The 135939-nt window shown below is 51.7% G+C and overlaps 3 protein-coding genes, 1 long non-coding RNA gene and 1 pseudogene across 9 annotated transcripts in view; 2 read left to right on the top strand and 3 right to left on the bottom strand.

Moving 5' to 3' along the window:
• The window catches only part of LOC309380235, a 3687-nt gene extending 3606 nt beyond the window's left edge, over window positions 1–81 (top strand). For both annotated transcript variants that reach the window (XR_014172751.1, XR_014172752.1), the window contains one exon: window positions 1–81. This exon is cut by the window's left edge and continues 403 nt beyond it. This is a non-coding gene — a long non-coding RNA (uncharacterized lncRNA).
• Window positions 82–1109: 1028 nt separating this feature from the next.
• On the bottom strand, window positions 1110–7920 carry LOC309379946 (tubulin polyglutamylase complex subunit 2-like; annotated as a pseudogene). Its single transcript, XR_014173341.1, has 4 exons — window positions 7884–7920; window positions 7567–7678; window positions 6646–6806; window positions 1110–4049 (listed from the first exon to the last, which is right to left on the bottom strand). The product of XR_014173341.1 is annotated as a tubulin polyglutamylase complex subunit 2-like (transcript).
• Window positions 7921–15671: 7751 nt separating this feature from the next.
• CIMIP2B (ciliary microtubule inner protein 2B) lies at window positions 15672–26541 on the top strand. Its single transcript, XM_081929980.1, has 7 exons — window positions 15672–15790; window positions 16348–16994; window positions 18823–19037; window positions 20343–20506; window positions 21848–21986; window positions 23069–23293; window positions 24431–26541. The coding sequence occupies exons 2-7, from the start codon at window positions 16927–16929 to the stop codon at window positions 24526–24528; spliced, it is 909 nt and encodes a 302-aa protein (XP_081786106.1). The 5' UTR covers window positions 15672–15790; window positions 16348–16926; the 3' UTR covers window positions 24529–26541.
• On the bottom strand, window positions 26444–83049 carry RUSC2 (RUN and SH3 domain containing 2). Of its 3 annotated transcripts, none has more exons than XM_081929545.1 (12): window positions 82479–83049; window positions 57552–59540; window positions 45543–46304; window positions 44588–44773; window positions 43158–43301; window positions 41308–41384; window positions 36219–36393; window positions 35312–35417; window positions 34641–34687; window positions 32544–33522; window positions 29704–29880; window positions 26444–27921 (listed from the first exon to the last, which is right to left on the bottom strand). In XM_081929545.1, the coding sequence occupies exons 2-12, from the start codon at window positions 59434–59436 to the stop codon at window positions 27741–27743; spliced, it is 4719 nt and encodes a 1572-aa protein (XP_081785671.1). In that variant the 5' UTR covers window positions 59437–59540; window positions 82479–83049; the 3' UTR covers window positions 26444–27740. The 3 variants fall into 3 exon arrangements, with proteins under 3 accessions (XP_081785671.1, XP_081785672.1, XP_081785673.1); XM_081929546.1 differs by lacking the exon at window positions 82479–83049 and adding an exon at window positions 61938–62300; XM_081929547.1 differs by lacking the exon at window positions 44588–44773.
• Window positions 83050–90766: 7717 nt separating this feature from the next.
• Window positions 90767–135939, bottom strand: part of LOC309379991 (phospholipid-transporting ATPase ID-like) — an 84507-nt gene continuing 39334 nt past the window's right edge. For both annotated transcript variants that reach the window (XM_081929603.1, XM_081929602.1), the window contains exons 4-28: window positions 133393–133506; window positions 131875–131973; window positions 131293–131354; window positions 129536–129608; window positions 128478–128548; window positions 126198–126280; window positions 120845–121003; window positions 119730–119818; window positions 118617–118813; window positions 115656–115864; window positions 113853–113896; window positions 113294–113459; window positions 111525–111713; window positions 110330–110445; window positions 109245–109409; window positions 107328–107439; window positions 106111–106216; window positions 105101–105245; window positions 103416–103599; window positions 101866–102089; window positions 100584–100667; window positions 98728–98973; window positions 96513–96651; window positions 94046–94176; window positions 90767–92030 (exon numbers count right to left, since the gene is read on the bottom strand). In XM_081929603.1, coding sequence (XP_081785729.1) covers window positions 91824–92030; window positions 94046–94176; window positions 96513–96651; window positions 98728–98973; window positions 100584–100667; window positions 101866–102089; window positions 103416–103599; window positions 105101–105245; window positions 106111–106216; window positions 107328–107439; window positions 109245–109409; window positions 110330–110445; window positions 111525–111713; window positions 113294–113459; window positions 113853–113896; window positions 115656–115864; window positions 118617–118813; window positions 119730–119818; window positions 120845–121003; window positions 126198–126280; window positions 128478–128548; window positions 129536–129608; window positions 131293–131354; window positions 131875–131973; window positions 133393–133506 — 3414 coding nt within the window. In that variant the 3' untranslated portion in view covers window positions 90767–91823. The remainder of the gene's footprint in view (window positions 92031–94045; window positions 94177–96512; window positions 96652–98727; window positions 98974–100583; window positions 100668–101865; window positions 102090–103415; window positions 103600–105100; window positions 105246–106110; window positions 106217–107327; window positions 107440–109244; window positions 109410–110329; window positions 110446–111524; window positions 111714–113293; window positions 113460–113852; window positions 113897–115655; window positions 115865–118616; window positions 118814–119729; window positions 119819–120844; window positions 121004–126197; window positions 126281–128477; window positions 128549–129535; window positions 129609–131292; window positions 131355–131874; window positions 131974–133392; window positions 133507–135939) is intronic.

The raw sequence follows: 135939 nt of genomic DNA, 5'->3' as shown, positions 1-135939 counted from the left end.
TTGGTGAGTTCTTTTTGCTGAGTTGCTCTTCTGATGTCCTTTCTTGCAGGATGGCTTTTTTTCTGAAGAAAAAAAACAAAATCTACCCATCATACGAGGATGAGGCCTCTGCAGGCAGTATGCTGCCAGTATTGGTGAGGCCAGAGATGCGAACAGTGGCCCAAAATAATAAGGTAGAGCCAGTAGTCTTCCCAGAGTTTGGAAAAAAGAACAAAATTTATCCAGTGGAGCAGGATGAAGAGGAGGCCCCTGATGGCAATATCCTGCCAGTGTTGGTGAGGCCAGAGATGCGAACAGTGGCCCAAAATAATAAGGCAGAGCTGGTAGTCTTCTCAGTGTTTGGAAAAAAGAACAAAATTGCAGCAGTGGGATGAGCCAGAGGCCCAGCAGTCTAGTTACCAACCCAGTGTTGCCCAGGCCCCTGCTGGCCAAGTAACTTCCCAACTCCTGCTGGTGCTTGTGAGGCCACAGATGCATGCAGAGGTCCAGAGGAACAAGGTCCAGCCAATTGTTCTCCCGGATTTAAAAATACAGCACCTAATATACACAACACCAGCAATACAGATAACAGCAACACTTACAACTGCAAACCCAAACCTGGAATTACACAAAACAATTTAGGTCTAGTTCAGTGTTTAAACCTTTGGGGTGTTAGGATTTAAAAAAGGGAAATCAACCTGGCTTCTTGCTGATGTAACAGTTTGACAAAGTCCCTCCTCATCCCAGGTTTCTTCTGACTGACCCATAAAACTGTATAAGGCAAGTCTGTGTCAGCAGGATTGTGCTTCACAAAGTGATCCACCATGGGAGCCTCCATCACTTTGTTTCTAATATGGGAGCGATGCTCCCCAACACGGGCGCTGACAGAGCGTACAGTGGAACTAATATGAAACAAGTTAGAGGGACATTGTATTACAGACACTCCATCTCTGGTTTGGCAAGTGCTCAGATTGTGAAGGGTGAATCTAAAGCCCAAGTTGGCACCTTAAATTTCTTTTGCCTGTAATGTGAGAGTGCAAGACAAATATCTGCTGCGTCTATAATGACCCACCACCGAGGAACTGGTGGGTGTGGGAACCAGTATCAGATCAGTATGAACTAAAAAAATCTTTGACAGAGAAAGGTGTTTTTTAAGGCCAATGAGAGGAAAATCAGCACAGCCTTGAATGTTCCTCAGTGAATGCCAGTGTTTCCTGAGGATCCTGATAATCAAATCAGAATGATTAGAGAATTCTCAGGAGCCTGTAATGCGTTCCCTGGACTGAGTACGATGAATGGGGAGAAATAGTGAAGGGTGTTCCTCAGCCAGAGACCTGCTTCTTGCCTGAGAAATGACACGCTCTGGGTACCCCCTAGCTGACAGGGAATTAGAAAGTGTTTTGGCCGCAGTGAAAAAAATCACTATTCAGTGAGGAATTCCTCTTGATCCTCAACAATTGTCCTTAAGATGCTTAGGATGAAAAGAAGAGTAGTGAAGTAAGGAGTTACAGTCAGTGGGTTTATGAAAGGGTTTAACACCTAAGTACCCGTCATGTTTCACCACTTCCACATCTAAAAACTTACAAAGGTTGGTGCTGTGTTGTCCTGAAAAGGAGAGAGAGGGTGTATGGAGTTAATTCAGGTGACAAACTGTAAAAAGTCATGTTCATTGCTGAACAAAAAAAACCAACAGATCATCTTATATACCTGCAATAATGCAGCAGAGACTCAGAATATGGATTGTTATTCAATACGTGTGTTTTCCCAAATGAAATCATAAAGATGTTGGTCACAAAAGGGGCTAAAAGAGAGCCCATGACTACACCTTGATTGAAAATAAAAGTGATCTAAAAAAACAAAAGTATTTCCCTCAAAAACCTGTATCTAATAAATCTAGGGAAGAAAACAAGAGGGCAGATGCGGATCCTGCCTGGATTCCCACAATTGTTGAATAAGATGGCGTCTTTCTTCCAGAGGAATATTAGTGTACAGTGAAGCCACACCCAAAGAAGCAAAAATAGTGGCTTCAGGTATTTGCAGCTGTTCAACCTGTTGGATGAAATGTGCTGTATCTTGAATATCTGGCAGGGTGTCTTTAGCATATTTTGGTAAGAACGAGTCTTAAGTATTTAGCAACGGGCTCCAAGACGGACCCAGAGCCCGAAACTCTGGGTCTGCCCAGGGGGGAGGAGTGTCAATAATCTTATGTATTTTAAGCAGACAATAGAAAACCGGGATGTGGGGATAAGGTGGAATGTTTAGGAAGTCCATTGTGCCTGCATGTTGGAGTGCTGTTTGGAGAAGTGTGCTCTTGAGCCTGTAGAGTCTTTCGCGGTGTTCAGGGAAAACAGAGTCGGAAAGTTGGCCTTGGCCTCATCTAGATAATCTTGTCTATTCATAATTACAATGGCCCCACCCTTGTCAGCTTGTTTTATAATGATATTAGTATCTTTGGACAAGTCATTCAAACAGTTACATTGAGACTCAGTTAAATCCTTTCCACTGACATCATTTCACCATGTTGTCATAGTGCTGTGACCTCATGTCTCCAGGGGCTTGGGGGCCCTTAGAAACGCTGGTACACAGCGACCTTCCGAGAGAGTGTGTCCCCCCCCCCAAGTCAGTGTGATATATTTAGTTTTAATTTGGCATTTGTGTTCCCTTTTAATAATAATAATAAATTTTTATTTGTATCCCACCCTCCCCAGCTTAGGCCGGGCTCAGAGTAGCTAACATCATAAAAACAACACAATATGCATAAAAACAGACACCAATTAATTAAAATACACTAGCGTTGCTAGTGGCCCCCCAAGCCCCTTGAGAAACGAGATCACATTATTTATGGCAACATCAGAGGTGAAATGATGTTAGTAGAAAGGAGACCTCTTGCTCACCTGGCCTGGGACAATGGGCCAGGTGTGTGCAGGTGTGGCCTCCCAGTTTCCCTGCGGCCTCCACTGGGTTTTGCTGAATCCAAAAGCTGTGTGAGATTTTTTGGCTGATATTTAACAAAACAATGCCCCCCAGACATGTAAAATACAATTGCTCAGGTTAAAAGTCTAACCCTCGGATACCCGACATTTCCCTGCTGTGAGCTGCATCAAATGCTAATACCTTTAGGTTGCGGATCAGCCTTGGTCCCTGCTATGTCTTTGTGAAATGAATTTCTTTCACCCTCAATTTATGAATTAATTACAAGTGCTTATATACCACTTTTTATCTACAACATTCAAAATATAGTTATTTAAAAGAACTGTTTTTCTCCCCCAACCCTCTTTTTAGGTTTGTGTGGTAGAATTCCAAAGTGCCTTCAGAGACGAACAATAGAATTAATGACAACAAAAGCCTACGGAATCTTGTCCACTCTTCCACCTGGCTTGCAGGGGGAGGGGGCTGACAGGCCCTAGAAAGGACTGCTGCTACTGCCGCTGCCACCCAGGACTGCCTGCCGGGAGCCTGAGGGCCCTGCCCTGCCTCTCTCCACCTGGCTGGGGGGGGGGGGCTGACAGGCTTCACAAGGACTGCAGCTGCTACTTGGCAGAGAGGGCTCTTCTTTTTAATAGTTTTTAAATTATATTTTATCTGGTGTTTTAAATTGTGCTTTATGGGTATGTTCTTTTGTTTGTTTGTGTGTTTCTCTGTTGGGGGTGGGCGGGTGTTGGGTTGTGGATAGGTATAGTTCTGTTCTTAGGGGGAGAGGGTCAGGGCTGCCTGAGTGTGGCCCCCAGCCAAGAGAATGGCTGGGGTATGTTCCACGGTGTGTGTGTGTGTGTCCTGGGACATCCGATCTCAGTGATCACAGGCAGCAGGAGTTATGCTAAGTCCAGACCATGTCATTACTGAGGAGGCAGTTTTAGTCGTTGTTTGAAGACTATCCCTGCCTCCAGGTCTGGTCTTGACCAGAAGGATACTGGAATCAGCAAGGGAGACCCACATGACTTTAAGGTTTCTGGTTTCTGTGCAATGTCAGGAAGACCTTGTTTGGGTCCAGCTTGTTCATGAAGGATTCGGCCTCTTCAGAGAGCTGATCGGTGTTGACAGTGGATGGGCTTGTACATGTTGAACCTTTGCTGGAAAAGGGAAAGGGAAAGTGAGGAGCAGCAAAGGGCACTCCCTGCAGGGCAGGCATGCGATTTTCATCTCAAAAAGGATGTTGGGAAAAGTTCAGAAAAAGGCAACCAAAATTATCAAGGGGGTGGAGCGAATCCCCTATGAAGGAAGGTGGCTGAGGTTAGGACTTTTTGGTCAGGAGAAAAGGTAAGCAAGAGGCAGCACGATAGATATTCATGAAGTTTGGCATGGCACAGAGGAAGTAGAGGGAGTCTCTTTTTGGGAGATGCAGGACAGGTAAAAGAAAGGTAAACCAGGGAACTCGGAGGATCCCAAACAGGCATGGCAAACTACAACTAATCCAGAATGCGGCAGCTAGACTGGTGACGGGGCGGCCGCCAAGACCATATAACTCCGGTCATGAAAGACCTACATTGGCTCCCAGTACATCAAAGTGTTGGTGCTGACCTTGAAAGCCCTATATGTCCTTGGCCCAGTATACCTGAAGGAGCGTCTCCACCGCCATCGTTCTGCCCGGACACTGAGGTCCAGCGCCGAGGGCCTTCTGGCGAGAGGTTACAGGGAACAAGGCTGAGGGCCTTCTCAGTAGTGGCACCCGCCCTGTGGAACACCCTTCCAGCAGATGTCAAAGCAATAAACAACTGACATTCAGAAGACATCTTAAGGCAGCCCTGTTCAGTTTTTAACATGTGATATTTTAGTGTATTTTTGGTTTCTATGGAAGCCGCCCAGAGTGGCTGGGGAGGCCCAGCCAGATCGGCGGGGTATAAATAAATTATTATTATTATTATTATTATTATTATTATTATTATTATTATGGCTCGGGAATGCAAAGGCCATCCTGACACAGAGGACTTTAGGCTCCTAGCCCTGTCTGTCAAATCATCCGTCTGATAACTATCAAAATTGGCGATAAAAATAATGCTGCACACGGCAGAGAAGGAAGGTGGGCGATGGAAGGGTGGAGGGTGTCTCCAGGCCTGGCTCCTGGCTTGTTATCTGCAGGCCGTGGGACCAGAGGCCTCGGACAGGAATCCCACTAGATGGGCTCAAGGACAGAAGGGGGTCTGCTTGGGATAGAGCAGATCTCCAATCCCTGGATGACCTGATAATTAATTATTATTATTATTATTATTACTACTACTACTACCCTTTGTGAGGCTTTCTTGGCAGAGCTGCAGAAGATATCACACCACAGCATGGTAATATCCTATGCTCATGTTGTTTGGTGTATTTGAGGGAAGAATCGTGCTTCAGTGTCAGAGTGTGTGCGTTGGATGCAGAGTTCAATCCCTGGGGGTCTCCAAGTGGGGCTGAGAACAGCTGCTGCCCCCAAATCCCGGAGTCAGTGTCCAAATGCCTCTCTGGGAAAGTGGAAGTGATGCAGAACAGAGCAAGGGAATGGAAGAACTTCAGCCCTGGGTCAAAAGGATGAGTTCAGAAGCAAGAATATTTATGTTGCATGCAAATCCCCACTGGTATCTCCAAGGAGGGCTGGGAGAGACCCCCACCATGCCACCTGAAGCCCTGGAGAGCAGCAGCTAGTCAGTGTAGAGGTGGTGTGGCATAATAATAATAATAATAATAATAATAATAATAATAATAATAATTTATTATTTATACCTCGTCCATCTGGCTGGGTTTTCTCAGCCACTCTGGACGGCTTCCAACAGAATATTAAAATACTATAGCCTATTAAACATTAAAAGCTTCCCTAAACAGGGCTGCCTTCTAAAAGTGTGGTAGTTGTTTTTCTCTTTGACATCTGGTGGGAGGGCGTTCCACAGGGCGGGTGCCACCACCGAGAAGGCCCTCTGCCTTGTTCCCTGCAACTTGGCTTCTCGCAGCGAGGGAACCGCCAGAAGGCCCTCAGAGCTGGACCTCAGTGTCCAGGCAGAACGATGGGGGTGGAGATGCTCCTTCAGGTATACTGGGCCAAGGCCATTTAGGGCTTTAAAGGTCAGCACCAACACTTTGAACTGTGCTTGGAAACGTACTGGGAGTCAATGTATGTCTTTCAAGACCGGTGTTATAAGGTCTTGGAGACCGCTCCCAGTCCCCAGGCATTCTGGACTAGTTGTAGTTTCCGGGTCACCTTCAAAGGTAGCCCCACGTAGAGCGCATGGCAGTAGTCCAAGAGGGAGATAACTAGAGCATGCACCACTCTGGTGAGACAGTCCGCGGGCAGGGAGGGTCTCAGCCTGTGTACCAGATGGAGCTGATAAACAGCTGCCCTGGACACAGAATGGACCTGTGCCTCCATGGACAGCTGTGAGTTCAAAATGACTTCCAGGCTGCGCACCTGGACCTTCAGGGGCACAGTTACTCCATTCAGGACCAGGGAGTCCTCACACGTACAGTTTCTCAAACTTGGATCCAGACAACAGGTGGGGACCCAAGTTTGATACACACTTGATTAGAATGTCGGTCTAGGGCCTGGGAGGCTGGGGTTCAAATTCCCATTTGGCCATGAAGCTCACTGGGTGACCTTGGGCCAATCACAGCCTGACCTCCTTCGCAGGGCTTTTGTGAAGGCAGAATGGGGAGGAGCAGCAGACCCTAGAAAAAGGGATGGGCCATTTGTCGTTCTCTCACCTTTGCCTGGGGGCTGATGCCATAGCTGGTGAAGGCATACTGCCAATGTGGCAGTCCCAGGTGGGTGATCAGGAGCCAGTAGTAAGCAGTGAAGGTTTTGGTGAGGAAATGCCAGTAGAGAGCTCAGTCCAGAAGCCAGATCTCAGAATCCGGGGTGACACCTGGAAGAGAGAAGAGAGACTATTAGGCCACAGGATGAGAAGAATGGACCACCCCACCTTTCAAGGGGGTTTAATAAGGAACTCTGAGGCCTAGGGAAGACGAACTGGGCCTCGGTGCTTTCTACAAAGGATAAAGGCATTTCCAAGGGAAACTGATCCTCTGAGGCCCTTCTTCAGGTGCCTCCTCCACAAGAGGTCCGGAGGGTGGCCACACGAGAACAGGCCTTTTCTGCAGTGACTCCCTGTTTGTGAAAGGCCCTCACCAGGAAGGCTCACCTGGCACCTTCACTACCTATCTTTAGGCGCCAAGTGAAAACGTTCCTTTTCAACCAAGCCTTTGGCTGAGTGATCTCAGATACCTTTCTAAATGTGCTGGGTGAGGGGGATGCTTGCTTTTCTTCTCATTTTCCTTATGCATATATATAGATATAGTAATTTTATGTGGTGAACTGCCCTGAGATCTGTGGATGAAGGGCGGTATACAAATTTTAATAATAATATTAACAACAACAACAACAACAACAAAGCATAGCTTGCTTCAGGAAAACTTCATCACAGGCCATCATAGATGACAGCCTTTGTCAACCTGGTTCCCTCCAGATGTTCTGGACTACAAAGCCCATCACTCTCAGCCAGCACAACTGTATGGTGCTAGGAACAGTAGTCCAAAACATCTCCCACAAAGACAAAAGCTAACGGGTTTGCAGATGGGGTTGATTGGTTAAGACAGCTCTTGGGCTGCTGGTATCACACAACATACCTGGCTGTGTTCTTGTACACAAGGCAGACCTTCCCATTCCCTCTGCACAGGTCCAGCTCAAACACCAGGCTCCGTGAGTCCAAGTGAGGTTTCTCCGGCTGACCCCCCCATTACCTTTGAGGAGAAAGAAAAGGCTGAGCGAGGCAGACAGGCATTCCCGTCGGGTGTAGGGCAAGAATACTCAAACCAAGCAGAGCTTGGGAAGCTGGCATCAATGGGGCTTGTGTATAAGGTCACAGAAACTTGGTGGGGTAGCAGGTGGGGCAGAGAGGAGGACCAAGGTCGCCCATGGACAAAGGGGTGAGGTGGGGCAGTACCTCCTTCATTGTCGGTGTCCTCCAAGTCAGCCAGCATGGGGGCATTGGGCAAGACGGGCTACGCTCTGACTCGGTTTAGCTAGGAGATGCTGTTGATGGTCATGGAGCCAAGAGGCATTGGGTTGTCTGGAAGAAAGGCAGCGGGTAAGGGAGGGTCTCATCCTGCGTTCCAGATGGAGCTGGGAGACAACTGCCCTGGACACAGAACGGACCTGCGCCTCCATGGACAGCTGTGAGTCCAGAATGACTCCCAGGCTGCGCACCTGGTCCTTCAGGGGCTCAGTGACCCCAGTCAGGACCAGGGAATCCCCCACACCTCCCCGCCTCCTGTCCCCCAAAAACAGTCCTTCTGTCTTGTCAGGATCCATCCTCCAGCCACTCTTCCAGACACTCACACGGGACTTTTCCAGGGTCCCCAGCTCTGGGGTCACTTGGGGAAGGGGAGAGGCTCTGGAGGCAGGCGAGATGGGAAACAGGACCCCTCCAGGGCCAGGCAAGATGCGTCTCTCCCCCCCCCCCAGCAGCCCCTTCTTCCCCGGGACGGCAGACCCCAAAGTTCCCCGACTTCCACCAAAGGGAACCACAAGCAACACCTGAAATCAGCTGCGGCGGCTCCGGGTTGGCGGGGGAAGCGGGAAGCCCCGAGTTCGAGTCTCCGCTGCGCCCGGAATGGAGACTTGGAAGGGAAGCCGCCATGTCGAGGAGGGCGAGAGAGAGAGAGAGAGAGAGAGAGGCGGGCTGGCGGGGGGGTGCCTGGCTCCTGAGGCGGCTCTCTGCCCATGCGCAGGAACCCCGTCGCCTCCGCCCCGCCAGCCCCTCCTGAGGTAAAGAGACGCCCCTCCTCCCGCCGCCATCTTGAAGGAACCGCCAAGCCCAACGGCTCTCCGCCCAGCCACGCCCCGCGCCCGACTCTCGGCTCCCATTGGCTGACGGGGCTCGGCCTTGGCCCAGATACGGAGTCGGAGGAGCCGGCCAATGGGGAGGGCTCGGAACGGGCGGGGGAGGAGAAAGGGAGGAGGAGGAGCCGGCTCTCCCGTTGCCTTCTGGGAGTCGTAGTCCCTGCTCTCCATTCCCCCTTCTTGTTGTTTAGTCCTGTCTGCCTCTTCGTGACCCCACGGACCAGAGTACGCCAGGCACTCCTGTCTTCCACTGCCTCCCACAGTTTGGTCAGACTCATGCTGGTCGCTTCGAGAACACTGTCCCACCATCTCGTCCTCTGTCCTCCCCTTCTCCTTGTGCCCTCCATCTTTCCCAACATCCGAGTCTTTTCCAGGGAGTCTTCTCTTCTCATCAGGTGGCCAAAGTATTGGAGCTTCAGCTTCAGGATCTGTCCTTCCAGTGAGCACTCAGGGCTGATTTCCTTCAGAATGGAGAGGTTTGTTCTTCTTGCAGTCCATGGGACTCTCAAGAGTCTCCTCCAGCACCATAATTCAAAAGCATCCATTCTTCGGTGATCAGCCTTCTTTATGGTCAGCTCTCACTTCCATACATCACTACTGGGAAAACCAGAGCTTGAACTATACAGACCTTTGTTGGCAAGGTGATGTCTGCTTTTTAAGATGCTGTCTAGGTTTGCCATTGCCTTTCTCCCAAGAAGGAAAGATGCTAGCATAGCTGCTCATCTGTACGGTGCTACAAGCCACTGATCCTACAAGCCATTGATCCTGCTGGCGGCTCCCTGTTTCCAGCGGGGGGAAATGGCGGACTCCCACAAGATCGGACCCCAGCCATTCCGATAATTCAGGGCTGATAGGGGGGTAATTAGCCCTGGCAGCCTCAAGGACCCGCGGATTGTCCGAAATTGCCGGCGTGCACTAAGGTGCAGCTGGCAGGACACTGGGTTAGAATCATAGAATCATAGAGTTGGAAGAGACCCCAAGGGCCATTGAGTCCATCCCCCTGCCAAGCAGGAAACACCATCAGAGCACTCCTGACATATGGCTGTCAAGCCTCTGCTTAAAGAGCTCCAAAGAAGGAGACTCCACCACACTCCTTGGCAGCAAATTCCACTGTCAAACAGCTCTTACTGTCAGGAAGTTCTTCCTAATGTTTAGGTGGAATCTTCTTTCTTGTAGTTTGGATCCATTGCTCCGTGTCCACTTCTCTGGAGCAGCAGAAAACAACCTTTCTCCCTCCTCTATGTGACATCCTTTTATATATTTGAACATGGCTATCATATCACCCCTTAACCTCCTCTTCTCCAGGCTAAACATGCCCAGCTCCCTTAGCCGTTCCTCATAAGGCATCGTTTCCAGGCCTTTGACCATTTTGGTTGCCCTCCTCTGGACACGTTCCAGTTTGTCAGTGTCCTTCTTGAACTGTGGTGCCCAGAACTGGACACAGTACTCCAGGTGAGGTCTGACCAGAGCAGAATACAGTGGCACTATTACTTCCCTTGATCTAGATGCTATACTCCTATTGATGCAGCCCAGAATTGCATTGGCTTTTTTAGCTGCTGCGTCACACTGTTGGCTCATGTCAAGATTGTGGTCAACCAAGACTCCTAGATAATAATAATAATAATAATAATAATAATAATAATAATAATAATAATAAATTTTATTTATATCCCGCCCTCCCCAGCCAAAGCTGGGCTCAGGGCGGCTAACAAAAATAAAACAATACAAAAGTACAATACAAACAACACTCTAAAATCATTCATTGTAAAATTGATTCAAATCAAGCCACTGGCAACCATTGTGCCAGAGCTCCACGAAGATTGCCGAGGGAGTGAGTCAGGCTGTGCCCTGGCCAAAGGCCTGGTGGAACAGCTCTGTCTTGCAGGCCCTGCGGAAAGATGTCAAGTCCCGCAGGGCCCTAGTCTCTAGTGACAGAGCGTTCCACCAGATCGGAGCCACAGCCGAAAAAGCCCTGGCTCTAGTTGAGGCCAGCCTAACTTCTCTGTGGCCTGGGACCTTCAAGATGTTTTTATTTGAAGACCGTAAGTTTCTCTGTGGGGCATACCAGGAGAGGCGGTCCCGTAGGTACGAGGGTCCTAGGCCGTATAGGGCTTTAAAGGTTAAAACCAGCACCTTAAACCTGATCCTGTACTCCACCGGGAGCCAGTGCAGCTGGTATAGCACCGGGTGAATGTGGTCTCGCAGCGAAGACCCCGTAAGGAGTCTCGCCACGGCATTCTGCACCCGCTGGAGTTTCTGGGTCAGTCTCAAGGGCAGCCCCACGTAGAGCGAGTTACAATAATCCAGTCTGGAGGTGACCGTCGCATGGATCACAGTGGCTAGGTCAGGGCGAGAGAGGTAGGGAGCCAACTGCTTAGCTTGGCGGAGATGAAAAAATGCCGCCTTTGTTATAGCTGCAATCTGCGCCTCCATGGAAAGGGAGGTGTCGAAGATTACACCCAAACTCTTAACGGATGGTGCTGGCACTAATTGCACCCCCGCAAGAGATGGGAGTTGCCCCCCCAATCCCATATCGTCCCGTCCCAGCCACAGGACCTCTGTCTTCGAAGGATTTAGCTTCAACCGGCTCCCACGTAACCATCCAGCCACAGCTTCCAAACATCTGGTCAGTGTGTCTGGGGCCGAGTCAGGATGGCCATCCATGAACAGATAGAGTTGGGTGTCATCAGCATACTGATGGCAACCCAGCCCAAAACTCCGGACAAGCTGGGCGAGGGGGCGCATAAAGATGTTGAAAAGCATCGGGGAGAGTATCGCACCCTGAGGTACTCCACACACCAAGGAGTGGCGCGATGACAATTCCCCCCCAAGCGCCACCCTCTGTCCCCGACCAGAGAGAAATGAGCGCAGCCATTGAAGGACTGTGCCCTGAATCCCCACGTCAGCAAGGCGGTGGTCCAGGAGTTCGTGATCAACCATGTCGAAAGCTGCTGACAGATCTAGAAGAATCAGCAGCCCCGACCCGCCTCGATCCAGCTGTCTACGAAGATCATCTGTTAGGGCAACCAGAGCCGTCTCGGTCCCATGACCCGCGCGGAAGCCGGACTGGAATGGATCCAGAGCTGATGTTTCATCCAGAAACCTACCAAGCTGTTCGGCAACCGCTCTCTCAATCACCTTACCCAGGAATGGAAGATTCGAAACTGGGCGGTAATTGGATAGATCTAAAGGATCTAATGATGTTTTCTTTAAGAGCGGGCGCACCACTGCCTCCTTCAGTTCCACAGGGAATGTCCCCGTGCCAAGGGACAAATTGATGATATCCCCCAGGAGGGCCCGCACCTCGTCTGGACACGCTCTAATCAGCCAAGACGGGCACGGGTCGAGAGGACAGGTGGTGGGCTTTCCAGCTCGGAGGAGTCTGTCCACATCGGCTGGGGATATCCGGTCAAAGTGGTCCAATACTGGACCCGAAGACAGTCGAGGGGCCTCCAGTTCCTTTATTGTATCCAAATTGGCAGGGAGGTAATGGCGGAGCAACAAGACCTTCTCCGCAAAAAAGCTCGCAAATGCCTCACAGCTATGTGCCAAATTGTTATTTAAATTTGGCTGTCTCTCAAGGGATGTTAAAGACCTGATTATACTAAATAATTGTGCCGGGCGAGAGCTAGCGGATGCAATGGAGGCCGAGAAGTAAGACCTCTTAGCAGCCTTCACCGCCATCTCATAGGTTTTCATAAAAGCCCTATAAGATGTTCTTGAGGTTCCGTCACGGGCACCCTGCCATACTCGCTCTAGCCGTCTGAGGTCCCGCTTCATTTTCCGAAGCTCTTCGGTAAACCAGGGAGCCAGAGGGCGCCTAGGTGCGATCTCATCGATGGCTGCCAGGAGCTGGGTATTCCAGCCCTCAACAAGCTCAGTCAATGAGTCGCCAGGGGGAGCAAGGTCCCGCAAGGCTTGATGGAATCTATCAGGGTCCATCAGCCTCTGCGGGCGAGCCCAGATTGGCTCGCCACCCAAGCAGGGTGGGGGTGGAAAGTCAATCCTGGCTTTCAGAGCGTAGTGATCAGACCATGGCACTTTCATCGAAGGAGACATGATCACATCTATACCTACGCCAAAGATCAAATCCAGCATATGGCCTGCTTGATGTGTGGGGCCCGAAACAAATTGGGAGAACCCTAGTGTCGCCATGGAAGACACCAGGTCCAGAGCCTGTGAGGAGGGAGTGGCATCAGCATGGATGTTGAAGTTCCCCAATACCAATAGGTTAGGGAACTCCAAGGCCCAGCCGGCCACCGCCTCCAATAGGCCTGACAGGGTGGCTGCTGGTGCGCGAGGTGGCCGGTACACCAGCCAGACAGCCAAGCTCTCCTCGGAGCCCCACACTAGGCCAACACATTCAATGCCGGGGATCGATGGTGATGGTAGAGCCCTGAAAGGACAATCTTCCCGGATTAATAATGCCACCCCTCCCCCCCCGGCCCACAGTCCGCGACTGGTGGAGGACGGAGAAACCCGGGGGCGCCATCTCTCGTAAGGTAACTGTTGCCCCTTCGCGCACCCAGGTCTCCGTCACACATGTAGATCCTTTTCACATGTACTGCTCTCAAGCCAGGTGTCACCCATCTTGTATTTGTATCCACTGAGTGGTAGCATAGTCAAGACCGCGTTTTACCAGCTTCTTTACAAGAATATCATGGGGCACCTTGTCAAATGCCTTGCTGAAATCAAGGTAGGCTACATCCACTGGGTTCCCTTCATCTACCAGGCTTGTAATTCTGTCAAAAAACGAGATCAGGTTCGTCTGACATGACTTATTTTTCAGAAATCCATGCTGACTATTGGTGATCACAGCATTCCTTTCTAGGTGCTCACAGACTGTTTCCTTAATGATCTCCTCCAGAATCTTCCCTGGTATTGATGTCAGACGACTGGGCGGTAATTATTTGGGTCCTCTCTTTTCCCCTTTTTGAAAATAGGGACAACATTTGCCCTCCTCCAGTCTGCCGGGACTTCGCCTGTTCTCCAGGAATTCTCAAAGATGACTGCTAGTGGTTCTGAGATCACATCTGCCAGTTCTTTTAATAGTCTTGGATGCAGTTTATCTGGCCCTGGAGACTTGAATACATCTAGACTAGCCAAGTATTCTTGTACTATCTCCTTAGTTATTCTGGGCTGTGTTTCCTCTGCTGACTCATTTGCTCCAAATTCTTCAGGTCGGGCATTGTTTTCTTTATCAGAGAAGACTGAGGCAAAGAAGGCATTGAGGAGTTCAGCCCTTTCTGTGTCCCCTGTTTGCATTTCACCATCTTCTCCTCTGAGTGACCCCACGGTTTCTTTGTTCTTCCTTTTGCTACGAACATACCCATAAAAGCCTTTTTTGTTGCGAGCACAGAATGACTTGCACTCCTTCGATGTCGTTCTCATAGCCGGGAGCATCTGTTTGGGAATATTAATAGATTTGGACAATAAACAGACACGGCTGGATTGAAAGAGTGTGGGGAAAAGCCTGCAGAAGTGTACAGTTCCTGGGGGTTAAGTTCGGACTTCAAAGAGATTCTCATCATGGTGTTTGGATTACGTTTGGTATGGTTTTTTCCCTCTCTCTACTCAGCAATTATAATTGGTCTTTTATGCCAAGCCTCATTAAGGATTTGAACTTTTTAAAAAAGAGTACAGATGGACTTTTATTTATCAAAAGGCATTTAACCGCTCAGCTTCATTTTGGATTTGAGAGATCTGACGGAGGTGCAGGAAGAGACAAGATGGTTTCCACTAGTTTCTACTAGTGATGCGGCATGAAATTTTATATCTTTTCCTTTCTTTGAGACAAGAGGAGCTGTGTGCTGACTGACTTTGTGATGAATCAAGAAAACAACTTGGAACAATATACAGTGCAGCTGTTTGCAGAAGATTTTTATATTCATTATGAGCAAAAGAGAGGGCTAAGGGATATCTAGCAGCGCCGCCCCCCCGGGCTCAGAGGGGGAGAGTGCGGTTTCCAAAGGTCGATCGATTGCCAAATGACTGATACTGTGGAACACAGTTTAATATTGCAAACAGTTTTGCCTAATAATTTGGAAAGTACTGGTTTAGCAAAGATCAAAAGGAAGGTTGGACAATTAAGGAGTTCCTGCATCATCAAAGATAACAGACTTTGACAACATCCCGGAATTGGAATGAAATCAGACGAAGCTGAGCCGAGAAAAAGGCAGTTGGAAAAATTTTATATTAACAAAGTTGTATTCGGACGATGAAAGTACAGTATATGGTGTTTGACATGAATGAGAATCCTGGACCCAGGGACAAAAAATGATCAAGCGTTAATATTGAGATGTGGAAAATATGGAAACGACAAGGAGAAGCAGGACTAAGAGGCAGAGATATGCTCCAGAGATCCAGACCGTGGGGAACCCCAAGACATTAATAAATACAATTTGGACTATAATTTGATCTTTTTTATTTTATTTTTTAATTTTTTATTGAAGTATTATGATTAGATATTTAATTGGATGTTTTCTATTGGAAAATAAATAAAAATGTTTTAAAATATATATTAAAAAATCCTGCTGGCTGCTCCCAATATGGCATTGCTGGCCTCCGGCACAGAGCAGTTCCAACATTCCTTGCTTTGTGAACCTGCCAGCCATATAAAGCATATTATTTTCCCCACGTTATCCCCCCCCCCCCGCTGCTGCATTAGTTTGGTCTGCAAGGATCAGAATGCATGCATCCATCCTGAGTTTCCAAACCACAAGGAGGAGTCAGGTAGGTAGTCGGGTTGGGCACGCTGCCCAACTGAGCCCAAGGGAGGTGCCCTCCAAGGTCCAAGCCTGGAAAGACCCTGAGACTGCTCCTGGGTGGAAATGGTCCCTAAATCTGGAAGGAGCCCATGGGGCACAGCTTGTGCTGCACCTATGGAAAGTAGCCAGGCTGGGTGGTGGGGGTGGTGGGGAGTTAGAGGGAGAGGGAGAGAAGGGGAAGGGTGATATCCTGCCTCTGACTCACAAAGCCGGAGTGTAGTGGTTAGAGTGTGGGGCCCAGGTTCTTCTTGGAATAACAGGTTTGGAATTGCCCAAAAAAGAAGTTAGACTGTTTTTGTATGCCACAACTGCAGCTAGAATTTTATTAGCTAAGAACTGGAAAACACAAGAAGTGCCAACAGTGGAAGAATGGCAGATGAAGATGATGGACTTTTCGGAGCTAGCCAACCTGACTGGAAGAGTCCGTGACCAGAAGGAGGAGGAGTACCAGGAGGAATGGATGAAATGCAGACTATTTAGTTAAATATGCTAAGATAATTTTAATAGAATAACAGATAGGCTTAGGATTTAAATATGTGATGTTATAGAATAATATGTTTAAAGTAAAGATGAAAACAAAGAAAGATGTTAAGTGATTAAGTAAATTTTATGAGAAACTTGTTTTGGAAAATTGTTACAATGATATATATTGAAATTCAGCCAGGGGAATTTGAGGAAGTCACTTAACAATGTTACTAAGAGTGGACTAAGTACAGTTAGGATTTATGTTTGTTTGTGTGTTTATAAATTTTGGAAAATCAATAAAAAAAATGGGGGGGGGGAGAGTGTGGGGCCCAGGACCTGGGAGAGACCAGGGTTCCAATCCTCCCACTCGGCCAGGATGATGCCAGGCCAGCCACCCCCTTCCTTGCCCAAGATTTGCTGTTTGGAGGTGGCTCTGCCACACCGCTCCCTGGCACGGCCACTTTCCCCTTGAAAAAGATCAGCGTGAGAACAGAGGGCATTTTAATCAGCATCCTTCTGCCCAGGGCCATAGGAGGAGTCCAGGGCCCAGATGGCTGGGGTGGTGGGCACTCAGAGCCCTGCCTGGCACCTTGCCCACTGTGTGCCACCGCCCGTTCCCCTTCCGCACAGAGCTCTAGCAGCTGCTGCGCCTGAGCTGAAGTGAGGCAAAGACCAAGGGGCCGAGGAGACTCCCCTGTTGCCCTTTCTCCTCCTCCCCCCAAATTGGAGGGGGGGGGGTTGCTTGCTTTTGTCCCTCTGCCTGGCAGGCCGGCTGTGTTTCTCTGCGCTTCAAGTTTCCCTGGGCACAGGCTCCACCTCTCCGCCTTCTGCCCTTCCAGATCACACCGCGAGCACCTTCCCGTCCTGGCTCGCCGCTCCTTCCTGGGCAGACGCCGAGAGCCGACACGGGTCATGGCCACAGCTTTCGCCCCCAAGGCTAGCCAGATTCTGATGACCCCGGAGCCGCACTACATCCCCGGGTAAGGGCAGAGGTTGCAGCCGGCAGAAGAACTTCCTGGGAGCCCAGGGAGTCGGGGCACTGCCCTTTCTCCAGCGGCTCTTTTCCTGCGCGTCAGGATCAGGCTATACACCTGTGTCTCTTCACACTCTTGCGGGTCTGGGGGGGGGGGCAGGAGTGCCAACTTGGCCCTGCGACCGTGGGTGCCGGGGGCGCCATGAAGCGTGCACGGCCCTGGCCCTGAAATTTGTGGGTGCCTGGCCCCTTCATGGGGAGTTTTATGGGTGTTTGGGCACCCAGGGAGTTGGCACCTATGTGTAGGTGTGTGAAATCGATGCGCAGGTGTACTGAGCTCTCTCGGCTTCTTCCCGACACCAAGAGAGGGAAAGGGTCCCCTTTGGCAGGATTTCTGCTCGGTGGGGGCAGGAATCACAATGCGGGGGGGGGGGGAGCTGGCAGCACAGCAACCCTTCTCCCCCCCCCCTCCCGTTCCTCATCCGCGCAGCTCCATCAGGCTGCCCTTCTCTCGCTACCCTCTCTGTGTACAGCAGCTGCCATAGCAACCCGGCAGGAAACCTGCGGAAGGGAGGGTCACCCAGGAACCGAAAGGGCTGTGGGTGGCCAAACAGGATGCAGGGCTAGATGGGACCTTGGCCTGATCCAGCGACAGTTTTGTGTTTTGTTGTTGTTTAGTCGTTTAGTTGTCTCCGCCTCTTGGTGACCCCCTGGAATGGAGCACGCCAGGCCCTCCTGTCTTCCACTGCCTCTCGCAGTTTGGTCAAACTCATGCTGGGAGCTTTGAGAACACTATCCAACCATCTCGTCCTCCGTCGTCCCCTTCTCCTTGTGCCCTCCATCTTTCACAACATCAGGGTCTTTTCCAGGGAGTCTTCTCTTCTCATCATCATCATCATCAACCTTTTATTCCACCGTCAGTCAGAAAAAATACATTTGTTAATACACAGTTAAAACATCCAGGAAGATTTTAGGACTTAGCCAACACTAAAATGGGCTAAACAGATAGCCCCATCTTCTCTTCTCATGAGGTGGCCAAAGTCTTGGAGCCTCAGCTTCAGGATCTGTCCTTCCAGTGAGCACTCAGGGCTGATTTCCTTAAGAATGGAGAGGTTTGATCTTCTTGCAGTCCATGGGACTCTCAAGAGTCTCCTCCAGCACCAGAATTCAAAAGCATCCATTCTTCGGCGTTCAGTCTTCCTTATGGTCCAGTTCTCACTTCCATACATCACTACTGGGAAAATCAGAGCTTTAACTACACGGACCTTTGTTGGCAAGGTGATGTCTCTGCTTTTGAAGATGCTGTCTTGGTTTGTCATTGCTTTTCTCCCAAGAAGCAGGCGTCTTTTGATTTCGTGACTGCTGTCACCATCTGCACTGAGCCCAAGAAAGTAAAATCTCTCACTGCCTCCATTTCTTCCCCTTCTATTTGCCAGGAGGTGATGGGACCAGTGGCCATGATCTTCGTTTTTTTGATGTTGAGCTTCAGACCATATTTTGCGCTCTCTTCTTTCACCCTCATTAAGAGGTCCTTTAATTCCTCCTCACTTTCTGCCATCAAGGTTGTGTCATCTGCATATCTGAGGTTGTTGATATTTCTTCCGGCGATCTTAATTCTGTCTTGGGATTCATCCAGCCCAGCCTTTCGCATGATGAATTCTGCATATAAGTTAAATAAGCAGGGAGACAATATACAGCCTTGTCCTACTCCTTTCCCAATTTTGAACCAATCAGTTGTTCCATATCCAGTTCTAACTGTAGCTTCTTGTGCCACATACTTGTGTTCCGTGATTGCTACGTCCCCTTGCCCCTGACGCTCTCCTGCCCCCTTGCAGCTACGGCGGGTACTGCCCCCGTTACAAGTTCATGCTGGGCCAGACTTATGGGAAACTGACCTCGCAGCTGCTCACTAGCCCCGAGGCGGATCACTCTGGCCGGCTAATCCTGCAGCCCAACTGCTCCCCCAGAGACACAGAGGAGCCTCCGGAGCAGAACGAGAGCGGAGGAAAGCTCCCCCTGCTTGGCTGCAGAACCATCCCAGGTTACACAGGTAAACTCCGCGGGGGGGGGGGGGAGAGCAGGAGGTCCCTCAGTCAGGTCTGGGCTGCAGCAGCGGCCGGCACCTGATTTGGGCAGGGGAAGCTCAAAGGGGCCAGAGGCAGATGGCTGTGGCCCCCGAGGGGATGGAGGGCTGGCCCTGGATTACCGCCCTGGTCCCCTCTGGGAGGAAGGGTGGGGTGGAAAAACCAGGCAGGAGGTTTCACTGTACTGTTCTTGACTCCTGCTAAAAACGATTTTTGTTTAGGGCTTATGCCCACTTAACTCTCCCCTGCACTTTCCCCTCGAAAACCCTTTCCCACTGAATCGGAGCAAGGGGTAAGGAGCGCAAAACCCAGATTTTTGAAGCAAAGAACACAGCTTGGACACAGAGCTTAAAGCTCAGAAATCTCTCTGGTAAGAGCGGGGTGAAAGTTAAGTGGGAAGAAGCCCCGAGAAGAGCCTAGCCAGATGCTCAGAAAGTTGATGAGAGTATTAGGGTGGATCTAAACACGGGAGGAAAACACTATAAATAAGTCAGGAAACGGATCATTTTAACAAAAGAAAAAAATATCTATGGAAAACTGCGTTTTAAAATTTCCTGCTCTCTGGCACCATCTGGTGTTGCATGTATATAGCACATTCAAATACCTGTTTCCTTACTAATGTAGCCGAGTCCTTAATCTGTTTTCAGTCCTTTGAAATTCTGTCGTTAATTTTTCTCATTGATTATTTTATTGCTTTGTCATTTTCATAAGCCCCTTGGAGGTTGCTGCTTTTGCACAAACAAGCCGTGCGCAAATTTTATGAAATAAGCAGCCAGAGGGCCAGAGAGAGAGAAGGGTCAGAGGTGCCAGCGACTCTTCCCGCCCGTAGTTCAGGCTGAAGCCTTGGTCAGTCCCTCACACATATTCATAGAGAAAGCAAAGCAGAGAATGGGGCACATGCTCTGGTCCACCCCAGAATATTCCCCAAGCCCAGGAAAACGCGGCAGCGGCAACAGAGAGCTTCCTTTCTCAGGGAGAAGGCGTGGAGCTCTCTTGCTCACGACGAGGCTGCATATTTTTCTTGAGGCTCCTTGTATTGTGCCCTTAATCCCAGGTCTCACAGTGAGTGTCCGTCTGTCTCTGGAGACAATAAAGATTAAATGCTAGGGGCTGCCTCCCTGACTTACTCCACCTGCCAACCTTGCCAGCTGCTTTGCCCTTCCTCCACACCTGACCCAAGCCCCCCCTTTTACATCTCCCCCCCCCCCCGACACTCTCTCCCTTCACCCTATGCTGCCTGGGCTGTTGAAACACGTCTTGTGTCCTGGCAGGATTCATCCCTCGGGCCCAAAACCACTTTGCCAAGACCTACAGCGAGATCTGCAAGGAGGCCAGGAGTGAGTTTGCCCGGCAGCTGCTGAGGGGAGCTGAGCAGCGGGAGGCCTGGAAGGCGGCCGGAGGGGAGTCTCCGAAGGACACCAAGCCGGAGTCTCACGTACGTGGCACACCTGAGGGCCAAGCCCTTTCGTGGGCAAGTGTGGCAGCGGGGGGGGGGGCACTTACATGTCACCAAAAAAAACCTGCATGAGATTTGCAGGCGCTAACACTTGTATGCAGGCACAAATTTAGAAAGAAGCACTGTCACCGGTGTTTTGAACTCCACCAGCCCCACACATCTGGAGGGCACCAGGTGGGCACCCACTGGCCTAGACTGACTGGCATCACCTCTCCAGGGTCTCCAATGGGGGGGGCATTTCCAGCCCTACTTGGAGACGGGGCCTTGGCTGGGTCAGGAGGCTGCTGGCTGGTCTGCCAGCACATGCATCTCATTTGCAACTTGGGACCAGTTTACCTATGAGGTTGCCTCTCCCCCCCCCCCCACATGCACAAAATGTGGCTCTTTTCGGGGGGGGGAGGTGTTACTGAATTATTGTTCTTCTTTTGATTTTATGTATTGCGATCTTTTCTGTGAACTGTCTTGAGACCTCCGGGTATAGGGCAGTATATAAACTCACTCAATCAATCAATCAATCAATCAATCAATCAATCACAGACACCCCCCAAGTGTCCCTCTTTTCCTGGGACATCCCCAATTTAGAGAAGCCGTCCCAGTTTCTGATTTGATCCCAGAATGTCCCGCTCTTCCTTAGGATGCCCCTAATTTTCATCAGACAAATGCTGGAGGGTATAGACTCAGCCCCTTTGATTGGCGGAATGGGCACCACCGCAGGTGCCACATAATGCCCGTTCCATATTTGTAAGAACTTGACACCTGCACTTTGGAACTCCCTGCCTCTTGAAACCGAGCAGGCGCTTGGTCTGGCCCCTATGAGGCATCTGCCGAGAACATTCTTGTTTACGCAAGCCGATCCAGATGCTTAGAAAGCTGGTGTGCATTTAAATCTGTTTTTAGCATTTTAACTCTTTTTACAGTATTGTTGCATCCCCCCCCCCCATTTTCTTGGCTTCTCTGTTTTAACTGCTTTAAGGGTTTCTTCTTTACGATCAAGCAGTATATAATATTTTGTTAAAAATAGTAAGTGAATAAATAAGTGGGTAACAAGGTCTGGGGCCTCCATATCCCCCTTGAATCTGCCAGGGCCATGTCTGTGAGGCTCCCAGGCTGCCCTTGCCCTTGAATCTATCTATCTATCTATCTATCATCTATCTATCTTTCTATCATCTATCTATGGAGTGGCCTTAAAGTCCCCCCCTCATTTCCCGTCTCCTATACCTTGGTGTTTCTTTGAAATGGAAGGTGGCTGCAAATGGTTTTAATAAAATCAGCAAAGAGATGCCTGCCTGGGCCTGACTCTGACCCTCCTGGTGCCCACAGAGCCTCACCCCCAAGTGCAAGACCCCCCTGACCGCCGTGTCAAAAGCTGCCGCCCCATATGTGTCTCGCTATGCCTTCCGGCCCCAGGGATCGCCCTACTCTCTGGAAGACAGCAACCCACAGAGGCACTTCATCTCAGGTAAGGCTCACCTGCCCCCATCCAGGCTGCGGGATCTTCTCCCAATGCAAGAAGCACCTCTGGCAGATGTGGGGTGGGTGCGGGTGGGCAGGTTAGGGGTACCTTCCGCCTCCAGGTGTACCATGACCTTGCTCATTCTCCTCCACTACCCCCACCTGTTGCTATTTTCATCCTTCAGAAAACAGAACAAGCCCCTGTAAAATAAATGGAGCAAGGCTTTTAAGGTCACTTTTAGCCCTTGGATCAGAGATGCGGGTGGCACTGTGGGTTAAACCACAGAGCCTAGGGCTTGCCAATCAGAAGGTCAGCGGTTCGAATCCCCGCAACGGGGTGAGCTCCCTGCTCCTGCCAACCTAGCGGTTCGAAAGCACATCAAAGTGCAAGTAGATAAATAGGTACCACTCCGGCAGAAAGATATATATGCCGTTTCCGTGTGTTGCTCTGGTTCACCAGAAGCGGCTTAGTCATGCTGACCACATGACCCTGACCTAAAGGTCAGGGGTCCCTTTACCTTTACCATTAGCCCTTGGATCAGTGCTGGATCAGAATCTCTCTTGGCCTGCACACCTCCAGTTGGACAGGTGGGTGGGGCTGCAAAGGAAGACCTCTGGCCAAAGGGTCCGAGTTCAAAACCTGCTGCCTTGGGCAGGGATTGGCTGCTCTTGGGGACTCTGACTGGGAGCTCTCAAGTGGAAGGAAACCCCATGGGGTGGGCATCTGGTGCCCAATTTGAAAGGCTTTCTCCTTGCCAAGGAGCAACTGGGAAGAACCTTCAAGCCCTTCAGTTGATCCTTGGCAACCAGGAGGTTACACACCGGAGGTCACATTTGGCTCCCTTTGTGGGAAGCTCTTCCCAGGGCGCCTTCCTTGCAGATCTTTAGATGCCCGGTGAAAACCTTCCTCTCTAACAAGACCTTGGGCTGATGAAACAATCCATGGCCTTTTAAATATGACTGGAGAGGTGTAGTCTTTTTAGTATTCAGTTACGCATTTTGTGTTTTTATGTAATAATACACCCCACCAGCTCTGGAGGGGGGTGGGCTTCTGTGGTGGGTCTAACTCTCTCGACTCCTGCAACGCAGGCTTCACTGGATTCATCCCTCGTGCCCAGTATCTGATTGGGGCAAGCTACCCAGTCATCACGCACCGGGCTCTGGCAGAGTTCGACCGGATGCGATGGAGGCAGAAGCAAGGGCCTTCTGGAAGCAGCCGCGATGCCCAGAAAGGTGGCGATGCCCTCCCTCCCCTGACAAAGACCTACCCCACAGACACGGGCCTCCTGCCCCACTACAGGGGCTACGTTCCAGGTGAGCTGGGGGGCTGCCCCACCTGTTCATGCTCTTCTCCTCTGTGGGAGCTGCAACCCACGGAGACCTGGCTTGACTGTGGAGACACCCGAGGAAAAGGAGCTGCCACAAAGGCTTGGACCAGTCCAGGGAGGAAAGTTATTTCAGGGCCGCTGGCCATGAGGACTAGGCTCTTGCCTCCACAGAGGAGAGGTCTGCTCTTGGGCTCAAATCCTGCTTGTGGGTTTCCTATAACGGGCATCTGGTTGGCCCCTGTGAGAACAGGAGGCTGGAGTGGATGGGCCGTTGGCCGGATCCAGCATGTTCTTATGGAACCTCATATTTGCTAGGATTTGGGGGGGGGGGTCTTCTTTAAAATATGCTCATTGCAGGGAGAGGTAAATTTTACAGACCTTTCAAAGCTGTGATGAGGTGCCCCTAATGGGGGTTTGATCTATGCCAGCTGGCTGTCCCACAGCTGTATGACATTATTTGGGTGGGGATACCACCAGATCGAAAGCATGTCAAAGTGCAAGTAGATCAACAGGTACCACTCTGGAGGGAAGGTAAACAGCGTTTCCGTGCGCTGCTCTGGTTTGCCAGAAGCGGCTTAGTCCTGCTGGCCACATGACCCGGAAGCTGTACGCCGGCTCCCTCGGCCAGTAAAGTGAGATGAGCGCCACAACCCCAGAGTCGGCCATGACTAGACCTAATGCTCAGGGGTCCCTTTACTTTTTTATGGAGTTATCTGACCCCCGAGCCATCTGAAGGCAATCCTGTATAGGGAAGGTTTTTTTAAATGTTTGATGTTTTTTTATGTTTTTATATATGTTGGAGCTGCCTAGAGTGGCTGGGGCAACCCAGTAAGATGTGTGGGGTATAAATAGTCAAATTACCCTTATGGAATGGGACGTCCCTATTTTCACTGGAGAAATGTTGAGAAGCTCTGCAGGCCTGGAGGGGTCTCGCCTTCTGCTCCAGCTTCCTGAAAGCCATTGCTATTCTTCCCCAAATGCTCTGGTCTGGAGGAGGAGGCATCGGCAGACACTGCAGAGTTGGAAGGGACCCCCAAGGCTCATCCAGCCCAACCCCGAAAGGCAGGAATCGCAGTGAAGGTGCCCCCTTTCTCCATTCAGGCTTTTGTGTGTCTCCTTGCAGGTTACAAGTTCCAGTTTGGCCACACCTACGGCCAGCTCACCTTTGACGCCCTGGGCCAGAGCACCCTGGAGAAGCAGGTGCTGGATGGGCAGCCATGATGCCCCACCCTCTCTGGGACTCCCCCCCTCCAGGAGCCGCTTCTGCCCCCTTGCTTTGTGTGTGTGGTGTAAGGAAGGGAAACCGACAGCCAGGATGGAAGAGGACCCCTTCAACTCCCCCTCTTCCTCAGACAAAGGATCCCTGGTGGGACTTTTTGGGGGTGGGGGTGGGGATGAAAGGATGGATGGGCAGCTCCCCATTCTGGACTGGGGGGTGTGTGGACCCGACAGCCTTCTGGTTCCCCCAGCTCTTTGAATCTGTGGGGTCTGTTTCTCAGGAAGGTCCCAGTTGTTCCAGAGGGTTCAGTCATGTTCTGGGAAGCCCAGAAACACCCCTTGGAGAAGCTTTTTCACCCGCCAACCTTCCTCTTGCCAGAGGCCCAGCTGGAGACCAGCTGCCTCTCTGGGAGAGGACCACCCTGGGCCAGGCAATCTTAAGAAGAGGGTCCGTCCCGCGCAGTTTGGGAGAGGGAAATGTGGCATGTGGGGCAGAGGCCTACAGGGCATCTATAAGACTTAGATAATATCAACCAGGGCATGTTCAACCTGAAAACAAGAGGAAATGGTCTACATTTTTTGCTTCACTTTGGGATGTGGAAGCTGCAGATGTCAACCCTCCCACAAAACAGGAGGGACTTAAAAGTGACAAGAAAACCCCTTAATTCAGGATTATTTTTCTGAGCTGGAAAATGCACAAAACATTTTCCAGCCGTGCTCAGGATTTAGTTGCCACTTGCTAGGAATGAGCAGAACCGCTTTGAAATCAGCCTCCAGAGAAAACATCCCAAAAGCATCCCATTTCTCACCTCTGGCTTCCAGGTAGCTCCGTTTGGATGGAGCAGACATAAAGGTAAGAGGAAGTCATAGGTGCTGCTGGGATACGACCCCAGATGACTGAAATTAAGTAGATGGGGAAATGCAAGTGCCGGGTGGGGAATCATGGCTCCATGAGATGATGAGGGCCCACCTGAGATCAGTCCTCTCCTGCCCTGGGGATTTCCTCCCCTTTAGCAGAATCTTCAGTAACTTTGGGATTTGGTAGGCAATAGCCCCTCCTTCTGCAGCAAGGCAAAAACTCTGCCACAGACATTTGAAGAGAGCCAGAGCTCAGTGAAGACCCTGCATGTCATAGGAAAGAAGCGCCAGGTCCAAGCCCTGAGGGAGGGGAAGGGGACGGGAGAATCACAGAACCAGGGGATCTGAAAGCTGGGAGCGTCATGTAGCCCAACCCTCCTGCAACACAGAAACCACAGCAAAAGCCTCTCTGATTCTTCTCGCCTTCCAGAAGTCTGCTCCAGAAGCACTGGTCAAGAGTCGCTTCTCCCACAACTCAGGGTAGGGGCAAGAAATGTTGGTTTTGCCCCGAAAAATGGAGGAAGACTTCCTTTTTCCCTCTTACTTTCTGACAATAAGAGCCGTTGGACAGTGGAAGAGTCTCTTTCGGAAGGTGGGGGCCTCTCCTCCCTTGGAGGTTTTCAAGCAGAGGTTGGGTGGTCATCCATCATGGATTCTTGAGTTGAGATCCTTGAGCCTTGCAGGGGTTGGGCTAGAGGACCTTTGACGGTCCCTCTAACTCTACGATTCTCTGATTCTATGCCAAGGGCATCACTTGGGTGCTGGGCAAAGGGCAGCTGCTGCCCCCCAACCCACCTTGTTCCTCCTTTTTTGTCTTCAACCTTTTTCTCTATCCTCCAATAGATCTCCAATTAATCTTTTATTCTACCACCTCAAGGAGTTGCGTCAAGGCCTGCAATATCCAGAACTTCCCTGCAGGCTCCGCCAGGTGGAGGAGCCGCCCCATAGATTTCCTCGACTCCTGGCTTCAGAGTCCATCGGGGTGGGGAGGGGTCCCAATCCTGAGGTCCCTGCGCAGGAAGTGGGTAGGTGTATCAACCGTCTCTGCAGCGGAGAGGAGCTCTTTAATCAGCACCTTTTTTTTATTAATATGCGTCATAAATAAAGAAATAAATAAAGGCGAGACACCCTGTTCTAACGCCGGAAGTACAAATTAAACATGGCGCCTTTTTCCGCAGGAGCCTCTGACTTCGCAACAGCAGCCACCCCTTGGGGGGAGGGCAAGGCGGGACCCCTCAGCCCAGCCCCTCAATACTGACCGACCGACTAGCTGGTCTTGGCAATAACACTGCCTTCTGGCTACACGGAGGGGGGGGGGAGACACGGGAGACCAGGACCCCCATCCCGCCCCGCCCCCCAACGGAAATGGAGAATGGCGAGGAGCCCCTAACCCCAGAGAAAACCCTTCTCCCACCCACCCTGTTACAGACACGGGCAGGCAGTTTCACCAGCACCGCCTGGATGTCCTCTGGGGACCCCAGCAGTGCCCTTCTGCTGCTGGGTCAGGACCCTGGACCCTGTGGGGGGGGACAGTCCCTTGCGGCTGGAAGGGCCTCCTTCTGCCCACCACCCTTGATTCCCCTTTGTGGGCATCGCCCACCGTCGAGCCTACTTCTAACACAGAACGGCCGTGGACCCCTACCAAACCACTACACAGACACACAGACACATGGGCGGGATTATTTTCCCTCGGGGGGACCCCACCCACCCCCTCCCTCCCTCCCTCCCTCTGAAGCTAGATGCCCCTTCCCCGGGGCACAGGTCCCTTCCCACTGGCTGCCCCTGCGGTGTGGTGGGGGCCACAAGATGCAACGGGGGTGTTAATATATGTTAGCACACAGTTCTAGAGAGGGCATGTCTAGGGCAGGGCCGCCTGCAATGCCACCTGCTGCCACCGGGGGCAGCTTGCAGGAAAGCGCCCCCCCACCCGGAGATGGAGGCGGAGCAATGCATGCTGGGGGCTGGCTGCACCGTCCTATTTACGAAGGGGGGGCTCCAAGGGCCATCCAGTCCACCCCCTGCAACACAAAGCGGCAGTCCTGGTGGCCGAAGGTCTATGCCGGACGAGCCCTGGAGGCGAAGCAGGTGAAGAGTTCCTTGTTGGGGGGGAAGGGGGCAAGAGAGGAGAGGAGCATGCACAGCAATGACACTTGGCAACAGGAGACCCCTGGCAGGACAGGGGGCGAAGGCGGAGAGCAGCAGTGATTTCTGAGATTCCTTCACAGCGAGGAGATCGGGAGACGGGATCAGGAGGAGGAGGAGGCGCCTGTGCGCCCGACACTGTCTTGCTGGGGGGGCACGGCCGGGCTCCGTGGGTCTGGGCTTCTCTGGGCTTCCCCGGCCGCCCCCGGCCCCCGTCAGTAGTCCTCGTCCTCCATGTGGGTGACGTACATGATGGGCACCAAGCCGCTCTCTGCCCCTCGCCTGCAGCGCAGCCAGTCGGCGTCCACCTTGCCCACCACGCGCAGGACGTCACCCTTCTGGAAGCTCAGCTGCCCGGCCTCCGTGGCAATGTGGTGGCAGAGGGCCTTGACCTCGCTGCGGAGGGAAGGAGGGGGTCGTGAGGGAACAAAAACAACAACAACAATGTCACAGCTAAAATATTGGCTGCTGTTCCTTGAATGCTAAAAGAACTAAGTCATCAGGAGTCAGCGACCTACAATGACTCATGCAACCGTTCACCAAATTATACTTGTATATATAGAGTGGTCAGTGTTAGTGTGGTGTGGGCTGGTTGGAGGGTAGAAAGCTGGTTGCGTTTGGTGTTTATAGAAGCTGTCGGTCGTGGTTGAAGAAGACTTTTTAAGGATAAAAGCAGCATTCGGCAAAGTACTCTTTCTTAAGGACTCTTTGTGCCAAATAAGGTCTGAGGACCAGGCAAAGGAGTGAAAAGGAGGTCAGAACCTTTTTTTTTTCAAACACTGACAAACAATTGATTATTTATGCCCTGCAACAACAACAATAATCGATTATTTATACCCTGCCAATCTGGCTGGGTTTTCCCAGCCACTCTGGGCAGCTCACAACAGAATATGAAAAATAGAATCAAACATTAAAAACTCCCTAAACAGGGCTGCCTTCAGTTGCCTTCCAAAAGTCAGATAGTTGTTTATTTCTTTGGCATCTGGTTGGAGGGCGTTCCGAAGGGTGGGTGCCACTACCGAGAAGGCCCCCTGCCTGGTTCCCTGTAACTTGGCTTCTTGCAGGGAGAGAACCACCAGAAGGCGCTGGACCTCAGTGTCCGGGCTGAACGATGGGGGTGGAGACGCTCCTTCAGGGATACTGGACCGAGGCCGTTTAGGGCTTTCAAGGTCAGCACCAACACTTTGAATTGTGCTCGGAAACGTACTGGGAGCCAGTGTAGGTCTTTCAAGACAGGTGTTATATGGTCTTGGCGGCCGCTCCCAGTCACCAGTCTAGCAGGATTAATTAGTTTCCGGGTCACCTTCAAAGGTAGCCCCACATAGAGCGCATTGCAGTAGTCCAAGCAGGAGATAACTAGAGCATGCACCACTCTGGCGAGACAGTCCACGGGCAGGGAGGATCTCAGCCTGTGTACCAGATGGAGCTGGTAAACAGCTGCCCTGGACACAGAATTAACCTGTGCCTCCATGGACAGCTGTGAGTCCAAAATGACTCCCAGGCTGCACACCTGGTCCCCCATTTTTTCAGCTGTCATTTCTGCCTGGTAGATGCTGGACTAGATGTTTCCCGGGGCTCCCTTCCAACTGTGACATTCCGGGATTGCATGGTCACCACCGACTGTTGGAGGAGGGGCAGCATGGAGGGGGTTCTGCACAGACGAGGGGTCCTCCCCTCCCACAGGGCACAACGGCCACAGCCCACCAGCTGCCTCTGGGGCCACTTCCATCGGCCACAAGGCCTGGGGGCAAACCATAAAGGAAGCTTGTCAGAGAGAAGGACTATGATGGGCTGAGCAACCTCAAGCATCTCTGCACTCACACTCTCACCAGACTCCTGGCTTCATGGGGGGGGCCTATCAGCACCCTGAGGTTCACAAATGCTCTCCTTCCCTCACCTGAGGTTGCTTTTGAGCCCAGACCCCTCACCCCCTCAAGAGATCCTGGCCTCTGCTCCCCGCCCAGGCCGGGGGCTCAGTTCTCGCCCCTGCAGGGCTTTCCATGAGACCCTTGGACTGGTTGCCAGGACCACAAGCCTGAGGGGTCCCAGAGGGGGGAGGTCCTGGGCCTCTGAGAAACTCCCCCAAAAAGCCTTCTAGCTTGAGCATCCTTGAGACAGACCCTGGCCCCCCAGCCCTGTGGCTGCCCCCACCCCCTGTTGCCCCGCAGTATCCCTCACCAGGGTGTCTCGGGGGAGCCTCCCCTGTCCGGCAGTGGCTGCTTGGGATGTGCGGGAGGAGGCTCCGGCGCCAGCCGCTCAGGCTCCGAGGAAGCCTCTCTCCACACCGTGGCCCCCACTGTCTGTGCCATCAGCTGCAGCACGGAGCGGTCCAGGCTCAGCCAGCCAGAGGGCAGCCTGGAAAGGGAGAAGGAAGACAAGACCAGTGGGCGGATCAGAGAACGACAGAAATAACACGAGAGGCAGCTGTTGGGGAAATATCGGGGTTCAGCGCGCCATACCCTGTGGGTTCAGCCTGGACAGCAGGGCTGGATTAAGCATTCAGCAAAAGAAGCTTGTCCTTGGGTCATCAAAGGAAGGGGGCACCACAGAAATTTCCCATTGCCAGATTTTCAACATTAATGGTCACAATTGCTGTACATTAAAAATCCCAACATAAGAACTCTGCAACGAGGCAGAACTAAGTACAGAAGCGGATGTGTGACATAAGGTTAGTTTTGAGGATCTGAGCACAGGCTTTGCAATTAGAAAAAGTAGGAGGAAATGCTTCCTAGCCGCCATAAGTGCCACCCAACTATCTCTTCCAGCAGGAGTGCAGAGAAGAGGCTGCTAGCACACCGCCCGAGCTCACCGGAAGTGGGACTTCCAGCTACACAGTTAGAAAAGGTCTCTGGAGCTTTGCTTCAATTCCAGGGGCGAGACTTTTATATGCACAGAGATGGAAGGACTTCTCACTACCAGCGATGGGAGAATGGCTGAGATGGAAAAACCGGCATGCTTAAGCAGAGAAAAGTCATTCTTAACATTTATGGGAGACTGGAAACTTCTCATAGATGTTTTGAAATAATGGCATTTGGATTTGAGGAAGGAAGATAATATTTGCTTATAGAAAGTAGCTTTGTAGGGATGGGAATACAGTGGGTGCTCGGATTGCGAACGTGCTCTGTGCAGGATGCACCTTCGCAACCCGCAGCATTCGCAACCCGTGTTTGCGCGTCTGTGCATGCACAGGTTGCGCTTCTGTGCTTCTGCAAAGCGCAATGTAGCGCTTCTGTGCATGCGTGACTGCCGAAACCCGGAAGTAACCTGTTCTGGTACTTCCAGGTTTGGGCAGTCCGCAACCCGAAAAAACGCAACCTGAAGCGGACACAACATGAGGTATGACTGTATTGCTTATATGCAGCAGTCAAATGAAGAATTGGAAGTTCTTTAACGTTTGAACTTTATTATTCTCCCACCTTTTAAATCTCTTGTCTATTTCTTCTTTATCTCACTCTCTGCCTTTCTATATTTCCTGCATTTCTTTTTCTCTACGAGTTTTATTGAATCCAAATCAATATTTTGATTTGGACCCAAAACCCCAGAGATATGATATTAAGTTTTGTATTTCCCTGTATAAATCCTAATAACATCTATTCATAAACAACAAGTAAGAGAAAAGTTTTCAAATACAAATGCACGGAAATGAACATTATTTTCCATCTCACTGTAGGTTTTGTTTCATTTCAAAAAATAAAATTTTATTTGAGGGTTTGTTCTTGTTTGTATTTTGAATTAGATATATGGGGGGGGGGATGAAATCTTTTATGTGCTTAGGGCCTTTGAAGGTCTTAATCCAGTGCTGCTTGATGAAGACACAGAAACATCTATAGTTTTACGCATTCCCACCTTTGCCTGCTCAACCTTCTTTTCCGTTTCCATTCTGAAATGTCCCCGGTGCAAAAGATACACCTGGATCTGCCCCCCCCCCGGCCTTGCACCAGCAGCCCTGAACTGGGGTGGCTCAGGAGAGCAGCTGCAGGGAGGGAGGCTGCCCTTGGGGGGCCACTGCCATCCCAGGGCGGTGCCAGGGCAGCAATCGGGCTCCTTCGAAGGACAAGCGGCAATGTGGCGCAGCGGTGAGAGCGCTGGACTAGGACCTGGGAGAGAGCAGGGTGCAAATCCCCACTCAGCCACTCAGGGTTGTTGTGAGGATAAAGCAGGAAGGCAGAAAGCCATGCCTGCCTCCTTGAAGGAGAAGCGGGAGATAAACACCCCAGAGAAAAGAAGAGCAGACTGTGCCCTTGTTTGGAGTGACCTTCACCTGCTTCCTCCTCTGTTTCAGCCTCGTCATTATTGCCAGAGATATTGGCACAATGGGGGGGGCAGTGTCCTTGGGACTCCCTTTCTGCACCCCACAATCTCAGATGCAGTGGTACCTTGGTTCTCAAATGCCTTGGTACTCAAACAGCTTGGAACCCAAACACTGCAAACCCGAAAGTAAGTGTTCCGGTTTGCGAACTTTTTTCGGAAGTCGAATGTGTCCCGTTTTGAGTGCCACGCTGAAGTCTGTCTGCTTTTGCTATTTATTTTGCGTTTTTGTTTTTGCGGCTTTTTTGTTTTGTTTTTGTGACTGTGTGGAGCCCAGTTCAGCTACTGATTGATTGATTGTGTGACTGCAGTACATTCTTTATTGCTTTCATTTTATGAATCAATAGTCTCATTAGATGGTAAAATTCATGTTAAATTGCTATTTTAGGGGTTGTTTTAAAAAGTCTGGATTAATTCATTTTACATTACTTTCTATGGGAAAGCATGCCTTGGTTTTGGAACACTTTGGTTTTGGAACAGACTTCTGGAACGGATTAAGTTTGAGAACCAAGGGAGCACTGTACTATCAGCTCAAAGACCTCCAGGCCAGTGGCACCTTCTTTGCAAAAAGCCTGAGGTCAAAGTGCCACGGAGACCCCCTTCTCTTATTCCCAGCCTTTGGGGTCTCTGCCCATCCCTGGTTGCTCTAGGGCACACCCAAACCACCAGACCCTCCTGCACCCCCAGGTTGCTGCCCCCACCCCACCTACCTGTTGGCCTGCTTGGGCTCCTTGGGTGCCTTTCGGGAACCAAAGAGGTGCCCCCACTTGGGGGTGCCGTTGTCCTCCTGGGGACCCCCCAGGTTTGGGGCTGGCACCGCGTCCTTCTCCCTGGTGTGCTTCAGCTCCGTCAGCACTGAGTCCGGGGGGCTGCCCATCCAGAACGGCCGGAGGGTCTTCTCCTTCGCTGCCTCCCGGGCAGGGGGGGTCTCTGCCTTCCACCGAGGCTCAGTCCCTGTCGCTGCCACATCCGCCGGGGGTCTGTCTTGGAGGGGCACCTCTGCGATGGGGCAGGCCTCAGCCCCTTCCACCACCCCCTCCCGCGGAGGAGGCCCCTTCTTGGGCTCAGCCGGCCGGGGCGTCCCCCCTGCCACCCCCTTCTTCCTGCGCTCGTAGCGGGCCAAGCGAGCCCCTTCCGCCGACCCTTCGATGTAGACCTGGGAGCTCTGCATCAGCTGGTACCACCAGCTGGCCTGCTTGTCTTTCTTGGGCTCGGGGGGCCCCTTCCACCGCGCTGACTCTGCTTCCTTCTCGGGGAGCGCCACCGATGGGGCCCCCTCGCCTTTGACCCTTTCTTCTGCTGCCTTCACCGGGGGTCCCCCATGGCTCTCTCGGCCGCGGTCCTGCTCCGCCGCCGCCCAGCCGCCAACGCTCCTCTCCAGGCTGCCGCTGGTGGTGCTGTTGGTGCCGCCGCCGGCCCCCATGGCTGCTGCTGCTGCCCCCCGGCTCCTCATGAGCTGGAGGGTGGAGTGGGCCGAGAGGACCAGGCCCTGCTGGACGCGGAGCATCTCCTTCTGCTGCTGCTGCTCCTTGCCCATCTGCAGCAGGTGATGCTCAAAGAGGAGGTCCAGGCTGAAGGGGAGCAGCGAGAGGGGCTGGAGGAGGAGGAGCAGCTCCTCAAAGAGGCCCTGGCACACGCCGTGCGACAGCGAGAGGAAGCCCACCGGCTGGTAGTGCACCTGCACAATGTCTGCAGGGAGAGGGAGACAGCGAGAGGGAGAACCGCGGGTTGTCATTGGGTCATTCAGTCCACATGTGGTGGAGTTGTAAAACATAAATAAAGAGCTTCGGGGAACTTATATACCATGAATTTGAAAAGATGCTCAAATTAACGTTTACCAAAAAAAACCAGAAGCCTTTCTCCTGCCCTGTTTCCCCGAAAATAAGACATCCCCCGAATATAAGACCTACTTCCAGTTTTGCCTCTCGCTGTAATATCCTGTTTTCCCGAAAGTATGACAGTGTCTTATATTAATTTTTGCTCCCAAAGATGCACTAGGTCTTATTTTACAGCGAGAGGCAAAACTGGAAGGAGGTCTTATTTTGGGGATACAGGGCATAAGGCATCCCCCCCAAAATAAGACCTCCCCGATAATAAGCCCCCCCGAACATAAGGCCTCCCCGGAATATATGGCCCCCAAAGCTACCATAAGGTGTCTGACTCCTCTGGACCGTAGTGGCGGGTGCCGCCGTGCAGCTCACTGATTGGCCGCAGCGCAGCCGGAGCTGTTCAGGCAGTGTGAGGTCCCTTTAAATCAGAGAGCCCTCGCTGCCGCCAAGACAAGCTGCCGCCTGCTGCTCGCTCTGCCCTGACGGAGTCTGGCTGACTCACAATTAGACAATCAATGTGTGCCGTATTCTTCTTCATGGAAAAATAAGGCATCCCCTGAAAATAAGACCTAGCGCTTCTTTGGGAGCAAAAATTAATAGAAGACACTGTCTTATTTTCAGGGAAACAGGGTAAGTATCAGGGCATCAGACATTCCAAGAGAGAAAAGGAAGCCCCCCCCCCCACGACACAGGCGGGTGGGTGGGTGGGTGGTGCAGCAGAGCCCTGCTTGGCTCTGAGGGGGCACTCCTGCAGCCTCAGTGGCTTCCCTGCCCCGGTCACTGGCAACCCCTGCTACACCACTGCCTCCACAAACTGGCCTGATCCTCTTTTAGAGGCATCCAAGTTGGTGGCCATCCCTGCCTCCTGGGGGAGCTGCGGAGTACGAGTGCCTGACTCCCTCCCCAGTGGCCAAGATCCCAACCATTACATTCGGATGCCGGCCACCTGCCCCCCCACTCCCAGCCGCCTCTTCTTACCTTCGTGGTTGTAGAGGTGGTTAAACCAGAACTCCAGGGACCGGATGCTGTTGGAGGAGAAAGCAGAGAGAGAGAGAGGCTGAGAGTCGGTCAGTCTCATGTCCAGGACCCACAAGTGTGGGCCTGGCAGGAAGGACACCCCAGCTGCCAAACTCAGAAGCAAGGCAGGCTGATGACAGAAGTTTCTGGCGTCACAGGAGCCCCCAAGGAAAGCCCCGCTGCCATGTGGGGACCAGCGCTGTGGGGAAAGGCCCCCATGGGAGTTTTGGCTGGCCAGAAAGTTATGCAAGAATCAGACCCGAGTTCCGGTTTGTGAGGTGGCAGAAAAGTCTCTCTCACGGAGAGATGGAGATTCCCCAAGTCTTCAGGCTTGGCTTTAAAGCACAAAAGTCTCCTATGAGGCAGCAGCCAAGGGGTGGGGGCTCCATGGAACCCCTCGCCTTCCCCCCTTGGAATCACATATATGTGGAGTTGCAAGGGACCCCAAGGCGCAACCCCTGCAATGCAGAAACCACAGGTAAACCGCAGACTTTGGGAGCGTTTAGCTTTGTTGTGGGGGGTGGCGCCCTGGAGATTTGCTCGTTTCCCTCACATTCTCCCCCCCCCCGCCCGCCCGCCCCCCGTGGGCCCACCCCAAAGGGCTGGCGTGAGATGGCGGAAGCAGCGCTTACTTGAGGAGGCCGAGGATGAAGGCGTTGAAGCGCATGGAGTGGCTGGTGAGCTCCGGGTACTGGCTGACTTTGCTGCAGAGGCCGTGCAGGACCTTGGTGGAGGGGCCTGGGGAGGAACGGGAGAATCACAGAAGTGCAGCGCTGGAGGGGACCCCAGGGTCATCTAGTCCAACCCCCTGCAAGGCAGGTATTGCAACACAACATCCCCAAGAGACAGTCAGCTGGGGGTCAGGCAGAGCACCCAGCCTGCGAGGGAACCCGGCCCGGGACCCAGGGGAAGGGCTGGGAGAGGCTGGCACCCAGGGAGAGCTCCCCACCTCCCAGAGAGCCTCCAGGGAGGGAGGGGCTGGCAAGGATGCCCCCACAGGTCTGGAAGGGGGGGGCTCTCGGCTTAAGGGTGATGCCAGTTTTAATCTGTTTTCAGTTTATTGCTATTTCAACTTTTTGAAAGTCTTCAAAAGTTGCTGCTAATTTTTCTCATCAGTTTATTGTTTAAACTCTTTCTGTAAATCACTTTGAGGTTTGGGTTTTCTTTTGCATAAATCTTGAAATAAATAGTCGTCGATGAAGCAAACATGAGGCTGCCTCCCTCAACAACTTTTGCTAGTTCACTGCTAGTTTTTTTATATTGGGAGTAGATCACGGTCTATAAATAAAATAAAATAACACAAGCCAAAACACAAGCCATCCTGTAGATTTAAATATCTGTCCACAGTTGCCTACTTGTTATCAGAGGCCCAGAATCCACATTTCTTTGTAAGAAAATATGAAATAAAGTGAAATAAAGTCAAACCATTTTTGCAGGCAAAATAAATAAATAAATTTCAATGATGACAAGAAATTTTCTGCACCGGGTACCACCTGGCCTTGCTACGCCACTGCCCCCCGGGACCCCTGCATTGCCTACCCAGCTGGGTGGAGGCCTCCACCACGCTCCAGGGGATGTTCCTCCTCTGGCCGATGATGACGTCCAGGACGTAGGCCTTGAGCCCGTCGCTCAGCACGTCCCGGATGGCCGGGCACAGGTACTTCAGGATGAGGTGCCCCACGTTGGGGCTGACGGAGCTGTTCCCCAGTTTGGCCTGAGAAAGGAGGGGAGAGAATCAGAGGACGGCAGAGAAAGAAGGTTCCCTTGACCACATGGGGTGGCCTGGTAGGAAGGTTAAAGCTAACTGGGAAACGCTGGAAAGAAGAAGGTGTCTCAGCTAAAGGAGACTGCCAAGTGAAATTAATGGAATGTGCTGAAGCGGCAAAATTGACTTTGAAATTGAGAGAAAGAGATGACAATGAATTTAAAGAAGATTGGAAGGACTTTATTGCATGTCTACAGAAGCAGCAATGGACACAGGTTAATATATTAGCAGGATTTTAAAAATACTTGTAAAGACATTATGGCTGGACAATAACTAATTTTAATGATTTTATAATTAAATGATTTTATAATTTTAAATGGACATGTGGTATGATGATAAACAATAGAACCAGGGAAAGGAATAGGGGGAAGTCAACTATTTCTTTCTATGTTTGAATATGTATTGTTGTTTTTTACTTTTTGTTGTTTTTGGAAAATTAATTAAAAATATTTTTTTAAAAAAAGCTTGCTGGGAAATGATATACAATGAATTGAAAAGGATGTTCAAAATAATTTTATTTTAAAAAAACAACCAGAAGCTTTTCTTTTGGGAATCATAGGGATAGAACTACCTCAATTGTATAGAAATTTATTTATGTATGCTACTACAGCAGCAAGAATGCTACTTGCCCAAAAGTGGAAAGTAGCAGAAGTCCCAGCAAAGGAAGGATGGATACAAAAACTTATGAAATATGCAGAAATGGTGAAACTTACCGGAAGAATAAGAAATCAAGATAACAAACTTTTTATAAAAGAATGGAAATGGTTTATGTATTGAATATTTACATATAATTGCAAACAGATAAAAGCATTAGCAGGATTATTGTAATAACCTGCAGTTTCACAAGAGTATATATTTAAAGTAGATAATTAAATGAGCAAACTAAATGAATGTGGATATGCGTAAGATAATAAAATAAATAAATTTAAGGAACAGCAGCAAGCAGGATTCGAACCCAGGGTGTTCTCTTAACCCCCTTTTAAAGTCCCATAGTAGGATGAAGCCCAGATAAGACAAAGGGGTCTATTTGACTTGACTCAGGGACCAGGGAACCGTAAATACTTTCCTTTGTACTTTGATGGAGTAAGCCTGAAAGACTGTATTTGAGTGACTTGGCCATGCCTGGATCTCAGGTTCTACCTGAGACCACACCTTTTCTGTGACATCTCTGTGATGTCTTGATGATGCTTCTGGAAATGTATTATGGGAAACTTTGGGGAACTTTTAAAAACTGACATAACTCACTGTTTGGGGCTACTCTCCGCTTCTTCTATGGTGTAGTTTGGAATTTTGTTGCAACAATAAAGATCAGGCCTTCAGGCCGCTGGTTTGCTTCAATTTCTTGGCTGTAGTCTTGTTTGACCTTCCGAACCTAAGCCTGTGGAACTCACTGCTGCAGGTTGGACTAGAGGAGAATTAGGGGTCCCTCCCAATTCTGTGATTCTATGATCTCTGGTTTAAAGGTGAGAAAGAGTCAGAGAGACAAAGTGTTCCTGCGGTAGGCAGGTCAATAAATCTGACCTGGCTCAGATTCATCCTGTTTGATGCTCTCTAATGATGCTCCAGCCGAGAGAGGACAAAGGGACTGTCTCCTTAAGAGATAGTTTCCAGGTGTATGTTACTTTTCTAAGCTAAGTCTGCCTTCTGGGATCCTATTATGAACAGAATGATGTGTGAGTAAACCTTTCTATACTTTTATAGAAGACTGTGTCGTGTCTTATCTTTTATGAGGGAATAAGGGGAAAATACCAGAACAGTTATTATAGAGCCTTTAGCAAGCCTGAGCAAACGTATCCACTGCAAGTTTAAAAAGGGGAATGTTACTCTGCTAAATTGTGGAACTTGTTAACACAAGTTGGAAAGGCTGTAATCAAACAATATATCCTCTCCTGCATCCCTGAACATTCGCACAGGATGCACCCCAGAGCACTTTCCCCCAGACCGATGATGCACAACACCCCTGCAGAGGAGGCTACACAATGAGTCAAGGGGGGTCTGGAGCAACGCCCCCCGCCCAGCCTGTTTGGTCAGTGTGCTCGATTCCTTGCGTCTCCTTGCAAGCTCTCTCCCCCCCCCCCCAGGTCAGGGTTTCCGCCCCCACCAGATAAGGCAGGATTAGAGCAGTAAGATTACGGAGAAACCAGACTTGAACTCGGCCCAGACCAAACTGCAGAAGCCTCAAGCTCCGCAGCGTTAAGAGATGCTCAAGGCTGTGACCTGTCTTGGCTGCAAATCCTCAGGATTACTATAAATAAGCGATACATAAACCCTGGAGGGGGGGCAGCTGGAGGCAGTTTGAGGAACAGGGCAGGGTCATGCGGCTGCAGATGTCTCAGCCTTTCCAGGAACAGGCGAGGCTCCCTTGCCAAACACACCCGTCTCTGGGAAACAAAACCCTCCTGCTGCAAAACACATTTCCCACTGGCAGAGGGGGATGGTCATAGAATAACAGAATTGCAGAACTGGAAGGGTCCCAGGGGTCATCCAGGCCAACCCCCTGCATCGCAGGGATCTTTGGGCCAAGGGGGACCTCGAACCCGTGTCCCTGAGATTAAGTCTCATGCTCTACTGACTGATCTATCTGGTCCTCAAGCCCAACCCCCTGCAGTGCAGGAATTGCAGCTAAAGCATCTCTGACAGATGGCCAGCCAAGCTCTGTTTTAAAAACCTCCAGTGGAGGAAAGTCCACCACACTGGTTTTGGTGCTACCGTACAGAGCAGGAGAAAAGAAGCTGGCTCCATCTTCCCTGTGGCAGCCCCTGAGATCTCCTCTCAGGACTCAGCAAGGACACAACTGTTTGAATGTGCTATAAACATGCGCACACCAGATGGCGCCAGAGAGCAGAGAATTTTTATACGTGTTTTTCCATAGGGTTCCCCCCCTTTTGTTATAACGATCTAATTTCTGATTTGTTTATAGCATTTCCCGCCCGTGTGTTGTCCCACCTTCAGTCTCCTCTTCCCCAGGCTAAACATCTCCAACTCTGGTTGCAAACGAAATCCCTTCCAGATCCCCATTCAAACCTGAAAGGAAGGCACCCCGTGTCTGCACATGCATGGGTTGCAATTCGCCGCTTCTGCACATGCGCATGACGTCATTTTGCGCGTCTGTGCATCAGCGAGTGGCGAAACCTAGAAGTAACCCTTTCCGGTTCTTCTGGGTTGCCATGAGACACAACCTGAAAACGCGCAACCTGAAGCAAACATAACAAGAGGTATGACTGCATTGTTTTTCAAGATTCTGCAGAGTCCCCTTGCACCCACAGCCTGGGATTCAATAGGCTTGGGTTCCTACTCTCCTGCCAGGTTTTCCTATGAAGCTTTGCCCAGGATTGCTGCAAGAAAGGCTTCTCCTCAAGGAGAGGGAGGGGTCCAGATCCTGACTCACAAAGGGCTCCTTTTGGGGAGCTGACCTGGGACCTGGCAAACCATGGGATGCCCTGGCCTGGTCTCCCCACTTGCCCACTGCTCTCCTGATCATTAACGAAGCTGAGCGTTGGAATACTCGGGAGGGAGAAAAGGAAGCACTTTGCCAGCAGGAACAACTGCTTCACGCAACACAGAGTGAAGCTATGGAACTCCCTCCCACTGGAGGCAGTGATGGCTTTAAAAGAGGGTTAAGAGAACACCCTGCTTGCTGGTTCTGTGGGATGTGAAACACAAGAGCAGTCAAGTACAACATTCCTAGAGTGAGCATGTTTACACATGGGGAGGAATGTTTGTCCAGCCAGCAGGTCAACTTCCTGTTTCCTTCTGGGCTGAGACAGACTTCCTCTGCATGTGACTAGAGGTGGGCGTGGCCTCACCTGTGCAGGTAACGACAAAAGCACAGGTCAGGGCAGCCATCTCTCTTTCTGTGACTACATGCATCAAAGAAGCAACATCTGCTTAGCCAAAGATGCTCTCTTGGCCTCCAGCCCAGAGAGGACAAAGGGACTGTCTCCTTATGAGATAGTTTCCAGGTGTATGTTACTTTTCTAAGCTAAGTCTGCTTTCTGGGATCCGATTGTGAACAGAATGATGTGTGAGTAAACCTTTTTATACTGGTTACAGATAGGTAGCCGTGTTGGTCTGCCATAGTCAAAACAAAAAAATTTCCTTCCAGTAGCACCTTAAAGACCAACTAAGTTAGTTCTTGGTATGAGCTTTTGTGTGCATGCACACTTCTTCAGATACACTGAAACAGAAGTTTCCAGACCCTTCTATATAGCTGCCAATCACCCATTCCCAGCATCCTTCTGAGTAATACCCCTCCCCACCTTCTCACTATATAGAAGGGTCTGGAAACTTCTGTTTCAGTGTATCTGAAGAAGTGTGCATGCACACGAAAGCTCATACCAAGAACTAACTTAGTTGGTCTTTAAGGTGCTACTGGAAGGAAATTTTTTTCCCTTTTTATACTTTTAGAGAAGACTGTGTCGTGTCTTATCTTTTATGAGGGAATACGGGGAAAATACCAGAACAGTTATTATAGAGGCTTTAGCGAGCCTGAGCAAACGCATCCGCTGCAAGTTTAAAAAGGGGAATGTTACTCTGCTAAATTGTGAAACTTGTTAACACAAGTTGGAAAGGCTGTAATCAGACAATATATCCTCTCCTGCATCCCTGAACATTCGCACAGGTTCCTCACAGGCAACTGTGAGAAGAGGATGCTGGACTAGGTGGGCCGTTGGCCTGATCCAGGACAGGCTCTTCCTACTTGCGCTAAAGGGACAAGGGCTGTGGGGGCCGCAAGCGATGGTGGCGGCAATGTCTTGAAAGGCAGGGAAGGGCTTTGGGAGCCCCTGGAGGATCCTGGCTGCTCCTGGTGACCTAGACCCAAGGAAGGGGAGGGGAGGCAGAGGGAGAAAAGAAGGATCTCACCTTCACCCCAGGATCCCTGCTGGTCCCAAAATGCGCCACAATCAAATCCACAGCCATGTTGATCGCCTTGACGAGACCTGGGGGGGCGAAAAAAGAGGGCAGGTGGGTGAGGGCCCTCGCCATGCATCCCTCGCCTGCCCCACACTGCAGGGAAGGTTCCAGGAAGGCCTTCCTCAGAAGTTTCCTTCTTGGATAAAACTCCAAGAATCCTAGAATTGCAGAGCTCCATCTGGTGTGTCCCTCGCCCCCCTGAAATGCAGGAAACCTGGAGATCTGAGGGTGTAATCCTGCTGCCTCTATTATCTTTGAGAACTCTGGGAGAATCCTGGTTCCAGGAGCCAGCAGGAATTCCTGCCCAGTTGCAACAGAAGAGGTGGCCTGCCTGTCCCCTACGCTTGAGTAGGAGAGAGAGAGAGAGAGAGCCCAGATTGGGGGTGAGGTTCAGCCCCCAAATGTGTTCAAGAGCTTCAGTGCCTGAGTGAGGCTGCTGCCATCTGCAACATGCAAAGATGGACCACTCAGATAAACTAGAAAGGACCAAATTTCCCAAAGACTCGTTCTGTGCCGGGAGGGGAGGAAGTGATTGGATCTGGCCCATGCGCTGGAGCGCTAACTCTCCCCACACAGGCCATCTCCCACAACTGCCGGTAGCTGAAGCGGGAGGCGGGGGAGAGATTATAATTTTATTCATTTGTTTGTTTCTCATCTCTTTCTCCCAGGAGCTCAAGGCGGTGCCCCCCCTTGTGATAGGAATTTGGAGGTCTTAGATATATGTTCAATGTTCATAAGTGTACCAACCAAGCACATACACAGATCAGCACAGGAAGACCAACCTGAAACCATTTTTATTCCTAAACTGAGCAAATGTTTTCTCTGCAAGGGCAAACTGGAAATGCCTCCCCATTGTCTTTTCCTTCACAAATCCTGTCTTAAGGGTGTGTCTGTGTATGAACAGGGTGAGCCTGACCTGGCTCAGGAACTAAGTATTTATCATTACAAAAGACTGGCCAGGCTCCCCAGGGAATCCAATCAAGAGACCATTAAACAGGTAACCTGGCAGACAGGAAGTAAACAAAGCACTCAGATTTCTGCTGTAGACCGCCCTTTCTGTGATGTAGGTATGTAGGGGGTGGTCTTGGGTTACACCCCTTCTGTGATGTAGGGATGATGTATCGGGGGGGGGTGTCCTTGAGCTCCAGGGCAGGGAATTTAAAATGTCTATATAAGTGCTTGCACACCATTGTTCAGGGTTCTCCTCCCTCCTGCGTGTGGTGAGTGAGGACCCTGTTGCAACAGATCAATAAAGATCAGGCTTACTAGCTGCTTTGTTTCTCAATATTCTCTGGTTGGCCTCTGTTATTTTCTCCAACCAATGGGGAACCTATGTAAGGACTCTATATGGGCTCTTGGGTACCCCAGAAGGGAAAAAGGGCAGATTTTCATTTACAACATCCTCCTCAACAACAACCCTGCGAGGCAGGTTGGGCTGAGAGAGGCAGCGGCTGGCCCAAGGTCGCCCAGTGAGCTTCATGTGGCTGGAAGGGGATTCGAACCCTGGTCTCTCCCAGGTCCTTGTTGTTGTGACGCAGCAAAAAACGTGCATGCAGGTGGAGGCCCCCAGCCCCTTATATGTCGCTCAGTGGGTAGCCCCCTCTTCCCCACACTCTCCTTCCTTTATCTGGGCTCCTCATGCACTTTGGGGACACTTTGGGGGTGTTGTGTGTCCATCGCCACTCAAACTGAGCCCCCAAGCCCTTTGCTCAGCTGTGTTTGGCTGAAGGGCAAGGCGGTGGGGAGCAGACAGCCCCACTTCCCTGCCTGCCACCCCACAGATGCTGCCAGGACCTCACCCTTCTTCTGCAGCAGATCGATGGAGATGGACTCTGTGTTGCCGTCTGGAGAGAGGCAGAATTCAGCCGGGGGCTTTTCCGCCAAGGAGAAATAGTCCGGGAAGAAGTCGGAGTAGTTGAGCTGCGGCTGCTTCAGGGAATGTCCTGCAGGGACAGAGGAGGGGAAGGAGACGGGCAGGGTCAGATCCGGCTCCTCTGTGACACGTGGGGTGGCTGGCACAACCTAGCCAGATGGGCAGGGTATTATTACAGTGGTACCTCTGGATGCGAACGAGATCCGTTCTGGAGCCTCGTTCGCATCCTGAAGTGAACGCAACCCACGCCTGCGCATCTGCAGGTTGTGATTCACTGTTTCCGTGCATGCGCGTGATGCCATTTTGAGTGTCTGCACATGCGCGAGTGCCAAAACCCAGAAGTAACACACTCCATTACTTCCAGGTCACCGCGGAGTGCAATCCAAAATTATTGTATTATTATTGTTATTGTTGTTGTTGTTATTGTAAGAGCAAAAGAAAAGCCCTGTTTCTGGATCAGGCCAAAGGGAGCCCATTTAATCCAGCCTATGGTCTTCATAGCTAGTAGCCACTGGGAGAGATTGATCCTCCATGAATTTGTCTAATTCTCTTTTAAATCTACCCGAGTGGGTGGCCATACCTGTGACAGGGAGTTCCATAGTTCAACACTGCACTGCGCGAAGAAGGCCTTTCTTTTAGGTGGGAAAAGGTGGGATATACGTGGAATAAATACCGTATTTTTCACTCCATAAGACACACTTTTTTCCTCCTAAAAAGTAAGGGGAAATGTGTGTGCGTCTTATGGAGCGAATGCAGGATATGCAGCTATCCCAGAAGCCAGAACAGCAAGAAGGAGAGCTGTGCAGTACTTCTGGGTCGCTGGCTTTCCAGCGAAGCAGGATGAGAGACGGAAGGGGCTCCGTAAGGGCTCCTTCCCATCCCTCATCCTGCTTTGCTGGGAAGCCAGCAGACCAAGAGGTGCTGTGCAGCTCTCCCTCTTGCTGTGCTGGCTGAAGAGGCTTTGCACTGAAGAGGCTTTGCGCAGCTCTTGGTCTGCTGGCTTCAGCGATAGCTGCGCAGCTTGCTCTGGGAGGTGGGAGAAGGGATGGAGGGCAGATCGTCAGTCCCTTCTCCCACCTCCCAGAAAAGCCAGCAAGAGCCGCTCTATCTTGCAAGAGCCGCACCGAGCGAGTGTGTCTGCGGCTCTTGCTGGCTTTTCTTGTTTTCCTCTTCCAAAAACTAGTGCGTCTTATGGTCAGGAGCACCTTATAGAGCGAAAAATACGGTATATGATTTCAGAGACAGGGGGTTGGCATTCATGGCCCGCCGCTGAGTCCTCCCCTTCCATCCTGCCCTTCTAGGGGGTCCCTCCAAGGCCCCCTTTCAGCCCCCCCTCGCTGGCTGCCTCAGGCTCACCGTTGAGTCTGCAGCTGGCGCGGCCCGTGCTCAAGGGGAGCTCGAAGATGGGGTTCCTCCAGGGCAGCCTGCCCTCCGGCTGCTTCCAGTCCAGGCTGCCGGCCAGCCCCGAAATGCGGTCCAGGCCCAGGGGGTTCCTCCGCCGGTACTCCCGCCACTTGAGGGCTTGCGGAGAGAGGTGGTTGGCTGGGGGGGGGGCGCCCGGGATGAGGCAGGGGGCAGCCGGAAGGAGAGATGGGGGAGAAGGAGAGGGGCAGAAAAGCAGGGGGGGCAAAGGGGAGGAGGCAGGAACAGAGACAGGCAGTTAGTAGCAGCATCAGCATCGGGGTGTTCAAGTGGTGGAGCCCCCAAAAAGGTGCAGGGGAAACACACCTGGAGGGCACACCTGAGCGGGGCAGGTGGGGCAGGAGGCAGCTGGGCAGAGGAGGTTGCAGGGACCCACGGCCACCTAATGCTTCAGAGGCCTTTCGCACACATGCACACAGGCATATTCTGCAGAATCCTAGAACTGTAAACTGGAAGGGGCCCCCTAAAGTCATCTAGCCCACCCTCTGCAATGCAGGATGCGTCTCAGTTCCGGCGCAGCCTGGCTTTCCAAGGGAGGGGAGTTGGAGAGGCGTGAAAGGACAGGAGTCAGTGCACCCCCAGGATAGGAGCCAGTCCTTGGCCAAAGACAGACACACCCATCCCCTGCCCTCCACCGGCTGCTCCCCAGAGGGAGGAGATGGGGGTACCCTCACTCACAGGCAGTGTTCCCCAAAGCAGGACCCACCCAGGCTGGGTGATAAGCCTAATAACGGCAGCCTATATCTCCCCCCAACACCCAGTGTTTTGGGGCCCCCTGCAATGAAGGAAAATGGCATAGCCCCCCCAAAAAAACCCATGCAGACTCCCAGATCTTTCCCCAAACACCCCAACATTCTGCTGCATGACCATCTCTGGACTGGCTACCCACCATTGAGAGGCCGAGGGCCCAGCGATCCTGCGCCCAGAGCCTCGCTGCAGCCGAGAGGCCACTGGGGCTCCCCGTGGTCGCCTGGCCTGGCCAGGATCAGCCCGGGGGGCATCAGGGGAGGCAGGGCGGTGCTGCGGTGGAGCTGGCGCTCGGGTGCGGGGGCATCCAGTTCCGGCAGCAGCACGGGAGCCTTTGTGGGCGCGGGCGGGGGGCTCTCCTTGGCCAGCATGGCGGTGCCGTTGGCGTTGCTGCTGAGGTTGGCAGCCTGGCTTCCTGTGGGAGGGGAAGTCCCGGTGGGCAGGAGGTTGGCAGAGACCGGGCAAGACCTGCTCCGGGGCGGGTGGCTCTCGTTGCCCGGCGAGCAGGAGGAGGAGGAGGAGGAGTCCGCGCTCTGGAAAAAAGGCACGTTGCTTCGGACGGGAGAGTAGCTGCCCAGCGGGGACGGGCGTGTGGTCTCTGGCACGGGCTTCCTGGCACAGCCATCCCCCAGGGAGGCCGCCCCGTCCGCCGAGCGCTGGCCATGCCCCAGGGCCGCTGCCTGGACCACCATCTCGGCCGAGGACTGGGAGGCGGAGGAGAGAGTCTGGCTGGCGGCCGAGCGGCTGTAGAGCTGGGAGAGGCTGGCGGCAAAGTGGCTGTGCAAGGCCCGCGCCCTGGGCTGCTTGGCAAAGTGGTGCTGGAACACAAAGGGCTGGATGGGCAGGGTGGTTGGGCGCTGGGCCTTGCTGTAGCGCACCACCGACTTGCTGTCCGCTGCGCCGCCTGCAGAGGGAGAGAGAGACAGTGTGAGAGGACACCAGGGGACCCAAGCTCCTCTTCTCCCAGTGCCCAGATGCCCCATAGAAGATTGGACGGCAGATAGACTGCCTCTGGAGCTGGAAGTTCCATAAGAGCATGAGGAGAGACGGCTGGGTCAGGCCAAAGGGGGATAAGGATATCTCTAAGGACAAATATCTCTAAGGATGTAGTTTTATAAGTATTCTAAGGTCTCAAATAAAACATACATGTTAATAAATATACAAGGCAAAGACATACATAAGTATGTAAACGACATGTCTGAAATAGTACAGGAGAACAATCCTGAAGCCATTTTGACGCTCCCAAATGGACCTCAAATATTTCTCTGCAAGGAGGAAGGAAAAGGGGAAAGCTTTCCAGTGGTCTTTGGACTGTGGGGGCTGCTTACACCTCCCTGTAAATACAGCCTGGCAAGTATCACTCTCAATATGCGTAAGAGATTCAGGAAGTATTTACCATCTCCAAGGAATGGCCAGGCCACCCAGAAAATGCAACCAAGTAAGGGCTTCTCAGGTATCCTGGCAGACAGGAGAGAAGCAACACTCTCAAATTTCTGCTGGAGACCGCCTCCTTCTGTGATGTATGGATGATGTTTTGGGGGGTGGTCTTGAGCTACAGGGTGGGCAATCTCAAAAGTCTATATAGGGCTTGTGCACCATTGTTCGGGGTTCTCCTCCCTCCTGTGTGTGGTGAGTGGGGACCCTGTTGCAATAGTTTATTTCCTTTAATAAAGATCAGGCTTACTAACTGCTTTGCTTCTCAATATACTCTGGTTGGCCTCTGTTATTTTCTCCGACCGATGGAGAACCCACATAAGGACTCTATACGGTCTCTGGAATATCCCATAAGGAAAAGGGTTAGGGTCTGTGAAATGATGCCCAACACAGACACTTTCTAGTCTAAGTGCCTCCATCAATCTGGAAACCTGAGTCAGAGGCAGCCTGGCAGGTGCTGCTCTGGGCATCTCCCCAGGTTGGCGTGACCCTCTCAGGAGAATCACACAGGCAGCCCCTTTCGGAGCCTCTGGGTCAGTGTGCCCCTTGGAGCAAAAGGGAGGCAGAGAAGGGCAGGGCAGTGTGATAAGAATTTTAAGGTCTTAGATATGTAATAAATGTTCATAAATGTACCAAGCAAACACGTACATAAAGGTAAAGGTACCCCTGCCTGTACGGGCCAGTCGTGTCCGACTCTAGGGTTGTGCACCCATCTCACTTAAGAGGCCGGGGGCCAGCGCTGTCCGGAGACACTTCCGGGTCACGTGGCCAGCGTGACGAAGCTGCTCTGGCCAGCCGGCACCAGCGCAGTACACGGAAACGCCGTTTACCTTCCCGCTGTAAAGCGGTCCCTATTTATCTACTTGCACTTAAGGGTGCTTTCGAACTGCTAGGTGGGCAGGAGCTGGGACTGAAAGACGGGAGCTCACCCCGCCGCGGGGATTCGAACCACCGACCATACGATCGGCAGGTCCTAGGCACTGAGGTTTTACCCACAGCGCCACCCGCGTCCCATCAAACACGTACATAAATATATATAAACCACATGTCTGAAAACCCCACAGAAAAAAGTCCTGAACAATTTGACCTCAATTATTTCTCTGCAAGGTCAAAGTGGGAAACCTCCCCATTGTCTTTTCCTTCTTAATCCTGCTTAAGATATGGTGTGAGCCTGTGACTGGCTCAGGAACTAAGTATTTATCATTACAAAAGACTGGCCAGGCTCCCCAGGCAATCCAATCAAGTGACCATTAAACAGGTAACCTGTCAGATGAAATAAACAAGGCACTCAGATTTCTGCTGTAGATCGCCCTTTCTGTGATGTAGGTATGATGTATCTGGGATGTGTGTGTCTTGAGCTACACCCCTTCTGCGATGTATGTATGTATGATGTTTCTGGGGGTGGTCTTGATCTACAGGGGGGCAATTTCAAAAGTCCATATAAGGCCTTGTGCGCCATTGTTCTGGGTTCCTCCTCCTTCTCCTGCGTGTGGGGAGTGAGGACCCTGTTGCAACAGATCAATAAAGATCAGGCTTACAAGCTGCTTTGCTTCTCAATATTCTCTGGTTGGCCTCTGTTATTTTCTCCTACCAATAGAGAAGCTACGTAAGGACTCTATATGGGCTCTTGGATACCCCATAAGGGGGAAAGGGGGCAGATTTTTGTTTACAACATCATCTAGTTCAACCCTCTGCAATTCAGTTTCCCTCTCCTGCCCCTGCCTTGAAAGATGCCCCCCTTCCTATTTGCTTCAGCCCTCCTAGGGATGCGGTGGCAGAGCCCTGCCTGGTCCTCTGGCTCAGGGGCAGCAGCACCCTGGCCCCCCACCCTGGGAAAGAAAATCATCCCTCCGCTACGCCCTCACTTCCAGCAGAGCTCTGCAGCCAAGATGGATGCAAGCAACATCTCCCCTGCCCTCCATCCCTCTTCACGGCCAACGGATCCCTGCTCTGCCCCAGCAACGTGGGCAAGTGGCCCCTGCTGGCACTACATGCCCTACCTTGATGTGGAGCTGGCACCTCAGCCAGGACTAGCTCCTTGCCCCAGGGCAGCACAGCACAGGTCAAGAATCGCACTGGGACAGCCCCCACCCACCCACCCACCACGCCAGGCCAGTGCCAAGCCCAGGAGGGATGCCCCAGGTGCCCGATGAATGAAAACCAGCAAGGCAGCAAGCCAGGGTGCACTGCTGGCTCTCATTCAGTTGGAGGCAGGGCTGAACCTTCCCAGTATATTTATTATTAAATGTATGCCCCATCCTTCCTCCCAGAGAGCCCACAAAGTGAGAAAGCAACCAAAGCACCTCAGAAACAACTTCAAAGCAGATGGAGAGCAGGAAAGATCTCAAAAGGCTCCTTGGGAGAGGAAGGGCTTCCGCAGGTGCCAAGAAGGCGACAAAGGCTGCCTAATATCCCAGCAGAGGGAAAATGCCCCGGAAAATGCCAGGCAAAGCAGGATGAGGGCTCAACCGGCAGCTCCTGTGGGAGCCACATGTCTGGCCGCCCCGGAAGGACTTTGGCATCTGCCTGGGCAAGCAAGCCTCGCTCAGCCTCAGAGAATGGCGCAGGCCAACCTGGCAGGGCCGTCGTGTGTGCCAAGCAGTCAGAGCCCTCAGAAGGTGCTGGGCAAGTCATTAGTGGTGCTAATTGGAATATCTGAAGGCCTTTCTGGGACCAAGCCGTGGTCGAAAGGGAAGCCATGAGTCAGCCCAGTTCTGCCCCTGGACAAAGCAATCAGGCGCATCCTGCTAAGATCACCAGATCCTTGGATCCAATCAGCATTTCATACAAGCATCTGAAAAAGGGAGAACAGCTTCTCTGAGGCTGTGATGGAGGAGGCCCTGGAAAAACCGTGTCAAGCTGGGAGGATGGAGCAGGGAGGCTCAGAAAGGGTCCCGTGGGTGGGGGAGCAGGAGTCAGCAGTGGGGGGGGGGCAGGACCAGGGCCCTCCCTTCCCCCACCCACCCTGATTCACAGCCCCCTTCCCCCACTGAACCATCTATGTGGGGGGGGGCTATGGGGGTTTGAGCCTCTGCCCTGGACCCTCTTGGAAGGGGGTCCATCTGAACCAGCAAGGGCCAGCAAGAGAACCCCACCCACACCCCTCGATCTGCCCCTCTGGTGGCCACCTCCTCCTCCTCCTCCTCCTCATGCAAGAGGGTCTCCCCCACCCCCAACACCCCCCAATCCCTCCAGACCTTTTTATTTCCCTTGGGATGTCCTGGGCTGGCGCTCCCCGCAGCTGGAGGTGTTTTGCTTCCCCGGGAGAGGAAGGAGGAGAGCAGCTGCCTTGGCCCCTCCCTGAAAGGGGAGCCCAGCTGCGCAACACGAGGGTCTCCTCCCGCTGGAGCACAAGACCAGCTTCTCCCCTTTCAGCTCTGCTCCTCCAGTCCAGCGGCTGCCACTCGGAGCTGCTTCGCTTGGGACAGAGATCTCTCCAAGGGGGACAATTCCTGCCTCCAGGCAGGGTCTCTGGTCCTGCCAGGAGCCCCAAGAAGGTAGGGACCTGGGGAGTCCCACCAGCAGCCTCCCCATAGGAAACTGGGTGGCAGCCGCAAGGAGACCAAGGGAGTTATTAGGTGTTATGCTGGAGTAGATGAAGAAAATGATGTTTATATATAGCCGACAGGCCAAGAACCAGAAGTTCTTTAGCTTCTTAACTTCTTCCTCTCTCTCCCTCCCTCCCTCCCCCCTAAATCTTTTTTTATTCCTTTTTGTTTATCCCTCCCTCCCTCCCTCCCTTCCTTCCTTCCTTCCTTCCTTCCTTCCTTCCTTCCTTCCTCTCTCCTCTCCTCTCCTCTTTCTCTTTTTTGCCTTTAGATTAATGCTTTAGTTTAGCCAAAAATGAGAGAGAATATTCAACTGTGGGACTTGACATCTTTCCGCAGGGCCTGCAAGACAGAGCTGTTCCGCCTGGCCTTTGGCTTGGACTCCATCTGACCCTTATGTTTCCCTCCCCTTACGGTTCTGATCCATTGTTGTTGTTGTTTAGTCGTTTAGTCGTGCCCGACTCTTCGTGACCCCATGGACCAGAGAACGCCAGGCACCTCTGTCCTCTACTGCCTCCCGCAGTTTGGTCAAACTCATGCTGGTAGCCTCGAAAACACTATCCAACCATCTCGTCCTCTGTCGCCCCCTTCTCCTTGTGCCCTCCATCTTTCCCAACATCAGGGTCTTCTCCAGGGAGTCTTCTCTTCTCATGAGGTGGCCAAAGTACTGGAGCCTCAGCTTCACAATCTGTCCTTCCAGTGAGCACTCAGGGTTGATTTCCTTCAGTATGGAGAGGTTTGATCTTCTTGCAGTCCATGGGACTCTCAAGAGTCTCCTCCAGCACCATAATTCAAAAGCATCAATTCTTCGGCGATCAGCCTTCTTTATGGTCCAGCTCTCACTTCCATACATCACTACTGGGAAAACCATAGCTTTAACTATACGAACCTTTGTTGGCAAGGTGATGTCTCTACTTCTCAAGATGCTGTCTAGGCCTGTCATTGCCCTTCTCCCAAGAAGCAGGCGTCTTTTAATTTCGTGGCTGCTGTCACCATCTGCAGTGATCATTGAGCCCAAGAAAGTAAAATCTCTCACTACCTCCATTTCTTCCCCTTCTATTTGCCAGGAGGTGATGGGACCAGTGGCCATGATCTTCGTTTTTTTGATGTTGAGCTTCAGACCATATTTTGCGCTCTCCTCTTTCACCCTCATTAAAAGGTTCTTTAATTCCTCCTCACTTTCTGCCATCAAGGTTGTGTCATCTGCATATCTGAGGTTGTTGATATTTCTTCCGGCAATCTTAATTCCGGCTAGGGATTCATCCAGCCCAGCCTTTCGCATGATGAATTCTGCATATAAGTTAAATAAGCAGGGAGACAAAATACAGCCTTGTCGTACTCCTTTCCCAATTTTGAACCAATCAGTTGTTCCATATCCAGTTCTAACTGTAGCTTCTTGTCCCACATAGAGATTTCTCAGGAGACAGATGAGGTGATCTGGCACTCCCATTTCTTTAAGAACTTGCCATAGTTTGCCGTGGTCGACACAGTCAAAGGCTTTTGCATAGTCAATGAAGCAGAAGTAGATGTCTTTCTGGAACTCTCTAGCTTTCTCCATAATCCAGCGCATGTTTGCAATTTGGTCTCTGGTTCCTCTGCCTCTTCTAAATCCAGCTTGCACTTCTGGGAGTTCTCGGTCCACATACTGCTTGAGCCTGCCTTGTAGAATTTTAAGCATAACCTTGCCAGCGTGTGAAATGAGTGCAATTGTACGGTAGTTGGAGCATTCTTTGGCACTGCCCTTCTTTGGGATTGGGATGTAGACTGATCTTCTCCAATCTTCTGGCCACTGCTGAGTTTTCCAAACTTGCTGGCATATTGAGTGTAGCACCTTAACAGCATCATCTTTTAAAATTTTAAATAGTTCAGCTGGAATACCGTCACTTCCACTGGCCTTGTTATTTGCAGTGCTTTCTAAGGCCCATTTGACTTCACTCTCCAGGATGTCTGGCTCAAGGTCAGCAACCACACTACCTGGGGTATACGGGACATCCATTTCTTTCTGGTATAATTCCTCTGTGTATTCTTGCCACCTCTTCTTGATGTCTTCTGCTTCTGTTAGGTCCTTTCCACTTTTGTCCTTTATTATGGAAATCTTTGTACGAAATGTTCCTTTCATATCTCCAATTTTCTTGAACAGATCTCTGGTTCTTCCCATTCTATTGCTTTCCTCTATTTCTTTGCATTGCTCGTTTAAGAAGGTCTTCTTGTCTCTCCTTGCTATTCTTTGGAAATCTGCATTCAATTTCCTGTATCTTTCACCATCTCCCTCACATTTTGCTTGCCTTCTCTCCCCCGCTATTTGTAAGGCCTCATTGGACAGCCACTTTGCTTTCTTGCATTTCCTTTTCATTGGGATGGTTTTCGTTGCTGCCTCCTGTATAATGTTACGAGCCTCCATCCATAGTTCTTCAGGCATTCTGTCCACCAAATCTAAATCCTTAAACCCGTTCCTCACTTCCACTGTGTATTCATAAGGGATTTGACTTAGATTGTATCTTACCGGCCCAGTGGTTTTTCCTACTTTCTTCAGTTTAAGCTTGAATTTTGCTATAAGAAGCTGATGATCTGAGCCACAGTCAGCTCCAGGTCTTGTTTTTGCTGACTGTATAGAGCTTCTCCATCTTTGGCTGCAGAGAATATAATCAATCTGATTTCGATGCTGCCCATCTGGTGATGTCCATGTGTAGAGTCGTCTCTTGTGTTGTTGGAAAAGCGTGTTTGTGATGACCAGCTTGTTCTCTTGACAGAACTCTATTAGCCTTTGCCCTGCTTCGTTTTGATCTCCAAGGCCAAACTTGCCAGTTGTTCCTTTTATCTCTTGACTCCCTACTTTAGCATTCCAATCCCCTATGATGAGAAGAACATCCTTCTTTGGTGTCACTTCTATAAGGTGTTGTAAGTCTTCATAGAATTGGTCAATTTCAGTTTCTTCAGCACCAGTAGTTGGTGCATAAACTTGGATTACTGTGATGTTAAAAGGTCTGCCTTGGATTCGTATCGAGATCATTCTATCATTTTTGAGATTGCATCCCAGTACAGCCTTCGCCACTCTTTTGTTGACTATGAGGGCCACTCCATTTCTTTTACGGGTTTCTTGCCCACAGTAGTAGATATGATGGTCATCCAAACTGAATTCACCCATTCCCGTCCATTTTAGTTCACTGATGCCCAGGATGTCAATATTTATTCTTGCCATCTCATTTTTGACCACCTCCAACTTACCCAGGTTCATGGTTCTTACATTCCAGGTTCCTATGCAATATTTTTCTTTACAGCATTGGACTTTCCTTTCGCTTCCAGGCATATCCGCAACTGAGCGTCCTTTCGGCTTTGGCCCAGCCGCTTCATCAGCTCTGGATCTACTTGTACTTGCCCTCCGCTCTTCCCCAGTAGCATGTTGGACGCCTTCCGACCTGAGGGGCTCATCTTCCAGCGTCATAACTTTTATATGCCTGTTGTCTTTGTCCATGGAGTTTTCTTGGCAGGGATACTGGAGTGGCTTGCCGGTTCCTCCTCCAGGTGGATCACGTTTGGTCAAAACTCTCCACTATGACCTGTTCATCTTGGGTGCCCTGCTCGGCATAGTTCATAGCTTCTCTGAGTTCTTCAAGCCCCTTCGCCACGGCAAGGCAGTGATCCATGAAGGGGTTCTGATCCATGGGCTACTTTAAAAATGAGGCGGTATTTTAAATTGCATTTCAACCTGTATTTTAAATTGTGTCTTTTTACCCCATTATGTTTTTATTGTAATTTTACTGGTGTTAGCCGCCCTGAGCCCGGCTCTGGCTGGTTATAAATTTATTATTATTATTATTAATCTTTGTATTCTTCTTTATAAGCCCCAAGGGGGGGGTGCCAGGGCCCCAACCTGAAGGGAGTGCAGAGAAGAGTGGAGGCAAAGCTGCCCTTGAGGCCAGGAAGGGCCAGGGAGCATCTTTGAGGCCAGGACCTTTCCCGGTCCGGGGTGCGAAAGGGCAGTGGGAATGTCCAGGCAGTGGTGGGTGGACTGAGGAGACTCTGGTCTAAGTGCTCCTGAGCATGGATCTCCCTGGCAGGGGATTGGGGGGACTGGACAAGCCACCTTCTTGAGAGTAAAGGATTTGAGAGGAGTTGTAAAACAAATGCTGGGCAGGCTTTGGGATCGGGGCCCGTTTCTGCTGCAGGCAGGTGCTGAGCGGCTTCTGAGCAAAGCCTGCCCCCCTCTCTCTTCCTCTCCCAAGGCTCTTTGCACCCCCAGAGCCACCCCTTCCCTTCCTTCTCTGCTCACCTGCCGTTAGACCGCAAGACCACCCAAGGATCCGGCCCTTGTGGGCACATTTCAGATCCTCAGCAAATAAAGTCACACGGTGGCATCAAGCTGGCGACAGAAATCAGGAGAAAGGTTTCGCTGCAAACCTCTGGGAGACGTTTGTCGAGAACAGAGGCTGCTCTTTGGGCAGGGTGCTGTCGAAAGAAAACCAAGCATCTCCTCCTTGTTCCAATGCTGGTCGCCCAGGATGCCTGAGCCCCAGACCAGCAGTGGCCAAGAGCAGGGGCGCCGACTTATAAAAAATATTGGGGGGGCGGGGGCCCATACTGACTTATAAAAAATATTGGGGGGGGCCCAAGACCTCCAAACCGCTGCTGCTGGGGGAACGAAAGGGGCAAGCCCCGGGCTGCCCCGACCTTAAGTGAACCTGTGAGGGCCCGTCCTTTGCGGCAGCCGATTGGCTGCCGCCGTGGGCGGTGAATATTAATGAGCTAGGGGGAATCCCCACTTCTCGTGGGGCTGACGCCAGCCCCCCCCCCGCGAGATTGTTGATGGGTCGAGAGCCCGCAACCCCACCCCCTCTCTAGATCGGGAGTGGCTTTGTTTTAACTCATTACTGAATGTATTTTAAAAGGTAACTATCGTCAAACAAGGAAAATAAAAAATACCAACATAATTTTGTGATTTTACAAAGCATAATATAACTAATAATTTTCTTAAATTATTGGGGGGCAGAGCCCCCCCAAACGAATTTTTTAGGGGGCTCGGGCCCCCTCAGGCCCCATGGAGTCGGCGCCTATGGCCAAGAGGTGAGGGAGCACAGCACTCCAGGGCCAGCACACAGCCTGCCAAGTGCCCAAGCCACACATCCATGGGTGAGAGGGCTCTCAAGGGCGACTCTTTGCCTCTCCCGTCAGAGGCCGCAATGCTGGAATAACCAGAGAGGAAAGTTCTCTTGTTCTCAAATCCTGTTTGCGTCTGGTCGGCCACTGCGAGAACTAGAGGGGCCACAGGCCTGATGGAGCAGGCTCTTCATCTGTTCTAATTTGAAAAGGGCATTCTGGCCATCGCCCCTGTATTTTCCCCATTGATCTTTGGGCATTTGGAGCTGTTGCTTTGCATTTTAAGATTCAGAGGCTTGCCTCAGAGCGGAGAGTTGGCCAGGTGGCTCCCCAGGGACCCCTCCCCTCCCCAAACCACCACGCTAACCTCTCCGCACCTAAGAAGACAAGGCCCTTTAATTTGGACCAAATGCCTGCAGCTGCTGCTTCACTGCTGGTCTCACCTCTGGTTAATAAGCACACAAGACGTAACCGGCTGTACCTTTGAATAAATAAGGTACAGTGGTACCTCAGGTTACAGATACTTCAGATTACATACACTTCAGGTTACAGGCTCCGCTAAGCCAGAAATAGTGCTTCAGGTTAAGAACTTTGCTTCAGGATGAGAACAGAAATCGTGCTCCGGCGGCATGGCAGCAGCAGGAGGCCCCATTAGCTAAAGTGATGCTTCAGGTTAAGAACAGTTTCAGGTTAAGAATGGACCTCCGGAATGAATTAAGTACTTAACCCAAGGTACCACTGTATACTATTCATTGTATCAAATTGTAGATTTCAACGGAAGTCTCATAAAGTTCAACAAAAAAACCAGAAGACCCAGTGGATCAGTTCATTCTCTCGTCAGTTCATGCTTAAGGTCCACACATATAAAAGTATCTTTTCCACCTGTCTGTTCACAGAGTCCAATAATCCACACGAAGGGCCGTACATACCATATGTAATATTACAGGATAGTGGATCTTATAGCATAGTAGTAGTTGCAGTAATCGGCGACCGTTACAAAGCAGGATTATATGGACAAGCACAATATTGGTTTGAGCAATCCACAGATACAAAACTTCTTTCTTAAAGTGACCCATCTGGCGCAACAGAAGTAAAGCAGTCCATGCTCAGATGTTGTAAACTCATATGTATATGGTATGTACAATTGTTTATGGTTTCATATTAATTTTGCTGTAAAAATGTGTGAGATTATGATATTGTATTCATTTGCATTATCTAGAGCCTGTTCTACTGATGAAGCCTAGGGTGGCGAAAGAAGGCTAATATTCCAGAAATCCTTGTCTCAGACTCTTTGAAAGGATTCTGTGGAACTGTAACAACCCTTCATGGTACATCTTGTGTGTTTATTGAGTATGTTTCATGTAACCATAAGTTTGTTGTTGTTGTTTTGCTAATGGTCTCACCTCTGGGGCATCGTCAGCTGTGTGGTGGCTGCACCCAGAGACAGTGGGGTGTGTCCACAGCTCCCCACATGGTCCAGCCCCACTGCATGCAAAGTCTTCCCCTCAGCACTGAGCCTTTGGGGAGCCCCAAACAAGCCATGCTGTCCCTCCCAGACACCCCAATACCCACTGACCCCATCACACAAGAAGTGGCCCCAATCCAGATCAGGACCCCCAGTTCACCTACAAGGATGTTCTGGCCTGGAAGGAAATATCCCCTTGCTGGCCCTGAGGGCTGGTCCCCTGCAGATAGCCTGCCTGAAAAGCCTCATCCTGCCCATCATCACCCTTTTGGGGAAGCCATGTTTATAGAATCACAGAATTCTGGAGTTATCAGGGGCCCCCAAGGGCCATCTAGTCCAGCTCTCTGCAACACAGGAATTACAACTTGAGCATCCCTGACAGGGGGCTACCCAACCTCTCTTTAAAAGCCTCAGCTGAATCACAGCATCCTAGAATTGTTGACCTGGATGGGACCCCAAGGCCCATCTAGGCTGACCCGCTGCAATGCAGGAATCGCAGGAGGAGGAGACATTGAGCTGACTGCCCCTCCTCCAGCATTCAGACAAACACGCACAATCCACCGGCTGCGAGAGAGAAGCAGTGTGCCCGTCACCCTGGGCAGTGGCTTACCATCAGCTCGGGCACGAATGTCTTTCTGGCCAAGGCCGCCGACAGACCCCTGCTCCATCAAGGCGGAGAAGAATGGCTGCGCGGGGCCCTCCTGCCCGCAGGAAGGCGTCTCCCTGGAGCCCAGGCCCTTCCTGGAGGCGCTCAGCCCCCTCTCGGCGCCACGGTGGCCCTCGCAGCTGCGGTTGAGGGCGTGGGACGGGAGGCTCTGGCTGTGCCTGGCCTGGCCCTCGAGGAAGACGGATCCGTCCCTCTGGTACTCGGGGATGGGGGAGAACTCCAGGGAAGAGTCCCTGCTGGTGCGCAGCGGGGGGGAGGAGCCCGTCTTCTTGCGGCCCTTGGCCAGCTCCGCAAAGGATGTGACCCGCTTGGGCGGGGAGCCCTGGGAGGGCATAGCGGGACCGTCGCTCAGCTGGACGGGGCAGCTCATCATGCGCTCCAGGGAGCCCAGCCGCCCGGTGGGGCTGCGGTCCAGGCTGCGGTCGTAGCTGCGGGACCGCTGCCTCCGCGGGCCAGCCAGGGTGGGTGGCGAGACATTGACGTACACCTGCCCCTCGATGGCGCCCTTCTCGGCCTCCCCCTGCGACTCCTCCCGCGAGCAGTCGGTGTCGCTGTCGGGCCTCTGGAACAGGTAGTACTCGGTGGGCTGCAGGGGGCTGCCCCGCGGCTGCTCCTCCGAGCAGCTGGTGATGGACGAGCCGGCCGGGCTGGGCGAGGACTGGGAGGACAGGTCGCAGGTGACCAGCTTGTAGTAGTTCTGGGTGGCCACCACCAGCCTCGCCTGGCTCTGGAAGCAGGCCGTCAGGTCGGAGGCCTCGGAGGCGCAGGGGTCACACAGGGCGGGGTAGGAGTTGCAGTTGGCGTCCAAGACCGGGGAGGAGGCATGGTGGCACCCGCAGGCCTGGTGCTGCTCGCCAGGCGCCTTGGGCTCGCCAGGCGAGGAGTGCAAGTCCAGGTAGAAGGCCCCCGAGTCCGAGTGGCTTCCGGAGGAGGAGTCGTCGCAGGAGTGGGCCCCCGAGTTGAGGTTGGGGTGCGCGTGCCCGTTCATCTTGTTGTAGAGGGCGCTGAAGTTGACCAGGACGCCGTCAGAGCTGTTGCAGGACGAGTCGCTGACGTAGCCCATCGGCTGGTCGGGGGCCTCCGACTGGCTGGAGAGGCTGTAGCAGCAGCAGCGCTGCAGCTCCGCACTGGAGCAGCTGCACGTCCGGCTGCGGGGGGCGTCCTGGCTGTGCGCCAGCTCCTCGCCGTCGCTGGCCCACTCCTGCTCGAAGGAGAAGCTGGAGGGCTCAGTGCGGTGGCAACCGTACTCGTCCAGCTCCATCAGCTCAGGCGCCAGGCGGCTCCTCTTGCGGGCGTCTTCGCGGGACAGCTCATCCTCCTCCTGGCCCTCCACCACGTCCGCCCGGGGGCTGGCGCTCCAGGGCTTCACGACGGGGCTGGTGTCGTGCAGGCGGAAGGGCGGCAGGGCCAGCTCATGCAGGCGGAAGGGCGGAAGGGCCAGCTCGTGCAGGTGGAAGGAGGCCTTGCCCAGCTCATCTTCGCAGAGGTCCTGGGTCTCGCTGCCACCCAGCAGGAAGGGGTTCTGCCGCTTGTTGGCACCGGGGGCAGGCGGGTCCCTGCGCGGGGTCTCCTTCTCTTCGGGCGTCTCCCCCGGGGCCAGGGTCGCTTCTGGAGCCTGGAGCAAGCTGCTGTAGAGCAGGGAGTCGGCCTGCGAGAGGTCCCGCTCCGGGAGGGAGCCGGTCCTCAGGGCCCCCGAGTCGGCCTGCCCAAAGGGGTTGGCCCGTTTGCTGGTGGTGCCGCAGCACGGCCGGTCGGGGACCTGGCAGTGCACCAGGGGGATGTGGTGGACAATCAGCGTCTCGCCGGCCAGCTTGGGGGGGCTATCCATCGTCGTCGCTCTCCAGGACCCCCGCGGTCCCCAAGCTACCCATGGAAGGATTCAGGTGAGGAGGGACTGCAGAAGCGCATTTCATCAAAGCATCAAAGGAGCACCTGGAGGGAGACAAAGAGCAAGGAGTCAGCAGCCTGGAAACAAACGGAACCGACTGAGGGTCCCACTGCTGGCTCCGGCCTGGACCACCTGGGGAGGCCCCTGCTCAGAACTCTTGCTGAGCCCCTGGGACTCCGCAAGTGGGACTCAGCAAGAGAGTTAGTGACCCCCCAGGGGAGGAAAGACTCAAGACCGAGAGGGGGGAAGGAAAATGGCTCAGCACTATAACAGAAAGACCATCACAATCACAGGTAAATTTTCTGATTTTTCTCAGAAAAGTCTTCGGCAGACTACTAAAAACCTATAGACACTAAAACAGAGGTTTTCAACCTTTTTGAGTCCATGTTTCCCTTGACCAGGAGGCCAGTTAGGTCCCCCCCCCTTGCCTGCAGAGCTGGCAGCCCCTCACCCCTTTTTGAACCCCCTCCTTTGTGGAGTGTTCCCTCAGCTTCCTCTCCCCTTTCCTTGGGAGTCCTCTGGGCAGGTGCTGCTGCCGCCCCTGGTCTCTGAGCTGCCCCCTGCCCCCAAGAGAGGGGCCTCCTCACACTGCCCCTCGGGGGCCTGGGAAGAGGATGTCCCCATCCTTAGTGGTCCAACAGAGACTGGCCAAAGGTGAACGTGAGGCCAACGCCTTGCCTTGGGTGGCAGCAGCGGGCACTGCCAGGCCTGCATGGCGGAAAGACTCCCCTTCAGCTCCCAGGCAGGCCTTGCACACAGCAAGCCCAAGAAAGCCAACATGGCCCTTGTCTGCTTGCCTGGCCTCCCACTTGGCTCTCCATTCCCAACAGCTGGCAGACTGGCTGGCTGGTTGGGCTCCCTCGCCCGCCTGCTTGCTTGCTTACTCTGATGCTGCCTCAGCAACCAGCACCCCCTGGCCAGCCCCAGAGGCACCAGACGCCTGGGGAGCTTGGAGCCAGGGCTGCTGCAACAAAGAGCTGTGCAAGCCTTGGGGAGGCAGAGACGCGAGAGGGCATCAGGAGAGGGAGGGAACAAAAGAGGGGCAGAGGCCAGGGTTGCCTGTGGCACCCCTGACCCTCATTCAAGGCACCCCAGGGTGCCACAGCACACTGGTTAAAAACCATTATAGTGGACACTAGAGTTACAACCGTGATCCATGTGGGATGCACGTTCGCAACCTGCAGTGGCACATCCATGCACACGCAGGTTGCGATTTGGCACTTCTGTGCATGCGCAAAGTACGATTTAGTGCTTCTGCGCATGTGCAACCCCAAAACCCGGAAGTAACCTGTTCTGGTACTTCTGGGTTTCAGTGGGTCCATAACCTGAAAAAACACAACCTGAAGCACCCGTAACTCGGGGTCTGGCTGTAGACTAAAAGAAATTAGAGCAAATAATTAAAAGAGAAATAGATTTGTTTCTGGGGGACGCGGGTGGCACTGTGGGTTAAACCACAGAGCCTAGGGCTTGCCGATCAGAAGGTTGGCGGTTCGAATCCCCGTGACGGGGTGAGCTCCCGTTGCTCGGTCCCTGCTCCTGCCAATCTAGCAGTTCAAAGGCACCTCAAAGTGCAAGTAGATAAATAGGTACCCCTCCGGCAGGAAGGTAAAAGGCGTTTCCGTGCGCTGCTCTGGTTCGCCAGAAGCGCCTTAGTCCTGCTGGCCACATGACCCAGAAGCTGTACACCGGCTCCTTCGGCCAATAAAGCGAGATGAGCGCCGCAACCCCAGAATCGGCCACGACTGGACCTAATGGTCAGGGGTCCCTTTACCTTTTTTAAATTTGTTGCTACTGAAGAGGAACCTGGGGTCATGCACTCCCCACCTGCACCCCAACTGTATCTGCACTTGGTCGCACCTCCCTTCCCTGCATACACAGAGCACAAAACAGCCCCCACACCCTCCCCCCAGTTCTCCAGTCACCACTCATGTCACCCAAGGCGTGTCTCTCTCCTTTGCCTTCCCGAGACACGCAGCATCCCATGACAACAGCCGAGCCGATGTTCCCCCTGGGTGCTTCTGCACCAAAACCACCCTTTTTCTGTCCAGGCCATGGATCTGCTTCCGACCCCCAAGAACCAGAAGCTGTGGGGCTGGAGACAAGAGCCGCTGCCTTGCATGGGCAGTCTCCCAAGGCAACCGAAGCAAAGAGCGTTTTTCTGGAGAAGCCCATTGCCTGCCAGACTCCTGGCCTCTGGACAGAAGAGCGTTTCTGAGTGCCCACCTGGCAGCCGGGCCCCTTGGCAAATGGACCTTCCTGGAACAAACTGATATTAAGCCCCCTCCATTAGGGAAGATGCCTACCTGCGCAGTGACCCCCTGCCCCCACCAGAAACTAGGTTAATGGGATGCCGTGGGAACCTAGCAAGACCACGTGGCACAAGGGAGCCAGCGAGAACCTTGAAGGAAAGAAGAGAGGTGGAGGGGGCCCAATCCACTCACCCAGAGCCCTCCTTTCTCAGGAGTCTGGGGCTGGTGCCCTTGGAAAATGGGGGGGGGACTGTGTCCCCTCTGGAAGGAACCCCAAGGCAGCAGCTGCCCACAGGCGGCCTTGCCCTCGCTTTCCTAATAAATAGCATTTGATAAATTATTCCCGGCTCTGCTTGGAAATTCATAGACTCCAGCCCCATTCTTAGAAATGTCTCCTAGTCTGTGGTTCACCACCTGCCAGCTTGGGAGGGATGGATGAAGCTCTGAGCTGAGGTGTGGGGAATACCCACGGGCATCTCTGATAGGCATTTAAAGAAAAAATGGTGATTTGTGGCTTCAGGAATCTCAGCCAAAGCCTCCATGGCTGGGTGGTGGAACGGCGGGGGGGGGGCAGCACTGCCATGGGGTGACTCACCCCTAGCAGGATGAGGTCATGAAGCCCAGAAGAGCCATTGTGGGGTGTGGGGGTGTGGACAGGACTGCTGCTGCTCCTGATGCCCAGGACTGACCTGCTGGGAGCCCGAAGGGCCCTGCTCTGCCCTGCCTCTCTCCACCTGGCTTGGGGGGTGGGGGGGCTGACAGGCTCCATAAAGGAGTGCTTCTGCTGCTCAAACGGGGGGGGCTCCTTTTTAAAATTGTTTTTATTTTTTATTTATGTTATTTTAAATTGTAATTGATATTAATGTTGTCTTTTTAGTTTTAGATTTTATGATTTATGTGGAAATTGTTTCCCATTTGGTTGTGTGAGGCGTTCACAAAGTAAAGGAAGGATTGAACTCTGATTAATAAGAATACACACAGAGGCTTGAACCAGCAAGACTCTGGGAAGGGTGCGTATAATCCTGTCTCTCTGAGTGTCTCTCCAGCCCAGGTCGTTTTATTCACAAAAGAACTTTTACAGAGTGTTTGAAAGAACCAATCAGATTTCTTCTGAGCATTTCAACAAATCCATGTGGGGACAAGTTAAACTCCAAACACTGGTTAGGCATGCATACTTTTGGTAAACAATCAATACACCTGATAAGAAGGCTGGCCAGGATGACAGCGACCGTTATCACCTTTATGTGAGACCTGTTTCCTGGCCCTAAGATTAACATATCAGAAAAGCTACTTCAAAGAAGCTTGCCCACTATCTTTATGGCCCAGGATGCCTGCCTGGCAAAGCAACTGGGCTGTGTAGTGACTTGTCAGGCAAGAGAGATGGACAGTAGAGATGCCAGATGGCCAGAGATGCAGAGGGTTGTGGGATTTGGTCAGAAATTATTGTCAATGTATCAAACCCAGTCAATACAATGCATTCATGGTGGACACAATGGCTTGATGCATATTTTAGAATTCCTCATAGTAATCCCACCTGACCCCACACTCTGGATATTTGCACTCCTACAGTTGTGTACCTTTTGACATGTTTTATTTATTGTTTATGACTTTTGTTATGTGGGTAATTATGTAAAACGTGTCATGCTGTACGCCACGTTGAGCATTGTTTTAACTATGGAAAGGCGGCATACAAATAAAATGATGATTATTTGGCCCCGCCTCATTGGACACCGGAGGAGTCCAGCCAAAGGTTAGCCCCAAAACACTATTCTGCCCCCTCCCCTCTATCCCTGTCTAGCGGTGCATCGAAATCATGCGCACACAGCTGAGAAGGCTTTGCTGCGGCAGGACCAAACGGCGACTCACCCCAGCAGGGGAAAAAGCAAAATGGGTAAAAAATCAATTAAAATGCAGCTAAAGACCCAAGAACAATGAAACGTGTGGGACACCTTTTCACCCAAAAAATAATCCGTGGGTCCCTGAAGGCATCTAGGTCATGTGCTGTCTGCCCCCAAAATGGCCACTTCCCCCATCACCATCTCCGCAGGAAAGGGAGCCCAAAGGTTGGTCTCAGCAGCTGATCACGAGGCACAAGAGGGCCTCCTTGCTTATGCTAGTTATTTATTAAATTTGCACCCCGCCTTTCCTTCGAGGAGTTCAAGGTGGTGCACACACTTTTCCTCACAACGGCCTTGCAAGGTAGGTCAGGCTAAGAGATGGCACCTCCCAGTGGGCTTCATGTGGCTGCCTCCAGGTTGAACCCACACTCTAACCACTGCACCACACTGCCTGTGAAGCGTTAGCTACTACATCAAGGGCGCTGCATAAAAAACGGAATCTGTTGTCTCACAGGCAGCAAGGAAAATGGGAATGAACTTTGGTGGCCAGAGGGCAGGCAGGAGAGGATTTGGCCAACTTGCAAGATCATGCAAAGCTTTCAAGACTGGAGCAACCGTATCCCGCAGCTAAGCAACCACCAGGCTCTGAATCTGCAACCACCAATAGGGTGGCAAATCGGAATCCATAAACAGGGATTGGGGGCCAACCAGATTAATGAAGTAGTGAGATCTCCACCAAATTATTATCTTTTTAGGTAGCAGTTCATCCAAATCACCCCTAAACTGCTGCCTAATAATAATAATAATAATTGGTGGAGATAGGGCTATTTTTCTAGAAAAAGAGGTTCTGGAACTCACCCTGAACACCTCCTTTGTTCTTTTAGAATGGCCAGGGTGCCCACCTGAGGGGGGCCAGAGTGGAGTTCCTGTGAATTCTGGCTGAAAAAAAGCCCTGCGTACATAGATCATTTTGTTTGCCTGCCACATTTCCCTAGTTAAAACCATGCTCAAGGCGGCTTACAACATGGAAAAATATTAGATAATTACAGACTTAACAAAAGCAGTCACAAACAAATAAAACATCAAGAAGTACACAACCAAACTGAACAATACTCCTCTCTCTCTCTCTCTCTCTCTCTCTCTCTCTCTCTCTCTCTCACCCTCTCTCTCTCACCCTCTCTCTCTCCCTCTCTCCCTCTCACACACACATACACAATTTTGCCAATACAAAACTCAGAAACACACACCTGAAAGCTATCTGCTAATTGCCCCAGTAGGGGAAAACGGGTGAGCAGGTGATATTTTCCTTTTTAGCAAGGCTCAGCATCTGTCACTGTGCGGAAGTGAAAGAGATTCCGACTAAACATCAGGAAGAACTTTCTGACAGTAAGAGCTGTTTGACAGAGGAACGGTCTCCCCAGCCTCTCCTCCCTTGGAGGTGTTTAAGCAGAGGTCGGGTGGCCATCCATCATGGATGCTTCAGCGGAGATTCCTGCATCGCAGGGGGTGGACTAGAGGGCCTTTGAGATTCCCTCTAACTCTATGATTTTATGATTAAGGGACAGTTCACAGTGTCACACAATTCTGAGCAGGTGTAATTCACTCCCCCCCCCAAAAAAGCCAGTACTCCTCCAGGAGCACTTCGGAGGGACGTTTGGCTCAGAATCCCACCCCCCACCAGGAGAGGGTGAGTTAGCAGAGAAGCCAGCAGTGCTTGGGTGAAGCAAGAAATCCCCCAGCCCTGCTGCCTGAATGCATGTCTTGAAATGCCACTGGAGCCTTCAGAAGGCAGGGATCAGTGGAGAGAGCAGGCAGGCAGGCAGGCTGGGGGACGCACTGTGCGCATGTGCTCGCCTGTGTGCTCTGCGCACTGGGAGCAGGAGAAGGGGGAGGGCGGCCGCAGCTGCAGCAGCAACAGCAGCGAGCTGTCAAGGCTGCGGCTGCCGCTCAGGCGAGGCTGATCCAAACCTCCCCCGACGGCCGCTGGAGGGAAGCCCAGCCTCCAACCGCGCATGGATGGCTGCATGTGCGCATGGATGGCACAGAAGAGTGTCCCTGTGTGGGCTGCTGGCACGCTCCCTTCCAGCAGCTTCCTCGCCTTGACAGCGGTGCCTCTCCAAGCGGCCGTTCCCAGAGCAGCCGCCATCGCTCTTGACTGCCGCTGCAAAAAGCTCTCGTCCTTGGCGCCAGAGGCTCTGCCAAGCCCAGAGTGGGGGCTGTATGCTCAGAAGCAGGAAGGAGGGGGGGAAAGGGACTCAGGGGCTTCGGAAGAGGGGTGCCGCCTCCGGAAGGGGTTCCTGCTTCTGGTATGGGGAGCGATGGCAGCAAGAGGGAACAGCCTGCGCAAAATGCCCTCATTTAAAAAGATCACACGGTCATGCAAGAGGAGTCAGTGTGGTGCAGCTGTTAAAAGTGTCAGACTAGGACCTGGGGGACCAGAGTTCAAATCCCCCCTTGGCTGTGAAACTCACAAAGGTGGTTTTGAGCTCAGCCACTGCCTCTCAGCCTAGCCTGCCTCACAGGGCTGTTGTTGTGGGGATTAAATGAGGAGGGAGAGAACAGAAATGCAGCAAAGATATTAATAAGAGCCGGAAGCACATGGGCGACCTGTTTGCAGCAAGGAAAATACCAGGCCTCAGGCTGCAGGAACCTCAAGGAGGCCAGCCGGGGAGAAACTGCTGGCCTCGGAGCCCCAGCAAATCTCAAGTCAAGGATCAGGGTGCCAGGGGACACTGGGACTTACCCCGGGCAGAAGGCTTTGCATTTATTTGGGAGGGCAGGACGGAACACATCCTTTGATAGGCTCCAGCTCATACTGCAGACTAGTCTTATTCTTTTATCCTCTGTCCTCCTAAGGTGCAGAGTTTCAAAACACACCAAAATTAATTCAACACATGTAAATTAAAACATTCAGAAGTATACTAAAAGCCGTAAAACCAGGAGACGCCTAAAAACACCAAACACAGCTGAGAGGAAAGAGGAATCCTAGGACTGTAGAGTTGGAAGAGTCTATATTTAGGAATGAAGCTGAGGCTCCAGTACTTTGGCCACCTCATGAGAAGAGAAGCCTCCCTGGAAAAGACCCTGATGTTGGGAAAGATGGAGGGCACAAGGAGAAGGGGACGACAGAGGATGAGATGGTGGGACAGTGTTCCTGAAGCTACAAACATGAGTTTGACCAAACTGCGGGAGGCAGTGGAAGACCGGAGTGCCTGGCGTGCTCTGGTCCAGGGGGTCACGAAGAGGTGGACACGACTAAACGACTAAACAACAACAACATTTAGGAATCCTGCTGCAAGGCTTTATTTCACGCAGGTCAAAGACCCAGTTTGGCAAAAAAACAAACCAACAACCCCCACACATTTGCAAACACACACAAGCTGGCAGCCTCAATGGGCACCTCTGGAGGCTTCACCTGGGGCAAAAAAAGCAGTCAGCACCCCCCACCCCTGTACTTATAGCTCTGCCTGCCAACAGCCATCCCTGGATGGGCTCGAACCACCAACCTTCTGGTTAACACACAGACCCATTAACAGAGCAAGTCTCCAGCTGGCACCCAAAATGCCACATCTGCCTGGCACATCCCACCCTAAGCAGGCCTGTCCCCAACAGGGACCTGCTGTACCTCATGCAGCATGGGACCTGGGAGCCGAGAGCACCTTGCCTAAATCACAGATTCTCTCATCCTCAGCTCCCCCTCTGTGAAACAGGAAAAGCAGCAGCAGGCCTCGCAGGGCCATTGTGAAGAGGTATGAGACCAGGAGATGCCCTGCTTCCCTGGGGCAGCTGTGCCCAACCCAACACACCACATTTCCCCTGGAGAATGGCAGCCTCTAGACATACAGTTCAGCTGCTGCTGTGACCACTGGTCCAGCTGGCCCAGTGCTGCTGGCTCTGACTGGCAGTGTCTCTGGGAGAGAAAGCAGAAAGGGAACTTGGCACCTCAGCCACAAAAACGGCAAGCTGCGTTCCTCAACCGAATCCAAGGGAGGAGGCCCTGGGTCAGCGGTAGCTCATCTGCTTTGCATGCCAATAGTCCCAGGTTCAACCTCCAGCTCAAGAGAGCTGCTGCCAGTCAGTGTAGACAACATCTGCCTCCTGCCAATTACTGTGCCAACGCAGCTGCCAGCCTTGGGTAAACACAAGCAGGTTCACCTGGAGTCAAGCGGCTGCCCAGCTGCCAGGTAAGCCTGTCTATGAGTAGAAGGAGAAGGCTGGCAGCATTCAATGAAGCTGGACATCTCCACGGAGCACAGTTAAACTGCAGAACTCCCTCCCACAGAAGGCAGTGATGGCTTTAATGTGGGAATGTTCAGGGATGCAGGAGAGGATATATTGTTTGATTATAGCCTTTCCAACTCGTGTTAACAAGTTCCACAATTTAGCAGAGTAACATTCCCCTTTTTAAACTTGTGACGGATGCGTTTGCTCAGGCTTGCTAAAGCCTCTATAATAACTGTTCTGGTATTTCCCCCTTATACCCTCATAAAAGATAAGACACGACACAGTCTTCTATAAAAGTATAGAAAGGTTTACTCACACATCATTCTGTTCACAATTGGATCCCAGAAGGCAGACTTAGCTTAGAAAAGTAACATACACCTGGAAACTATTCCATAAGGAGACAGTCCCTTTGTCCTCTCTGGGCTGGAGCCAAGAGAGCATCTTTGGCTAAGCAGATGTTGCTTCTTTGACGCTGTAGTCAAAAGAGAGAGAGATGGCTGCCCTGCCCTGAGCTTTTGTCATTACCTGCACAGGTGAGGCCACGCCCACCTCTAGTCACATGCAGAGGAAGTCTGTCCCAGCCCAGAAGGAAATAGGAAGTTTACCTGCTGACTGGACAAACATTCCTCCCCAGGTGTAAACATGTTCACTCTAGGAATGTTGTACTTGACTGCTCTTGTGTTTCACATCCCACATTTAAGAGAGGATTGGACTAATTCATGGAGGAAGAGAGGGCTATGGGTGGCTCCTGGCCAGGATGCCTATACTCTGTGCTCCAGAGTTGGAGGCAACGATGCTTCTGAACCCAGTTGCTGGAAACTGCGGGAGGGGAGAGGCCTCTGGTGGTTGGATCCTGCTCACTTGCAGGTTTCCCATTGGGGCATTTGGTTGGCCACTGTGAGAACAGGATCCTGGACTTGATGGGCTACCATTGGCCTATGCAGCTGCAGGCTCGTCTTTTGTTCTTACATGGCGAGAGCAGGATTGCTGCTGAGCTCCTGGAGTGGCGCTGGGTGCTAAGGGGAGTGTCAAGACATCATTCCTAGTAGGTCGCGCCAGAGGGTTCACATCCCCACTGGGGGCGGTCACTGCCTCTCAGCCTAAGCTCCCTTGCAGGGCTGTTGTGGGGAGTAAATGAGGAGGGAGAGAACCATGGATGCCTGGGAGAGAAAAAGGGGGGGATATAAAAGAACGAGGCAGAGGGCCTTCTGGGTAGTGGCACCTCCCCCCCCCCCGTGAAACACCCTCCCATTCGATAGCCAGGTGATAAGTAACTATGCAAGCTTTAGAAGACATCTGAAGGCAGCCCTGCATTGAGTTTTTAAACATTTAATGTTTTCTTATATTTTTATATATGCTGGAAGCCGCCCAGAGTGGCTGGGACAACTCAGTCCAATGGGCGGGGTACAAATAATAAAATGATGATGACGATGAAGGAAATCAGTTCCTTGCTATGGAAACTGTTGAGCTCAGCTCTCTGGCATCAAACAACTGTGAACATCTGCAAAATGCGAGAACTAAAAGGAGACTGTTGCGTCTGCAAAAAGTGACCCGGGCTGAGAAGGAAGCTGAAGGAGAGGCCTTCATCAATAATAAACAGACTTGCCAAAAGTGCCATGCAAATTTTCGACTTGCCCAAGTGCCACGCAAATCCTCAGGGGTCCTGAATAACAGGCCTCTTTATTGTGTCCATTTCACAGACAAAGAGACGACCCACGGAGTTCTTGCTGCAAGGGGGCTTCCAGGCCAAGACCAGGCTCTAGGCCACCCTCTTTCCAGGGTCAGGGACCTTATTTTTATTCACAAAAACGTTTCTCTGCTACCGCCTTAGCATAAAATCTCAGGGTGGGGAACAACAACACAGCATGAAGCCTCATCGGAAAAGAAGCAAATCATCACTAACGCGATGGGGGGAGAGTGGTCGATTTTACAGAGCTGCACATTTTTGGAAAGTAAGATGCTAACAGAGCCCGGCTCCACGCTCGCCCCCGTGGGGGGGGGGGGAAGGAGCCCTTCCCGGCTCGGGGCCTGAAAGCCCCCACCCAGGCTGGCCCCTGCCCCCCCTCCTGCCCACCGAGACCCTCCCCTGCCGGGAAGAGGCGACAACAGCCACCCGGAGGAGGGCATCCCTGGACCCCCTCGATACCACCCGGGCAGGAATCCTGGGAAGAGGCTCCCAGGCCTGCCGCCCCCTCCCCAGCCCCAAATCTCCTTTCCCCCCCATTTGTCATATCCTGATGCTGCTCCCCACTCTGGAGAAGAAGAAAAAGACGCCCCGGAGAGACCCCTCGGCCAAAGCGCCCCTCCTCTCCCGCGCCAAGCTCCAGCCCCCCCCCGCCCGCCCCCCCCCCCCGCTCTTCCCAGGCCGCGCTCCCGGAATTTGCGAGAAGAAAATGGTGCCTGCAGAGGAGGGCGAGCGGCCGCCGCCTCCCCTTCCCCTGGCGAGGATGCCCCGGGAGGGCGAGGAGGCGCTGCAATGCACCTGCTGCAGACCCCGCGCGGTCCCGGGGGGGGGGATCTCCAGCTGCCCCGGGGTGGGCGGAGGGCATCCCTCAAGCTGCGCGGCGAAGCAGCTGTCAAAACTCCCGGCGCGGGGTGGGGGGTGGGGGGTGGGGGGTGCAGCAGGTAGGGGCTCCAGGAGGAGGCGGCCCCCCCCATCCTCGCCCTCCATCCCTCCGCATCCTCCCTGCCTCCATTGTCTCCGCCCCCCCCCTTCCAGGCAGCATCTCTCGCTCGCTTTGTCTGGCGGCAGCGCCGCTCCCTTTGCAGGTGAGCCTGGCCCGGAGCAGGGAGGGCAAAACCCCAAGGCACGACCCCCTCCAAACCAAAAAAGCCCCCCTCTCACTAAATAACCATCCTTCCCCCCCCCCCGCCGATTGCAGCAGCAGCCACACCCCGAGTGGCGGCGCACAAAGGCGAGGATGCCCGTCTCCACTACCCTCGGGGCTCCGGGCAGCCAAGCGGCAGGACGCCTGGGTCCGGGTCCAGGGAGGCGGAGGGGGGGTCTGTGTGTAAGCCTGGTGCCCGGAGGAGCGAGTGCGGCCCGGGCCGGCTCCGGTGGCCCCGCGGGCCGAGTGAGGACGTGGCACGGGCCACCTGCGCCCCCGGGAACCCCCGCGCTGCCCGGCTCACCTGGGGGGGGGGGGCAGGCGGGCGTCGTCCGTGGTGCTGCTGCTGCTATCGCTGCCTCCGCCGCCGCCGCCGCCGGGCTCCGCGCTGCATCCCTGGCAATGCGGCGGCGCTGCGCAATGCCCGCTCCGCCTCCCGCGCCCGTGACGTCGCGCCCGGGACCGCGGCTCCGATCCTCGCGCGCGGGGCACCGCGCAGGCCCGCGGGACCAGACGGGGCGGCGGCAAGAGGGCAGCGGGGGGGGTGCGCAGTCCGGGCGAGGAATCGCCTGCCCCCGCCCCCCCCCGCCTGCCCAACGGGGCCAGGCGCGCTCCTGCCCTGCCGGGCGCGCGCCGTCGCCTGGGAAAGCGAGAAGGGGCCGCCAGCGCGGGAGAGGATTCCCTTTGGGGCCCCTGGGGGGGGGGGCGCTGGGAGGATGGTCCCCACCGCACCCCAGCCGCCGCGCGTCCCATCCATCAGGATGTCAGAAGTGCCTCGGATGAGGCCCCTCCAGGGCAGCCTCCTGCTGTCGAAGGGGCCAAATATCCCCGGGCATCTGGACCGACTGCCCCTGGAGCTGGTGGTTCCACCAGAAGCTTAGAAGCGCCTTCCGGGTCAGCCCAAGGACCCCCCTAGTCTGGCATCCGCACCTCGCAGGGGGCAACCAGCAAGCAGCATTGGGGCACAAGCAGGGGCGTAGAGTGGGTTGTCAGCACCCGGGGCAAGGCAAGTACCGTAATTTGCAGTGGCATAGCGTGGGGGGTGCAGGGGGGCGGCCGCACCTGGCGCAACATCTGGGGGTTAGGGTTAGGGGGCGCAAATCCACGGGTTAGGGGGTGCAAATTACTTGCCTTGCCCCGGGTGCTGACAACCCATGCTACGCCACTGGTAATTTGCACCCCCTAACCCGTGGATTTGCACCCCCTAACCCTAACCCCCAGATGTTGCGTCCGGTGCGACCGGCCCCCCCTGCACCCCCCACGCTACGCCACTGGGCACAAGGGAAGGAGAAGCAAAGAAAAGCCACCTGGATGAGGCCCTCACCATGCTCAGCCAGATGCTCTTAAGGGATCTGAGCACAAAGGATCACAGACTGTCCAGCTGAAAGGGACTCCAAGGGTCATCCAGACCAACCCCCCTGCAATGCAGGGATCCAGCTGCAGGACTGGCCTGATGTTCATAGATGGTGCATAAAGAACCGCGAGAGGAGGGGCCCCTGGAAAGGACCAAGCAGGGCCATTTGCTTGAAAAAACAACAACAGCAACAATATTCCCCAGCCACTCTGGGCAGCTCCCAACAGAATATTAAAAACACGATAAAACATCAAACATTAAAAACTTCCCTAAACAGGGCTGCCTCCAGATGGTTGTTTATTTCCTTGACATCAGATGGGAGGATGTTCCACAGGGCGGGTGCCACCACCGAGAAGGCCCTCTGTTCCCCCCCCCCAGACCCAGAGGCCTCTCAAGCAGCCCCAGGAAGTGGCCTGATCCACACCCCACAGGGCTCCCCCAGCAGCCTCTTCCTCAAATTCTGGGAGGGGTGAGGGTAGATGTGTAAGTGGGCACATGGGGGTGAGCATCAGGAGGAGTCGGCTTCAGGAGAAACAGCCCCAGGAAGCTCTCTCTGTGGGCAGTGGTGGTCTTGGGAGGGGAGGGGTGGCAACAGATCTCCAAGGGGTTATTTTTAACACTCCCTCACATGTGAATGTCTGTTGCATCCAGGGAATGAAAATAGCCTGGTGTGGCACGCCCTATTTATGCCCTGGCGCAGCAGAGTCCTGCATTCACGGGGGGGTGGGGGGTGGGAGGAAGATAATAATAAAAACAATTATTTTATTATTTTCACCCATCTGACTGGGTTGCCTCAGCCACTCTGGACAGCTTCCAGCACATATAAAAACATGACAGCTTCCCTATACACTGCAGAGCAGGAACAACCCCCCCCCAGCAGTTTTGAATCCCCCACAAAAGCACAGGGGATGGGCTGGAAGGAGCCATCGGGGGATGTTTCCAGGGGGCAGACAAAAACTGTGCCGGGAAGACTGAAACCACTGAGCTGCCAGGAGGGAGAGCAAACCGGAACTTTTGAGAGTGGGGTGGGGGCCTGTGCTAACTGGTGCCCATTGGGAGGGTGGAAGGAGGCCAAGAGCAGGGGGAGCAGCCAGAGGGTGGCATTCAAGTAAGTTTGACTCAGAGTAGGCCCATTGAAATGAATGAGCATAACTATGCGATGTCTCAGGGGTGAGTGAAAATCTATGTCGGGAACCGGGGGGAGTCAATATCTACATTCAAATCTGCTGCCCCTGTGGATTTATTATCACGGTCACAGACCAGTTCGGGCTCACTTACAAAATCAGGAAAATCATAAAACACAACAGGAATACATTAAATTGCAATTGGGTATAACAGAGTTAATACAGATATTGTTGTTGTTGTTGTTTAGTCGTTTAGTCGTGTCCGACTCTTCGTGACCCCATGGACCAGAGCATGCCAGATATACAGATATAGTGGCAGTTAAAAATATATATTAAATATTGATCACCAAAATATAACCTAAAATTGTCATTTAAAACCTTAATCATTTTGGTAGTAGCTGGTGGGCATTCGCTGGCTGGCTGTAAGGAAGAGGGCAGGCTGTTGAGGGCTGGCTAAGGGCGGTGGGACAGAGCCATCACTGATCATGGCACACAGCCTTCCGGAGCGTGATGTGCTGAGGTCCGGTGTGGTTCAGGGGATGAAAAGCGGGGAGTGGATCTTGGGAATCTGGGTCCATGACACTCAGATGTGCGGACACCCCACCTAAGAAGAGCCTGCTGGATCAGGCCAAGGCCCCTCACCCTCGCCTCAGAGTGGGCATCCAGATTCCACAAAGAGAAGCCCACAAGCAGGATTTGGGCACAGGGCTCCTCTGCCCGCCTGCATCTTCTGGCAACCGCAGAGGCTCTCTCTTCCGATGGGAAGAAGAGCGAGCCACCTCCCGTGTCGGAGATGCCAAACACTATCAAGGCCGCACAAACGACATGCAAGAGTTTGCTCACGTGCGCGACAAGTACTGGCTGAGTCCTAAGATTCTTGTAATGAATTCTATGATCCAGGGGAGTTGTCGCCAAGGAAACGAGCCACAAAGCACCAAAACCTCACAAAATATCAACAACACAGTAAGGAGGTGAGCAGAGCTCTGCAGCAGCAGGTGGATCAAGCCCAAGATGCCCATTCGGTCTGGCATCTTGATCTGGCCACGGCCAACCAGGTGCCCGTCCTGGGAATCCTACAGGCAGAACAGGAGCAAACCAAGAGTCCTCTGCCCTCTTGCACCAGCAGGCATTCAGAGGCAAGCAGACTCCGGGAATGGAGATGACTAGTAGCTCCTCCTGAGTAAATGACCGTGAGAAAACAGCTCCTCCTGAGACAGAGAGATCCTCTTTTACACATGGGAGCTTTGCAACCTGCAGACCAGCCGAGATCCTTACCTAGTTTTTCAGTCTGCCTACCAGGCAGTTGACATCAAGCAGGCAGCAGAAGCAGCAAGCGCCAATTCTCTCTCCTCGCGTGGCATGTTGTTTGTGAAACCTTCCAGGGCCTTGAAGATGCCGCCTCCTCAGAGGAAGAGCAACGCAGAAAACGCAGAGGAAGAGACAGAGGCAGCTGCCGGGAAAGAGGAAAACGTGACCAGGAATGCCCCAGAGATGGGCGTCTCTCCTTGCTTCAAATATAAATGCCCGCACACACTAAGAATGTCCTTTAGGGTATAAGGGACAGAAGGCAGCACCTGCTTTCCAGGTGCCACCCATCGCTCCTGCCCTCCTGCTTGCAGGTAGCAGCCCCAGAGGGAGCCCTCAGTCCTGGCCTCACACGAGCCTCCAGATGCCACCTGCCTGACCCACAGAAGACCCTTGGGGGGCGTGTTCTGCTTGGTTCAGAGGAGCAGACCAGATATAACCAAGGGAGGGCCATTGAGCCAGGGGCCAGATCCTGGCAGGTGCTATGCACGGTTCTGCAGCCAGCTTTCCTCTTCTCTTGGCTGCCTCCCCTTTGCAGTCTGCCTCTGCCTCTGCTGGCCACCAAGGGAACAAAGCCTGGGCTGCTGAATGAAAAGGCCCAGTGTCCGTGCAAAGAAAAGCTCCAAGGAGGGGCCTGGCACAGACGCAGCTCGGGTCACGATCCCAGGGGAAAGGGCCAGGGCAGATCTGCTCTGCAGGCTTGGGCTGAATCCGCCGGCTGGCAAAGCACCACCTTTGGCAAGACAATTTACCTGGCTGAGCGAGGGCCGGGCCATTCTCCCCAGTGCTGTGTGGCCACCAAGCCAGAGATCTCCATGGCCCAAGGGAGAGGCACGGCTGGTGTGCACAGACTCATCTTGGCTCCAGGTTCTGGCTTCCAGCCCTTTGCCTGGGCGCCTCCATCTATCTTTTGCCCACCTGCAAGTGGCTCCAAGGAGGCGCCAAGGGAGAAGAGAAGGCCTGCCTGCGCCGGAGCTTGGCTGGAACAAACTCCCGTTGCAAAGCCCAAAGCATCACACTCTTCTTTTCCATAAGGGTGCATCAAAGAGGTGGGAGCTCCACGTTATCCAAGGTGAAATATCTCCCTTTCCTCCTCACACTGCAACTCTTCCAGGAAGGCACCCACTCTTGACCCAGGGGCTGAGATGAGGCCTTCACCTCCTGAACCCTTTCAAACAGGCGGGATTCCTTTCCGCTGAATTCCTCAACAAATTCCTCTGTTCCAAAGTGTTGCTTCTTGTCCACAAAGAATCATTAACATGGCTTAACCCCCTCATAAAACAATTTCCTAAGAGCTTCTATTCATTGCTATTGTGTTTATTATTCGACCAAGGTATTGTCTAACTTAATTGTTATTTAATAAATATGTTAGCTGCTTCTCAAGATAAAGTATTGGTGCAAGCTGTCATATCATGTCTGATAAAATCTGCTAAAGGCATATGCAATATTGCAATAAAACACTTGTGCTACAACAAGTAGGAACAACAGAAATCACAGCAGCCATTTAAACAGCCCCCCCAAATCAAAAACAATCTGGAGAAATCACAGATCACCCCCTTTTTTCTTTTCCTTCTTTCTTTTTCTCTTTCTCTCTTTCCTCCCTTTCTTGTTTTCCTCCCACATTGCCTATAACAAGAATGTCTCAAACAGACAGTAACTGACCTATATGAAGGACTCTGTGATTTGAAAACAGAGATACAGAATGTGCTTTTGTTACTTATGGGAAATCTTTCATTAAAAACACATTTAAACCAGTAACAGTAATAATCAAGCCCCCTAAAGTCCAGGGCCAAAGCATGTCCCGCAGCATGTGTTGGATGGAAACATTATCTGAGACAGGTTCATGGGTGCCCTGAAGGCTCCCCAGGACTGAACCCCTCCAGACCACAAGTATTGGGGAGCTGGGGGGGGGCATCCCTTTGGGAGAAGGGCAGAAGGTACCTTAACAGAATCCCTGTCCTCTCTCAGGTACTCAGCACTGGGTAGAGAGACACCCAAAATCCGCTGACTGCTGGACTTGCCATTGGCCAGGCAGATGCAACTGGAGAGGTCCCAGGCCCCTGCTCCTGCTGCTTCTCAAGGCGCACAGATATTCCAAGGAAACCCTGCACATCTCCCCCCCCCCCATCACCCTGCCAGGTTTCCATCACACCAGCCAGGCTGCTGTGTTCTTGCCCAAGGCCTTTCCATTTGCTAACCGGCTTCCAGAAGAATATTAAAATACAACGATTCATCAAATGTTAAAAGCTTCCCTAAACAGGGCTGCCTTCAGATGTCTTCTAAAAGTCAGATAGTTGTTTATTTCTTTAGCACCTGGTGGGAGGGCGTTCCACAGGGCGGGCGCCACCACTGAAAAGGCCCTCTGCCTGGTTCCCTGTAACCTCACTTCTCGCAGTGAGGGAATCGGCAGAAGGCCCTTGGAGCTGGAGCCCAGTGTCCGGACAGAACGATGGGGGTGGAGATGCTCCTTCAGGTATACTGGGCAGAGGCAATTTAGGTCTTTAAAGGTCAGCACCAACACTTTGAATTGTGCTTGAAAACGTACTGGGAGCCAGTGTAGGTCGTTCAAGACCGATGTTATATGGTCTCAGCTGCCACTCCTAGTCACCAGTCTAGCTGCCGCATTCTGGATTAGTTGTAGTTTCCGGGTCACCTTCAAAGGTAGCCCCACGTAGAGCGCATTGCAGTAATTGAAGAGGGAGATAACCAGATCATGTACCACTCTGGAGAGACAGTTTGTGGGCAGGGAGGGTCTCATCCTGCGTACCAGATGGAGCTGGGAGACGACTGCCTTGGATACAGAATTGACCTGCGCCTCCATGAGCAGCTGTGATTCCAAAATGACTCCCAGGCTGCTCACCTGGTCCTTCAGGGGCACAGTCATACCTCACCTTATTCTCCAAGGAGCTTGGGGTGGCATATGTGGTTTTCTCCCCTTCCTTCTTTAATCTCCACAACAACCCTGTGAGGTAGGTTAGGCTGAGAGGCAATGTGAGTGGCCTCCAAGGGAGCTTTATTGATTACTATGGGGTTTGAATTCTGGTGTCTTCTGGGTCCTGGCCCACCACTCCTGGAATCCTAGAATGGTAGAGTTGGAAGGGACCCCGAGGGTCCTCTAGTCCAACCCTCTGCAGTGCAGAAATACCAACTAAAGCTTTCTCTGGCAAACAGTCACCCGACCTCTGCTTAAAAGCCTCCAAGCAAGGAGAGTCCACCACCTTCCATTCTGCTGTGAGCATCTCCTACTGGCAGAAAGTTCTCACACCACCCTGCCCCCTGAAAAAAAAATTAAGGTCTTATATATATAATAAATGTTCCTAAATGTACCAAGCAAACATGTACATAAATATATAAACCACATGTCTGAAGCAGCTCAGGAAAACAGCCCAGAAACCATTTTGACTCTCAAACTGACCAAATGTTTTCTCTGCAAGGTCAAGGAAAATGGAAAAGCCTCCCCATTGTCTTTTCCTTCACAAAGCCTGTCTTAAGGGTGTGAGCCTGTGACCTGGCTCAGGAACTAAGTATTTATCATTACAAAAGACTGACCAGGCGCCCCAGGGTATCCAGTCAAGTGAGCATTAACAGGTACCCTGCCAGACAGGAGGTAAACAACGCACTCAGATTTCTGGCAAACAACACGCTCAGATTTCTGCTGTAGACCGCCCTTTCTGTGATGTAGGTATGATGTTTCTGGGGGTGGCCTTGGACTCCAAGGCAGGGAATTTAAAATGTCTATATATGGGTGGGCACACCTTTGTTCTGGGTCCTCCTCCTTTCCTGCGTTTTGGGGGAGCACCCTGTTGCAACAGATCACTAAAGATCAGGCTCACAAGCTGCTTTGCTTCTCCATATTCTCTGGTTGGCCTCTGTTCTTTTCTCCGACCGATGGAGAACCTGCAAAGGACTCTTGTTTATTACACCCCCTTCAAGCTAAAGGGGGTGGGTGTCTGCGAGGCAGGCTGAGAAAGGGTGAGCGGAAGGCGAAGTCCAAGAGGAAAGGAGCCTTGTGGGGTGTGGCAAGTGTCTGTTGCCGGAAGATAGGGGGGCTGGGAGCTGGTGTGCCTGGGAGGGACTGAGAGATAATGGTGGGTTTGCAACTCTTCTGCCTCTCAGAATAGCCCGTTATGCGCAGCCAAGGAACTGGAACAGCTCTGCCCATAAGGACCACTTTTTCTGGCCCATTAAACATCCCAAAGTAAAACAAGGGGAGGAAGGCTTGACTCACCCACAATTTGGGTGAACGGGACTCCAGAGGGAACAGGCCCTGAACAAGGCGTCATTATATGCAGAGCTTTGGGAGTTCTTGTTTCCTGACCTCACCTGACCCCACGCTGCCCTGCCAGTTCGCATCCTTTCCAAATTGGCTCAGACAATGACCAGCTTGTTTCGCCTTTCCTGTTCTGGTCAGGATCAAACAGTAATGAAGATTTGGGGGGAAGCGGTTAGGCGGAGGGTCTAGTTTAGGGCTGGTGATGAATCTCAGGCATCCCAAGGACTGAATGTGGCGCTCGGACCTTACACTGGCTCTCCTCTGCAGTTTCCTCAAGTGCTTCGCATTGCAGGCTTCGTATTGTATGTTTTAAAACACTGTTGTACGTTTCCCCTCATTTTCTTGTTTTATTTTTTTGCAATCGGCTTTGGGTTTCTTTTGGGGGTTTGTTTGTTTGTTACAATCAAGCTATGTATAAATTTTATGGGAGAGATAGACGATAGATAGAAAAATATCACATCCAGTTCTGCCTCTGCCCTTGACCACCAAGGTGCCCAGGGGGGAATTGCAGCCTTTGGGCTGACAAATGTTCCCTGCCTCAGTTCATTCTCTTTGCTCTTTCCCTCCGTCCTCCAGTTAAGTGCTGGGCCTGCTCAGCCTGGGAGCCTCCCTTCCTTGGGGTGAGCAGCATCCTTGAGACGGGGAGGGTGCCCTGGCTGGATGAAACTACATTGCCCAGCATGCAGTGCTTTGGAGGAATCAAAACAACGCTCCCTGCTCATGCCTGAGGCCCGTTGCATGCTGGGTTATGTAGTTTCCAAAAGGCAAACCAACCTCTGTAGAAGCAGCCAGAAGCTGGTGGATAAGGACGGGAGCCTCGTTTCCATGGCTTTGCCACTGGAGGGGGCGAGTGGGGAGCAAGGCGTTGCCATGGCATCCCATTTTTCCGCCTCTAGCTCTCCGCCCAGCTCCAGCTGATGCACATCTGCAAAGCTCTGACTCAGCTGAGCAGCTCAGGCAGAAGAAGCACAGGGGAGGAACTGGGCCAGTGTGAAAGCAGGCCGCCTTCCCAGGCCTGGCAGCCAGTCAGTCTCTCTTCTCTCAGCCACGTGCAGCCACATGTGATCCTGGCTGGCTGGACCCGCCGGACTAGCAGGAGCCATGCAAAGATCAGCCAGCCAGAAGGGCCATCTGCATCTCTCTGACAAAAACTGGAAGACGTTTTATAGAATCCTAGAACTGTAGAGTTGGAAGGGAACCCCAGAGGTCCTCTAGTCCAACCCCCTGCAGTGCAGGAATCTCAGCTACAGCATCCATGGCAGACGGCCATCCAACCTCTGCTTAAAAACCTCCAGTGAAGGGGAGTCCACCACCTCCCGAGGGAATCCACAGCTCTCACCTGCCCAAAAGTTATTCCTGAAATTTAGTCGGAATCTCCTTTCTGGCCACTGGAATCCAGTTGTGGGCAAGAGGTCATGTGCAGCTGCACATGGCCTCTGGCCTGTCCCTCTGGCTTTACCAGTGCCAGATTTATGTATAAGCTACACAAGCTCTAGCTTAGGCCCCACTCTCTTGGGGGCCCCCCAAAAATTTTGAAGGAAAAAAACCTGGATGTACATTTCCAAAATATAAGATAAAAAACAAATAAAATAAAACCTACATACAGTTAGAGCTTAATAATTATTTCAGTATTAATATACTTCTTAATTGTATTTCAGTTCACAATTACTTTGATAAAATACATATTTTGTTATGTGCAAATGGTTAGATACCCATTACGTCCATAAATTAGCATATAGCATATACAGTGGACCTTCAGCTTATGTTACCTTCGGGTAACATAACTTTCAGGTTGCAAACATGGCAAACCCGGAAGTGTATACTTCCAGGTTTCGCTGTGCGCACATGCGCAGAAGCGCTCTATCATGCCACTCATGCGCACAGAAGCAGCGCCTCTTCTTATGAAATTTTCAGCGTGCGCACGGACCCCTGGAACAAATTAAATTTGTATCCGGAGTGTCCACTTCAACACGAAAAACAGTGACAATTTGTTGTTGACAAAGGACAGCTGGACATAGAAAGGGCCCCATGACCTTCAGGAGCTGAGGGCCTCATGAAACCTCAATCCGGCCCTGGGGTCTACTCACCCCACACCTTGACTTTCCCATGCAGACCTGGTCTGGCTTGCATGCCAGAAGCCTGGTGAGGAAGTGGCACTCTGCACCTGCTCAGAAACACACTCTCAGTACCGACCTCTTCTGCTCCAGGGCTAAGCCCTTCTTAGGACAAACCATCCTGAGTCAATCCCAGCTCTGGCCTGAGTCACTTCCTCCTGCCGACTCCCTAGAACTGGCTCTGCTGAGTCACATGGAGGAACTGTTTAGACCACAGACCAAAACCTTGTCCCGGGGCTGCCTCAGGATGCTAGAGATGGAACCTGGGAGCTTCTGCCTGCCAAGAGGAGGTCCTTCCACTGAGCTGAGGCCCTTCCTTGCCGGATTCCAGAAACTCAGAAATCTACCAGTCTGCTCCTGGCTTCAGGTAGACTGCCCCCGAACACAGAGGCTCCATAGCCGCTGATAAATCCATCACACATGAAAGTCTGTTTGGTAACAAATGTGCATGTGCTTATTGCTCATCGCCCACACTTCTCTTTGGGTGACACAACCTCATCCCATTGTTGGCCTAACAGGTTTCCCCAGGGCTCAGGCAGCAATATTCAGCGCCTGTGAAAACGGCAAACCTTCCTTTGGATGCACCGGCTACCAGGATTACTGGGTGGCACATCCCTGGCATAGATCTCTTTTGCCATAGGAGGCTTGTGCACTGATCAGTGTTAAGTGTCAGACTTGGACCTGCGAGAGAGTTCAAAACCCCACTCAGCTATGAAGCTCACTGGGTGACCTTGGCAAGTCACCACCTCTCTGCTCAACCACTTTGCAGCAGAATAGACTCCCTTGGGAAGTTGTGGACCCTCCTTCCCTGGAGGTCTTTAAGCAGAGCTTGGATGGCTACCTGCCAGGGATGCTTTAGATGTCCGTCTCCCAAGAGACTGTGATCTACTCCCACTATAAAAAAAACTGCCAGTGATCTACCCATAGGATTGACCCAAAGTTAGGAACCCAAAGTTATTGAGCTTTCTTGGGGGGGGGGCGTATCTCGCAATTTGGACATCCTGTTGGACATCCCAGCTTTACTTGATATTCCTGCACTGCAGGGGGGTGGACTAGAGGACCTTTGGGAGACCCTTCCGACTATGATTCTAGGGTTTTTGTGGGGATTAAATAAGGAGAGACAGAGAGAGAGAGAGAGAGAGAGAGAGAGAGAGAGAGAGAGAGAGAGAGAGAGAGAGAGAGAGAGAGAGAGAGAGAGAGAGAACCATGTACACCACCATGAGCTCTTTGGAGAAAAAAATGGGAGATAGATAGACAGACAGACAAACTGCTCCCACCTACCTGCCCTCCCTGAAACGCTACGGCCTCCGCCATTCTGCTGACTTTTAAAGATTTATAAACCATTTAATTACTGGAAGGCTGTGTGCACAACACATGTAGCTTCCTTTCTTAATTGGGGGCGGGTTGGGGGTGGGGAGAAGAGAGACATGGCCGCGCCCTCCCCCTTACCTACAGATCCGTAAAGGGCCCTTGCCAGAAATATCCCTGGCAAAGGCTCAGCCAATCGCGATCCTGTGGGAAGGTGCGCGCCTCCACCTGCGCGACGCTTCCCTTTTGCTGCGCTTCTTAGTCAACGCTCGGCGCACATGGGCAGCAGCTGAGCCAGGCAAGGGCCGCCTCCCCCCGTCCTCCCCCCCCCGGCTCAGGACCCCAGGATCCCCCCCGGCACTCACCCGGCCTCAGCCTCCTGCCCGGAGACCCTCCGCGATTCGGCCCCCGCGCGCAGCCCCGAGCAGAGCTCCCTCCAGCCTCCGAAGGCTGTCCCGGGCGGGCGCGGCGAGCGCAGCGCTGCGCCCTGGAATGCCAGCTATGCATGCTATGCCCGAAATATGACGGCAGCCTCGAGGAGGCGCATCGGGAGCATCAAAACAAGACACTCCCCGGCGGCTGCAGGCGGCGCGCAGCTTCGGAGCGCGCAGACAGCCGACGGCCCGGCTGCGCTTCACACGCCAGTCGGTTTGTTTGGCTGCATTTGGAGACGCGGCGGGGTCTCCTAAAATTAGGCACGCGGTGGAGAGAGAGAATTCCCCCCTCGCTCGTAGCATATCCCGGAGCTCACAGTCGCCCCACGAAATGAAGCAAGAGGCCAGAAATGAGGGATTTGCGCGGCCACCTGCAGCCCTTCCGTCAGATGGCATCAGGATGGCAGCGAAGCCCTTCCTTCTCCTGGCCCAGTGCCGGGTTTACGCATAAGCTAAACAAGCTATAGCTTAGGGCCCCACTCTGGGGGGGGGGATTTATGTGGACAGTGTGGATTACTATGGTGATACTGATATTATATAAAAATGCATTTTATTAACTACACTTGCATTGTACAGGTTATAACAATTTCATATTAATAAAGCTATTTACAATTATTAGCAGTTTGCATCATATATTTACACCAATTATTATTTCATGTTATGGCAAGTTTCTAGAGACGAGATTATGAGTCTTTGTAAACTGTGTTTCTAAAGGAACTTTTGTTATTGCCAAATGCCAATGTGTTTGCATTATTAAGTTTTTTTATGAATAAAAAAATCATTTAAAGTTAGAGCTTAATAATTATTTCACTATTAATATAAAGGCAAAGGGACCCCTGACCATTAGGTCCAGTCGTGACCGACTCTGGGGTTGCAGCGCTCATCTCGCTTCCGGGACAGCTTCCGGGTCATGTGACCTGCATGACTAAGTTGCTTCTGGCGAACCAGAGCAGCTCATGGAAACGCCGTTTACCTTCCCGCCACAGTGGTACCTATTGATCTACTTGCACTCTGATGTGCTTTTGAACTGCTAGGTTGGCAGGAGCAGGGACCGAGCAATGGGAGCTCACCCCGTCGCGGGGATTCGAACCGCCAACCTTCTGATCGGCAAGTCCTAGGCTCTGTGGTTTAACCCACAGCACCACCTGTGTCCCTCACTATTAATATACTTCTTCTTAATTGTATTTCAGTTCGACAATTACTTTGATAAAATACATATTTTGTGATGTGCAAATGGCTTGAGATACCTATTAGGTCCATAAATTACCATATAGCATATATTCAACACAAAAAAGCAGCGACCGTTTGTTGTTGACAAAGGACAGCTGGACATAGAAAGGGCCCCATTCCCTTCAGGAGCTGAGGGCCACATCCAACCTAAATCCGGCCCTGTCCTGGCTCCCTCCTGCACCGACCAGGGCTTTGCATGAGAAGAGCCCACCCAGTCCAGCCTCCTGTTCTCAAAGTGGCTGACTAGATGCCTCACTGGGAATCCAGCAAGCAGAATCTGAGCACATGAGTCGGACTCAGGGATATTAGTCCAAAAACAATGTTTCGAATGCGTTATAAACATGCAAAGACAGATGGAGCTAGAGAGCAAAAAAATAATCAATGTGATTTCCCATAGTGGTTTTTTTCCTTTTGGTATAATGATTTAATTTCTGACTTATTTATAGGGTCCCCCCCCTTTTTATAGATCCACTCTGGGATTCAGAAGCCTGGTGGTGAAACCAGAGCACCACCATCTTGACTATTAGCCAATGTTAGCCCTCTTCTCCATGAATTTGCCCAATCTTCATTTAAAGCTTTCTGGGTTGGTGTCCATTTCTGCCTCCAGTGGGAGGGAGTTCCACAGGTGAACTCTTTGCGAAGAAGGGATGCTTTCTTTTATCTGGCCTTCAGCTAACCAAAAACCCTACCCAAAAACATGCTGCCCCACACCTCACCCCCCCCAATGGCTGAGTGGTGCTCGTCATTTGGCAACAAACTTGTCCAGAGAAGATGGTTTCCCCCCACTCTGCCCTGAGGTTCGGCTGGCCTTTATTTAGTATGGCATTATTACTATTATATTTTGATTTATACTCCACCTTTCCCCCCTGACGGGACTCAAGGCAACTTACAGATAAAAATAAAAACCACCCAAAATCTATTAAAGCCATCCAAATATTTGCCATAAAACAAAGTGGTACCAGCCCTTTTTGGCTCCGAGCCAGGATGGCTCTTCTGCAGTTGGAGACAGCTCTGCTTCTGAATCCCACTTGCTGGAAACTGCAGGAAGAGAGAGGGATCTTGCGTTCGAATTCTGCTTGCAGGTTTCCCATCGGGGCATTTGGTTGACCGCTGCAAGAGCAGGAGGCTGGACCACATGGGCCATTGGCCGGATCCTGCAGGCTCTTTTATGCTCTTATGAGCCAGAGAGTCTGGAGAAGAGGCTCCTGGCCAGCCTTTTGGCCGGAAAGGACAAAAAGCCTCTTGTTGGCTGAAATGTGCCGGGAGAGCAGATGCTTCCTTCCTCTTGCTGGGATGGAACAGGGCCACACCATGGTTGTCATGGCAACCACAGAACCACAAGCCTGGCCTGCAAGCCCCAGTCAGCTTGTGCCAAGTGTCGTCCCGGCTCATCAAGCAGAACTGCTCCCGCAGGCAGGGCAGCCAGCCCAGTGTTACCAGAAAAATACTGCTCCCTTTCCCTTATGGGGTACCCAAGAGCCCGTACAGAGTCCTTATGCGGGTTCCCTATTGGTAGGAGAAAATAACAGAGGCCAAGCAGAGAATATTGAGGAGCAAAGCAGCTAGTAAGCCTGATCTTTATTAAAGTGTTGCAACAGGGTCCCCCACTCACCCCATGGAGGGAGAGAGGAGAGGAACATACATACATCACTGAAGGGGTGGTCTACAGCAGAAAACCTGTCTGCCAAGGTTACCCGATAATGGTCACTGATTGCTTTTACCTGGGCATCCTGGCCAGTCTTTTGTGATGGTAAATACTCAGAACAAAAAAAATTCCTTCCAGTAGCACCTTAAAGACCAACTAAGTTAGTTCTTGGTATGAGCTTTCGTGTGCATGCACACTTCTTCAGATACTTCTTCAGGTATACTTGTATATACTTCTTCAGGTATCTGAAGAAGTGTGCATGCACACGAAAGCTCATACCAAGAACTAACTTAATTGGTCTTTAAGGTGCTACTGGAAGGAATTTTTTTTGTTTTGACTATGGCAGACCAACACGGCTACCTATCTGTAACTGTAAATACTCAGTTCCTGAATCCAGGTCACAGGCTCACCCTATTCACACACAGATACGCCCTCAAGACAGGATCTGTGAGCAAAGAGACAATGGGGAGGTTTTTCCCATTTCCTTCCTCCTTGCAGAGAAACATTTGAGGTCAATTGGGGAGAGTCAAAATGGCTTCAGGATTGTTCTCCCGTACTATTTTGGACCCATAGTTTATATACTTATGTATGTGTTTGCCTTGTAAATTTATGGATATAAATCTACGAAAGCATATATATATATATATATATATATGACTTTAGAATTCCTATAACACCAGGGAGTTGTGCCTTTTCCCTGAGCATGTCAAGAATGCTCTGCTTCCAGGCCCTCATGGCACGGCAGAGCCTCTGTTGCTGCCCACTCTCTCAGGGAGGAAGCAAAGTGCATTGCCCTCCCTCCTGCCGTCCCCTTGGCTTCTGCACCCCCAGGCACCCTCCTCTTCCAGGCGGAGAAAGCGGCTTGCAGGGGGTTGGACTAGATGAGCCTTGGGATCCCTTCCAAATCTGCAGGTCTATGAAAGTGGGAGGTGGGCTGGCGGATGCCCGAAGGCCTCCTTTGAATGGAGTGCTTGGCTAGGCCACCCTTTGCCCCTGCCCCAGTTTTTAAGACTGTCCTGTCCTGGGTTGAGTAGCTTTTTGTGGCATTTATCAGACTGACTATTCTTAGTAGGGGAACAGGCTTACTCTCAGGTTACCCTTTGCTGCACGATACCAAATGTAAGAATTCACTGATAAATGTATCTCTGTACTGGCTCACTGGGAAAACTTGTTTTTTGTCCAAGGGAGCCCTTAGATTTCTCTGTTAACAGTTCAAAACATTTTCACCCTGCCTCTTTATAGCTGGAGGCAGCAGCGTCCAGCATCATTGAAATGAATTTTTAAATCCTAAAGAGTCTGCTGCATATCTAAAACTGTTCATCCCACGCATAATTTGGGGTGCCAAAAGATCAACAGAGACTATCCAAAGCTAATAATAGCAGCCAATTCACAGCTAGAGAGAATGCAAAGTTGGTTACCAACAAACCTATTTTAAGAAGAGTGTCTGTTGGATCAGCTTCTGGCCTTGCGGAAAAAGCAGCAGCAATGAAGCTGACCGGCTAATTAAAAAGTTGCATGTTCTTAAAGTGAGATGCTCAGGAACAGCTGCAGCGGCCAGAGGCAAGACATAAAAACAGGTGTGTTGGTGGTGAGTCTGCCTCATGCCCAGGAGAATAACAGGCTCACGTCACAAAATCAGAATCAAGTATCATAGCAGCACAGAAGGAGCGCCACCCAAACTCCCAGGCACCAGTTATGTCCAGAATCCAGGGGAAGAGGAGGGGGGGTGCAGTTGGAAGTGGGGGCTCTTAAAACCCACCCACCCTCCAGGCAGAGCTGCCAGACAATTTTAGGCCAAGAATGAGCTGCTGACACCCCCCCCCCCGGTGTTAATTTTGCATAAAGACACACAAGAAGTCAAACTCTCTCATTAAGTAAGTGATGCACCAACTAATTCCAGAGCATGGCAAGAGGGCTAAAGGGTTCCTTAGTTTGTGGCCCATGAACTGGCTCCTGGGAACTCCCTGTGGGAGGAGAATCCCAGAATCCTAGAGTTGGAAGGGACCCCACGAGTCATCTAGTCCACCCCCTGCAAGGCAGGAATCTCAGCTCAAGCATCCCAGACTGGTGGCCACCCAAGCTCTGCTTAAAAACCTCACGGGAGGTTGGCTGCTACAGAGACATTCCCTTATTTTATGCTGAAGTCCGTTTCACGGTCAAACAGCTCTTATGGCCTGTGGATCTGCGGTTGAAGACGGCACATCCATCATATTCACATTTGTTTTTAATTGCTCCTTTAATTTCTTATATATTGCATGGAATTCAGATTGAAATACAATAAATTACAATATATAAAATTGTATGAATATCCTAACTGATTTATAATGGTTTTTACTGCTTCTTTTATTTCTTGTGACACAATTTCAGTTCTAGGGAATTCAAATCATGATACAATAAAATGCAAGATGAAAGCAATATGGGAAGCAATAAAATTACAGTTTGAAATTACGATCTCTAGTCCAGCACATCCCACTTGCTCCAACAAGACCCTCAGCAATTGCCAATTACTTGTGCTGTCCCCGTTTGACACAGCCACAGTTCAAAACCATTGATTATTGAACTAACCTTGATCAATAATGTTTCTGAAGAGGAAGAGAACAGCCATAGCCCTGTTCCAAGAATGTTTTGCAAAACAGTCAGCAGCCTATTTGCTTGGCCTGAAAATAACCTTTTCTCTCAGCTAAATATATCCAGTTCTTCAGCCTCTTCTTACAGGATTTGATCCCTTCCTGCCTCTTTGTCCATCTCTGGGGAGCCTTTTCCAAGTCACCAACGTCCTCCTTGAACTCTGGGCTCCAGAAACTGAGTTCTCCCATGACCTCCACCCAGCATCACACACAGCAGTTCCCTCCCTTTCCTCTGGTCAGCCTGGGATGCTGCAAAGAGCAGCCAAGAGAGAAGACGGGGGCCAAACTCCACCCCATCCGGACCCCGACAACAAAGGCCCATCATGCAGCAAGTGGCAGCTGGCATGGGGAGAGTAATGTGGGCGATGTCTCCGTGGGACTCTGCAGGGGGCAAACTGGGCCACATCCATTTTGGGGCCAGGAAAGGGAGAGCCAGATTAGAGATGTAAGGGCCTCGGGGACAGGGGGGTTGAATAAGGGGGGGTATCCCTGCTTCCCCCGCTCCGCAAAACCTTTGTTTTTCTTCCCCAGAAATGGAAAAAAAGTGTAAGATTATGGCATATGAAAGGGTAGAGGCATTTGTTTTGATCTGGGCGAACCTTCTGTTTTCAAAAGTCCAGGATGCATTTAATGAAGAATAGGAAGAAGCAGAAACTCACTGCTCAGAACTGAAACAGACTAAATTGAACGGCGTCTCCCTCGCGTCTTGACTCCCCCATGCCTTTTTTGTGGCTCTTTTGATGGAAACGAGCGCTTTCTGTCTGCCTGACACTGTGGAGGACTGAGGGAGACATAGGGTTGTGCTCAGTGCTAGTCCTACGCAGAGTAGACCCACCGAAGCTAGTAGACATGGCTTGTTAGCCATTCCTTGATTCCTGCCAGGGATTGGCTAGGTGAGGAGCAGCAGCGGACACAGTCTGGCCAAGAGGCTCCCAGGGAGAGGGCAGAAGAGGGCAGCCTGGACCCAGGTTCATGGGGGGGGGGAGCAGGACACACCCCAGAAGAGGAGGAGGAGAGCTGGGAAATGCTGGCAGCTGGGAGTCGGAGGGCCTGAGCAAGGACAGGAATCAGGGTGAATAGAGGCAGCACCAGCTGAGAGTGGACAGTCTGCCAGACCCCCCTCCCACCCTCAGGACTCAGCTACATTAGTCAAAAAAACCTCAGCAATTTGAATGCGTTATAAACATGCAATGCCAGATGGTGCCAGAGAGCACAAGACATTTCTTTAGCATTTTTACATAGGCAGTGGCGTAGCGTGGGTTGTCAGCACCCAGGGCAAGGCAAGTAATTTGCGCCCCCTAACCCGTGGATTTGCACCCCCTAACCCCCAGATGTTGCGCCCGGTGCGGCCAGCCCCCCTGCACCCCCCACACTATGCCACTGTACATAGGGCTTTTTTAAAATAATGATTTCATTTCTGACTTATTTATAGCATTCCCCCCCCCCATGTGTAGATCCAGCCCTAGAACAAGGGGATTACTCCACAGAACAGAACAGGAAACCAGGAAACCCCAAGGAATGTGCCTGGTGCCTTGCCGTGGGCAGAGGGAGGGGTCTGAGACCTTGAAAATAGTCAGGGGGGGCACACATTCTGAGCCCCAGCTCATGAGAAGGGAGTCTATTTCGTGGATCTGAGCGGAGGGCCTTGCTTCCTTCTGCTCTTCCCAGAGGGTGTTTGCCGTCAGCTCCTCCGTGACAATTCCTTCCTTCTCTGAGTAGGACGTAGTTGGATACAACTCATAATAATTCCAGAACACATGATTTCCTCCATTTCTGACTACCATGTTGGTGGTTTCTCCTCCTTTTACCGTTTTTTGCCTGGCAAAACGAAAGAGTTGCCAAAGAGCCTCCTTGCAGGTCGGCAGCTGGAAGCTCCGTGGAAAAGTAAATTCAGCCTGCAATTAGTGATTGAATACAATACGGAGTTATCGGACCAGGCGCTGACCATCGTCTTGTATCTTATTTATTCTGACTTACCTGTGATGTCAGTGAGAGGTCCTTCCATTGAACAAACCTCACTTCCGCTCTCTGCAGCTACAGACAAATTTCAGCTTGACTTTGCTTGGGGATCAGCTGGGAGGGGCATATCCCAGGGCGAGAAGGGCCAAAGGGCCTCTGAGCACATGCGGAGGGCCAGGAGTTGCAGTGGGGGTCTTCTCTTTGGATTAGGGAAAAATCCAGACACCCTTCACCACTCCCCCCCCCACACTTTCCCAAAACCGGTGGAGGGTCTGGATTGGCACATTGACCAGGCTGGGCTGCGTCAAAAGAAGAGGAGCAGACTGGAGGCGGAATGCTGCTGTGACCATTGGGCAGCGCTGCCTCTGGGTCGTTTGGGAAAGCTTGCAAGCCCTCCCCACATTTTCTCTCTCTCCCAAGGCGATGGGGGCATCTTCCAGAGGTCTCCAGGCACGTTGCTCTCCCCCCTCTGAACGATCCAAAGGGGAAAGGTGGCTGAGGGTTGGCGGTGTAATGAAGCACCCCCACTCATTCTCATCCCCCCCAGCCCCAATGGAATGGAACACACACACCCCAGTCCAAATGCTGCAACCTGGCTGGCTCAGCCCATATTGGAATGAGCAGACCGAGCCCCAAAAGCCCTGTGGGTCTGGCCAGCAGGAAAAGCCCCCTTTGCTGAGGCCCCTGGGGTCCCCCCCCAAAGAGCCCCCTACTGCCCCTCCACTTCGACCAATGAAAGACCACAGGGAGATGCAGAACATTTTCATTTGCTGTTTTATTACAAAGGGTTGTACAAATGGAAGACCAAAGTCTGTGGGGCGCCCCACGGCCTCACCTATTTCCCTCCCACCCAGAGCAGTGCAAATGTGGCCAGAGACCTCCCCCCCAATAATCTGGAGCCCTGAGAGGGACCCAACCAGGACAGTGCCAGTTCTGCTCTGCCACCCACCCCAGCACGAGCCCCGCTTTGCCATGGGGCAAGGGCCACCAGTGGCCAGGGGCCTTCATGCCACGGACAGCCGCAAAGTCCCAAAGTTAGGGGGTTGGAGAAGTTGACCTGGCCAGGCAGCATCACGACCCCCCCCCACTGATAAGGTGCTTTGGGAAGAATAGCTGGGACCCATATGGGGCAGACATCGCCCACTGACAGCACCAAGGGGCCCCAGCTGTGCCACTCTCCATGCCATCCTTGGAACCGAGGAAGCGCATCATGACCACCCAGGCCCACCCAGACCCCACTGCTTTGCCCATCCAGCCACGTGGGACGGCACTCTCCGCCCCAAACTGTATCCAGGCTCCCAGCCGAGGGGGCTCTTGAGTCTCTGGGGGCGTCCCAGCAGGGCCCCTCCACGCTTTGCCAAATCCATGCTTCCTGCTTCCAGGGTGGAGTCTCGGAATCCTCTGGGGCCGAGGCCTCATCCTGCCACATTGAGCAGCCGGTCGCCACGCTGGAAACGGCACCCATGGCCTCTCCGCAACTGTCGTCTCCTGTTACGTGGTTCTGGGCGGATTGGGCCCTCCACTTCTGGAAGAGCTTCAGGGGTCCATGGAGAGGAGAAGGGACCGACCTCTCTTCTGGAAAGGGCTGCGGTGCAGGGGCCACGGGGTCCCCTCTTCCTTCTCTCCCCTGGGGACCCCCTTCCTCCTCCAGGGAGCTCCGCATGGTGCCCCATCTCCTCTCTCACTCCCCAGGACCAAACAGTCTGGCCCCTGGGGGCCCGGGGCCCACAGAAAAAGAGGGCCCCCTTTGCCTAGGCTGTCCTGCCAGTTCTGCCTGTCCCTGGTTCACGGAGCCCCCTCGCCCCCCCTTGCGCCTCACTTCTGCCTGTACTTCTCGCTGTTGGGGGAGAAGGACCTGGTGACGCCAAAGGGGTGCATGTTCCTCCCCGAGGTGATAAGGGCCCCAAAGCCGTACTGGTGAGAGAAGGCATAGCCGGAGCGGCGGGAGGCCTTGCGCTGCAGGCGCCGCTTGGGGGACGGAGGCAGCTGCCCCTTCTGAAGCTGCTTCACCATGTGCAAGACCTGCGGGCGGAAGGAGAGAGAGGAAAAGCTGCGCGGAGGGAGGAGGAAGGGCAGGCGGAAGCGTCGGCTGGGAGCAGGGGCAGGGGAGTCGCGCAGCTCTCTCACAAGGTGGCGGCCTCTCCTTCTTGGAGGCTTTGAAGCAGAGGCCGTCTGTCAGAGATGCTTTAGGGTTGGGCTAGAGGACCTCTGGGGGTCCCTTCCAACTCTACAGTTCTAGGGACCTCTTTCTAAACTGTATTTTAAATTGTTTCCCCCCCTCTTTTCCCCCTATATTTTTTTTTACTGTGATTTTATTGGTATTAGCCACCCTGAGCCCGGCTCTGGCCGGGGAGGGTGGGGTATAAATAAAAATTTATTTATTTATTTATTTATTTATTTATTTATTTATTTATTTATTTATTATTTTCTCCCCTAAGCCTCAGAAAAGTTGTGGCAGATTAAGCCGCCGCAGCCTCTCATTTCTATCTGCCAGGAGTGCCAGCAGGGGGGCGGGCTGGAGAGGACAGAAATTCAAGAAAGCAACGAGGAGGATTGCCAAAGGACCCTTCAGGTATCACCAACGCACAGGTGCCACCGCACAGCCAAGATTGTGGGTGGCTGCAGCAACTTTGCCCGTTGACTTTGAGGGGGCCCAGCACCCAGAAAGATATGAATGTGGGTGTCGAAGCAACCACGGCCTCCTGGCGTTGACGCAGGGCACCAATGGGTCACTCCCAACAGGCTTTCCCCCTGGCCCAGATTTCCCTACAGATTTTGAGGTCAGCAAAGTTGTGCGGATGCTGCGTATACTTACGCAAGTGAGGAGCCCCCACCCCCAGTCAACCCCGCCTCCCTCGTCCTGCCTTGAAGCACCCTGTGCCTCCCTGCAGAATGCACCACACCCGTGGCGGGGGCAAGGATTTGCAGCCTGCCCTGCTCAGGAGACTCCCTCTTTCTCACCCTTTTAAAGAAAAGATGCCCGGGGAATTCATACAAGCCTGGGAGCGAAAGGGGAAGACGATCTGGGCTTGCAACTATTCCTGTGCTTAAAACAGGAATATCGTAACAAGAAATGGAAAGGTTCTGTTTCCAACTGCAACTCAAAATTGCAGCAAAACCTGGAGACCTAATTGGGGGCTGAGTGGGGAGGGAAAGGGGTCCCTGCAGGGCCAAGGTGCAGCCATGGAGATCAGGGCAGGCTCCCCTCTGCGCCCCAAAGGGCACCAGACTTTGGGGCTGGCAGGCTGAGAGGAAGCAGCAGGGGGCAGCAGAGATGCATGGCTGCTCTGGCAGATTAGGCTCTCAAGGGAGCCTTCCGGGGTCTTAAGGCATCTCTGAGTTGGTTGGTTTGTGTCTGAAATGTTCAAAATAGTATTTTTCAATCTTAATAGCTCCTTGGCTAGCTTTGCTGCATTAAATGTGAATTCTGTACCTGGCTTTCTTATTTGGAATGTCTTATTTGGAAATCTTTAAGACCAACGTTGTATTATTTTTGTTTGTTATGTAGCTTTGAATGTATATATTATATTTCATCTGCTTCCATAATGTTTTATTTGGTGTTTTAACATTTAAACCACTTTGAGATTCCCCCCCCCAAAAAAAATAAAACAATATAGAAATAAATTGAATAAAATCAGCAATAATAACTCCAGTTTGGGCATGCTCTCAGCTGCACTCTGACTAGAGATTTCAGATTTCTTTCTCAGAGGGGCGGTGGGGGCTTCAGCCGACCACAGCCCACAGGAGGAGTGGGGGGGGTGCACAGTCCCTGAGCTGCAGCGCCTCCCCCCCCCCCGCTTCTTTCTAAAAATAGCCCTCTCCTCCTGCCCCAGTTCCTCTTAATCCATGTCCATAATCCGCAGCCGCAGGTGGCCGGGGTCACTTGGCCCCTGGGATGGCAGGAAGCATCACAGAAGCAGGCAGAGGCCAAGTGAGGGCAACTCCTTGTGCCCCCCCTCACCCCACCGCTTAGAGGCAAGCAGCCTGCCCCCCAGAAGCACCTGTGGCCTCTACATGCAGGGAGGAGGGGGCCTTACCTGGTCGCTGATGGTGGGCTTGAGCTGCACCTTCAGGAAGCGGAAGCCGACGACGGGGAGGACGCAGAGGGTGACGCAGAGGAAGATGGACAGCCAGACGTTGGGCTGGTTCAGGGTGTTCCGAGCTGAGCCTGGCAGGGAGAAGAAGAAGAAGCGGGCAGGCGATACAGCCGCCTGAGACTGCTGCTGGGGCAGAGCGGGCAGAACAAGCAGGGCTGGAGGTCCTGGGGGGTCAGCGATTGGCGGAGAAACTGATTCCCAAGTTGAGGGTCGCTTTCAGGACCTGGGACTCTACGTGGGGCTGCCCTTGAGACTGACCCAGAAACTACAGCGGGCGCAGAATGCCGCGGCGAGGCTCCTTACGGGGTCTCTGGCATGGGAGCATATTCACCCAGTGCTTTTCCAGCTGCACTGGCTCCCGGTAGAGTACAGGGTCAGATTTAAGGTGCTGCTTTTGACTTTTAAAGCCCTTCACGGCCTAGGACCCTCGTACCTACGGGACCGCCTCTCCTGGTATGTCCCACAGAGGACCTTATGGTCTTCAAACAGAAACATCTTGGAGGTCCCGGGCCACAGGGAGGTTAGGCTGGCCTCAACCAGAGCCAGGGCTTTTTCGGCTGTGGCCCCAATCTGGTGGAACGCTCTGTCCCAAGAGACCAGGGCCCTGCAGGACTTGACATCTTTCCCCAGGGCCTGCAAGACAGAGCTGTTCCACCAGGCCTTTGGCCAAGGCACAGCCTGACCCCCTCCTTTGGTAATCCTCATAGAATTCTAGTCCAATGGTTGCCATTAATCTGATTTGAATTGATTTTAGAACAAATTGGTTTTAGAATGCTGAATTATTTTACTGTTGTTAGCCGCTCTGAGCCCGGCTTCAGCTGCGGAAGGGTGGGATATTAATACTTTATTTATTATTATTATTATTATTATTATTATTATTATTATTATTATTATTAATCAGCATTATGCAGGGGCCAGGGGGAATGAGGAGCCTTCAGGGTCCTGTTGCTCTGGAGGCCCCTCCTGCCTGTGATTCCTGCATAGCAAGGGATTGGGCTAGATGACCCCTGGGGGTCCCTGTTGGATCTACAGTTCCAGTTTCTGTGGGAGAGATCATCAGGAGGTTTGGGCTGGGTGTTGATCTGTATGCGGATGACACCCAGCTCTACCTCTCTCTCAAATCAGAACCAGTGAAGGCGGTGAAGGTCCTGTGTGAGTATCTGGGGGCTGTTGGAGGATGGATGGCGGCTAACAGATTGAGGTTGAATCCTGACAAGACAAAAGTACTGTTTTTGGGGCACAGGGGGCGGGCTGGTGTGGGGGATTCCCTGGTCCTGAATGGTGTCACTGTGCCCCTGAAGGACCAGGTGCGCAGCCTGGGAGTCATTTTGGACTCACCGCTGTCCATTGAGGCGCAGGTCAATTCTGTGTCCAGGGCAGCTGTCTACCAGCTCCATCTGCTCCACAGGATGAGACCCTCCCTGCCCACAGACTGTCTGGCCAAAGTGGTGCATGCTCTGGTTGTCTCCCGCTTGGACTACTGCCATGCGCTCTATGTGGGGCTACCTTTGAAGGTGACCTGGAAACTAATTAATCCAGCTAGACTGGTGACTGGGAGCGACTGCTGAGACCACATAACAACAGTCCTGAAAGACCTACACTGGCTCCCAGTACGTTTCGGAGCACAAGTCAAAGTGTTGGTGCTGACCTTGAAAGCCCTAAATGGCCTCAAAGGCCCAGTAGACCTGAAGGAGCGTCTCCACCCCCATCATTCAGCCCAGACACTGAGGTCCAGCTCCAAGGGCCTTCTGGCGGTTCCCTCATTGCGAGAAGCAAAGCTACAGGGAACCAGGCAGAGGGCCTTCTTGGTGGTGGCGCCCGCCCTGTGGAACACCCTCCCTTCAGATGTGAAGGAAATAAGCAGATATCTTATCTTTAAAAGACATCTGAAGGCAGCCCTGTTTATTTAATGCAGTATTGTATTTAACACTCAATTGGGAGCCACCCAGAGTGGTTGGGGAAACTCAGCCAGATGGGCGGGGTATAAATTATTATTATTATTATTGTTGTTGTTGTTGTTGTTGTTGTTGTTTGTTGTTCTTGTTGTTGTTATTATTATTATTATTATTCCACATCTTCCTTTCCGCCCCTTCGCCTCTGAAGGACACCGTTGCCCAGGGAGCATCATCATAGCACCACAGAACTGCAGAGTTAGAAATGGGTCCCGAGGGTCATCTAGCCCAACCCCATGCCCACCGCCCTCTGCCCCCGATTGCAGCCCTTGGCACTCCCTGTTCCCCCAGCTGCCTTTGCTCAGGGCTCCTTGGCATGCCCAAGGACCGTTCTTTGGAGCTGAGGCCTGCATTCAACGGGGGCTGGCTCCCCCCTGCCCTCACCCCTGGAAGAAGGTGGCTCTCCGGCCCACGAGCCAGAAAGGGGGGCTGCCTGCCGACCCCCCAATACCCACCGACGAAGGGGAAGGAGCCGGTGAAGATGAGGTAGGTGCCGTCGCTGTACATGGTGAAGGTGATGGCAAAGTACATGGCCAGGCTGCCCCAGATGAAGAGCTGGTTGACGGCCGTCCAGTAGGCCGTGTCCAGGCCCATCTGCAAGAGGGAGGCCAGGGAGAGCGTGAGAGAAGGAGGACAGCAGGAGAACCCGTGATCAGGCCAGGGGCCCCTCCAGACGCCAGTTCTCTCAGGGGCCAAACAGATGCCCCACAGGGGAGACCGGCAAGCAGCCCTCTCAAAAGCATCGCTGCCTCCTGGCTAGGAGCCCTCGAAAGCCCTCTCCTCCTCTATGAATTTGGCCAATCCTCTTTTAAAGCTGTCACAACACCCAATGGCAGGGAGTTCCAAAGTTTAACTATGTGCTGTATGAACTATGTGCTTCTTCCCACATTCAGCTTCCCTGGATGCCCAGATAGTTCTAGATAGAGGGAGGGAGAAAAACTCCCTCCCTTCCCTCCACGGCAGGCATCGTTTTGTAAACCTCTATCGTGCCCCCTCTTCCCTGCCTTTTCTCTAAACTGAAAAGTCCCCAGCGCTGCAGGTTTTCTTCCCTGGGGAGTCACTGTACAGTCAAACCTTGGTTGTCAAACATAATCCGTTCTGGGAGCCCGTTTGGCTTCCGAAATGTTCAACAACCGAGGCATGGCTTCTAATCCCCTTCCCCTCTTTCCTTTTCCCTTTCTCCTTCTGTGATAGAACTCCTATTTGGGGACTTCCCTGGCTTTTTTCTGGCCCACGTACGACCAGTCTGGATAGTTGGCCGTGGTGACGTTTTTATCCCCCAAAAAGTTTTTGATTTGAGTTTCTACTGAAATGAGGCTGCACTTTAATGTTGTGTTTTAATCTTGTTTTTGAGTTGTATTTTAATCAATTGTCTTTATACCTGGTGTTAGCCACCCAGAGCCTGGTCTTGGCTGGGGAGGGCAGGGTATAAACAAAATTTATTATATTATTATTATTAATTGGCTGCAAGAGCCTCTTGCATTCAAGAGGAAGCTGCGTCAGACATTTGGCTTCCGAAAAACGTTCAGAAACCGGAGCATTTGCTGGGGGTTTTGGCGTTCGGGAGCCAAAACATTCCAAAACAGAGGTGTTCGGGAGCCGAAGTCTGACTGTCTTTCCATTGCTCTCTCTCTCTCTTCTCCCCTCTGTTCTCTGCTATGCTGAAGAGGTCTTCATCCCACCCTCAAGTCCCCAAGGAAGTCCAGCCTCCCAGAAATAGGGACAGGCATTGACCCTTGCTTCTCTCACTCCAGGCAAGGCCATTCATTTGCAAAATCCTAACCCCGCTCCCATATCTCCTGCCACCCCATGGACCACTTGGAAGTTGCTGAGGGTGTGAGCTCCTACCCCCCCCCCCACTGAGGTCCAGCTCCGAGGGCCTTCTGGCGGTTCCCTCCCTGCGAGAAGCCAGGTTACAGGGAATCAGGCAGAGGGCCTTCTTGGTAGTGGCGCCCGCCCTGTGGAATGCTCTCCCATCAGATGTCAGAGAGAACAACAACTACCAGACTTTTAGAAGACAGCTGAAGGCAGTCCTGTTTAGGGAAGCTTTTAATGTTTAATAGACTATTGTATTTTAATATTCTGTTGAAAGCCGCCCAGAGTGGCTGGGGAAACCCAGACAGATGGGCGGGGTATAAATAAATTATTTATTTATTTATTAATTTATTATTATTATTATTATTATTATTATTATTATTATTATTATTAGACCAGAATAAATTCTGGTCCACTTTAACCCTCCTTGAAATACACTTGGAGAGTGGATTTCATGCTCTTTATTCAGCTCACAGTGGTGAGCAGGAATGGAAGTTCCCCCAGAATGTGTGCTTTATATACCGGTACATTATTTACACAATGGGCCCCACATGATTGGCTAATTCCGGGATTCACCTGTAGGCCAATCAGGTTGCGGATTCACTTCCACCTGGAGCTGGATTGGGTGGCTCCTGTGGACCAATCAAACTGCTGCATTCTGGACCCTATTGTTCTAGGACCAATCAGACGGCTGCCTTTTGGATCCTATGCAACTCAGTACATAACACTCCCCATCCCAATATGTCATTTTGCTGCATCAGCTGAGGACGGGAAGTCCTGCATTTCCCCCACGGGCCTGGCAGAGGCCCCAGGGCCCCACACAAGCCCCGCCCGTGGCAGGCAGCGACCCCTTACCTGGACGGAGACCACAATGAGCAGGCAGGTCTGGGCCATGAGTGCGAAGGACTGGTAGTCGGCGATGGCCTTCCCGTCGCTCCTCAGGGAGTCAAAGAGGGTCCCGTAGGGGACGAAGAAGAGGACCAGGGAGCTGTAGACGCTGTAGAGGACGCACTTGACAAATTCCTTCTTGTTGAAGTAGAGGTTCTGCTGGCCAGGCATGTAGAGCTGCGGGAATTGCAGGCTCCACCGGTCATCCACGTCCTGGGGGCGGAAAGTGGAGGGTGTGTGTTTTGAGATGGCAAATAAGGCGGCTGCCCACCCCTCCTCGCCCACCCTGCAGGATCCGCCCTTGACACCCACCACTTCTGCAAAGCCTCTAGCTCAAACCTGCAGACCTCACTCACCCTCAAACCAAAAGTAAGTTGAAGCCACACAGGGCCAGCCCACCTATGAGGCAACTGCCTCAGGCGGCAGGACCAACAGGAGAAGCAAATTCGGACACAGATCTTTATCCCCACCCCCTCCTTGCTCCGGATATAGATCTTCTCTCAGCCCTTCTTCCCGGGCAGGAAGGGGGACCTTTTTGTGGCTTGCCTCAGGTGGCAAAGTGTCTTGGGCCCGCCTGACAAACCATAACAATATGCAACCCTGCAATGCTTTGGGGTCTATTTGACACAGACCCACAACTTTTCCCTTTCCCTCCATCTGCACAAGGCTGTGACGGGCTGTTTTGTACGTGGATTAGAGATGGCCTCCTAGATCGCCTCCTGCCCCATAGAAGAGCCCCATTCCAGATGCAACATCAGCATCTCTGACCCACCAGTTACTCCCAGCTGACAGTCTGCTCCCCTGCTCTTTCACTTAGGAATGTTCTTCTAAGTTTCTGGTTTTATATACAGTCATACCTCGGGATAAATACGCTTCAGGTTGAGTGCGTTACTTCCGGGTTTCGCTGCTCATGCATGTGCAGACAGTAAAAATGACGTCACGCGCACGCACAGATGTGCTGTTGTGTCTTATGTTCTGTTCGGGATGCGAACGGGGCTCCAGAACGGATCTAGTTCGCATCCCAAGGTAGCACTGTATAAGATTTTATTAAAGCTTCTCATAATACAGTACAATAAAAAACAGACTACAGTGGACCCTCTGGATACAAACTTAATTCGTTCCAGGGTCCATTTGCACCCTGAAAATTACATAAATAGAGGTGTGCACTTCTGCGCATGCATACGGCGCGATTTAGCGCTTCTGCGCATGCATACACAGCAAAACCCAGAAGAATACACTTCCGGGTTTGCTGTGGCCGTAACCCGAAGATTCTGTATCCAGAGGGATACGTAAGTAGAGGTATGACTGTAATCCCAAATACCCCAGAAAGAGCAAGAAGGAGGATTCATGGTGGATCTTGAGCCTTGTATCACACAGAAATAGGAGGACCATCTTGGCTCTCGCCTGAGAGCATCTCTTGCTTCCCCCATTGTCCCACCTCAGATGATCTTCCCTTCCCTGCCCCGCACTAAGGGGTCCTTCCCCTGTCAGCCTTCACCAAGAAGCCTCAGCGAAAATTGCTTCCACCCGCTGGTCTTAGCCTGGACCTCTAGGCTTCCAACCCTGGATACTCCCCATTTGGAAAATGCTTTCCTCCCCTCCCAGCCCAGCCCTGTGACAGGGATGCCCACCTGCGCATGCCTGTCTACCTGTGCTGTGTGTGTGCCTGTGTGTTGGAGGGGCAGCCAGACCCCAGGGCAGCCCCCAGGCAGAGAGAGGCAAGTCACCCCGATGGCAGGGCTGGAACAGAGCCCTCTGCTCCCAGCTGTGGGGCAATCTCCTGACCGAACGAAGAGGGCAGCAAATAAACCAAGGAGCCGTACCTGGTCAAAGAGACTCATTCCCAGGACAGGTAAGGAGGTGTACACCATGTTGTAAAGAGTGATGAACCATTCGTCATACACCGTCTGCAGAGGCCAAGAGAGGGAGGAAATGAGAAAAGCCCCACGCAGAGCAGCAGCAGAGGCGCAGTCCCAGGGCCCTTGGGCCCAAGGGTGCGTCGGGCGGCCTCTGGTGCCAGCGGGTGGGTGTCCCAAGGGAGGGCTAGCAAGAGAGGAGAACAAGGCCCAGGCAGCTGCTGGGAAGCCAAGGGTGTAAATCTGTGGTCGAAAGACAGGGGCAGAAATAAGGAGCCCACAGGGCATGGTCTAAGGTGAGTATCTCAGTGGGCAGGGAAAAGGTAAAGGGACCCCTGACCGTTAGGTCCAGTTGTGGCTGACTCTGGGGTTGCGGCACTCATCTCGCTTTACTGGCCGAGGGAGCCGGCGTACAGCTTCTGGGTCATGTGGCCAGCAGGACTAAGCCGCTTCTGGCAAACCAGAGCAGCGCACGGAAATGCCGTTTACCTTCCCGCTGGACCGGTACCTATTTATCTACTTGCACTTGGACGTGCTTTTGATCTGCTAGGTTGGCAGGACCAGGGACTGAGCCCGGCTCTGGCCGGGGAGGGTGGGGCATAAATATCATTTTTATTATTATTATTATCATCATCATCATCATCATCATCCAAGGCAGGAAGCTTCCTCCGCCCTTCCTGAACTGTCCCCTCCTGCAAAAGACCCCTACCTGGCAACAAGTGAAATGCAAAAATGAATGAGGGGGTGAAAATCTCAGAGAAGATGGAGAGAACAAAAGGCAAAAGGCAGAGGAAAGATCAGCTGGCCAGACCTGGAAGGAGAGGAGCCAGTGTGAACATGCAAGGAGGGCAGCAGTCAGAAAGAGGGGCAGGGAAGGTGGGGCCCAGCACCCCCAGAGCCCAAGGAGGCATTGCCCAGCTCCAGAAGATCCTAAGGGGTGCTCTGTGCAGGCTCAGAGTCTGTATTTGGGGCTGCACGGATCCAGCAAAGCCTGGCAGTCGAGCACAAAATGCTTGGAGGTGTTTTGTTTTTTTAATGGCAATCAAGCAATATATTATTTTTTTATTATTTTTTTTAAAAAGACATAAATGAACTGAGTAGCTCCGCTCTCAGGAGAGGTACCGGGGTTCCCAGTTCTTGCTTGCTCCTGTCAGAGGAAACGTTGGCAATTCCCGGCAATTTTAAGGGGCGGTCAGCAGAGAGCAGCAGAGGCCTGCCAGAACGGCCGCCGCCTGCTGACGGGACTCACCTGTGCGGAGAATCCGGAGAAGAAGCCGTACCAGAAGTGGACCAGCGTGAAGGCGAAGTTCTTGTAGAAGAAGTAGGCCAGGAACTTGCACATGCGGATGTAGGACCAGCGTCCGTGGACCAGCAGCAGCCGCTGCAAGTAGCGGAACTGCGCAAAGGAGAAGTCGCTGGACAGCACGGCCTGCATCCCCTCCTGGCCGCTGATGCCAACGCCAATGTGGGCGGCTGGAAGAGAGGGAGAGGGAGCCCGGAAGCAGCCGCGTCAGGACAAGGGGGTCCAGCGCCCTGCTGCCCTGGGGCCAAGCAGGCATCCCCCTGGAAAGGGGCCCACAAATAGCAGCAGCAGCCTCTGCCCTTGTGCTTCCAGCAACTGGCACTCAGGGGCATCCCGTGGGGCAATAATTGGCATGAGTCTGTGCCCCCTGCCAGCCCCTGCCTGTGCCCACCTCTCTTACACAGGGGGGAGGGGAGGGTCGACTCTTGACTCATTTCATTACTATACCTCTTTAAATTTTTAAGAAAAAAACCTCAAGGCGCTTTACGACCTACATTCAAACATCAAACAGCACATTTCAAAACAAAACATACAGAAGAACATCAGCTGCACCATATACATTCAAAACGAGTCGTTAGCAGGAAACTGAAATTGTGTCCTAAAGATTTCAAAACAAAGCCTTACAAAGGAAGGTCGAGAACACACATTTGAAAGAGCATAATTAGCAAGAGAATAAGACATTATCGTATCGTAAACACGGATTGAGAGAGTAAGTAGAGATTCTCTTCCCATCCAAGGAGGGCTCTCTGCCTCATTCTCCACCTCTGCAGAACCAGAGAAGAGCCTCTTGGATCAGGCCCGTGGGGGCCCATCTGGTCCGGCCTCCTGTTCTCAGAGTGGCCAAGCAGATTCCTCAAATGGGAAACCTGCTAGCAGGATCTGAGCCCAAGAGCCCCCTCCCCTCCTGGGGTTTCCAGGAACATTGCGGCCTCCAAACAGGAAGGCAGAGAATCACCCTCCTGTCTAGGAGCCATCGATAGTCCTCTTCTCCATGGATAACTCTAATCCTCTTTTAAATCTCCAGGATCAGGGCCAGAGAGAGAGCACAGCCCCAACCCCACTGGCCTCCCCCTTCCTCATCAAATAGAGCCCCCATCCCGTAGCAGATTCCGCTTCTAGCGAGAGTCCCAGGTGGGGCTCATCGTCCCAGGAAGTTGCTGTGGGGCACCCCTCTCTTGGGGCTGGGGGAGGGGCTGGGTCTCCTTCCCACCCCGTCCTTGTTTTGCATGTGAGGTCCTTTTAATCCATCCCATTATTTCCCCCACTGCTCAGAAACCGCAGCATCTCGCTTGACAGCCAATTAGGCACATTTAACTAATGAGAGCATTGGATGCGCCCGAAGGCTGACGGGCTGCTGCGGAGATTTCTGCAGCGCAATGAGCTGATGAAGTCCTGAAGCTGCTTCTCCCTGGGACTCTGAGGCTGGATCCTGCCTTCAGTGGCCCAGGTGCCCCCCTCTCACAAAGGTACCCCCCCCAGCCTTGCAGGGCCCTCACCCTTGATCATGCTGACGTCGTTGGCCCCGTCCCCGATGGCCAGCGTGACGGCGTTCTTGTACTTCTTCACCAGCTCCACCACCTGCGCCTTCTGCAGAGGTGTCACCCGGCAGCAGATCACCACCTTGCAGAGGCAGGCCGTGCGCACCAGCTCCAGCTCCAGCTCCCCTTCTTGGGCATAGGCCTGCGGGGGGAGACCCACACAGGGAGGGTGCGGGGACAGGAACAATGTGGGATGTGATACGTAAGTAGCAGTCAAGTACAACATTCCTCGTTTTCCTAGAGGGGACATGCAGGGGAATATTTGGTCCAGCCAGTCAAAAACTTCCTGTTTCCTCCTGGCTGGGCCATACTTCCTTTGCATGTGACTAGAGGTGGGCATGACCTTACCTGTCCAGGTAACAAAAGGACAAGGCATGCAGCACTCTCCCTCTTTGACTTCCTCCATCGCTGGAGCAGCTTTTTAGCTAGAAATGCCCTTTTGTCTTTTAGCCAACAGAGGACACTGGGATTATCCCCATATGGGATAGACCCACATGTATATACAGTGGTACCTTGGGTTACAGACGCTTCAGGTTACAGACTCCGCTAACCCAGAAATAGTACCTCGGGTTAAGAACTTTGCTTCAGGATGAGAACAGAAATTGTGCGGCAGCAGCAGGAGGCCCCATTAGCTAAAGTGCTGCTTCAGGTTAAGAACACTTTCAGGTTAAGAACAGACCTCCAGAACGAATTAAGTTCTTAACCCGAAGTACCACTGTATCTGTAACTAAGTCTGCCTTCAGGGATCCCACTGTGAACTGATGTGAGTAAACTTCAGTACATCACACACTGTGAGGGTATGGATGCAGTAACCTGAGCAGCAGGGCTTGACCCCACCAAACACCCATCAAGTGATACAAAAGAGATATTTACATTTCTCTGTTTCCCAGCCAAGTTCATCACACCCTTTTGTCGTCACCTCGGTTTGTAATTGTTTCTGGAATGGCTACCTGTCTGGCACCCAGGTCAGGGGCAGAGGAAGGAGGGGGGTGCGGTGTGCCCCGGGTGTCACACTGAGGGGGGTGATAAAATTCCAGGTGGCACTCACCACAGGGCCTGCAGCATGCCCGAATCACGCATCTTTCCTGGGAGAGACGCAGTGGCTTGGGCACCCGCAGGCTCTGCGCTGCCCCAAATGGTGCGCCCGCTCGCTCCCCGCCAGCACTAGGGTGACTGAGTAGGAGGAGGCAGGCAGACTCTAGAGGCCCCGCAGTGTGCCCTGCCCCTGGGTACGCCACCCCAGGCGCCCGAGCAGCTTCCTCCGCCGCTGACCCAGGTGTCCGGATGCCAGAGATTATCCCTCAGGCAGAGGGGTGGCTGCCCTCCCTCATGTCCCAAGCTACCCCCTTGGTAGCCATTTGCTTCCTGAACAGAACAACGTTGGAATGGCGTGAATCCGATACTGGAGTGATTTTATATGAATTTCTGAAGTTTCCCCAGTGAGCCAGTACATAGATGCATTTATCAGTGAACTGTTGCATTTGGTAATGTACAGGAAAAACTGTGATTTGTGGGGCCATTTGCAGAAGTGAATGTGTTGATTTTGGTAGTGGGGGGGGGGGTGTACGATGTCCGCTGGAGGGGCCAACCCTCCTTTCAACCCTTACATAGATTCCTGCAACAGCGCCTTGCCACCTCCTTACCAGGCTGTGCCCATTAATGACCAGGCCGTATTCCCCGTTGGGCTGTTCCTCTGGCAAGACCTTGCAGTTGCCAGACTTCTTGACTTGGAGGTCCATCTCATCGTCATCCATGGCGGCCTCCTGCGTCATCGTCTTCCTCGCTTTCCTAAGAGAAGACCCACAATAACAAGCACTGCGGAAGCCAGCGGGGTGTTTCCCCAAAACAGTAATAAATTTAATAAATGAAATAAGGGAATAACAACAAAAACGTTAGCAATATGCAAACAAGAAGCAAAACCAGACTCCCACCCCCTAACTAGTAGACAAGCAGACCATCTCAGCCCCTCCCTGGGAGTAGCCCCCAGCAGGGCCTGAGCTTAGCAGCGCTCTGCCCACCTGCGGCTGCCAGCAGCTGGCAGTCAGGGCATGCTGGGGGGAGAGAGGGGCCCTCTTGCCTAGTAGCCCCCGGCAGCCTTGGATCTGGAGGGCATGTGAGATGTGATACATAAGTACAACATTCCTTGTTTTCTTAGAGTGGACATGCAGGGGGATGTTTGGTCCTGTCAGCAGAAAACTTCCTTTTTCCTCCCTAATGGGACATACTTCCTTTGCGTGTGACTAGAGGTGGGCGTGACCGTACCTGTCCAGGTAACAAACGGACAAGGCACACAGCTCTCTCTCTCTTTGACTTCCTCCGTTGTTGGAGCAGCTTTTTAGCTAGCTATCCCCATACGGGATAGATCCACATGTATATACTTTGTAACTAAGTCTGCCTGCAGGGATCCAACTGTGAACTGAATGTGAGTAAACTTCTTATATATATTTTACACAAGATGGTGGCGTGCTTATTCTTTTAAGAGGGATATAAGGGGACTTACCAGGAATCTAATATTAAGAGGCTTATACAAGCCTGCAACCAGCTACCCACTGTGCGTTTAAAAGGGGAATGTAAAACTCTGCTGAGTAAAGGAACTTGCTAGCACAAGTTAGGAAGGATATTAATAAACAATATAGGTTGAGAAGGCCTTTACCTGAGTTCATGGCGCACTTCCTCAAAGGTGTCCCCCTGGATGAAGAAGATGTCCTTCATGTCGTCATAGAGCATGTTGCAGGAGTAGCCGATGTTCACGGCCGTCTCTGGAGAAGGATCACAGAATGGCAGAGTGGGAGGGGGTCCCCTAGTCCAGGCCCCTGCAAGGCAGGAATCTCTGGCGGGGGCCCACCCAACTTCTGCTTCAGCAGCTCCAAGAAAGGAGGAGATGCACCCCTTCATGCAACCAGCGTTAGGCCAGGAGGGATCCATCCCTGGACCCTTGGGGGACAGACTCTCCCTCTCTCATTCTCCCCTTTCGTGGCAACGCCTCTCCCTGAGATGGACCCTTCAGCTGACCTGAGGGCCCCCTCCATCCTGGACGGCTAGGCGGAAGGCAAGAGCCCCTCCTGCGCCCCCACATTGGCCCAGGGATTCCTGAAGCTTCTTGCTCACTCTCCTTCTCACCTCAGCTTGGAGACGGCCTTGCTGGACTTCTCTTGGAAAACCCACCCAAACACCGGAGATGCTTCAAACACACATTTGAAGTTCACAGCTTTCCTCAAAGAAGCCTGGGAGCTGTAGTTTGCAAGGGTGCTGTGAACTGTGGCTCTGGGAGGGGAGAACTACATTTCCCCGGATTCTCTGGGGGAGCTGATGGGCGTTAAATGTGTGTTGGCAATGCTTCAAATGGATTCTTTGCAGTTCATCTCATTTTTCTTGCCTGTGCTTCAAACCACGTCTATCCCCCCTGCGCTCGCTTTAAAGGGCTTTGACTTTTCAGTGCTCTTTGTCCCTTTCTCTTTTGCTCCTGTTGTCTTTGCTCTCCTCTCTCGTTACTCTGCTTCTCTCAGACCTCTTAGGATCCTTGGCGCATTCCTCGGATTTGGCCCCTCCAAGCCCACCTCTCTTTCCCAGCTCCTCCCATTTGCTGAGACAACTCCAGGACGACTTACGGCTGGTGGGAGCAAGGAGGCCAGCCTCACCCCTTTTGAGATTCACCCAGGGGCAGATCAAGGGAGTTCTGCCCCACTGCGCAGGGAGCAGAGGAGGCCCAAAGTCACCCCCATGAATTGAGAAGGTGCTGCGGTGTTCTTTCCGCCCTGTGATGTTACAAAGGCTTCTGGGATGCACCTCAGAAGGGGGCAGAATCAATTGCCAGCTGTTCTTGGGGGGGGGGGCTAAAAGCAGTGTGTCATCTCCCCCGTCTGGCAGTACCTTGCTTGTCTCCAGTGAGCACCCAGATTTTAATCTGCGCTTTCCCCAAGGTCTCAATTGTCTGTGGGACACCGTCTTGCAGCTTGTCCTCAATGGCCGTGGCACCAAGTAACTGCAGAAAGAGGGGGGGTCACAAAGGGGTGCTCTGAAAGGGGTGACCAACGGACACCCAGTGAAGTTCAGGGCCCACCCAGACTTTCACTTATCCTGCTGCTTCCCTCCAGGAAAACCCACCCTATAGCAAGTTGAATTGGAGCAAATGACGGCTGCGTTTTCTGTGGATTGATGTTTGTTCTGATTCAACACTAGAGAGCGGGTTTTCTGGGGAAAGTGGCGAGGCAAACAAAAACCCACTCAGACTCCTGCCTTCTAAGCATGGGACATGGAAGGACAGGTGAGCCCTTAGGTTGAAAGATTCAGGATGGATGAAAGAAAAATCCTTCATCACGCAGTGCAGGGTTAAACTGTGGCTCAGATCCAGTTTGTAGTGGTATAGGAATTCTAAAGTCCTATATATATAAAATAAATGTTCATAAATGTACAAGGCAAACACATACATGAGTATATGAACCACGTGTCTGAAACAGTGAAGAAGAACAATCCTGAAGCATTCTGACTCTCCCAGGACCTCAACTATTTCTCTGCAGTAAGGGAGGAAAATGGGGAAAGCCTTCCCATTGTGTTTTCGCTTACAGATCCTGTCTTAAGGGCATATTTGTGTATGGATAGTATTTACCACCTCCAAGGAATGGCCAGGCTACCAGAAAAGGCAATTGATAAGGCCTTCTCAGGTATCCTGGCAGACAGGAGAGAAGCAACACTCTCCAATTTCTGCTGGGGACAGCCTCCTTCTGTGATGTATGAATGATGTTTTGGGGGGTGGTCTTGAGCTCCAGGGTGGGCAATCTCAAAAGTCTATATAGGAACTGCGTGGGAGTAGGGAGAGCACCCTGTTGCAACAGTTTAATAAAGATCAGGCTTATGAGCTGCTTTGCTTCTCAATAGTCTCTGGTTTGCATCTCTTCTTTTTCTTCTACCAATAGGGAACCTATTTTAGGACTCTATACGGGCTCTTGGGTACCCCATAAGGGATAAAGGAGCAGTTTTTTCTTATAGCAGTAGGTTTCCACAGGCAACTGCTCAGCCGCGATGAGAAGAGGATGCCGAACTGGATGAGCCATTGGCCTGATCCAGGGGGCTCCGTTTATGTTCTTATGACCTCCTAGAAGACAATCTGGCCCAGCGGAGCCCTGGCTGGCTCCATTCCGCCGGCCTGTGGGACTCCAGGGAAGCGGCCCAGATGAAGGCGGCTCAGGAAGGGGCTTGCAAAATGCGCTCGCACATAGACTCTTAAAAGGCAGGAGCAGGAAGGAGCCACACATCATTGCGAGTCCAGCCCCAGGGCTCAACAAAGAGCTTTTTAATGAGTGGAAAATCAGAAAGGGAACAGAGATGCACACACTGAAAGGGGGAAGAAGGACATCTCTCCACTGGGGCAGCGAGAATCAGGCAGCATCTGAAAGGCAAAGCCAGGAAGGCACCAAAGGCAGGGGCTCCACTTTCCTTTAACTCGAACCCACTGGGTTGGGTCCTTCCCTCCGGAGCAAGAGAAAGCAAGCAGGCTTGTTATGTTATGCTTCATTGCCATGATTCTTTTTTTGAATGGGTTGACTGTTTAGAAATACTCGGACAAATTAAAATAAACAAGTAACAACGGCATTCCAAGCCCCTTAAGTTGCATGGCTAATAGAATCACAGAATTGTAGCGCTGGAAGGGACCTCAGGGGTCATCTAGTCCAACCCCCTGCAAGGCAGCAATCTCCGCTAACCCTCACCCTGGCTGACCAATCCCTATTTGCTCCTGTTCGGTGTCTGAGCCTTGGGCGCCTGGCTTCCCTCCTGGGCACCCCCACCTACTATCAGGTCTTTCTCAATTTCTTCGTACAGCTCAGACAGCTTCTCCTCTCGGTCCTGCAGGGCTGTGCTGGCTTCGTGGTGACGCTTCTGCCAGTCGGCAAAGGACTTCCTCTCCAGGTCCTTGTAGGCCACAACCAGCGTCCGGAGACCTTCCCCTGCAAACTCCTATAATAATAATAATAATAATAATAATAATAATAATAATAATAATAATAATAATAATAGTTTATTATTTATACCTGCCCATCTGGCTGGGTTTCCCCAGCCACTCTGGGCGGCTTCCAACAGAACACTAAAATACAGCAACCTATCAAACATTAAAAGGTTCCCTAAACAGGGCTGCCTTCAGATGTCTTCTAAAAGTTTGGTAGTTATTTTTCTCTTTGACATCTGGTGGGAGGGCGTTCCATAGGGCGGGTGCCACTACCAAGAAGGCCCTCTGCCTGGTTCCCTGTAGCTTTGCTTCTCGCAATGAGGGAACCACCAGAAGGCCCTTGGAGCTGGACCTCAGTGTCTGGGTGAACGATGGGGGTGGAGACGCTCCTTCAGGTATACTGGACAGAGGCCAGCACCAACACTTTGACTTGTGCTTGGAACGTACTGGGAGCCAATGCAGATCTCTCAGGACCAGTGTTATGTGGTCTCGGCGGCCGCTCCCACATAACACTGCCCCACATTCTGGATTAGTTGTAGTTTCCAGGTCACCTTCAAAGGTAGCCCCACATAGAGCGCATGGCAGTAGTCCAAGCAGGAGATAACCAGAGCATGCACCACTCTGGCGAGACAGTCTGTGGGCAGGGAGGGTCACATCCTGCATACCAGATGGAGCTGGCAGACAGCCACCCTGGACACAGAATTGACCTCCATGGACAGCTGAGAGTTCAAAATGACTCCCAGGCTGTGCTTCAGCGACACAACTGAGCACAGGAGGGGTCAGGGGAAAGGAGCTCCACAGAGACTCCCCTTCTTAAAGTACCCTCTTTGTGGGTCTCACGTAGCCCCCAGGGGGTGGGCTGGGGTGAAGATGAAGCCGCAAGGGCATCGCTCTGGGTAGGCTCTGCATGCAAACTCTGCTGCCAGCTTACTTCCAAGTACTCGGTAGTCTCTTCCTTAAGAGGTACACAGGAAGGGTGCAGGAGTTCGTACAGGATTGTGTCCGCCCCCTTGCAGTACAGGGTCACCTTGCCATCGGGGCGACGCACTGGGAAGAAGGGAAGAAGGGCAGAAAATGAGAGGGTGCCCAGAATCGCTCCCCACCCTGGACAGACACACGACACGCGGGCAGAGAGTCAGAGATGGCTGGGGGGAGGGTTTGTCCCCTATTATGTATTGAGTTGTCTTTGTCAACTGGTTGGACAGTGTTCTTGAAGCTACAAACATGAGTTTGACCAAACTGCGGGAGGCAGTGGAAGACAGGAGTGCCTGGCGTGCTCTGGTCCAGGGGGTCACGAAGCGGGACTAAACGACTAAACAACAACATGTGTTGACTAAACAACAGCATGCATCCAAAATGCAGCAGTCTGATTGGTCCTAGAACAATAGGATTCAGAATGCAGCAGTCTGATTGGTCCACAGGAGCCACCCAAACCAGCTCCAGGTGGAAGTGAATCCGCAACCTGATTGGCCTACAGGAGAATCCCGGAATTAGCCAATCACATGGGGCCCATTGTGTAAATAATGTACATAAAGCAGACATTCTGGGGGAACTTCCATTCCTCCTCACCACTGTGAGCTGAATAAAGAGCATGGAATCCACTCTCAACTCCGAGTATATTTCATCCCCCTTCCTTCAAAGATCTAGTCTTCCTGGATGGAAGGGCCAGAGCGGCTCAACAGCAGAACATCTGCTTGGCATGCAGAAGGGGAGGAGCCCTGCCTGAGGTCCTGGACGACTGCTGCCCGTTGTCACTGCAGAGCACACTGAGTGAGATGTGCCAATGGGCAGAAGCTTCCTAACTGTAGGGCATGGCATCATTCTCTCTTCTGGGGTTTTCTCACACAGCCCCTCAAAGGGTGTCAGAACTGGAGCTCTTGCAAGAGTCCAGCCCCCTAGAAGTTCCTTTTCTATAGCGAGCAGGTAGTGGAAATCGCTTTGCACCAATTCAGTCAAACTCCCGTCGAAAAAGTCTGCCCAGCTGGTTGACGCTGGTGGAAACAACTCAGCAAGAGCCACTCCACCAGGGCACAAAGAGGAGACCCGGGCATGTGCAGAGTATTTCCCTGAGAACCAATCACAGACGAGGCCCAGGGTTTGGGGGAGGGGAGGAAGGGGGCACACACCAATGACAGACATCCGCTTGCGCACATTGTTGAAATCCAGGATGGCAAGGAGCTTATAGACGATTGTCTTCCCCATTTCCACCACGGTGATGGTCTCTGGGGTCCGGGCGCGGAAGACGAAGCCAAAGTTCCGGGCGGCCGTCACCAGGGCCCCCTCGTCCGGAGACTGCGCCTGGTAGACCAGCTCACCTGCCAGGGAGGGCAAGGGGGGGGGGGAGAGGCAGCGTCACTTGCAAGAGGGAGGCGGAAAAGTCCCAAGCGCAGCAACCGATTTGGGAGTCTTGAGGGAACAGGCGGCCAAGAAGAGACGCCCTTAAAGTTCCTAAAATGATGCCTGGCCTGGACAAAGGGGAGCAGGGAGAGGTTTTCTGCAGGAGGCGGGAGCCAGACCCCCGAGGCCAGGACAGGGCCGGGCTAAGATTTGAGGAGGCCCTCAGCTCCTGAAGGGAATGGGGCCCTTTATATGTCCAGCTGTCCTTTGTCAGCAACAAATTGTCACTGTTTTTTTGTGTTGAATATATGCTATATGGTAATTTATGAACCTAATAGGTATCTCAAGTCATTTGCACATAACAAAACAAAGTAATTGTTGAACTGAAATACAATTAAGAAGAAGGATATTAATAGTGAAATCATTATTAAGCTCTAACTTAAAATGATTTTTATTCATAAAAAACTTAATAATGCAAACACATTGGCATTTGGCAATAACAAAAGTTCCTTTAGAAACACAATTTACAAAGACTCATAATTCAGCCCTTTGCATAGCCCTGCAACCAGTCCATGCAGAATGTCGGCACCCTATATATAGAAAGGAGCAAACCAGTGATATTTTAGGGAGCAGGCTAGCAGGCGGGGCCCATGACTTACATGCTAGGAGCCTACACAACACAAAACATGGTTGCTCTATGTAGGTTTTATTTTATTTGTCCCCCCCCATATATTTTGGAAATGTACATCCAGTTTTTTTCCTTTACATTTTTTGGGCCCCCAAGAGAGTGGGCCCCTAAGCTATAGCTTGTTTGGCTTATACGTCAATCTGGCACTGCTCATAACACTGGAACTCATGGGCAGCCAGCGATGCTGAATGTTGGGAAGACTCAGGACAGATAAAAGGAAGATCTTCTTCATGCAGCACCCAGGGCTGATCCACACCTCCGTTTGCCTCCCTGTTTTCCTCGGGGGAAGCCTCATCTTTGGTGCTGAATCGGAACAAACAGCCATCAGCAGGCTGCCATTTGTTCCAATTTAGCACTAAAGAGCAGGTTCTCTAGGGCAAAGGCAAAACCCATGCTTAGAAGGTGCAGGACGAGCAGAAGTGTGAGTGAGCTCATAGCTAACCCGTGGAACTCCCTCCTACTGCAGGCAGGGATGGCCACCAATTTGGATGGCTTTAGAAGAGGGTTAGACAAATTCATGTTGGGGGAGAAGACAACGGGTGGCTACCATGTTTTCTGCCTCCTCCTCCTGAATCGCTGCTCTTGGGCTCGGATCCTGCTTGCGGGTTTCTGCTTGGCCCCTGTGAGAACAGGGCGCAGCATCTGACCCATAAGGGCTCTTTTCATGTTCTCATGAGACCTTCAGAGTCCAACCCGCAAGAGCCCCCCAGCACAGCACCCCCAGGCGAGGTCCCCCCCTCTCCCCACAGGCCACACCGCTGCTCTGAGCCAGAGGTGCTGTCTCCCCACAGAATTGCAGAATGGGACCCTGAGGGTCATCTAGTCCAACCCCTGCAAGGCAGGAGGCACAGCTCCACCCCTCCCCCTCACCTGGCTTCTTCTCTTCTGGCATCACTGTGTGGCAGAGAGAAAGGAGGCGGAAAAACTTGTGGGTGATGACATCTCCCGCCTTCACTTCCTCCACCAGGCTTTGGTCGTAGAAGGAGAATTTGGGGTCAGCGAGGGGGTTGTAGGAGAAGTCAACTTTTGGGGTACTCTGAAAGGGGGGGCGAGAGAAAGGTTGCCACCATGAGAACGTCTCTGGGCTCATCTGCCTTCCTTTCTTCTGGCTGGACAAAGACTACGAAAGACCATGCAGAGGCTCCTCATCCTTCCCAGGCAGCTGGCTGCTCTGGGGACCAGCCTGCCAAACTCCAGGGCAATGGCAGCCTTGACCCAGAAGGTCCAGAGCTTCCCCCGAGAGAGGAAAGGAAGAAGGAAATTTCCAGGAGGGAAGCTCAAGGCACAAGGGGGGGGGGGAGTCGAAATTCCTTTTGTCCACTTCAGCCGCCACACTGGGATACGTCCTGGCAAGTGCCGGGCAGGGCTGGAACCACAACAATGCCCAGTGGCCCTGCCTGCCACCCTTTGACCCCTCACAGCCCCTTACCTCCGTAATCTCCACCCGTTGTCCATCCAAGTCAAAGACATCCCCTGTGGGCGAGAAGCACAGAGCCCAGCTGAGATGACAACAAACACACACCTGGCTGTGAATTCCAGGCCTGGGCCAGTTTGTGCCAGCGGGACGACAGGGGCACCCGGGCACCTTTGGGACCCTGGCCAAGGATCTACAATTGCCCATTGGGAAGCAGGTGAGACACCAGGCCGGCATTGAAAAACAGGTGCAGGTGTGGGGCTCCAGAAGGTCTGAATGGTTCCTGTATTGGCACTTTATTTATTTCTTGAATTTATTTATTTATTGAATTTATATACCGCCCCATACCCGGAGGTCTCAGGGCAGTTCACAGAAAAGATCACAACATAAATAATCAGAATAAAAACAACAACCCAATAACACACACCCACACAGAAAAGAGCCACATTTTAAAAGGGTAAAAAAGGTAAAGGGACCCTTGACCTTTAGGTCCAGTTGTGGCCAACTCTGGGGTTGCGGCGCTCATCTCACTTTATTGGCCAAGGGAGCTGGCCTACAGCTTCTGGGTCATGTGGCCAGCAGGACTAAGCCGCTTCTGGCAAACCAGAGCAGCCCACGGAAACGCTGTTTACCTTCCTGCCTCAGTGGTACCTATTAATCTACTTGAACTTTGATGTGCTTTTGAACTGCTAGGTGGGCAGGAGCAGGGATCGAGCAATGGGAGCTCACCCCGTTGCAGGGATTCGAACCACTGACCTCCCGATCGGCAAGTCCTAGGCTTTGTGGTTTAACCCACAGCGCCACCCATGTACCCATTTAAAAGGGTATAGGATGTCAAACAGATCAACAAAGGCCTGGTTAAAAAGGAACATTTTTGTCTGGCGCCTAAAGGTGTATAATGAAGGCGCCAGTCGAACTTCCCTAGGGAGAGCATTCCACAGATGGGGAGCCACTGCAGAGAAGGCCCCGTTCTCGTGTTACCACCCTCTGGACTTCCCAAGGAGGAGGCACACGAAGGAGGCACACAGAAGATGATCTCAAGGTCCAGGTAGGTTCATATGGGAAGAGGCGGTCCTTGAGGTATTGCAGTCCTGAGCTGCTTAAGGCTTTATAGGTCAAAACCAGCACTTTGAACTGGGCCCAGAAACTAATCGGTAGCCAGCACAGTTGGACAAGGATTAGTATAATATGCTCAAACTATTTTGTTCCGGTGAGCAACCTGGCCGCTGAATTCTACACCAGCTGAAGCATCCGAACCATCTTTCCTTCCCCCAAGCCACCCATGCTGACTGGGACTAATGGATGAACAAAATCTCGGGGGGGGGGGGACACAGCAGGCTGGCAAAGGGTCCATATTCCAAAGGAGCAGGAAAGACTTTTAATGTATGCGACGACAGCCGCAGGGATGTTATTAGCCCAGAGATGGAAAGAAGACAAAGCAGAGAAGAATGGCAAACTAAGCTATTGGACTATGCCGAAATGGCAAAACTGCCCAGAAAGCTCAGGAATCAAGAAGACCAAAGCTTTAATAAAGGATGGGGGGAAATTTACAATATATCTGGGAGACAGCTGTAAGCAGATGAAAGCATTAGCAGGATTGCAGTAACACAGATACTATGGACAAAATGGAGTGACATAAAATATGGATTCTGGAACAATATGCAATCGGAAAAGTTGACATTTGGAGCCATGGAGGGAAAGGTGCAGAGATTGGGAGAACCCCCTAAATATGGATATGTATTTTACACTTGTAAGATCAAATAAAAATTATTTCAAAGAGATGAAGGGATGCAGCAGCCCCAGGAGAGTGCCCCCTACCATAGATCTTCCCGTTGATGCAGCACTTGTTGAAGACCATGATGTTCTGGGTGAGGGTCCCCGTCTTGTCGGAGAAGATGTACTTGATCTGCCCCAGCTCCTCGTTGAGGGTGGTGGTCCGGGCCTGGGCAGGGGTGTCACTGAGGGGGTAGTACATCTTGCGGTCCCACTCAATGTAGAAGCTGTTGCCCAAACGGATGATCTCTACGCTGAACGAGAGGAGGGAGGGGAGACCAAGGAATGGGCTGGAGACCTGGCAGGAAAAGCTTCCTGGCGCCTGGGGTCCCTTTGCAAGATGCAAGAGGCCACTGAAGATGCTGCTTCCGGGGGGGGGGGGTCAGCGGGTGACCCGTGTGCAGCCTGTGCACACAGAGAGGCAGCGCGGTGCAGTGGTTAGAACGCCATGCTAGGATTTGGGAGGCCAGCTTTCCAGGCACCACTTGAGCATGCTGCTCCCTGGACAACCTTGGGCCAGGGTCGCCGTCTCTCAGCCTCCCTCGCAGGGTTAATGCAAGGACCAAAGAGAGGAGAGAGAACTCTGCACACCCCCTTGAGCAACTTGGAGGAAGGAGGGTGGGACAGAAATGTAGTCCATAAACTGCAGCGCAAGCGCATGCTGGGAAGCCAGAACCGGCTGCTCCCTCAAGGAAAAGGCATTCCTAGGTGTCTGGCCAGGGACCTCGGCTCCATCTCCCTCACCCCCTGACCTTCCCTGACACAGAAGTCACATGCATCCTCCCTGGACCCCATGACGTACAGTGGTCCCTTGGTTCTCAAACGCCTTGGTACTCAAACAACTTGGAACCCAAACACTACAAACTCGGAAGTGTTCCATTTTGCAAACCTTATTCAGAAGCCGAACGTGCGCCATTTTGAGTGTTACACTTCCAATTTGAGTGTTACGCTGAGGTCTGTCTGTTTCTGCTATTTATTTTGTGTTTTTGTTTTTGCAGCTTTTTTGTTTTGTTTCTGTGACTGTGTGGAACCCAGTTCAGCTCCTGATTGATTGATTGTGTGACTGCAGTACATTGTTTATTGCTTTCATTTTATGGATCGATGGTCTCATTAGATAGCAAAATTCATGTTAAATTGCTGTTTTAGGAATTGTTTTCAAAAGTCTGGAACGGATTCATCCATTCTGCATTACTTTCTATGGGAAAGCACGCCTTGGTTTTGGAACAACTTCTGGGACGGACTAAGTTTGAGAACCAAGGTACCACTGTAAGGGCGATGCCACGTCCGCTGTGAAGAAGGAAGCGGCTGAGTCGGAGCCTGGGCATAGCGCCATCACTGCAGAGTCAAAGGAGAGTCACAGAGCTCCTTCAAAAAGCTCACCAGCCTTGCCAAGGATGTGGTTCCTCCTTCCCCCACCCCAAGGGTTGGGCTGCCAGAGCACACTGCCTGCCCTGGTTGGGCAAGAGGAGGAAACACGCCAGAAGGGGGGGGGGGTGGCCCTATTGGTGCCCAGAAAGCGAAAGTAGGGCTGGAGGAGCAGTGCATGCTGGGACACCTCCCACTCCTTTCGGCTCACACTTGGACTGGCCTCTTCCTTAAACTCAAAAATCCCAAATGCAGTAACTTCCTCCAGTGGCGGAGGAAGGGAGCAGTAGGGGCAGGTCACCCCGGGTACCACCACTGAGGGGGTGACAAAATGCTGGGCAGCACTCACCGTGGGGCCTGCAGTGCGCCCGAGCCACACATCTCTCCCCCAGCTGTAGGGTGGCTGAGTGGGAGGAGGCGGACAGACTCCTTGGAGGCCCCACAGAGCATTCTGCCCCAGCTGGCCCCACCCCCATGGGTGGTTGGCCCCGCCCCTGGGCACAGGGCATGAATGCCACCCCGGGCACCAGATCGGCTTGCTCCACCGCTGACTTCCTCATAGAGGAGTCGTGACAACCTCTTGATCTTTGGGTTGCCGTTTTCTGAACTTTTTAATATTCTTTTTCAGGCAATGCAACCAGAACTGTACACAGTGGGTTGTAGCCAATGTTCCATCTACTCAGAGTAGACCTATTGATATTAATGGAGCCGAGCGAGTCATCGCAATGGCTCTGGTCTGGGTAGAAGTAACTTCAGATACAATCCCAAGTGCATTTGCAGCATTGATTTGCATACAGTGGTACCTCTGGTTACGAACGCTTTTGGTTACACACACTTCACGTTACAAGCTCCGCTAACCTGGAAGTAGGTCTCCTGGTTGCTAACTTTGCCCCAGGATGCGAGCGGAAATCACGCACCAGAGGTGTGCGTGCAGCGGGAGGCACCATTCGCAAAAGCGAGCCGCAGGATAAGAACAGTTTCCGGTTATGAACGGGCCTCAGTTTGTAACCAGAGGTACCACTATAACGGTATTACAATCTTGACAGTCTCGTTTCCCATTCCTTTCCCAATGCACATGGAGTCCCCATCGCCACATCTGCCCTGCCAGACCAGACCCCGTGAGGGTAGAGGCGCATGAGAACACGATGGCTTGGGACTCTTGAGCCCTCCACGTTTGGGACTGGAATGCCAAATGTTTCACTGAAGGACAATAGGGAAGACTGTCAGGAGTGTGTGCCGGAGCCAGGCTCTGTGACCAGTAGGGCTTCACAGGACTGGTGGCAAGAGCTGGGAAGGGATAGAAAGTCAGCATTTCCCTTCGGCTCTTGGCCACAGCAACACGCTTCCTGCCTTGGTGCGTTTGACTTCTTGCTTCCTGATCCTCAGACCTTGGCTTCTTGACTCCTTGCTTCTCAACCCTCGGACCCTTGGCTTCGTGGCTCCCTGCTTCCTGACCCTCAGACCCCTGGCTTCTGGACTCTCATTCCTGCTCCCACTCCGCCATCTTGCCTCCAGTCCCGACGTCCTCAGCCGGGACTTTGATCGCCCGTAGACCGGACCGTGACAAAGACACATACACACCGGTGCAAAATGGGCCGTTTGGGGGCTGGCGCAGGACACGTGCCTCTCCCCCCCACTTACCTGACGTAGAGGGAGATGGGCACCACTGTGTTGAGGATGATGACGTAGGACCAGAACATGAGGAAGGCGGAATAGAAGGCCGAGTGGACGTCGTGCGGCCAGGGCAGGTAGACCTGGAAGGCAGCGCCTCTCTTGTACTCCCAGATGCTGTTGCCAATGGCCAGCACTGAGCACATGGCGGCCAGAAGAACAAAGATCTGCAAGGAAAGGGGAGGGGAGGAAGCAGAAGAACATCTCTGTCCCACTGTATAGATACAGAGTTTGTGTAAAAGAACATTGTCAAAAGATGACATACAATGAAATGAAAAAAAATGTTTAAAATAACTTTTGTTAAAAAAACCAGAAGCATTTTTATTAGGAATCATAGGCGTCGATATCCCAAAGGAGCATAAAAGTCTTTTTGTGTATGGAACAACAGCTGCCCAGATGTTACTAGCCCAGAGATGGAAAGAAGATAAAGTCCCCACCAGAGCGGAATGGCAAACCAAGCTGATGGACTATGCCAAGATGGCAAAACTGACTGGAAAACTCAGAAACCAAGTGCACAAAAACTTTATAAAAGAGTGGGGGGGGGGGGAAATTATCAGTTATTTAGGAGACCTCTGTAAGCAGAAGGAAGGAAACACTGACAGGATTTTTATTTCACTTGTAGTCTAACAAATACTATGGACATTATGGATTGAGATAAAAGATAGAGCATGGAAGAATATGCAGTTGTAAATGTTTAAAATGGGACCCCATGGAGGGGGTGGGGGAAGTCGTGAGACTCTGGGAATCTCTGTATATGGATTTATGTCTGGATTTTTATAACCTTGTATTTGTAAAATAATAAAAAAAGATAGCTAATCCATGAAATAACCCCCCTCCCCCCCACACACAAATGCCAGTTAATTTCTAACCCTACTCCCTAAATCTACCTTCTACTTTAGTTGCTGCCTAGTTCTTGCAAATAAGGAGGGAAGAAATAATTGATTTCTGAGTCTCTTATGAATAAAGTCCATGCCCCCCCTTTGCTGCTATTCTCATGCCCCCTCCCCCTCCCTCCCTGCTTTTGTGAGGAAGCCCCTCAGCTGGAATGACAAGAGATGGAGCCAAGCCGCCGTTCGCACTCACCACCAGCACCAAGAAGTTCATCAGGCGATCAATGCTGGTCCTTTTGAACGTGGTTCTTCCGCTGTTTTGCATCAACTTGGTGTCTGGCCCTGGCAGTTGAAACAAAAGTCTGATTTTTTGTTGCACGGTCGGATTTTAATTTCCAGATCAAAGCACCTCCTGGGAGGCAGGAGACCCTGACAAATGGCAGCCGTCGATGGATTTGAGGGAAGGCAAAGGCAGGAGAGTCTGCCCCCTTTCAGGCTGCAGAAGGGGCAGAGGGACCCCACTGCACAAAGCCACCAGGTGGGATCGGCTCTGGGCATCCTGGGCCCTGTGGGAGATGCAGGTGCTTTGCAGAATCATAGCAGTGCAGAGTTGGAAGAGACCCTGAGGTTCATCTAGACCAGCCCCTGCAATGCAGGAATCTAGGGAAGTGAAGAGCTTGGCAGCCCCACAAGCGGTGCCAGATTTACCGTATTTTTTGCTCCATAGGATGCACCTAATTTTTAGTGGGGGAATGCAAGAAAAAAAATATTCTTTAAAGGGAGTGCTGAGCAGAGCCTGTATGCATCCCAGACTCTGCTCAGCGCTCCCTTTCACGAGCCGCGAGGAGCGTGTGTGCGGCACTTGTGGGCTTTTCCCCGAGGAGGGAGAAGGGCTTTTTCCTCGGGGAAAAGCCCCCAAGAGCCGCACACATGCTCCACACGGCTCGTGAAAGGGAGCACGGCTCTTGGGGGCTTTTCCGGGAGGTGGGGGAAGGGACAGAGAAAAATAAACTGGATGCACATTTCCAAAATATAAGATAAAAACAAATAAAATAAAACCTACATACAGATCCATAAATGACCATGTAGCATATATCCAACACACAAAAACAATGACAAGTTGTTGATGACAAAGGACAGCTGGACATAGAAAGGGCCCCATGACCTTCAGGAGCTGAGGGCCTCATCAAACCTCAATCCGGCCCTGGACACAAGCCAGGCTCTTTTCTGTGCCCTCCCCTCAAGCTGTGGGCAAAAGACCCCTTTCAAGAGCTAGAGCCCCCCAATCCCAGTGAGAGGGGCTTTTACATGGTTACACCAGAGACGTTTGGTCCCTTCCTCCTGCTTCTCTCGCCCAGCTGCTCTTACCTGCAAAGATGACCAGTCCGAAGCACCAGTCCGTGTTGCGGATGGTGCAGCCCCTCAGCAGCATCTTCTCGTTGTCCAGGGCGTATTTCTCCCCCTTGAAGAGGAGGGTCCCCATAAACTTGTCCAGCTTGTTGTTTGGCGCTTCACACTTGATCTCGCCTGCAGGCAAAGAACAGGCGCTCTGAGTCGCCGCCGTCCGCTGCTGGCCAGAGTCCCAGGCTGAGCCTGGAGATCTGGGTGGACATCAGATCTACTGCCTTTTCTGTTGGGATGGAGGCAAACCAAGGAGCAGAGAGGAGCTCGCAGCAGGGAGGGGGCAGGATCAGTCAGTCCCTGGCAATGAGCTTCATAGCCAGGCAGAGATTTGAACTCAGGCCTCGGTGGTCCACCGCCAGCACTCTCTCTGATGCGCTTCCTCTTCTCCCCATTAGGAACAGCAGCTGCCCAGAAGGCACTCGGGTGAGCTCAGGTGCTCTTTGCCCTCTCACAGCCAATAATAATAATAATAATAATAATAATAATAATAATAATAATAATAATAATAAGTTTTTTAAAAAAAATATTTATACCCCACCCTTCCCAGTTCAGAAAACCAGGCTCAGGGTGGCTAACAACATATTTAAAACACTTAATTGTAATACAATATAGAAGCAGCATAAAATAACAGTATAAAAACATGAATAACAATAAAATTCAAAGTTCAAAAATCAATCTGGGAGAAATCCATCCAATAAGCATTAGCAGGCCTAGCTGGCTGAATTGGTCCTACTTGGGCCAGCGAGGAGCCAGGGGAGAATTAGCTGTGGGGTCTCAGAGCACTATGTGGAAGGGGGAGGGAAGAGAAGGGAAATAAAAGATCAGGCTGAATTCAAATTAACAGGGCCAGGCGGAATAGCTCTGTCTTACAGGCCCGACGGAAGGAGGTTAAATCCTGCAGGGCCCTGGTCTCCTGGAACAGAGCATTTCACCAGGTCGGAGCCATCACTGAGAAGGCCCTGGCCCTGGGGGAGGATAGTCTGACTTCCTTAGGACCTCTAAACTATGGTTATTCATGGACCTTAAGGTCCTCTGCGGGGCAGACCAGGAGAGGCGATCCCGTAGATACGAGGGCCCAAATCCACAAAGGGCTTTAAAGGTCAAAAGCTGTGATTCCTGCAGAGGGTTGGGCTAGATCAGTGTTTCCCAACCTTGTGCCTCCAGATGTTTTTGGCCTACAACTCCCATCATCCCTGACTAGCAAGACCAGTGGCAAGGGATGATGGGAATTGTAGGCCAAAAACAGCTGGAGGCACAAGGTTGGGAAACACTGGGCTAGATGACCCTCGGGGTTCTCTTCCAGGACTACAGAGCTAGGATTCCATGCAGCTCTGCCTGCTGACAGTATCAGCATCAGGAGAGCAAAGGCTGTGAGGCCACCCCACGCTCACCGAGGGTCAAGGGCGTGTGTGTCCTTAGCTGAAGATTACCAGATTTTTTTCAGTGAATCCACTGAAATGAGTCGGAATGATAGGATTTTGCCAGGGGACTGATTTGTAAATCTGGGGACTGTCCTTGGGAAATGGGGACGTCTGGTAACCTTACCTTAGCCACATGCCAGAAGGGGGCTCTGTAAGAGTCATTTCAGGTTCACCCCAAACAGCAGCCCAGGGGGGTCAGGTCAGCATGGCAACATTCAAACATGGTGGGGTTTCGGCACCCTGGCCCCCCCACCTTGGTAGCTCCCCACCTGTTTGGTGCCGGGGCAGCACAACATTCACTCTGTCCAAGGGGCAGGTGTGCAGGGCAGGGGGCTGGGCTGGAGACCCTCCCGGGAGGCAGCTGCAAAGCCTCTCTCTGTCTCCAAGGAAAGGGAGCCCAGCGCCCGCAGCTGCCAGCCATCTCCTCAACCCGGCCAGCCCTGCCCCTCCTCTTGCACAGCTGGCATACCCACTCTCCGAGGAACACCAGGCGGACGGGTGCAAGCGAGGCCAGAGGGCAGAGTGGGACTAGGACCCAGAGGGGTGAAGTGAAGCAGGAAAGGACTCAGAAGAGAAGCAAAGAGAACAAAGATCTGCAAAGAGAAAGGGGGGTGTGAGGGAAAGAAACAGGCAGAAAGCAACACAGGGTCCTCTCCACCCCCACCCCCACCCTGCGGACAAGCCGAGGCACCCATGCCAAGGCCCGGCTTGGGTCCTGTGTGAGCACACAAGTCCAGGCACCAGGTGCCACTCAGTGCAAGACATCTCTGTGGGGAGACAAGGAATTATAGGCAAACCTGGGCAGCTTCCGCAGGGAACACTTCTTTGGCTTTCTCCTAGTGGGGCAGCAGTAGACCTGCTGGCACCTTTGCGGAGCTAAGTAGGGTCCAGTATAGTTTCAAATTGGATGGGAGACAGCATGTTGAGATTCCTACGGTCACACAGGGCATTTACTGTAGAAGAGCCACACTTTTCTTCACTCATCATGATCCAAACATCCCTCTTCTACATTTTCCCACCAGAGCTCAGAAAACCAGTTTTTCGTAAATGCACACAGAATGCTCCTCCTACGCACCAAACGGCTGGAGGGGGTGCAGAATGCTGTGGGGTGGCCATGTGGGAAAGTGGCTCGGTTCTGCAAGGAATAATTTGTCCAATTAAAAAAGCAATTGCTGGACAAAATGTCTGGATCTGGCTCTCCTCAGTCTTCACGGGGACAAAATTAACTTGCAGCTCAAAACTCTAGTTAGTTCTCTTTCTGCTTGTAGCCAGGATGATAATAACAAGATGCTGGAAGAACTTAGGGCTCATTCACACTGCTGCTGCTTTGCCCCAGGAAAATCTGTGTTTCGGTGCTGAATTGGAGCGAACAGCATCTGGGTTTTCTCCAGATTGGCAGAAGAGAAGATTTTCTGGGGGGAAGTGGGGGACAAGGGAAAACAGCTCAGACCTGGGGCTAGAAGGCACAGGGCAGGAGGAAAACTGCCTGGATCCGTGCTTTCTAGCAATGGAGAGGTGGAAGTCTGGATGAACCCCAAAAGGGGCTTCTCTGATCATTGGAACAATAAACTGTGTCAAAGAGCGCTTACAGAAGAATTAAAAAATAAAATTGGCACAAAGCTTGAAGCCCAAAGACTCCTTTGTAAGTGATTGGCACAGCTCGGCTATGTGCATGGCTAAAACGGAGGCTCACATTATAAAACTTTCTGCTTTATTGAAACTGTTCATTGCCTTCTCTATAGATAGAAGTCTGGGATAATAGCTTATTATGTTTCTGGGATGTTATTTGGTACAGATTGTCCAAGCACCAGCTTTTGGTGTCGGGTGGGATATGTCATTATTTTTCTGTATGATGTTATGTGCTGAAATAATTTTTTTTAATATATATTGAAAAATGGTTGGTGGGCTAATCTGACCTTCTGGCACAACCCCTACAGCTTCAGGCAACGCTGGAGAGAGCGTCCCTCCAGGGGCAGAAAGTGATCCAGGGGCAGAAAGTGATCCGTGTTTCTCTGCCTCAAAGCATTCAGGGGAGAGCTGCCTCCATCCCAGAATATTGCTTCCTCTCCACTTCCCTGAATAGCACCAGAAAACCAAAGTGATAAAAACAGATGCACTAGCTCATCCACACACACCCCATCCTGGCCTCACACCCGTTGTTTATTCCCAGACTCCGGAGAAAATGTGGCCTCTGCAAATCACTTGTTTAAGCCTTGGACAGGGAATGGAAGGGTCAAGCCAGGAAACCCAGGAATGAGAGGGGGGAACTCTGGGCAGAGGCCCAAAGAAGCACCACGTCCAAGGGATTTTGCTGGGGTTAAAATGCCTGCCAAAAGGACATTTAAGAAACCCAGTAACTACTAAGCAAAGACTTTGAAATATCCCTGGGAACCTCCAGGGCCCTGAAGATGGAGCAATCTGCACCAAGAATTATTATTATTATTATTATTATTATTATTATTATTATTATTATTATTTATACCCCACCCATCTGGCTGAGTTTCCCCAGCCACTCTGGGCGGCTTCCAATCAAATGTTAAAACCAATACAGCATTAAATATTTAAAACTTCCCTAAACAGGGCTGCCTTCAGATGTCTTTTAAAGATAAGATAGCTGCTTATTTCCTTCACATCTGAAGGGAGGGCGTTCCACAGGGCGGGCGCCACCACCGAGAAGGCCCTCTGCCTGATTCCCTGTAGCCTCACTTCTCACAATGAGGGAACCACCAGAAGGCCCTTGGAGCTGGACTTCAGTGTCCAAGCAGAACGATGGGGGTGGAGATACTCCTTCAGGTCTACTGGGCCGAGGCCGTTTAGGGCTTGAAAGGTCAGCACCAACAGTTTTAATTGTGCTTGGAAACATACTGGGAGCCAATGTAGGTCTTTCAGGACTGGTATTATATGGTCTCGGTGGCCGCTCCCAGTCACCAGTCTAGCTGCCGCATTCTGGATTAGTTGTAGTTTCCGGGTCACCTTCAAAGGTAGCCCCACGTAGAGCGCATGGCAGTAGTCCAAGCGGGAGATAACTAGAGCATGCACCACTCTGTCTCACCAGAGTGGTGCATGCTCTAGTTATCTCCCGCTTGGACTACTGCCATGCGCTCTACGTGGGCAGGTAGTGTCTCAGCCTGCGTACAGGAACTCTTTTTTTTCTGGCGTATGAACACGCAAACTGCCTTAGGTAAAAAAAGGCCAAGTGTCCCCCTTGCCCAGCACTGCACTTTCTCCTGTCCAGATCCCAGCAGCCCTTTGGTGGCTCCATCCCTGCACAGTTTCTGCCAAGGACTGAACAGGGGACCTCACACAGGGCAGTTGCCTTGCCCTGGGATGAGCCACCCCCCCAAAACCACATGGGCCTCCGTGCCCCATCCTAAGTCCTTTTTGCTCTGCAGAGCAAGGCTGAGCTGCAAGAGTTGCTTTTCCCTTCCTCATCTTCAGGCTCTGAGATCCACAGGGCAGCAAAGCTCCCCAAAATCTGAGCCGTCCAACGCCAGGTCCCCTGGCCCACAATGGCCCACAGGGTTCCTTCCAATTCTAGATGGATTCCCACTTCAACCACGGGCTTAAGGTTGATTTGATTCCCCTTCTTACTCCTGGTGTAGATAGACTCAAATCACAGAACTGTAGAGTTGGAAGGGGCCCCAAGGATCATCTAGCCCAACCCCCAGCAACGCAGGAATTCCCTGGTGGGGAGGGGCACCATTTGTGGTTTGCCTCTGGTGCCAAAACATCTGGAGCCGGTCCTGACCACGTGTGCATCCAAGAGCAGCAGAGCCACCCCCTGTTGGCTGGAGCGTCAGGAGCCCCTCTCACCTGCAGCTCAGCTCCTGCCCCCCCCAGGGCTCCCCAGCCCCCCCTGCGTGTGGGGCTGCCAAGCTCCTCCCTTGGGCACTCACCATCGAAGCTGCTCAGCGCCTGCAGATCCTCTCCCAGCTCAGCCGTGACGGTCAGGGCTTGCTTCACTTTCAGGTTGGTTTCCCTGCAATGAGAAATTGGATCTGACACAAAAGCACAAGGTCCTTCCTTCTCATGCTTGAGTTCCCTTTTCTCCCTTATTTTATTGAAAGTTCAGAAAGTGCATAATTATATGTGCACTAAACACTGTGAGACGTAAATAAAAGAGAGAGAAAGAGAACCCGTGTAGAAGGGAAAATAAAGGGGAGGGGACCCCAAACTCTCTACTTTACAAAGTTGTTATTTGTACTTCACCAGATCTTAACCTATTACAGTATTTGTAAGAATGGATTCCAAATATCCTTTAATTTGTCTGTGGCAAGTCTGTGTTTATGTGCAACTTGTTCCTATGTTGTGAGCTTATATAAGTCTTCATTCCAATCATAGAAGGGAGCCACGTTTTTATTTTTCCAATTCATCAGTATCGGTCTGGAGTTCCTGCAGCTGACTGGTGGATCGTGCCCTCCCCCCAATTTGGCCGCATCCTGCTCCTTGCAATGAGGGTCCCCAGCATGATCCTGCTTTGCACAATGGCTGCTGACTGCCAGCCATCATCCAGACAACCTTTTTCTTGAGCATTCATCCTGATTGTTTTGCACAAAGTTTGGACAGAAGTTGGTATCCAGTCCTTACTGAGTGTTAGTTTGGCTTCATTTGCAGGGAGATTATGCAATAATGTGCATTCAATCCATTTTGCTTGTGGGATGCTTGTACATCGCTCTAACAATCCTTCCTTCCTTCCTTCCTTCCTTCCTTCCTTCCTTCCTTCCTTCCTTCCTTCCTTCCTTCCATACTTTTCTCTTTTCTCTTTTTTTTTTGAAGTTTTTATTTATACTTTTCAAGTTTATACATTTCATTAATATTATAATCAATTTAACATTGCAAAGTTTGACTTCCTTCCCCCCCCTTCCTGTGGTTCCTTAAATTAATTTTTTAACATCTTCTGCATATCCAAGTTCAGTTAATTTGCTCATTTAATTATCTACTTTAAATATATACTCTTATAAAATGACAGGTTATTACAACAATCCTGCCAATGTTTTTATCTGTTTGCAATATATCTGTAAATATTCAATAAACCATTTCCATTATTTTATAAAAAGTTTGTTATCTTGATTTCTTATTCTTCCGGTAAGTTTTGCCATTTCTGCATATTCCATAAGTTTTTATATCCATTCTTCCTTTGCTGGGACTTCTTTCCACTTTGGGGCAAGTAGCATTCTTGCTGCTGTAGTAGCACACACAAATAAATTTCTATACCATTTAGGTAGTTCTATCCCTATGATTCCCCAAAAAAAGCTTCTGGGTTGTTGTTTTTTACAAAAGTTATTTTAAATATCCTTTTCAATTCATTGTATATCATTTTCCAGTAAGCTTTGACCTTACCACAAGACCACCACATTTGGTAAAAAGAACGTTCTTTCTCTTTACATTTCCAATGCTTGTTTGATTCCTTCCATACTTTTCAATGCATTTCCTTATCGCTTTCCTAACTGCAAAAAGTCCATTTATTTTTCGAGGTGGATTTGTTGTTCTGGGGAAGCAGAGCACTTTAATCCAGTCCAGTCTGTAACCAAACAGCAGTACCCAAATACAGACGGTCATTTACCCTCGCTAGATTCAACGTGCTGCCATCTGCCTTATTGCAGGGCAGATTCAAGGGTAAATCATAATATGTGGAACGATTCTGGCCCTGTGGCTCGATGGAGGTAGAAACTGTCTCTCATGCCTTGTTACACTGCTGTTTCTACGGGGATACATGCTCGGTATTTATCACTCCTGTTATACAAAAATCTCCAAATGGGTCCGAAATTCAATGTCTAAAACTCCTGGTAGAGGACAAGGATCTAGAGATCACTCGTAAGGGTGGCCAAATTCTGTGCGACTGCCATAAAACTTAGGGAACAAGCTGTACAGTCAAAATGATTAAGGTTTTAAATGAAAATTATAGGTTATATTTTAGTGATCAATATTTAATATATATTCTTAACTGCCGCCATATCTGAATTGTCTCTGTTATACCCAATTGCAATTCAATGTATTCCTGTTGTGTTTTATGATTTTCCTGATATTGTAAGTGAGTCTTGTTTGTGACTGTAATAATAACATTCAAACAGCCCTGCAGACCCTCAGCTCCGGTCCCCCAAAGGCCCCCTTCTTGTGTTTGCAACTTCAGGGCTGCCATTGCACCAGCAGCTGCTCCAGAGAGCGACAATACTCACCCATCCAGTTCGGCCGTCTCAATGTAGGTCAGGCTGTGGGGCTCACTGCTGGACAGCAACAGCACGTCTGCCTGGAGGGACAGAACAGCAAGAGGCAAGAGTGACAGGAGACCCGGCTCTTGGGGCAGAGCGCAGGGCGAGAGGCACCACCAACCTCCATCCATTCATCCCGGATTTTGCAACTTATTTCATAGGGCAAATAGAGCCTCCTATGCACTGTGGAACTCCCTGCCACAGGAGGCCGTGATGGTCCCCAAGTTAGATGGCTTTAAAAAGGGGGTTGGAGAAATTAATGGAGGATACAAAGTCGATTGATGACCACTAGCTAGGTAAAGGTAAAGGGACCCCTGCCCGTTAGGTCCAGTCGTGACCGACTCTGGGGTTGCGGCGCTCATCTTGCTTTACTGGCCGAGGGAGCTGGTGTACAGCTTCTGGGTCATGTGGCCAGCAGGACTAAGCCGCTTCTGGCGAACCAGAGCAGCACACGGAAACGCCGTTTACCTTCCCGCCGGAGTGGTACCTATTTAACTACTTGCACTTTGACATGCTTTCAAACTGCTAGGTTGGCAGGAGCAGGGACCGAGCAACGGGAGCTCACCCCGTTGCAGGGATTTGAACTCCGACCTTCTGATCGGCAAGTCCTAGGCTCTGTGGTTTAACCCACAGCGACACCCGCGTCCCTGGACTCAGCTATACAGCTGCAAATCAAACAATTTAAGTGTGTTTTAAGTGCAATACACAATGTGACACTAGAAGGTGATGGGAGGCTTATGGAAAATTCAATGTATTCTTTAAAATGCTTTTAAGAAAAGAATTTTTAGAACTTTTAAAAATGTGTGTAGATTCCACCTCTCTCTTTCCCTCTGTGCCTGAGGCAATCAAGGAGAGCTGTTGCTTCCCTGTTTCACAGGGCAGGGGTCTGGGGTGCCCAACTTGGGAGGACAAGAGTCCTTGAGCCAGAGGCAGCTCTGGAACTGTGTCTCCAAAGGAGTTCAAAGGCGCATTTGTAGCCCCAGGAGTGAGGGGGGGGGGCAGCTGGGCCAGGCAGCAGCACTCACCGTCACAAAGTTGTTGTTCTCCAACTTGATTATGTCCCCGACTTCGACATTCAGCCACAGATCATCCTTCAGGCTGGAAGAAAACCACACTTAATCAGCAGTTGTTGTTTTATTATGATTATTTCATAAAATTCCCATACCACTTGATTGTAAAAAACAAAACAAAACATCCTCAAAGTGGTTTACAAAGAGAATAAAACAATAAAATTATCAGTAAAAGCAGTAAAACATTGGAAAAAATGTCATCTGTTTTATCCTGCCTCTTATATTAGCAAATTTTGAAAAGGCTATTTAGCATTTGATGGACTCTGATGCTCTTAATTCTCCGCGGTGCCTCAATTTTAATTTCAAGGGAAGGTGGGATATCAGAGAAAATGTGTCGCCTAAGCTGATTATGAATGAATCCGTTGGAAAGAGAGACGAAAGGTGAAGACGAGAGTAATGAGAAAAGAGACCCCACAGGGAGCCCTTCAGCGGGGGGGGGGGGTGCCTGGCTGTGCAGTGGGGCTGACAGAGACACCCACAAGCGGATCCAGCCGCTTTGCCCCCTTCCCTGGTGGCTGAAAGGGGGCTGCACGCTCTGCACCCCCATCCCCCTCTGCCTTTGCTTCCTCTGCCTGGGGAAGGAGAATGAAGCAGCCCCCCCACCGTAACAGGGGCTGCCTAGACCCCCACAGCAGAGCCCCCAGGATCCCTAAGGCAAGGAAAGTCTGGCTCCATCCAGGAGGGATTCTGGGCTCATCTGCCATGCGGCTGCTGAGTTTCCTTAATATTGATGTGGTCAATGGTGCTACTCAGAGGTGTTTGCAATTATAACACGCATGCCGGCAGATCTGTGAGCGCTTAATAATTCCACACACCTGTGGCATCTTAACCATTTAACTAATTAGCGGGGGGGGGCGGTGTTTACCTGCTGCACCGAGTGCAGCGATGTGATAGGGTAATTGATTATTTTGAAAACTGTATTTAAGTTGACCAAATGCTTTGTATGGTACTGGCTGGTGTAGAGCGGTGAGTTGCAGCTGTTTGATTATTATTTAAAATAAAGATAAGCAAAGATATTGCGGGCAAGTTTTTATTCCATCGCCCCAATAGCTGCGCAAACACGGTTGGCAGAGGAAGTCCAACAGCGACCGCCTTTCTCAAGGGGCTTCGTGGGTCTGAGGTCCCAGCTCAGGGATTTGGGGGTGGGGGGAGAAGGAGCAAGGGCATGGCTACATTCCAAACACACTTTCTGTGGCTCTTGAACCCAAGTCCCTTGCCTAACGCACACTTCCACTTCTCCTAGAAAGATTGTGTCTGAGCAGTTTCCCCCTTGCCCTGCTCCTTTCCCAAGGAAAAGGAAATAAACTCCGTGTAGAGTCATCGGTCTCCTTGTGTTTATTTCAACTCACAGTGAAACAATCATCCTGTAGGATTCGGTGCTGCCCCACCCAGACCATATATACTTTTTTGACACCATCAGTCACACGGGATAGGCTGATTCAAACTCCCCTCCTGGATTGGCCAGCTCCTACGGGCCAATCAAGTTACTGCATTCTACAATCCTACTTGCCTATTGTTCTGGGATCCAAGCTCAAGACATAACAGAAAACCTGTTCATTAGTGCTAAATCAGAGCAAATGGAGGAAACCTGAATAGCCATTGGTTCTGATGGAGCGCTAAAGAGCAGTTTTCCCTGGGGGCGGGGGGGGGGGAACTGTGGATGATGCTGGCAGCCTGACAAGGCCGTCACAAGGGGAGAGAGCCCTGCTCACCTGCCGTTCATCAGCACCTTGACAGGACGGTTGTTGACTTGCTTGTCGTTTGCATGTCGATTCTGGAAAACATGGAAGGCAAAGATGGAATCTGAACTCAGACAGGGAGTTGGAAGTTAGCCTCTCTCCCTCTGGCAGCGTATCCTAGACATCAGTGTTGCCCCTTATGTTTTATTATGTTTTTGTATATGCTGGAGCGGCTGGGGCAACCCAGTCAGATGGGCAGGGTGCAAATAACAGAATCACAGTGGTGCCTTGGTACTCAAATGCCTTGGTTCTCAAACACCAGAAACACAGAAGTAAGTGTTCCAGTTTTCAAACATTTTTCGGAAGCTATGCGGCTGTTGGCTATTGTTTCCGGGGCGCCTGCACCAATCAGAAGCTGGGCCTTGGTTTTCAAACATTTTGGAAGTCAAACAGACTTCCGGAATGGAGTGAGTTTGGCGCTTTTGTTTTTGCTATTTTGTGTTTTTGTTCTTGAGGCCTTTTCTGTTAATTTGTTTTTGTGACTGTCCCACATCACGCTGACTGCAGAATGGCCAGACCCTTTATGGGAGGCGTTTGCAGGCTCAAAATTCTTACCACGTCGTCGATGGCGTCCTTTGCTGCCGACACGGCCAGCACCAAGATGAGGGGGACCACCGTGGTGAACCAGGAGAGGGAGGAAATCTCAGGGATGAGCTGCAGGGGGGAGAACAGGCAGAGTCTGTCAGTTTGCATTTCTGAGTGCAGAAAGTATTGATCTGATGTGTAGAGATCTTTCCTATTCTAACAAATTAAAGAGGGTTCTGGAAGCTACTCTGAGTAAAAGAAACAGGCAGAAGGTTCATATTGTTTGGGTTATTCCTTCTGGGAAGCTGAGTACAGCTGGTTTAAATTCTTCTGTTATCTCTTTCAGTCAAGGTCATGTTGACTATAATAAGAGGCCAGAAGGAGCCTGGGCTTCACTTTCTCTTTCCGTCTCTCTTCCTTCTGATGTGATGTTCTGTACATAGTATGCTTAGTGTTATGGTTTAGACTTATTATAAATTACTGTAAGTTTAAGTTGAGTCTTCTGCACCTGGACTTCTTATGGACAGGGCCAACCCTGAATGTATGGGATTTGTGACCAACAGTGGCGTAGCGTGGGTTGTCAGCACCTGGGGCGAGGCAAGTAATTTGCACCCCCTAACCCGTGGATTTGCCCCCCTAATCCGTGGATTTGTGCCCCTAACCCTAACCCCCATATGTTGCGCCCGGTGCGGCCGGCCCCCCCTGCACCCCCCACGCTACGCCACTGGTGACCATGATGCTCATTTGCCTTTGGTAGCCGTAAAGCTCTGCTGGATGAAATACAATGGCCTCTGGTCTACTTTTTGGGAATCCTGCAACATGTTTAAGTTTTTACTCTGCTTACTATACAGAGGGGCATAGGAAGGGGGGCGGTGGGGGCAGTCAGCCCCGGGTGTCATCTGTGAGGCGGGTGACAAAAAGGCACACTGTAGGGGGCTTGAGCCACTGCCCCCATGCGCGGTGCCCCGCTGCAACCGTTGTGCGTGGCAGATCGTCCTGCCCGTCCCCGGCACAGCTCGCCCCGCCCCCCGGGTGCACAGCAGGGCCGCCGCTCTGGGAGCCCATGTAGCCAACTCCGCCACTGACTATACATTGGAATCTGCTCCAGATCAATATTGAATAGAATTCCATGACAAATTCCTCCTAGAATTGCAGAGCTGGAAAGGAGCTCCAAGGGCCATCGAGTCCAACCCCCAGCCATGCAGGAATCACAGATCAAGTTCCCTTGACAGACGACCATCCAGCCTTTGCCCAAAAAATCTCCAAGGAGGGAGAATCTGCCCCCTTTGGAAGGAGTCCGTTCCGCTGTCGAATGGCTCTATAAAGTGTTCATTAAAAGGGTCACCAGCCGGCTTTGCCCTGCTTCCCTGCCAGGGGCTCAGCACACCGCCAACCAGGATTTGGAATGCGCCCCATCCCAATGCAGCTGGCAGGGCTGGTGGAAGAGGGCACCAGGTTGGGGAAGGCTGCCTCCAGATGGGAAGGGGAACATCCCAGTGGCAAAAGTGAGGGAAGAGACAGGAGGAGGAGGAGCTGGGGAACTCCTACCTGCAGGATGAGGAGGAAGAGGAAGTAGGCATTGGCCACCCGCTGGAACTGCTCAAACAGGTTGAGAGGCAGGAAGGTGAAGACGTTGTACTTGGAGGTTTGGATGGAGTTTCTCTGCGGGAAGAAAAGGCAGTGATTGAGTCCAGGAGAGAAAGGGGCACCCGGTCCACTTCCCACCCCTTGGCAGCAGACAAGGAGGGCGGCACGCCAGCAACCCGCACCCCCCTCCTAAGGCTGCCACTTGTCCCAAGCTGAGCCACCCACCTCCTTGACCAGAGCCTGATCTACAAGGGGGCTGCAAAGAGGCCCTGATCCCCACGGTTCCCAGACTCACCCCATTCCATAAACTCACCCCCTGTGTCCCACCATAACCTATCAAAAGCATTATTCAGAACAGCAGCTTCCACGAACCACTCAGAAAGGTAATAACGCAATAAAATTCAAAAGAGTAGTGATCAGTTGCACATTCATTCAAAATCCCATTAAAACCATTTGGTTTAATTATTGCAACAAAAGTCTCAAACTTGATCCAGTGCTACCAGCTTTGCAAAGTCTTGTTGTCATTTATACCTCCATCACCCTCCCAGCTGCCTCCTCAACTCTTATCACCCCCTAGGTAATCCTCCAACCCCTGGGGTGGTACCACGCACTTTGGGAGCCACTGGCAGTGGGGGTGGGGAAGATGAAAACATGGGGGGGGGAGCAGGAGGAGCTGAAGAGAATTCTGCTAGACACCACAAAAGGTGGGGGGAATGGGAGGCAGGATCCTGATCAGGAGCAGCGGGAGAGAGAAGGCTCCCACCATTCCTCCTCAGCACGGTCCCTGACACCTGGTGGCTCAGAAGAGGGTGCGAGCAGGTCGGAGCCAAACATTACAAATTGAAAGCTTACGCAGATGACCTAGTCTTGACATTACAGGAGCCAATCCCTAGTACTAGAAGAGCTTTGGAAATAATACAATAATTTGGTCAGGTGGCAGGGTTTAAACTTAATAAGTTAAAAACTATGGTTTTGGAGAAGAATTTAACACCAATGGAGAAGGAAAGGTTTCAGGGAGAAACAGGTTTAATAGTAACGAAAAAAGTAAAATACCTAGGGGTGAATATGACTTCGAAGAATGTTAACTTATTTAAAGACAACTATGAAAAGTGTTGGTCTGAAGTGAAAAAAGACCTTGAAACGTGGACAAACCTAAAGCTTTCCTTACTGGGTAGAATAGCAGTTATCAAAATGAATGTATTGCCAAGATTGTTGTTTTTGTTTCAAACGTTACAAATAATTGACAAGATGGACTGTTTCAAGAAGTGGCAAAAAGAAATTTCTAGATTTGTCTGGCAGGGCAAAAAGCCCAGAATTAAATATAAAATTCTTACTGACGCAAAGGATAGAGGGGGGTTTGCCCTGCCGGACTTTAAACTATATTATGAGGCGGCAGCCTTTTGCTGGCTGAAGGAATGGCTACTTCTTGAGAACACAGACATTCTTGATTTGGAAGGACATGATAATGTTTTTGGATGGCATGCATACTTGTGGTATGGTAAGGACAAAGCTCATAAGGCTTTTAAAAACCATATTGTCAGGAAAGCATTGTTCAATGTCTGGGTCAGATATAAAGATTTCTTGGAGAATAAAACCCCAAGGTGGCTTTCACCAATGGAAGCTAAGGCCTTGAAAAAACTTAATATGAGATCGAATTGGCCAAAACATTGGGAAATTTTGGAACAGGATGGGGACAAACTGAAATTGCAGAGTTATGAGAAACTTAAAGATAAGGTGCAGGATTGGTTACACTATTTTCAAGTAAGAGAGGCCTATAACTCGGACAGGAAAATTGGCTTCCAGGTGGAAAAATCTAAGTTGGAAACAGAATTGTTAGAACCCAGTGCTAAGATATTGTCGAGAATGTATAACCTGCTGTTGAAATAGAATACTGAGGATGAAACGGTTAAATCTGCTATGATAAAATGGGCACAAGATATTGGTCATAACATTATGTTTGCTGACTGGGAACGGTTGTGGACCACCGGTATGAAATTTACAGCATGTAATGCTTTAATTGAAACTATTATGAAAATGATTTATAGGTTGTACATGACCCCAGTCAAGCTAGCAAAAATTTACCACCTGCCCGACAATAAATGTTGGAAATGTAAAGAAACGGAAGGAACATTCTTTCACCTTTGGTGGGCCTGCCCAAGGATCAAGGCTTTCTGGGAAATAATCTACAATGAACTGAAAAAAGTATTTAAGTATACTTTCTTAAAGAAACCAGAGGCCTTTCTCCTGGGCATGGTCAGCCAATTGATGTCAAAGAAGGATAGAACCTTTTTTATGTATGCTACAGCAGCAGCAAGAATACTCATTGCAAAGCACTGGAAGACACAAGACCTACCCACCCTGGAAGAATGGCAGATGCAAGTAATAGACTATATGGAACTGGCAGAAATGACCGGCAGAATCCGAGATCAAGGAGAAGAGCAGGTGGAAGAGGACTGGAAGAAGTTTAAAGTTTATCTACAAAAACATTGTAAAATTTATGCGTGCTAA

The sequence above is a fragment of the Podarcis melisellensis genome, assembly GCF_964234715.1.
Source record: "Podarcis melisellensis genome assembly, chromosome: 11".
In the NCBI taxonomy this organism is placed as follows: domain Eukaryota; kingdom Metazoa; phylum Chordata; class Lepidosauria; order Squamata; family Lacertidae; genus Podarcis; species Podarcis melisellensis.
The sequence above is the reverse complement of the archived record's forward strand: the minus strand, read 5'-3'. Positions and strand labels throughout refer to the sequence as shown.

Excerpts from the sequence above, each read along its gene's own strand:
- CIMIP2B (XM_081929980.1), top strand. The coding sequence starts at position 16,927 with ATGGCCACAGCTTTCGCCCCCAAGGCTAGCCAGATTCTGATGACCCCG. Across the intron at positions 16,995-18,822 it reads GAGCCGCACTACATCCCCGG|CTACGGCGGGTACTGCCCCC; the intron begins GTAAGGGCAGAG and ends GCCCCCTTGCAG. Across the intron at positions 21,987-23,068 it reads ACAGAGGCACTTCATCTCAG|GCTTCACTGGATTCATCCCT; the intron begins GTAAGGCTCACC and ends CCTGCAACGCAG.
- RUSC2 (XM_081929545.1), bottom strand. The coding sequence starts at position 59,436 with ATGGATAGCCCCCCCAAGCTGGCCGGCGAGACGCTGATTGTCCACCAC. Across the intron at positions 41,385-43,157 it reads CGATCTGCTGCAGAAGAAGG|GTCTCGTCAAGGCGATCAAC; the intron begins GTGAGGTCCTGG and ends TCGCCCCCCCAG. Across the intron at positions 29,881-32,543 it reads GAGCCCAAGCAGGCCAACAG|GCTGCCCTCTGGCTGGCTGA; the intron begins GTAGGTGGGGTG and ends CTCCCTTTCCAG.